Raw genomic sequence first — 121,896 nt, forward strand, 5'->3', positions numbered from 1 at the left:
GAATGGTTTTATGAAGACCTACAAGACCTTTTAGAACTAACACCCCAAAAGATGTCCTTTTCATTATAGGGGACTGGAATGCAAAAGTAGGAAGTCAAGAAACACCTGGAGTAACAGGCACATTTGGCCTTGGAATGCGGAATGAAGCAGGGCAAAGACTAAAAGAGTTTTGCCAAGAAAATACACTGGTCATAGCAAACACCCTCTTCCAACAAGACAAGAGAAGACTCTACACATGGACATCACCAGATGGTCAACATCGAAATCAGATTGATTATATTCTATGCAGCCAAAGATGGAAAAGCTCTATACAGTCAACAAAAACAAGACCAGGAGCTGACTGTGGCTCAGATCATGAACTGCTTATCACCAAATTCAGACTCAGATTGAAGAAAGTAGGGAAAACCGCTAGACCATTCAGGTATGACCTAAATTAAATCCCTTATGATTATACAGCGGAAGTGAGAAATAGATTTAAGGGCCTAGATCTGATAAATAGAGTGCCTGATGAACTACGGACTGACATTGTACAGGACACAGGGATCAAGACCATCCCCATGGAAAAGAAATGCAAAAAAGCAAAATGGCTGTCTGGGGTGGCCTTACAAATAGCTGTGAAAAGAAGAGAGGTGAAAAGCAAAGGAGAAAAGGAAAGATATAAGCATCTGGATGCAGAGTTCCAAAAATTAGCAAGAAGAGATAAGAAAGCCTTTGTCAGCGATCAATGCAAAGAAATAGAGGAAAATAACAGAATGGGAAAGATTAGAGATCTCTTTAAGAAAATTAGAGATACCAAGGGAATATTTCATGCAAGGATGGGCTCGATAAATGACAGAAAAGGTATCGACCTAACAGAAGCAGAAGATATTAAGAAGAGGTGGCAAGAATACACGGAAGAACTGTACAAAAAACATCTTCACGATCCAGATAATCACGATGGTGTGATCACTCACCTAGAGCCAGACATCTTGGAAAGTGAAGTCAAGTGGGCCTTAGAAAGCATCACTATGAACAAAGCTAGTGGAGGTGATGAAATTCCAGTGGAGCTATTTCAAATCCTGAAAGATGATGCTGTGAAAGTGCTGCACTAAATATGCCAACAAATTTGGAAAACTCAGCAGTGGCCATAGGACTGGAAAAGGTCAGTTTTCATTCCAATCCCAAAGAAAGGCAACGCCAAAGAATGCTCAAACTACTGCACAATTGCACTCATCTCACATGCTAGTAAAGTAATGCTCAAAATTCTCCAAGCCAGGCTTCAGCAATACATGAACCGTGAACTCCCTGATGTTGAAGCTGGTTTTACAAAAGGCAGAGGAACCAGAGAGCAAATTGCCAACATCTGCTGGATCATGGAAAAAGCAAGAGAGTTCCAGAAAAACATCTATTTCTGCTTTCTTGACTATGCCAAAGCCTTTGACTATGTGGATCACAATAAACTGTGGAAAATTCTGAAAGAGATGGGAATACCAGACCACCTGACCTGCCTCTTGAGAAACCTGTATGTAGGTCAGGAAGCAACAGATAGAACTGGACATGGAACAACAGACTGGTTCCAAATAGGAAAAGGAGTATGTCAAGGCTGTATATTGTCAGTCACCCTGCTTATTTAACTTCTATGCAGAGTACATCATGAGAAACGCTGGACTGGAAGAAGCACAAGCTGGAATCAAGATTGCCAGGAGAAATATCAGTAACCTCAGATATGCAGATGACACCACCCTATGGCAGAAAGTGAAGAGGAATTCAAAAGCCTCTTGATGAAAGTGAAAGAGGAGAGTGAAAAAGTTGGCTTAAAGCTCAACATTCAGAAAATGAAGATCATGGCATCTGGTCCCATCACTTCATGGCAAATAGATGGGGAAACAGTGGAAACAGTGTCAGACTTTATTTTGGGGGGGCTCCAGAATCACTGCAGATGGTGACTGCAGCCATGAAATTAAAAGAGGATTACTCCTTGGAAGAAAAGTTGTGACCAACCTAGATAGTATATTCAAAAGCAGAGACATTACTTTGCCGAATAAGGTCCATCTAGTCAAGGCTATGGTTTTTCCTATGGTCATGTATAGATGTAAGAGTTGGACTGTGAAGAAGGCTGAGCACCGAAGAATTGATGCTTTTGAAGTGTGGTGTTGGAGAAGACTCTTGAGAGTCCCTTGGACTGCAAGGAGATCCAACCAGTCCATTCTGAAGGAGATCAACCCTGGGATTTCTTTGGAAGGAATGATGCTAAAGCTGAAACTGCAGTACTTTGGCCACCTCATGCAAAGAGTTGACTCATTGGAAAAGACTCTGATGCTGGGAGGGATTGGGGGCAGGAGGAGAAGGGGACAACAGAGGATGAGATGGCTGGATGGCACCACGGACTCAATGGATGTAAGTCTGAGTGAACTCCGCGAGATGGTGATGAACAGGGAGGCCTGGCATGCTGCGATTCATGGGGTCGCAAAGAGTCAGACACGACTGAGCGACTGAACTGAACTGAACTGTCTCCTGAATCACCATGAGGTCACATAAGCCCAATGTTGCGTGTGTCAGAAGGCATCTTGGCAAACAGCTGAAAATGATTAAAAAAAAATTGAAATATCAATTCATCCCAAAGAAAATGTTACCAGATTATATAAAGAAACTGTGGAAGAAGGCGAGGGTGGGATGATTTGAGAGAATAGCATTGAAACATGCATATTACCATACGTGAAATAAATCGCCAGTCCAGGTCCGATGCATGATACAGAATGCTCGGTGACGGTGTATTGGGATGACCCAGAGGGCTGGGATGGGAAGGGAGGTGGGAGGGGGTTTCAGGATGGGGAACACATGTACACCCATGGCTGATTCATGTCAATGTATGGCAAAAACCACCACAATATTGTAAAGTAATTAGCCTCCAATTAAAATAAATAAATTATTTTTTTTTTAAAGAAACTTTAAATTGCTGAATTTGAATGAATTTACTGTAAGAGCTTCCCAGGTGGCACTAGTGGTAAAGAATCTGGCTGTCAATGCAGGAAAGGAAAGACATGTGGGCTCAATCCCTGGGTGGGGAAGATCCCCTGGAGGAGGAAACAACAGCTCACTCCAGTGTTCTTGCCTGAGAAATCCCATGGACAGAGAAGCCTGGTGAGCAGCCCATGGAGCCATAAGTGAAAGTGAAAATGTTAGTCACTCAGTCATATCCGACTCTGTGACCCCATAGACTGTAGCCCTCCAGGCTCCTCTGTCCATGGAATTCTCCAGACAAGAATGCTGGAGTGGGTTGTCATTTCCTCCTCCAGGGGATCTTCCTGGCCCAGGGCTTGAACCTAGGTCTCCCACATTACGGACAAGACTCTTTACCAGCCGAGCCACCAGGGAAGACCTATGGAGCCGTAACAGTCAGATACAACTGAGAGACAGCACACAGCACACACACACACTGTTATTGTAGACTAACACAGTAAGGGAGGAGAGGGCGGACCCGAGGCCTCTGTCCTACCCTACAGCCAAGGCAGTGCAAGGAAAGCCAGACAAATTATGGTAAGTAAAGAAACATTGCTAGTTGAGAAGATCAGTATCAAAAATATTCAACCCTATTACAGAATTTCACACGAGGTATTTCTTATTCCTTGAAAATTTATTTTGTGAAAAAAGGATTAGTTCAATGTGTATCCTCAAAATTCTGCATCCTTCCTCTGTGTGTGTGTGTGTGTGTGTGTGTGTGTGTGCTCAGTCATGTCCGACTCTTTGCAACCCCATGGATTATAGCCCACCAGGCTCATCTGTCCGTGGGATTTTCCAGGCAAGAATACTGGAGTAGGTTGCCATTTCCTTCTCCAGGGGGTCTTCCTGACCCAGGGATTGAACCTGTGTCTCTTGCGTCTCCTGCATTGGCAAGCGGACTGTTTACCACTGAGCCACTTGGGAAGCTCCCAAAATAGAAAAATAATCCCTATGTAACTTTTCATCCTTAGGTCAAAGACTGATCAAGGCTTAGACTCTGACAGGAGGAGAAAAATTGAACAAATAATGCGGTCCCAGAGAAAAAGAAAAAAAATATTCAAATAGCTTGATTTACTTTCAAACTTAGGGATCTGCTTTACTTTTAATACTAGCTTCTCTGTTCTAAATTTCCAGCGATAAAATGCAAATTCAGGAATACTGGGAAGGTCAAAAGGATTTTTTAAGCACATGATTCTAATCAAAGCTAGATGATACATTAAACTGAAAGGGAAAGTTTGATTTGACAAAGTAGCTTTTCCATTTGCAGGAGGCTGGTCCTTGCTTTTATGACACTAGTGGGCTTTCTGCTGCACTAAGAAGGCACTTGGTTTCCGCTTTAGATTAAGCAAGTCTGGTCCTTGTTCCTGACGGGTCTCCATGTCATTGTACCACAGTGATGTTATGGAAGAAAACACCAAGTCATATCATTCCAAAGGCAATTTTTCTTTAATTATCCATTGATGGGCCAGTTTCTAACATAGCATAACTGAAAATAGAAATCAAGATCCATTTTCCCGATGACTTGTAAAATGTCAATGATAGAGATAAGCAACAAGAAGTATGCCAATGCTTTACAGCTAGAATTTATTTATTTATTTATTTATTTTTCTTTATTTCTGAAGCTTCTCTATTAAGATGTTCCTTTAGGGCTGCGCTGGTGGCTCCGTGGTAAAGAATCCATCTGCCAACGCAGAAGAAACGGGTTTGATCCCTGGTCCGGGAAGATCCCACACAGATGGAGCGAGGAAGCCATAAGCCGCATCTACTGAGCCTGAGCTCTAGTGCCCGGGAGCCGCAACTGTTGAGCCCACCCGCCGCAGCTAGTGAAACTCAGGAGCCCTGGGGCGCGTGCTCGGCGACAAGAGGAGCCACGGACACCGGAAGTCTGCACATCGCGGCTACAGAGCAGCCCCTGCTCATCACAACTGGAGAAAACCTGCACAGCAACAAAGACCAGCACAGCCGAAAATAAGTGGATACAAGTTTGTCTGTTTTTTAAAAAGGCATTCCTTTAAAGGCTTAGTCAGTAATGTCGCAAACTTTCCAGAAACCCCATACTCTCTTTGCAAAGACTCCTGCTATTTATTTATTTGCTACATGAAGAGAAGGCCTATTCCTGAAAGCAGACATTCTGACTTGATTTTTCTAAGCCATCAGGATATTGTGAAAAATAAAAAGAATAGATCCCTGGATCCCTTAAGTGACGGGTAACTAATAGTATATGAAGGAAACAGGGCCAAATATTCAAAACAAAAGATCAATACCATATCATTATGGTAATTATTATCATAGACAAAAATTAATAGTGTATTGTTATGATAATACCATATTTAGTTACATAAATCCATATATTTTCTCATAATTTCACTCTAACTGAAGGGTGAATGGCATGCAAGCATCTAGGCTCTGATCTATGGCTACTCTTAATGAAGCCTTTTAAATCTCACCATTAAATAAAGAATAAAGAATGATTTAAGAATTCATTGTATTTAAGGGCATAGTTAATTAAAAATAAGAGTGCCCTTAATTGAGAACTCAATTTCCTAATATTTATTCCTCTTAACTACCTAATTCCACAGAAAATAATGTATCTCATCACAAGAAAAGAAAGATAAATCATCAGATCTTTCAAGCTTGGAATTTGAAATTTTCAATTAATTTTGTTTTCAGGCATAAGATAAGGAAAAACAGGTCCTTCTCCAGTTTCAAGTTTGCAGGATATTCTTCCTAAGAGATATTTGCAGGGTATGAAAACAGAATCTTGTTCAACTCAAGTCTTTCTTCTTTTCTTTGAAAAATGTCAGCCTATGAAGAGATTCCTAGCTCAGCTGGTAAAGAATCTGCCTGCAATGCAGGAGACCTAGGTTCGATTCCTGGGTCGGAAAGATCCCCTGAAGAAGGAAATGGCAATCCACTCCAGGATTATTGCCTGGAAAATACCACGGTCAGGGGAGCCTTGCAGGCCACAGTCCACGGGGTTGCAAGAGTCGGACACGACTTAGCAACTAAACCACCAAACCACATGAAGAGATAAACTTAAAGTGAGATGATTGAGGAAAGAGCCAAATCTCCCAGAGGATTACAACCCTCAGTATTGGAAAGTGGTATATTGAGAAGCAAACCTACGGGAAAAGAAGTCAAAATAGTGCCATTTTCTGCTCTGAGAAGACAATGTCCCACAGAGTGAAGGTGAAGGTGAAGTCGCTCAGTTGTGTCTGACTCTGCGACCCCGTGGACTGTAGCTCACCAGGCTCCTCAGTCCATGGAATTTTCCAGGCAAGAGTACTGGAGTGGGTTGCCAGTCCCAAGGAGTACCTCTAAGAATTTTCAGCATTTTCCAACTCTTCATATTTGTCATGTGAAGTGAGAATTCAAGAGAATGGATTGAGAGGGTGGGGAGTTCAACTGGAGATTGGGGGAAGATGAAAAGGTTTCTGGCATGGATGCTAGCATTCCTATTTCCATTCAAAGTCCCCTGACTGGGGCCATGCCAGGTTATTTATCTTCAATGACATACAACTTCATTATCGGTTAGTTCTATGAAGAGAACCGAAAGTTACGACAGGCAAATAGTGGTTATAACTGATGTACTTCATGTCGCTGTTTCTTTCAGGTTATCAAGGGTAGGGGGAAGCCAAATGTTGCAAAATAATCTAAATGATTTCCTATATTCTTCTGCTTACCCAGGGTTTCTGTTGGTATGCAGTAAATTTTATGATGTATACTATTATGTCTAAGTATTGAAACTTGTTTCCTGAAACATGCTTAGTTACAGAGCTGACCAGAACTATTATTTACTGGCTTTAAGGCTGCCCCATAAAAGATACCTTTTATGTGTGTTGTAGGCAAGAAAGAGACAGTGAGGTCTTCATGTTACTCTGCCAACATACCTCTAGAGTGTGTTCATTCATTTCTTTTATAGTGGTTAGTTTGAATAACAGTCATTTAATCTTCTCAAATCTCCATTTCTTCATTTATTAAACCCGTCCCGAAAGGTTGTCTGGACTAAAGAAGTTAATATACGGGAAGACACTTGGTTTCAGGAACATACGGGTTCTGAATTTTTCTAAACTTTACTGAATCATGAAGTAGCAGCTATGAGATAAGTGACTTGAATCAATGCAAAGATATACATGATGGATTCTCTACCCTACGTTTCTGAGGTACATTCATGACTAGGTCAGTGACAGAACTTAAAGCATGCGACCCCATGGACTGCAGCCCACCAGGCTCCTCCATCCATGGGATTTTCCAGGCAAGAGTACTGGAGTGGGGTGCCATCGCCTTCTCCGAATAAACTGAGCCCACAGTAGCGTTCTGTCCCTGACGATGATTTGTAAGGGGTCTCTTCTATACTTCCTGCCGGGGTTATGGGGATACTTTCTGCCAGGAGCTCAGGACTCTTTCAGCACTGACTGGCCAGCGATAACAGCACTCTCTCTGCACAGGACGACGCCAGATCCCCTGGGCGGAGAGTCTATGCAAGGCACCAGCACTGAGGTTCCCCACGCTTCCCTTCTCTCCACTCGTGGTACTCCTTCATCATTCTAGTCACCACCTGGCCTTCCTGCTTAGGAAAAGATTACTAACCAGCCATAGATAAGCTCTACAGAAAACAGCAAGCTCGTAATAAAGATGTCATGGAACAAAATGACCCGCAGACAACTCCCTGGTATGGGAAGCCGAAGGATAGGGGACCCACACACTGGATCTCTGTGACAAGAAGTGCAATTTTTATGACTGAAGGCAGAACTTTTCACATCTTCTTTAGCAACAATGGATCGTATGACCCAAGACATACATATGTTATGCTAGGACTATGAGGACACTTCCACATTTCATTTTCTGACAAATGTTTTGCAAATTTCTAATATTTCCATAAATTGCTGGCTGAGTATACAAAATTGTGATTATGTAGTCTCTGCAAAATCAAATGAAAGCTTCTTTAGGTGACTAACTTCAGAATTTTCAAAGTATGCATATTCCATACATTTTAGTTTCAATTATAAGCAATCAGTCCCTGGGTACTTCCAGCCTGCTCTATACCTGACTCAGACTTGCTCCATGACCAGCAAGGAAGACAATGGACGGTAGGTAAGCTCCTCCGGGGGTTGAAGGAAGGGGCTGGGTGCTGACTGTATCCTGGCACGGTAAGGTGGAGTCTGTGCCTTAAGATGATTTGAATTTGTGTGATCTGAAGCAAATGATGGAATAAGTATGGTCAGAAAGAAGAGTATGTGTGGACTCTTAACCCTGTTTTGATAGCACCGGGTATGTGATGCTAATGGAACATTTGAAAATGCGTGGATGGGACTTGAGAACTGATGTGGCTGAGTCTGATACAGCGTAAACCAGAAGATAGGCTGGGGGTAACTCCCTGGCAGTCCAGTGGCTACGACTCCATGCTCTCACTGCCAAGGGCTCACGTTCGATCCCTGGTTGAAGAACTAAATATGCCAAATGCCAGGTGGCATAGCCAAAAAAAACCAAATGTCTGGAACAAGAGAAAAGCTGGCATCCAGGAGGCAAGAAGGGCCACCTTCCCCCACCCCCAGGAAAAAGAGCAGGCTGAAAGGTTGAGGAGGAACCAGATATTAATGAATTGGCATTGAACTTGTAGTACTATGCCAGTTTTACAATTTTAGAATTTTTTATCCAAGATAATTTGCTTCTAACATTAATTTGGAGAAGTATTGAAAGTTTTGGTTCTACAATATTAAGTTTCATTCATCACTGATGCACAATTATCTATAAGAGGAAATGCGCAGACTAATTTTTACAAAAGTGGACATTGTTTCCTGAGACTTCAGTTTTCAAACACTGCTGAATAAATACTTTCTTCAACTTTCAGAAACCATACCCTCAGAAAAGCCTGAGAACAAATGTGAAAAACTCAAGTCAAAACTAGGTTTTATTTTAGTTCATCCCAAGTGATTGTAAATACGGTATTTTGTTGAAAGCTAGTTTGTAAACTTAGTTATTGTATTCATTATCATATACCCCATAATAACAGAGTCATTTCGTCCAAATGACTTTCCCTCTTTTTGGTTTAATAAAAATGCTGCTCCAGTTGTTCCTACTGCAAAACCAGCCTGTATAACATTGCCACGGCAAGGTCAGCCGCTGTTGGGATTGCAAAGTTTGCTCTCCTGGCCAGGATCAAACTTCAGGTCCAGATGTATCTCATTTCTGTGACAGGAAATAGATGACACCATCAAAGCATGTCAGAAATGTACCCGCAGAGGAAAGAGAAGCAAGACTAAGAGGCTCTTCCAGGGAGATTCTTTAGGCTTACTATCTCTCGTGATCGTGTCTTAACAGCATAATGAACTGTTTTCCTCGTATTAGTTTAATGATAAAACTTCTGATATCTAGATATTACATGAACTCAGTGATGATTTTACTAGACTCTAATTTTCTCAGTGTTATATAGCTTAAGGGTGCTTCTCAGTAACAAAGAAAAATGATTACTTTGATTTTCAGAGTATGTTAAAGTCATACTCATTTCTTTTATTAACAAAGCTGCGGGACACATAACTTTAAGGCACACAGTGGCTAAAATTTACCCCATGTGAGTGAATCACAAAGCTTGCCTTTCTCACCAACCTCTGATTATTTTCATGCCATAAGCTGCCAGTATTAGGTTTTCAATCAAATGAATTTAGAGTTGTGCCTGTAAGCATAAAAATGAAATATTGTATTTATGTGGGCTTATATTACCGTGGTCAAGAAGCATTTTTAAAACTCAGGATTTGACTATGAGAAAAAATGTGTGCGTGTGTGTGTGTGTATGTGCACACGCACACCCATGCATCTGTGTGTGCAGTGCAAAAAAAAAAAAAAAAGCTTGGAGGTCTATTTAACTATTCAATAGCAAATGTATTTAAAACACATTAGTAGAAATGCTGGAAAGCACTACATTGGTATCTATACAAGATGAAAAAAACTTGGCAATGAACCAAGACTTTTCACATCCCCTTGACTAAATTCTTCCCTTTTTAGCTGATTATTCTGGCATCCTGTGCAGACATAGTGTACCTATTACAAACTTTTAGATAAATAACAAATTTCAGAAAATCTTCACTCCGTGTGTTTTACTTTGAGATCCATCAGTCTCTGCATCTTTTTCATAAAAACATGGGTGAGTAGAATGAAGAAGGATTCACTGTGAAAGGGCTACCAAAGTTCAGGTGATTGTACTGAAGGAAAATGTTAGACCTTCCACTGAAAAACCCACAAAACTCTTTGTAAGTCCATGTTTTTGCAAAAATAATCCATTTTCCTGTTATGAATCAAAAGACTTTAAACTTTAATCTCTGTATAAATAATATACACAGAGAGTTTGAAATGTCAAATAGGGCTGCAAACTTAATAAAAGCAAGGTTTGTGAAATGTCAGACAAAGACAGAAAATGCATGATTTCAGTTCTATGAGGAAAATAAAAAACAAATGAACAGACATAACAAAATGGAGGCACAGATACAGAGAACAATCAGGAGTTTTGCCAGAGGGGAGGAAGCTGGGACGAGCAGGATTAACTGTAATCTTCCAGTTCCAGAATAAATGAATCATTGGCAGGGAAAAATGCACAGTTGGAGAAGACAGTCAGTAAGTATGTAATACCTTTGTGTGGTGACAGATGATAACTAGCCTTAACATGGTGATCATTTTAAAATATATAGAAATGTCAAATCACTGTATATAACAGGAATGAACACAGAGTTGTAGGTCAATTATACTTCAAAAACAAACAAGCAAACAAACTCTTAGACAAAGAGATCAGATTTGTGGTTACCAAAGGCTTGGCAGGGTGGCAGGGGGAACCAGAGAAAGGTTGTCAAAAGTACAAGTTGCAAGATGTATCCGTTATAATTGGAATAAATACTAGGGGTGTAATGTACAACAAGGTATATATAATCAGCATACAGATGCATGTTATATTTAAATATTAGGGAATTCTAAGTTCTTAACACAAAGAATTCTTTTCACATTTCTTTATTTCTGTTTCTGTACAAGATGATGCTTGTTTACTAAACAGTGTGATAATCATTTTATGATGTATGTAAGTCAAATCATTATGGAGTCTCATCTATGTAATGTTTTTTAAAATGCTCTGAATTTGGCAAACACCGTCCTGCAAGAGAGTATCTTTCATGCTTTTAAAAAATTAGCATGTTCTTCCATGATTACTGCTGGATGATTTTCAAAAGCTGCTACTTCATCTTTATTCCATCGTGATCTCTTCCCCTGAATGTTCTGCTTAAAATTTGTTATTCCTTAGAAATTTTTCTAAGATATTTATCTCAGGTCTATTAAGTTGGACGACATGGTTTCAAAACTATTAAAAATAAAACGTTTTCTCTTCTTTTGATTTCCTTCATTTTCATGTTCTGAAATCACTTTATGTTCTAAAGTATCACATCTACCAGTTTAGGCTGTATTGTATATCTTCAGGTACGATGGTTTATCTCATAATAACTGATAGACTCATAAAATTCATTTCTGACGTCTGATGCATCTTGTATTTCACTCAAACCCATTTAAATATATTGACCTGTCATATTATTTTTTATATTATGGAAAGAAAGAATAAATTAATCATGATAGTCACACACCAAAGTCAATGTCTCGCTAGATAGGTTAGATCTATCTAGCGAGACATTGACTTTGGCCATAATATAATTTAAAAAATGGGGGAAAGTAGTATAAGATTTGCTTTAGAGTTTTATAAAATAAAACAGACAAATGAATCAGTAAGAAAACTCTCTGCAAATGTGTGTGTGTGTGACTAGGAAAAAATTTGAAAACCTAATGCATTTTCACAGCAGTTAATTAAGCGAGTTGAATCAAGAGACGTGGGAAGGCTGAGCAAAGAATGGTGAAGGGATAAAAAAATTATTGGATTTGTGTCCATAGTCACATAAAAATGTTATAATTTAACCTAATACAGAAAATATAGTCTCCTGAAAAGAAAATTCCAGAAACTTTCTTGAACCTGGCATCACCTACTCAATGGACATGAGTTTGAGTAAGCTCTGGGAGTTGGTGATGGACAGGGAGGTCTAGTGTGCTGCAGTCCATGGGGTCACAAAGAGTAAGACACGACTGTATGACTGAACTGAACTGAGCTTGAACCTGAGTTCTGATGTCTTACATATTTTAACACACAGGAAGATTTTCTTGGTCATAATTTAACCATATATCTTCTTTGCTAGTCATTTAAAAAAAGAACATTCTTTCATGAAGCTGTGGAAAGTATAATGATATATTGAAATTTAGGTATTGAGTTGGACTGTTGGGCAAGCCACATACTCTGAGTTTGTTAAAACAATGTAATAATGTGAAACAATGGTTATCATACTCATCCTAGGTACAAACCTTGTACCTTTTCTGGCAACTAATGTCATCCTTGTTAGATTCCCCTTTGTGTCTAAAATGAATTTTTTTTTTTAAGTGTGATATCTCCCTTCTAACTGATAGAAGGTTGTGGTAATGTTATGGGATATGAATTATCTAACATATAAAAAAGTGAAAATGCCTGTAAGTATAAATCGATAATAATGACTTGTAATACTTGAATCAGGTCAACAACGGCAGATTACAAACTTTGCATCTAACTAAGCAAAGAGGAAAAATCTTAGGAAATACAATTAAAAGCAAAATATCCTCCATACAGGAGGAGACAGAAGGAAGTAACAAGTTCATTTTTCAAAGGCCCAGTGGGATACTTAAAGTTTAAAAGGAGTAAGTCAAGGCTGTATATTGTCACCCTGCTTATTTAACTTATATGCAGAGTACATCATGAGAAACGCTGGACTGGAAGAAGTACAAGCTGGAATCAAGATTGCCAGGAGAAATATCAATAACCTCAGATATGCAGATGACACCACCCTTATGGCAGAAAGTGAAGAGGAACTAAAAAGCCTCTTGATGAAAGTGAAAGAGGAGAGTGAAAAAGTTGGCTTAAAGCTCAACATTCAGAAAATGAAGATCATGGCATCCGGTCCCATCACTTCATGGGAAACAGATGGGGAAACAGTGGAAACAGTGTCAGACTTTATTCTTTTGGGCTCCAAAATCACTGCAGATGGTGATTGCACCCATGAAATTAAAAGACGCTTACTCCTTGGAAGAAAAGTTATGACCAACCTAGATAGTATATTCAAAAGCAGAGATATTACTTTTCCAACTAGGGTCTGTCTAGTCAAGGCTATGGTTTTTCCTGTGATCATGTATGGATATGAGAGTTGGACTGTGAAGAAGGCTGAGCAATGAAGAATTGATGTGTTTGAACTGTGGTGTTGGAGAAGACTCTTGAGAGTCCCTTGGACTGCAAGGAGATCCAACCAGTCCATTCTGAAGGAGATCAACCCTGGGATTTCTTTGGAAGGAATGATGCTAAAGTTGAAGCTCCAGTACTTTGGCCACCTCATGTGAAAAGTTGACTCATTGGAAAAGACTCTGATGCTGGGAGGGATTGGGTGCAGGAAAAGGGGACGACCGAGGATGAGATGGCTGGATGGCATCACAGACTCGATGGACGTGAGTCTGAGTGAACTCCGGGAGATGGTGATGGACAGGGAGGCCTGGTGTGCTGCGATTCACAGGGTGGCAAAGCGTCGGACATGACTGAGCGACTGAACTGAACTGAACTGAACTCAGTATCGGTTGTACTCTGTACAAACTGCTAGCGTGAGAAATTCAAAAAGTCTTAATATTTGATTGTACTATATTCCTTTACATGATGACATATCCTTGCAAAGCCGGGTTTTTAGCAGTCACTATTAAAGTGCAGAGACATCGCTTTGCCCACAAAGGTCTGTACAGTCAAAGCTATGGTTTTTCCAGTAGTATAGATGTGAGAGCTGGACCGTAAGGAAGGCTGAGCACCTAGGAATTGATGCTTTCAAACTGTGGTGCTGGAGAAAACTCCCGTGAGTCCTTTGGATAGCAAAGAGATCTAACCAGTCCATCCTAAAGGAAATCAACCATGAATATTCACTGGAAGGGCTGAAACTGAAGCTGAAGCTCCAATACTTTGGCCTCTTGACTCAAAGAGCCGACTCATCAGAAAAGACCCTGATGCTGGGAAAGACTGAGGGCAGGAGGAGAAGGGGATGACAGAGGATGAGATGGTTGGATGGCATCACCGACTCAATGGACGTGAGTTTGAGCAAGCTCCAGGAGATGTGAAAGACAGGAAAGCCTGGCGTGCTACAGTCCATGGGGTCCCAAAGAGTCTAAAATGACTGAGCAACCGAACAACAACAACAATGATAATAAAGCAAGTACCTGTGAAAAGCAAAGTAGGAAAGCAAACAAGGATTGCAGTGTCCAATCCAATGCTAAGCTTTAAGAAGATATGCCCAACAGGTGTATATACTAGTAATTCTGATTACTTTTGAAGAATGAAATAAAAATATAATTTTTCTTTCAATTTACGTATGCTTTTTTTCAAATAACTATTTTAAAATATCTATTTATTTGGCTGTGCCAGGTCTTAGTTGCAGCACATGGAATCTTTAATCTTCGCTGCAGCATGTGGGATCTTTGGTTGAAGCACATGAACTCTTGGTTGAAACACATGAACTCTTTATTGCAGCGGGTGGGATCTAGGTCCTTGATCGGGGACCAAACCCAGGCAACTTACATTTTGAGCATAGCGTCTTAGCTACCGGAACACCAAGGAAGTCCCCAAATAACTGTTAAATTTATAGGAAATAAATATTTATTAAATTTTGAATCTTTCTAGTTAATAAACATAACTGTTAGCTATTTCTCTGGATCTAGATGTGCCATGAAAAATTTACTGAGATACTAAGTTGCTTGTGAACCATGAAAGCTTGGGGCCTTCTGGATCAGCACCCAATCTCTGCAAAACTACTGTGCTATATATAGGAGTACAGTAAAGTCACCTCAGTCTGTGCCTCTTTTCCTGAGACTCAAGTGCATATTCATTAAAATGGGAATAATTCTAAGACTATCTTTTTGGGTTTTTTTTTTCCAGTATTTTTCCAGTAGTCATATATGGATGTGAAAGTTGAACTATAAAGAAAGCTGAGCACTGAAGAACTGTTGCTTTTGAACTGTGGTGTTGGAGAAGACTTCTGAGAGTCCCTTGGACTGCAAGGAGATCCAACCAGTCCATTCTTAAGGAGATTGGTCCATTCTGAAGGAGATAGTGAAGTGAAGAGTTGCCTCATTTGAAAAGGCCCTGATGTTGGGAAAGATTGGAGGCAGGAGGAGAAGGGGACAACAGAGGATGAGATGGCTGGATGGCATCACCGACTCAATGGACATGAGTTTGAGTAAACTCCAGGAGCTGGTGATGGACAGGGAGGCCTGGTGTGCTGCCGTCCATGGGGTCACAAAGAACCAGACATGACTGAGCAACTGAACTGAACTGAATTGATCTTTCTGTTTAGGTCAGGTAAGAAATGGCACCATATTTAAGTTTTGTTTCCCCTCCCTAATGACCAGGTCCACTGCCATCTTTTTATCTTTTTGTGCATGTGAATTTATATACATATATACATATATCTCCTCTTTTTTGGGGGGAGGGTGGACACTCTGCATCCGCAGCATACAGGATCTTAGTTCCCCAACCAGGGGTCAAACCCATGCTACATGCTGTGGAAGAGCAGAGTCCTAACCACCGAACCACCAGGGAAGTGTCACTGTATCTTTTCATAAGAATAATAAAGCATATTATTCACATTTATATGTGCATGAGAATGAATTAATTAAAAAAAATTATTTTCCACCAAAACTCAGACATCTACCCAACAGAGGGCCTGACTTCCTGGGCCTAACAATTCATTGAATATTGAGAAGACAACCCTGCTCTGACAACCCATCATTTCATTACTTCAGTTCAGTTCAGTCGCTCAATCATGTCCGACGCTTTGCAACCGCCAGCCCTCCCAGAGTTCACCCAAACCCATGTCCATCGAGTTGATGATGCCATCCAAACCATCTCATCCTCTGTCGTCCCCTTCTCCTCCTGCCTTCCATCTTTCCCAGCATCAGGGTCTTTCCCAATGAGTCAGCCCTTCGCATCAGGTGGCCAAAGTATTGGAGTTTCAGCTTCAGCGTCAGTCCTTCCAATGAACACCCAGGACTGATCTCCTTCCTTAAATATTGATGTCCACATCCAGCAGTGTTTTGTTTGGTAAAGAGGACATGACATTGGGCAAGTCGTGTCTTCAGCTCATAGCGTCTCTATTCTTTAAGGCTTCAGTGTACAGAATTGTGTATCTGCAGGTAATTAATTATCTTAAGCATTAAAGAAAACAGAAAAATCAAAGAAACAAAGGCAAAAAAAAAAAGCTCACCTGTATACCACCAATGTGTCTTGTGTTCTCTTATAAATACTGGATTCATGAACCATTGCCAAAGAAGGTCATTCATTTCAACTGGAATGAAGCACACTAGCAATGTAATTTTCTTAATCTCCTGAATGGCTTTCCTTCCACGCGTTGCATTTCCATCCCTCATTTCTTTTGTCTCATTTCATGTCTTCTATTATAGTGGCTTTAATATACTTACTCCCCAATCTCTTATTGGCCCACATTCAAACCATTTTCTGTAAGTAATTAGCTTTAGTGTGCCTGAGCCTGTGTTATCTCTGCCTGTTCACAGCAGTCTTTTATATGTAGTCTTCTCATATCAGAATTTTAAAGAGTCAGAGTAGGATCAATGTTTGCTGAGGACATTATACAGCTTCGAGGAACTAATTGCTCCACAGCTCTTTGAGTAAAAACACAAATCCATTGACAGATATATCATTTAATTAAAAAAAGAGGTTAAATTAGACTAGAGTTTATGAAAGGTTATTACTATATTTCAGAGTCCCTAAGTTCAAAATCAAATACCAAGTGTTGAATTTAAAAAAGAAAGTTACAATGTGAGAGCTGGGAGTAAAGTTTTATTTTGGGCAAAATGAAAAGACCCTGACACTGGGAAAGATTGAAGATGGGAGGAGAAGAAGACGACAGAGGATGAGATGGCTGGATGGCATCACCGACTCAATGGAGATGAGTTTGAGTGAACTCCGGGAGTTGGTGATGGACAGGGAGGCCTGGCGTGCTGCAGTCCATGGGGTCGTAAAGAGTCGGGCAGGACTGAGCGACTGAACTGCACTGAACTGACTGAAGACTACATACAGCCCAGAAGACAGCTCCTCAAACAACTCTGAGAAACTGCTCCAGAGGTGGCAGGGAAAGGTCAGTTCCTATGTGGCTTTGGTGAATGTGGGAGAACATGCCGTCAAGCCTGTTTATTTTTTAGAAGGTGTCTGCTGGTCTCGTGAGGCCTCTGCTAGTCATGAGAAACAGTTGTCGCCATGAAGGACTTTAGTGCTTTTCTAGACCTGAGGAGATTCAAGAATTGGGCTCATAAAATCAGCTCCCGAGAATACCTAACTACCTGAAGACCTGTCCTGCCGGCTTTCCCCCCAACCCTGAACAGGAGGCCGCATTTCTGCTCTCCACTCTGCGCTCCTTTCAGAGGGCGTTGGAGGTCACCAGCTGCAGGGCACATGACATAATCCTTGTAGAGGTAGACGGCAAGCGCCCAAGGATGGCAAGTACCACTATGTAGTTGGCGCAAGCAACCATAAAAACGCGCTGTATAAAATTGTGCTCAGACAGGGTTAAGGAAGATCGAAATAAAGTCAAGGAAAAAAAAAAAGAATTTGCCTCCTTTTGACAAGGACAGCCTCAACATATCCCTCAGCTTGACTGATCTTAAAAATTAAACTTCTTCCTAATTCTAGGCCCTACCTTAGAACATTTACTTTTAGAAAATCGGTCACTGTAAATTCTTTCTCTGCTCATTTGAGATGTAAACATTTTCTTTCTTTTTTTAGTTTTTTTGCCTATTTTACAACCTAGCATTGTCTTTCTCAACGACTTGAGAGATTTCCCCTTAAAATGCGTTATCAAGGAAGAGTCTATTCATAATGAGTTGAAGAGATGAGGTTGGTAGATAACTGTTAGACAGGATCTCTTTCCCACTGAAATGGAATGATAAAATATGGTATTATTCATCCCTCCTTCACCCATTTCTGTATAAGGATTGGAGCCTAACTTCAGTGGGTTCCTTGCTCTGAGTAGTAAAACTATCTCACTCACGAAAAGACTAGAAAGTTTATTCTTCCTTGGGTTAAAGCCAGTTGGCAAACACAGATGGCCTACAATCTTCCCCTCACCCCACCTCTTACAAGCCACCTTTTCTTTATGCAGAGCTGAGTTCATACTGAGTTTGGCATCTCTCCTCGCCAAAAGTTGACAGCAACCTTGGATAAAGTCTTCCTTCTGGTTTAACTTTACTAGAGCGATTTTTGCTTTGATACCCTAATACCACTCCTTGGTGACTCAGCTGGTAAAGAATCTGCCTGCAATGCGGGAGACCTGGCTTGATCCCAAGGTTGGGAAGATCCCCTGGAGGAGGACACAGCTACCCACTCTAGTATTCTGGCCTGGAGAATTCCACCTGTTAAAGTTATTTTAAAATATATTCAAAATTTTCGATTTTGTTTGATATTTTTTCCCTATCTCTAGCCAATCAGCCGGGTATTGTAGAGTTGGGAAAGAGAATTCAAGAGAATAACCATTTCCATTGATAATCTATATCAGCAAAGTAATTCATATTTCAGATTATGAAATTATCATATATTCATAAAAGAAATGTTTGAAAATAAAATTGGGGCTAAATTTAGTATTTTATCATTCTTGGTGGTTTAAAAGTCTATTGTCTCTTCACAATAACAAATATATATGAAGAAATAAAATTTACTCCAGATGTAGACATGGCATTTTGTTTATTCTGCTTTCACAGAGTACGATCCAACACATATTTATTGAAGAAATTTAAAACTGTTTCTAAGTTTATTATACATTTGTATGTTTCAGATCAGTTCAGCCACTCAGTCGTGTCTGACTCTTGGTGACCCCATGGACTGCAGCACACCAGGCCTCCCTGTCCATCACCAATGCCTGGACTTTACTCAAACCCCTGTCCATTGAGTCAGTGATGCCATCCAACCACCTCATCCTCTGTTGTTCTCTTCTCCTCCCGCCTTCAATCTTTCCCAGCATCAGGGTCTTTTCAACCAGTCCATCAGATGGCCAAGTATTGGAGTTTCAGCTTCAACATCAGTCCTTCCAATGAATATTCAGGACTGATTTCCTTTAGGATGGACTGGTTGGATCTCCTTGCAGTCCAAGGGACTCTGAAGAGTCTTCTCCAACAGCACAGTTCAAAATGATCAATTTTTTTGGTGCTTAGCTTTCTTTATGGTCCAACTCTCACATCCATACATGACCACTGGAAAAACTATAGCTTTGACTAGATGGACCTTTGTCAGCAATGTCTCTGCTTTTTAATATGCTGTCTACGTTGGTCATAGTTTTTCTTCCAAGGAGCAAGCGTCTTTTAATTTCATGGCTGCAATCACAATCTGCAGTGATTTTAGAGCCCAAAAATGTCTCTCACTGTTTCCATTGTTTCCCCATCTATTTGCCATGAAGTAATGGGACTAGATGCCATTTCTTAGTTTTCTGAATGTTGAGTTTTAAGGCAACTTTTTCACTTTCCTCTTTCATCAAGAGGCTCTTTAGTTCTTCCTCACTTTCTGCCTCACTCCTTCTTCCAAGGAGTAAGCGTCTTTTAATTTCATGGCTGTAATCACCATCTGCAGTAATTCTGGAGCCCCCAAAAATAAAGTCTGACACTGTTTCCACTGTTTCCCCATCTATTTCCCATGAAGTGATGGGACCAGATGCCATGATCTTCGTTTTCTGAATGTTACACTTGAAGCCAACTTTTTCACTCTCCACTTTCACTTTCATCAAGAGGCTTTTGAGTTCCTCTTCACTTTCTGCCATAAGGGTGGTGTCATCTGCATATCTGAGGTGATTGATATTTCTCCTGGCAATCTTGATTCCAGCTTGTGTTTCTACCAGTCCAGCGTTTCTCATGATGTACTCTGCATATAAGTTAAATAAGCAGGGTGACAATATACAGCCTTGATGTACTCCTTTTCCTATTTGGAACTAGTCTGTTGTTCCATGTCCAGTTCTAACTGTTGCTTCCTGACCTGCATATAGGTTTCTCAAGAGGCAGGTCAGTTGGTCTGGTATTCCCATCTCTTTCAGAACTTTCCACAGTTTATTGTGAGCCACACAGTCAAAGGCTTTGGCATAGTCAATAAAGCAGAAATAGATGTTTTTCTGGAACTCTCTTGCTTTTTTCATGATCCATTGGATATTGGCAATTTGATCTCTGGTTCCTCTGCCTTTTCTAAAACCAGCTTCAACATCAGGGAGTTCACGGTTCATGTATTGCTGAAGCCTGGCTTGGAGAATTTTGAGCATTACTTTACCAGCGTGTGAGATGAGTGCAATTGTGTGGTAATTTGAGCATTCTTTGGCATTGCTTTTCTTTGGGATTGGAATGAAAACTGACCTTTTCCAGTCCTGTGGCCACTGCTGAGTTTTCCAAATTTGCTGGCATATTGAGTGCAGCACTTTCACAGCATCATCTTCCAGGATTTGAAATAGCTCAACTGGAATGCCATCACCTCCACTCGCTTTGTTCGTAGTGATGCTTTCTAAGGCCCACTTGACTTCACATTCCAGGATATCTGGCTCTAGGTGAGTGATCACATCATCGTGATTATCTGGTCATGAAGATCTTTTTTGTTCAGTTCTTCCATGTATCCTTGCCACCTCTTCTTAATATTTTCTGCTTCTGTTAGGTCCAGACCATTTCTGTCCTTTATCGAGCCCATCTTTGCATGAAATGTTCCCTTGGGTATCTCTAATTTTCTTGAAGAGATCTCTAGTCTTTCCCATTCTGTTGTTTTCCTCTATTTCTTTGCATTGATGTCTGAGGAAGGCTTTCTTATCTCTCCTTGCTATTCTTTGGAACTCTGCATTCAGATGCATATATCTTTCCTTTTCTCCTTTGCTTTTCACTTCTCTTCTTTTCACAGCTATTTGAAAGGCCACCTCAGACAGCCATTTTGCTTTTTGTATTTCTTTTCCACGAGGATGGTCTTAATCCCTTTCTCCTGTACAATGTCATGAACCTCCGTCCATAGTTCATCAGGCACTCTATCAGATCTAGTCCCTTAAATCTATTTCTCACTTGCACTATATAATATTAAGGGATTTGATTTAGGTTTAATAGAAGTATAAAGTATGAGGTCATTTTATGTTCTCATATCAGATTTTCTCTTTTTCATTTAATTTTGAAGAGGTCTTATTAACACTGATTGGATGAAATGTCAGCAAAAAGTAAAAAAAAATGTTAATTTCAGTATGTACTGAATGCATGCTGACCAATGAAAAGACAACTTGAACAAAATTTTGAATTTTTTTTTTATTTTGGGGTGTTTTTTCTGTTTTTAAAGGATCAAATTTTTTTTATGAAAGATAATTCAGATAGCTAGTTGGCATTTTAAAATAAAATATAGAATAATATGAAAAATTCACTCTTGGTCAGTACTTGGATAGAAAACTTATGAAATTAGAAATATGTGACATCCTATTTCTAACCAAGTAAAATCAGCATAATGAAAACTGTTCTGTTGTACTCACCAAATAATTCTTGTTAGCTATTAAATAGTTTCTTTTCTAACTGGAAACCTTTCCAATGATATGCAATGAGAAAATAATTGTGTAAAAATTATTAAAAGATAGGAAATGAAAAACTGCAAATGTAATTTTTACCAAATAGCCAGAAATACTCCTCCATTAAGAAAAGATCCAAACTGTGGTGTTGGAAAAGACTATTGAGAGTCCCTTGGACTGCAAGGAGATCCAACTAGTCCATCCTAAAGGAAATCAGTCCTGAATATTCATTGGAAGGACTGACGCTGAAGCTGAAACTCCAATACTTTGGCCACCTGATGTGAAGAACTGACTCATTTGAAAAGACCTTAATGCTGGGAAAGATTGAAGGTGGGAGGAGAAGGGGACGACAGAGGATGAGATGGTTGGATGGCATCACCCATTCAATGGACATGTAGGAGCAAACTCTGGGAGATGGTGAAGGACAGGGAAGCCTGGCGTGCTGCAGTCCATAGGTTCATAGAGTTGAACAATACTAAGCGACTGAACAGAACTGAAGAAAAGGTTCAGGGACTTCCCTGCTGGGCCAGTAGTTAAGAATGTGCCTGCAAACGCAGGGGACACAGGTTCAGTCACTGGTCCAGGAAGATCCCACAGGCCGCAGAGCAACTAAGCAACTTTCCAGTTGCTCCTGCAGCCCCAGAACCCTAGAATCCATGCTCTGCAAGTAAAAAAAGTCCCCTGTGCAGCAAGGAAAACACCACAGTCAGAAACTTAAAAAAAAAATAAAATTCAAAAAGCAACGCACTTTTACTGCAGTAGCCAGGTCAATAGTACCACCTGCTGGTACAAACAGAAATTGCAAGCCTGGAAAGGATATGAAAGGGTTTAAACTAAACACTTTTTCTGGAAAGTGAAGCGAAAGCCACCCGATCCAGTCTGACTCTTCCCAACCCCATGGACTATACGGTCCATGGAATTTTCCAGGCCAGAATACTGGAGGTGGTAGCAGTTCCCTTCTCCAGGGGATCTTCCCAACACAGGGATCAAATCTGTCTCCCACATTCTTTACACGCTGAGCTACCAGTGAAGCGCAGTACTGGAGCGGGCAGTCTATCACTTCTCCAGGGGATCTTCCCAACCCAGGAATGCAACCGGGGTCTCCTGCATTGCAGGTGAATTCTTTACCGGCTGAGCCACCAGGGAGACCAAATTATTTTCATGTCTGTGTACCTGATACTTGCTTACCAACAGTAACTTCATAAAAATTTTGGAGCCAAAACTCAAGTTCTAGCTCTGACCACTTACTAGCTTTTCGGCCTTGAAAACTTAATTTCCCTGCATGTTAGTTGTCTCACATGTCAAACAGCAGAACTGTAGTGACTGTAAACCATATGTATGTCCAGCTCATACCCAGGAGATAATAGTAACTGATTTTTTTCAGGCAAGAGCAGCCTCATTTTCACTAGAATTATCTGATCTCTGCTATTTTTTTAAAAAAGTGTTTTTATGGGTGGTGTTATCCAACAGATTTTGCTGCTGCTAATTTCAGACCTTGAAATTCCTTGTCAAAGATCCATGATAATCATCATTATACCACTTATAGAAACAGAAAGCTAACAATAGACTGATTTAACTTAACCAAGGCAAAAGAGGGATATATATTAAACAAGGAAAAGAGAGAGGAGAAGGGGAAAACATTCAGACACGTTTGAATCAGCGATTCCATTTTTCCTTATCTTGGACAAGCTTCTGCTTATTTAACTTCTGTGCAGAGTACATCATGAGAAATGCTGGGCTGGAAGAAGCACAAGCTGAAATCAAGATTGCTGGGGAAAATGTCAATAACCTCAGATATGCAGATGACACTACCCTTATGGCAGAAAGTGAAGAGGAACTAAAAAGCATCTTGATGAAAGTGAAAGAGGAGGGTAAAAAAGCTGGCTTAAAGCTCAACATTCAGAAAACGAAGATCATGGCATCCAGTCCCATTACTTCATGGCAAATTGATGGGGAAACAGTGGCTGACTTTATTTTGGGGGCCTCCAAAATCACTGCAGATGGTGATTACAGCCATGAAATTAAAAGACTCTTACTCCTTGGAAGGAAAGTTAGGACTAACCTAGACAGCATATTAAAAAGCAGAGCTATTACTTTGCCAACAAATGTCCGTCTAGTCAAGGCTACGGTTTTTGCAATAGTCATGTATGGATGTGAGAGTTGGACTATAAAGAAAGCTGAGCACCGAAGAATTGATGCTTTTGAACTGTGGTGTTGGAGAAGACTCTTGAGGGTCCCTTGGAATGCAAGGAGATCCAACCAGTCCATCCTAAAGGCAATCAGTCCTGAATGTTCATTGGAAGGACTGATGCTGAAGCTGAAACTCCAATACTTTGGCCACCTGATGTGAAGAACTGACTCATTTGAAAAGACCTTAATGCTGGGAAAGATTGAAGGCAAGAGGAGAAGGGGATGACAGAGGATGAGATGGTTGGATGGCATCACCGACTCAATGGACATGGGTTTGGGTGGACTCTGGGAGTTGGTGACGGACGGGGAGGCCTGGTTTGTGGCAGTTCATGGGGTCACAAACAGTCGGACACGACTTAGCAACTGAACTGAACTGAACTGAAGCAGAGTAGGTTAAATTCCCTCACTACAGACAGTCTCAAACTTAGGATGGTTCAACATAGTTTTTTCGAACCTTCGGATGGTATAAAAGTGACACTCGGTGAAAACTGTACTGTGCATTTTGTCTTTGGATCTTTTCCTGGGTCAGTGATGTGGGGCAGACGTGCTCTTGCCACATGAACAGCAATGGCAACCGCTCCCAGTCAGTCACCTGGTCACAGAGGTAGACCACTGATACACTTATAATCATGCTAAAATGCTAAGATGTTTTGATCTGCTTCACCAGATCTGATTCTGATTGCTTAGCTATTTTAGATGACTTACATGAAGTCCCAGTACTTTGGCAACCTGATGCAAAGAGCTGCCTCATTCAAGCAAAAGACCCTGATGCTAGGAAAGATTGAACGCAGGAGGAGAAGGCGATGACAGAGGATGAGATAGTTGGATGGCATCACCGACTCAGTGGATATGGGTTTGGGTGGACTCCTGGAGATAGTGAAGGACAGGAAACCCTGGCATGTTGCAGTCATGACATGACTGAGTGACTGAAAAACAAGTTTAACATTCAGAAAACGAAGATCATGGCATCCGGTCCCAACACTTCATGGGAAATAGATGGGGAAACAGTTGAAACAGTGTCAGACTTTATTTTGGGGGGGCTCCAAAATCACTGCAGTGGTGACTGCAGCCATGAAATCAAAAGATGCTTACTCCTTGGAAGAAAAGTTATGAGCAACCTAGATAGCATATTCAAAATCAGAGACATTACTTTGCCGACTAAGGTCCATCTAGTCAAGGCTATGGTTTTTCCTGTGGTCATGTATGGATGTGAGAGCTGGACTGTGAAGAAGGCTGAGCACTGAAGAACTGATGCTTTTGAACTGTGGTGTTGGAGAAGACTCTTGAGAGTCCCTTGGACTGCAAGGAGATCCAACCAGTCCATTCTGAAGCAGATCAGCCCTGGGATTTCTTTGGAAGGAATGATGCTAAAGCTGAAACTCCAGTACTTTGGCCACCTTATGCGAAGAGTTGACTCATTGGAAAAGACTCTGATGCTGGGAGGGATTGGGGGCAGGAGGAGAAGGGGACGACAGAGGATGAGATGGCTGGATGGCATCACCTACTCGATGGACATGAATCTGAGTGAACTCCGGGAGTGGGTGATGGACAGGAAGGCCTGGCGCGCTGCGATTCATGGGGTTGGAAAGAGTCGGACACGACTGAGCGACTGAACTGAACTGAACTGAATGTTATTGTCTGAAGTACAAATAGGCTAAAGGAACCTGAATGTGTTAAAGTGAAGGGAAAATATCATTACATCTCAAGTTAATGACCAATGCTTTAAAGATATTATACTGAGTATTTTGATAATCCATGATGAATTAAATGTATAACCTTTTGAAGACACATTACTTTTGGTGTCAGATACTTCAAAACAAACCATCTGTAACACACACCCTTATTATATCAATCCTATATATTCATCTGCCTTACATGGAAACTGTTGTGTGAAAGAATCTTAGTATATATTTCACAATGAATGGCTTATACTGAATTAAATACATCCACTGAGACAGCAGAAATCATTGCATTAAATTACATTCGCAAGTTCAACAGGTCAGATTTTCCCTCTCCCAACCAACAAATGTGCGTGTATACATAAACAGAGATAAATCATATTTTAAAATCTGTGACTTTAATAAGATTAAACACTTAAACAAGTACAAACATATTGATATTTAAAAATATATAGATTTTACATATTTATAATAAAAATGGAAAAAATAGAGCTAAAATTTTATTTGCATTTTCCTCCAATTTACACAGCTAAACAATTGTACAGTTCTTTCCATATATAAAGGTTTTACATTTGTATTTTCTACAATTAAGAAAATTCAAATGTTAAATTTTAAGACATACCTTCAATTATGTATAAAAAATTACAAACTTAAAAATCATTATAAATTGTGAAAAATACATATTATAAAAAATTATGTTCTGAAAGTAGCATTACACCAATTCATATAATCTAGGTAACTCCAAAAGAATAAACAATGTTTAAAAATTATAGTAGTGTCTATATTGCCCTAGCATAAGAGGAGGTATTCTTGGTAAATATGTATGTTATAAATGAGTCTGACTTCTTTCAAGTGCCAAAATTATTTTCACTTTAATCATTTTCATTACAAATTTTGTAAGAATGTTTATCATCCCATAAAATTGAGTATGCTGAACACAGTGAAACCCTTGATAACTAAAAATCATTGTGAATGCCAATCATTTAGTGACTTATTCATTCAACTATTTCTATGAGTGGCGTGATTTTTTTCTTTTCTCTCAAGTGGCTTTAGACTAATACGTTTTATAGTTTTTGTTTCCACTCTATAAATGAGTTATTGAGGATTTGCTGTTATATTACGTCTAGAAAATGTTTCCACTCAACTCCTAGTTTCCACATATAGGATTGCTGCTGTTTAGCCGCTAAGTCGTGCCCGACTCTTTCGCAACACCCTGGAACTGTAGCCCTCCAGGCTCCTCTGTCCATGGGATTTTCCAGGCAAGCATATTGGAGTGGGCTGCCATTTCCTTCTCCAGGGAATCTGCTCAACCCAGGGATCAAACCCACGTCTCCTGCACTGGCAGGCAGATGCTTTACCACTCAGCCACTGTGGAAGCCCCACACACAGGATATAGAAAGCCTAAAATCTGCCTTTAGCCTTAGCTCTAAGAAACATTTAAAATATGTCTGAGTGGCACTTCCCTGGTGACTCATTATAAAGAATCTGCCTCCCAATGCAGGTGACGTGGGTTCAATCCCTGGTCCGGGAAGACCCTACGTGCCACGGAGCAACTAAGCCCGTCTACCACCACTGTTGAGCCTCTGCTCTAGAGCCCGGGTCTGCAGTATTTCAGTGCATCCAGGAGGCTATGCTCTGAGAGAAGCCACCCCAATGAGAAGCCTGAGTACTGCCACTGCAGAGCGGTCCCTGCCCCCAGCAACCAGGGAAACACCTGAGCAGCCACGGAGACCCACGCAGCCGAACTAAAAATAAACAGTAAGCTAAAATGCGTCTGGCTGGGTAGGAGGGAGGCTGCTTCTGAATTGGGAGTACCACGTGTTTGTACCCCTGTCTACCTTGCACTGTCTCTTTGGTTGTTACACATTTCCTGTTTCTCAAGCACCTGGGTTTTGGCCACCCACTCTGGCTTCAGCCTTTGGTGCTTACGTGTTCCTAGTTTAAGTAGATCTGTCTCTCTGATGAGTGACCCACTGCTCCTCCAATTCCCTAATATTCACGTGTGCTTGCTTGCCTCACTTCAAATTCATTCCTTCTTGCATCTCAATCTATAAATGCTACTCAATTCTTGAATCGCCTCTGGCCACCAATTACTACAAAATATAATTCTTCAAAACTCTGTGAATTACTAGTGCTTCTGATCCTGGTCTCCAATCAGGCCTTTACCCATTTCGTTACTCAATAACGCTGATTGTAAACAGCTACCTGTTTTCTTAATCAGTAAAGTTCTTGACCAGGTAGAAGTTACTTTTATTGATGTTTACCGATGTATTTCCTCCACAATTCTGAGTACACAAAGTTAGCTGAAGTCTGAGCTGAAAAAATGGAATTATAATGCTATATATGTGAAAGACTTAATCTTTAAATAAACAGATTAGTTAAAAGTAGAGTTTAATGTTTTAACCAAACAATAATACATGCCTACTATAAGCAAAGCACTGCTTATGTGCTATAAGTAATATATTAATTAGGTGATCTGTTTTTCAAACGAGAAAAGTTGAGCTACTGAGTATATAAACACTGATCATAAGTTCATGAAGAAAGCTTTTTAAAGAAAATCAATACAATGGACATAAGCCATTTTTTTAAAAGAAATATTTTCCTATCTAATTGGCACTTTACTGAAGCTGGCACCATCCTCTGGAAGACATGGAACTGAATAATACTATCACAGAATAATAAAAATGTTAAAAATCAGCAATATCAACAAATTACTTCCTGGAATTCTTGAGTTAAAGTTAAGTTATGTGTATAGAATGCCAATATTTCTGAATGCACTATGTACTGGGACACAAAAAAGATAATTAACCAACATTCTAACAGTTCACTAACTGTCTATAATAAATCAAGGACAGACTAGTACATATAAATTTAAAAACAAATAATATTATTTAGATGGTTTTAAATTCATGTTCTTCCAATAATAGTTCTTGAAACTTAGAACTTAGACTAGATATATTTAAATTTTTACACCATGAATTTTCTTAAAAAGGCCAAACTTTTGACAACGATAATTAAAATAAAATAAGTTGTAAGAGGGATAGAAACATCGCTTTGGTTTTAAAATATAAACTGTTAACTAAACATTGGCTTTTTCTTTCTAGTATTGTTTATTAGCTGAGGATTTCATCTATATGTGTGTGTGTGTGTGTGTGTGTGTGTTTTGAGGCTTTTGATGCGCTTTGAAGGCACAGGTCTGTTTCTTATATTAAAACAAAAACAAATTCAGAGTTCACACATACACAGGAAACACATTTAATTATAAAAAAACAATTTCTAAACTATGATTGTCCATATTGGATAGTTAATGCTGCAATAATAACATGCATTCTTACAAATGCAGGCCGATTTTCAATCTTCTCTTTTGCTGTCTCATCCGTCATTCCCTGCTTTGCTGAGATCACATTCTAATGAAACCGTAGTCAAAACTGAATTCTGAGTTTGAAATGCCACATCTTTGACTGATGGTGGCGGTTTATACAAAAAGACTGCAAGTCCATTGAAGAAAACAGTGATAACTTTACAAATAACACCTACATAGAAAAACAATAATTAATCATGGATTTTAGGCTTTAAATATTACAAAAATTGATCCTCATTGAAAATTCTTCATGAATAGAATCTCACTACATAAAGAAACTTTCACTTTCATGTAAAAAAAAGGAGTATACAGGCAATTAGTTTTATTTTTTTAACTTTTAAAACTTTAGTAAGAAAGGTGATAGTTTTCAATAGAACATTGTCTACAAATCAATGAATGAGTCTTATTTTTCTAAACAATGAAAATATATAATAACTATTCTATTTTTGGCTATGATTGTACATTCTTCTGGAGAAGGGCATGGCAACCCACTCCACTATTCTTGCCTGGAGAATCCCATGGACAGAGGAACCTGGTGGGCTACAGTTCATGGGGTTGCAGACAGTCGGACACGACTGAAGCCACTCAGCATAGCATAGCATACATAGCATGTGCATTCTTAACCAAGGAAAGATACTGATAGCTTACATCATCATTGCACCTGAATAAACAGTTGCAACATTTTTGTGTCCATGATGAAAAGTAATTCTAAAAATAAAAAAAGCTTCAGAGTTCTTAGGAGAAAGTGTCTTTGGGAATATATAATATTCAATACTTAATATTTACCTTTAAGCATCAACTTAAAATATTAAACATTTAGATTCACATCACAGGCTTCAATTTATTTTCAAAGAACTCTGAGGGTTCTTTGAAAGAATATCACCTTTCTTACCAAAGTTTTAAAAATTTTAAAAGAGGCTCTTTCTCTTTAAAGAAACTAGTTCTGGTCATAGTACAAGCATCTAAGTGCTAACTAAATATATTAAATGACCTCACATTGTAGTTTTTGCAGTAGCTAATTTGTATTAATCATTAATATTTTACTCAAACTGGGTATTTGAGAAACAGAAATACTCTTTGAGCTAAGCATTTCTATATTTAGACTAATTATAGGTACTATTATTGTAATATTTTTGGAATATTTAAAGGTACATATGTTTCTGGTGGAGGAATTCTCATATTTATCACTGAGTAGGTAAAAGAAAAATTAATTATTTACATTTTTGGTCAAAAAGTATAAACATAACCACTTAAATAATTTTTTAACATAAAAATACACTGAATAAAAAATGTTTCTTAACAGGTAAAAGTGATGGGAAGATTAATTTTGCCCATTTTAGTCAATATTTATCATCTCATTGTTTTCCTAGATTTATGTATTTATTTCTTCAGTGGATACTTTATTATTCTGTCATTATAAATTCAGAGAGTATACTCTGAATTTAAACACATGTAGGAGAAATAAGGGGCTTCCCTGGTAGCTTAGTTGGTAAAGAATGCACCTGCAATGCAGGAGACCCCGGTTTAATTCCTGGGCCAGGAAGCTCCCCTGGAGAATGGACAGGCTACCCATTCCAGTATTCATGGGCTTCCCTGGTGGCTCAGACAGTAAATAATCTGCAGTGCAGGAGACCTGGGTTCAATCCCCGGGTTGGGAAATCCCCTTGAGGAGGGCATGGCAACCCCCTCCAGTATTCTTGCCCTGAGAATCCCCATGGACAGAAGAGCCTGGTGGGCTACAGTCCACGGGGTCGCAAGGAGTCGGACATGACCGAGCAACTAAGCACAACTTCTTAGGTTGTTTTTCAAATTTTCTAATTTTATCTACTGAAGGCAAAACGGGTTAAACATCATGGCCAAACTGTTATATCATAAAAAGGTCTCTTAGGAAGTACCTTAGAGCCAAGAATACATCCTGACCTAGGCCCTATGTGCTCTCCAAAGCCCAGCTGCTTAATGACAGTCATTCCACTTTCTCAGAATTCTCTTTTAGCTTTTTGTTATACGTTCCAAAAAAATTGAGAAAAATTGTTAAAAGAAAATTATATAATATGTGATGCAAGGACAGCTAAAATGTTACTCCCTCCTATCTTGGGCTGTGCCTCACAGACTCTAGGCATGGCCTTTTAAAACATGCTTTGATAACTAATCTTTGCTTTAGGACTAAAGCACAGTCCAACTGCCTGGTCCAAAACATGTCAAAACCTAAGTAAGTAACAATAAGATATCTTTCTCTTGTCATACTCCATTTACTGTAAAGTTATCAAGAAGTCACCACTTACTTATGGCCACTAGCATATAGGCCATCCTGACGTTATTATAAATCCAGCAAGCTCCTTTACTTCCACATTCGTTAATATCCCAGAGAATACATGTGCTGTCTATTGTGCTGCCAAATATAATAGGTCCAGGTATGGTGCCTAAAAGAAATCACATGTAAAATACATAAGTGAAAATTATAGTTTACAGTAACAGGGTTTTCTACATATATTTTCTACATAAGTGGGAAACAGGTATTAATCTGTCTATCCTACAAATCAATCAGTTCATGTGCAAGTGATAGGAATATAAAGAAACACAGATAAAACATTCTAAAATAATTAAATATAATTATTAAATATTTCCATTAAAATTTTTATTTTAATAAACATCTTATTAATCTATATTAATACATCAATAAATATTAATGTATTGGATTAATATTTAGTTAAGGAAATATTTTTGTTCACTGCTTTTCTAATAAAGGTCTTTGAAATTAACTATTATATTTTTAAAAAATCAAAATAAATATCTGATGCATGGAATAAGTCTCCTAAACTTCAGCATATGTATTATGTGTACATAAATTGCCAACATCCGCTGGATCATGGGAAAAGCATGAGAGTTCCAGAAAAACATCTATTTCTGCTTTATTGACTATGCCAAAGCCTTTGACTGTGTGGATCACAAGAAACTGTGGAAAATTCTGAGAGAGATGGGAATACCAAACCACCTGACCTGCCTCTTGAGAAATCTGTATGCAGGTCAGGAAGCAACAGTTAGAACTGGACATGGAACAACAGACTGGTTCCAAATAGGAAAAGGAGTACGTCAAGGCTGTATATTGTCACCCTGCTTATTTAACTTCTATGCAGAGTACATCATGAGAAAGACTGGGTGGAAGAAGCACAAGCTGGAATCAAGATTGCCGGGAGACATATCGATAACCTCAGATATGCAGATGACACCACCCTTATGGCAGAAAGTGAAGAGGAACTCAAAAGCCTCTTGATGAAAGTGAAAGTGGAGAGTGAAAAAGTTGGCTTAAAGCTCAACATTCAGAAAACGAAGATCATGGCATCTGGTCCCATTACTTCATGGGAAATAGATGGGGAAACAGTGGAAACAGTGTCAGACTTGATTTTTTTGGGCTCCAAAATCACGGCAGATGATGACTGCAGCCATGAAATTAAAAGACACTTACTCCTTGGAAGAAAAGTTATGACCGACCTAGATAGCATATTCAAAAGCAGAGACATTACTTTGCCGACTAAGGTCCGTCTAGTCAAGGCTATGGTTTTTCCTGTGGTCATGTATGGATGTGAGAGCTGGACTGTGAAGAAGGCTGAGCACTGAAGAATTGATGCTTTTGAAGTGTGGTGTTGGAGAAGACTCTTGAGAGTCCCTTGGACTGCAAGGAGATCCAACCAGTCCATTCTGAAGGAGATCAGCCCTGGGATTTCTTTGGAAGGAATGATGCTAAAGCTGAAACTCCAGTCCTTTGGCCACCTTATGCGAAGAGTTGACTCATTGGAAAAGACTCTGATGCTGGGAGGGATTGGGGGCAGGAGGAGAAGGGGACAACAGAGGATGAGATGGCTGGATGGCATCACGGACTCAATGGACGTGAGTCTGAGTGAACTCCGGGAGTTGGTGATGGACAGGGAGGCCTGGTGTGCTGTGATTCATGGGGTCACAAAGAGTTGGACACGACTGAGCGACAGAACTGATATGTATGCGTGTGCATGTAAACTAATATGGGTGTGTGAGTATACGTATATATATATATATATATATATATATACTGTATATACATACATACACTGACATGTATGTGCATGGGAGTGTACATGCACAAACACATTCACACTAACATGTTGAGTTCACCATTAATTGTGCAACTATAGGCAAATCCCTGAATCTCTCAGGTCCTTAATTTATTCATCTAAAAAAGGGGAAAATCAGTCTAGGGGATCTCTAATGTTCCCTGCTTTTGGTTTTCATTTTTATAAACAATTGTAATATTATGTGTATAATATTATATGTAAAATTATACACACAAATAATTATGTGTAAGACATGTTTCTGTCTTATTATTCTTCCTATATCTGGAATCTTAAATTTTGGGGAGCTTAAGTTATTTCTTTCATCAATTTTTAACTAGACACAATATTTACAGTGCAGTTTTTATTGAAACATACAAACTCATTATTTTTCACTGCTAATGCAAGATTATGTCCCAAATGAAGTTAAATACAGGGAGAAAAAGGAATTACAATGGCTATAAATAATATTTTATCATAATTTATGTTGGTAGTAGGTTTTATGTCAATAAACAAAAAGTTTGTCTTTTACTGTGCTCTATTAGAAATGTGCTGGTGATCATATGTTATATTTTAAATAAAGATAATATACCCTTTAGGGTTATATTTGCAACAGAGTTGGAAACAATAGGGAATCAATCAGGTAAAAAGTAAAGTCTATATCTTTTTATGTGATATATAAATAATACATCTTAAATAGTGGAAGATAGTTTTCTTCAAAGACAATCATGTAGTTGTCCATTGCAAATAAACTAATTGTTTTATTGGCACATATTATAAGTAAATAAATCAATAACAGTAAGGAATAAAAATAGCCCGCAGTTACCAATGCTCTTAGAAAAATGACATACCTAATAATCGAAGCAAGGTACACTGTATTCCCAATGCTAGAGATCGCTGCCTTTGATTAACACACCTGGAGATATTTAATGCATAGGAAACAAAAAATAGTTGTATAGTATATTTACTCTTTGAGAAAATTCATTTTTATATGAGCTTAGCATTTCCAGATTAAAGTAAACATTATACACAAGAAGTAAACAATTATTTATAACAGCTTATATACAGGTCAACCTTTCTGGAACTGTAAGAGCAGAAAAATTTTATCTAAACTAAAATAGTGCAAATAATACCAAAAAGAGTCAAATGAGTTTTAACAAATATACAGAATATGTAGGAATAACACCAAACATAAAGGAGAAAGGACATTCATTAACCAGACTATTTCTTCTTGACTATTTGATTATTCTGTATGTTACAAGTCACATGACTTAAGTTGCAAGCAAATAATTCTTACTCTCTTACTAACACTGAGACAGAAATTACACCTGTGAGTTACAGTTACAAATTAGAGTCAGTGTAAAACAGTTTTTGATACTCGATTTGATTCCACAATAAGTCTTTTCAGTAATAACTCTCAAAGATGGACGAGACGTGATGTTAGCACACAAGAGAGTTAGACAGGATATAAAGGAGATCAAGCAGTCTTTAAAAAACAAATATGTAGGTAAATGGTGATGTAGATAAAATAGGTGTAATATTAACAGACAACTTAATGTTTTTAGACAAAATCTCTGAAGTTTCCATTTGTCAAAAAGTATGTGGAAAGGTAGTGACTGAGTATCAAGAAGCAAAGACTGAAGAGGGAAAAAAACTAGTTTGTTAGGAAATATAAAAGAAAGGCTGACGAGCTTATAAAAGGGCAAACAGGAACTATTTTATAGCTCAGATGATAAAGAATCCACATCCCAATGCAGGAGATTTGGGTTTAATCCCTGGGTTGGGAAGATCCCCTGGAGAAGGGAAAGGCAACACACTCCAGTACTCTTGCCTGGAAAATCCCATGAACAGAGGAGCCTGGGGGGCTACAGTCCATGGGGTCACCAAGAGGAGGTTCAAGACGGAGGGGATATATGTACACCTATGGCTGATTCGTGTTGATGTTCAACAGAAAACAACACAATTCTGTAAAGCAATAATCCTTCAATTAAAAAAGTAAACTAAGTAAAATAAAAGAGTCAGACACAACTGAATGACTAACTAACACGCACACAAAAAGAAGGAAGAGGCAACGAAACTGTGAAACACTGTGAAGAGCTCAGTGACAGGCAGCGTTTTTACTGTTTATGGGAAGGTTTACTATAACAGCACCTACTGTATAAGGCAGAATGCCCGTCATTCTGATTCTGACATGTGGAACGCACTGCCATTTCCATCATACTCAAATACAATTGATCATAACCCCAGCTTACAACTGAAGCCTCATTACAGGAGCAGAGAAAACAGCATTGAACAGATGTCAAGTAGGTAACGTTAAGACACTTTCACAACCATGATCTCATTAAAGCCTCAAACATCTCGGGTTCAATGAGGTAGCTCTTCCAATGCCATAGAACTAATGATCTAGTGAGGGCTGAATTAGTACTGGAACCAAAAGTTAATATAAACCCCAAATGCATCCCTGAGCCCATTTTTTTTTCATTCAACATGTTGCCTTAGGGATAGCAAATTTCACAATGTAACACATACCTTAGGATGGACACAGTTATAGGAGTACCAGCCATGAAGGTAAAAACTATTGCAGCAAAGAAAATGCCAAGGAATGGGGGCAAGTTTTTACACTGACTTGAACACTTTCCAGCTTGAGCTTCAAGACTAACACTTGATGGAGTAGGTGTTATGTCAATTTCCCCTTCAATACATGAACAGTTATAATATACCTAGAAATATGAGACATAAACATATGGAAAGTGCTTATCTTGAAAACATATTTTATCATTGCAAATTAAGTGATTTCTAGATATGGCAAACACTCATACAATCTTAATTCAAAAACAAACAGTGATGAGAAATAGTAATCGCCCTTAAGAAATTAAGCAAGTGAAAACAAGGGACCATATTTACAAAGTAGAATACTCTGTATTTGACTTATGTGTCTATGATTTTAATTTGTAATCTGGTATTGATTCATGTCTTATAAGACAAATTGACAAGAATATAACTATTAGATGATCTAGGGGGCTTCCCTGGTGGCTCAGATGCTAAAGAATCTGCCTGCAATGCTGGAAACCCAGATTCAATCCCTGGGTCGGGAAGATCCTCTGGAGAGGGAATGGCAACCCACCCCAGTATCCTTCCCTGGAGAATCCCATGGACAGAGAAGCCTGGGGGGCTACAGGATGGGGTCACACAGAGTCAGACACAGTGGGGTGCTCACACACACACACGTTCTAGACTGCTTTCAACAGAACGATTCAATTGCTCCAACAGTTTTCCTGCTAATTTTCTTCTTTTCCGTTACTATGACACAAAGAAAAGCATGCATTGTGACAATCTCACTATCTATGCTAGCTTGAAAGAATGAACACAATATAATTTTAACCATTGCCACAGTAAAATTAAATAATACATTACAAGAGTTTGGGAAAAAAAATACTGCTTTCAACTGAACTTTTTACTATAATTTTCTGAAAAAAAAAAAACAAATTGCATCCCTCTTAAGGTGACATATTTACCATAAACAAAAAACAGAAGTTATTATATTATCCTAAAGGCTATTTTACATATAAAAAATTAACTATTTAATATATGTATACACATATACACATGTATATACATGTATACTATAATAGCATGATATGTTGGAAAGTAAAATGTTTTAAAAATCACAAGTATTGCTTTTGTAGGAAAATAATTCAGGTGTATGAAAAGTGAGGCATAATCATTTTGCAAAGGCTTTTTACATCTCAACTTTATCCTCACTATAAATCTTTTTCTATGTTTAAGGCCACAGTAAAGTCAGAGCAGAGCTAGAGAAGTCAAGGCGAATCAGCGCTTCTATTGCCCCGAAGGCCAGAAACCCCTGGGACTGATTCAGGAAACCCAGATGTGGAGGTGGCATTCCTAAAATGACTGTTATGGACTCAGCAACCAGATATACCAAATAATGAAATAATGGAGCCTTTAGAAATATTAAGAAGAAAAACTGAAAACAGTATTTTCTATCCTAATGAAATTTTACAACTCCCTTATATAAAAAAATATACAGTTGCCTATAACATAGCTAGCTGTTAGTTAACATCTGTTTCTGTCATTTAGACCACTGGTACGAAATATATTCTATTTCTGTGAACAAACGTGTACAGTTCTTTATTACATTATCAATGCATTTTTGCCTGTCTAAAATATTTCATTTAAAAAATCCAGTCAAAAAAATGAGTTGTTACATGGATTATCTGGGCGTAAAAAAAAATCAGGATGAACTGGTGTTTTGGGAAAATAGAAAATTTGGAAGTCAAACTAACTTGCTTTTCTAAAACAATCCCTAGAAGACAATTTACTGTTTAAAATGGTAATGATAATATTTGGTGACAAATACAAATATTGAATTAACCATGTCAAAATGACCAATACCATTTCAGGTGTGCTCAGGGTATTAGAATTTTTTATTTATTTACTTATTTATTTATTCATTTATTTTGGTTTCCTTGTGCAGGATGTTATTGTGTCTATACATTTTGATATGTGGATAAAACCCTTCCAACAATTTAATTCTTTGTCATAATCTTCTAATTGAAGTTAATCAGTAGCACTTATGGAAATTTTTTGATTATTTTAATATACAGGAAAAAGCTACCTACTTATCTGCTTCTCAAAGGAACATTACCTTCTAGATAGTTCTGAATCTATGATATGTACCATGCTCACTTGCGGAATTTGATTCCTTATAACTGACACAAATACCTAATTTTTTCAACCTGTTTTGAAACTAAAGCCTCCCCAGATGTCCACAGATTTGAAGGTATGATAACCCTCAGTTCTGGGACTTTAAAAATCTTCCTGATGCCTTTCCTAAGTTTTTATAGGAACTTTATTGTAGTGATCTAATTAATTAGTTTTATTCCAAGGATTAAAACTGCACATGTCAATGAAGTCTATTAAATCTGCTATGATTTATCACATTTTTCTGCCACATTTTCAATATTCTTAGACAACTATTTTTAAACCTAGCAAGCAAAATTTAAAATAAAATCTAGTAAGCTCCAGGAGTTGGTGATGGACAGGGAAGCCTGGCGTGCTGCAGTTCATGGGATTGCAAAGTCGGACACGACTGAGCGACTGAACCGAACTGAAGCTAGATAATATGAAAAAAAATGTATATTCTCTCCCACATTCTAGTTTACTCCCAGCAGAAAAATGAAATCCTACATCTCTGCTGAGATAAATGTTCAATGTATTTATCACACACAAAATCATTAGATATGTACACATATGCACAGACATATTTATGTGTGTGTATATATGAACATATAAATACGTATAATCACACACACAGATATCCATGTTAGTTCTAAAAGAAATATGAATCATTGTTTTGGGGTGAAATGTCCTATAGATATCAATTAGGTCTAACTGGTCTATTGTATCGTAACCTCCAATTAAAATAAATAAATTTATATTTAAAAGAAATATGAAGTAATTTTGTGATCTTAAACTTATCTTCATATAGAAAAAAAAGAATGTCATATCACTAATCCATATTTCAAATAACCAAGATTGTGCTGTTTTGTCATATAATTCTTACGTATCTTATTCATTATAGTCTTTTGTATCATATATTTCCCTCAGATCTCTTCAAAGTTATCACATTATCTGTTAATATATAACATAACCTATTATGTAATACTAGTAATGTGAATATTATTTTTCCCAAGGCTTTTAAATTTAATGAAGATAAAATTTTTAGATTGTAGATGTAGAACAACAAACTTCTATGGAATTTTTTTAAACTATTTAATTGAATTTAAAATAAATCATATTCAGGTAAGTTAATACACATTCTAATCCACTACTAAAAGTAACTTTGCACTTGAGAATGGGTTAGTGATTTGTATATTTTTTAATGTGTCCATCATTTATCAATTAAAAACAACAAATATTTATTCAGTTTTTATCATATACAATGTACTTAGTAAGAATAAGAGAGGTTTCCTGACTTCAAGAGACATATAGTATAGTTGAAAAAAATAAAACAATGTAAAAAGGTAAATAATATTTCGGAAGTGATATTTAAAGATATATGTGAGGAACTGCCATGATGGTAATTGAATCTGAGGCATAAAACGTGGGGGTGGTTGGGGCCTTTTTTAAAAATTAAGGCAAGAACAGCAATGAATTCTAAGTGCATAATGCATTATTGTTGACTGTAGGTACAATGCTGTACAGCAGAGCTCTAGAGCTGACTCATTTCACTCGACTGAAACTTTATGCCTGGCTTCTGAATGGAGGAGGTAGGCCAGGGAGAAGGGACTGGTCGTAGCATAGCTCCACTAGAGGAAGACAGGAGGGCATCCAGAAATACATAAACATACTGCCGCACACGGGAGTAAAGGAGCAAACACAAGTTACCTTCGGCTGTCTTTTGGAAACAGACTGTGTACAACCTGCATAGCAGGGAGAAAAATACTGGACTCCATTTCCTCCACAGACGGGATAATAATACGATCGCAGGCAGTTACAGTCAGCATTACAAGGAGCGGTCAAGTTCCCCAGTTCTCCTGTCCTGTCAGCGTGAAATAAAAGATGGATAAATTATCTACGTTATAACTTTTAATGAACAGATCAGAAGCAAGCATTGCTGTATCCTGCCATTCAGTCATTTATTCATTCACTTAATGCTTATTTAATTAGCGAACAAATAAACAAAATGTCTGCCTTTTCACATAGAGCTTAACTTCTTGTGGAAGAGATGGGAAGTAGAAACAACAGCTATATAATAGAATGTCTGTCAATGTTTTAAAAAACATAGGCAGAGTAAACAAAGCGGCTTCTCATTTGGTACCAGATAATTTTTTTTTTTTTTGGTGGGGACTGGGGAGGGCTGGTTCTGGGGATTTTAAGACGTTCAGCAGCATCCCTGACCTCTACCCAGTGGATGTCAGTAGCATCCCCGTAGCTATGACAACCAAAATGGCTCCAGACACTACCGTATTTCCCTAACATGAAAGACAATGAAGTTGCTCAGTTGTGTCTGGCTCTGCGTGACCCCATCAACTGTAGCCTGTCACACTCCTCTGTCCACGGGATTTTCCAGGCAAGAATACTGGAGTGGGTTGCCATTTCCTTCTCCAAGGTATTTCTCTAGGGAACGGGTAAAATGTTAAACCTGGAAGGATGAATACAGTTATAATGTTGGGCATACTCACTTTATCAATGGGAAAACTGAGGCCTAGAGAAATTAATTGACTTAACTTTCTCTGCCATCTAATATTCCTGGTTCCCAGGTTCACTGTTATTCCATCCTGCCTCTTAATAGGAGGCAGCCTCTTTTAAGATATAAAGGGTTACCCTCGGCAAAGCTGGGCTTCCCATGCGGGGCAGTGGCAAAGAATCCATCTGCAGTGCAGGAGACACAAGAAACCGCAGGTTTGATCCCTGGGTTGGGAAGATACCCTGGAGAAGGAAATGGCAACCCAATCCGGTATTTTTGCCTGGAAAATTCCATGGACAGAGGAGCCTGGTGGGCTACAATCTGCACGGTTGCTAAGAGCTGGACATGACTGAGCACACATGCAGAGACAAAGGTCTTTCTCCAATCCCTTATCTATTTATTCATTAAACGAACATATACTGAGCAAGTGCAAGCCGCTATCCTAGGAACTGGGACTATGGAGCTGATAAGGTGGTTGTCATCCTCAAAGATTTCACAGTTCAGGAGAAGAGATGGACCAAATGTATACAATAAGATGGTTATAGACTGTGGTTATAGATGTCAACAACATGCATTTTAGATACCTGCGCTGAGGAATGATGCTTAAAACAAGCCACAGTTTAGGTAAGAGGGCTGAAGGGCTGCTACTCGAGTCTTAAACAATGAGTCAGTTAGCTGGGTAAATGGGAAAGGCGAAAGGTACTTCAGAGAAGCTGATAAAAGGCATAAGGATGGGAAACAGCATTCTACATTCTATATGGAGAAATATGAATGACGTCTAAGGCAGAGAGTAACAGGAAATCCAGTCGGAATATAGTCATGGGTCAGATTATTGAGTGCCTCATGAGCCTTGTTGAAAACAAAGGGCTTTAACTTATTTTGAAAAGGTAATCAAGTATTTTAGACTGAAAAATGACACTGTTAAAAGTACATTTTAAAGAAATAACCCTAGGAGTTATACAAAGTTTGCAATTACAATACCCCAGGCAATAAGTTATGACAATGTGTAGTAGAACTGAAACAGAATACTGAGGAAAGAAAACAGATTTGAGAAATATTTTGGATGTAGAATCAGTAATATTCGGTGTTTGGCTGACTGGAGATAGGAACCGAATGGAAGAGTTAAGAATGACTCCTAGTGTCTAACCTGGCATTTTGGCAGAAAAGAACTAGTTTTGGGGAAGAGACGATGGGTGTGGTTTTATAAACGCATATTGAGATTAAGAGTCCCAAATTCGGTGAAGAAATCTGGTCTGGAGCCAGGTATCTTAATATCCATTTGCATATGGATGAAACTACGAGAATGATAAGATCAACCATGTAAAGAGTGGGAAGAGTACAGAGAGGTCCTGGGGGTTCATGTATTTCATGAATACATAACGAGCTCCAATTATGTGCTAGACTTAAGTAGTAGACATAGATCCAAAATAAATAAAGAGACAGAAATAAAGATAGAGAAAGAGAGAAAGGAAGGAAGGAAATGAATGGAAGTCAGGGGGGAATAAAGTTTCCTGCCACCATGAAGCAAAGTTTTTTGCACTGGGTTGAAAGCTTATGAGTGATTTATCTAACTATTAGCAGAGAGTAACTGCTATACTGCAAAACGGTGACACTTAAAGAGTAGGTGGAAAACACGAAGTTCATACAGGAAATAGATTAAAGAGAAGGACATGAACAGGAAGATCACCAGTGGGGAATCTGAAGGAAAGGGTGATCAAAGAGTCAATTTTAGGGTCTCCTGCTTGGAGCCTCTCCTTCAAATCTATTCTACCAGCTGCTGCTAGATTTCTTTATCAAGCATGATTCCATTCATGAAATCAAGCATTACAATCTCTGCTCTCATCTAGTTCATAATATATATGTAGAAATAAGGTGACAGAAAAACTATCCCTGCAACTCTAGAAATAGTCTCTACACAGTAACTTTTAAATTAAAATATTCTTATAATTCCCACATTATTGATAAATGATTACTAAGAACATCAAAGTTTAAGACAGTCATGTAAACTACCATAGAAACAAAGAAATATAGAATATATTCCTTATTATCAAGGATTAGTCACTGTAGCCTATATATTTGTAAACATTTATTTCATGAAGTGAAGGGGGGACTATTATCAGGAAAAAAGCCAATGTTTGTTAAGTTTATGGATTTTTTTAAATTTTTAAAATATGTAAAATATTTTATTTTAAAAAATTGAATATTTAAAAATTTTTAATACTAAATATACACAAAATATATTTTAAGTATTTTAAAAATGCATGTAACTGTGTGTTTATACATATACATATGTAGATATAAGAAACATGTTTAATCCAAATAGCTGAATTTAATCATTAATGTTTTATTTGAATCCAAACTATTATTCTATAAATATGCTTCTACAAAAAGCAAAGATTTCCCTAAATCTATTGCAACTCCTTGATGGATATGCCACTTTAAGGTGCTGTTTCAGATGAGCAATGAAATTACAGCTTTAGGGGAAAAAATATTGTGCGTACTTACTAAGTATAAAGTAGAATGCAAATCACCATAACCAATACTGATTACCAAAACAGACCCAAAGATCTTACAGATAGATTACCAAGGTGATACAGGACAATGGCAAATTTTAATAACTACCAGAGTTCTGGAAATACTCTTTGACAATCTCCTTTCAACTGAATTTAGTGTTGTACTCGTGTGTGAGTACTCAGGCGTGTCTGACTCTTTGAGATCCCAAGAACTGCAGCCCACCAGACTCCTCTGTCCATGGAATTTTCCAAGCAAGAAAACTACAGTGGGTTTCCCTTTCCTCCTCCAGGGGATCTTCCTGACCCAGGGATCAAACCTGCATCTCCTGTGTCTCCTGAATTGGCAGGCAGATTCTTTATCACTGCCTCACCTGGGAAGCCCAGTGTTCTGCTCATATCAAACATTTAATAACACATTTATTTGAAATATTATGAATATTACAAATATCCCCTGAAATGATCAGTATTACTGATCTTAAACTTTGGATATACTGTTATATAGGACTTTGAATGAACCTTACAATAAGCCTAATTCATTAATTCAGAGTTATAAAAGCTTTTTAATCGTCTATGGTTACAGAGCAAAGGGTGGAGATTCTTGGCATCACTCTACTAGAAATCCTGCATCTTGACTACCTCTCTTTCTCTCACTCACTAAGGAGGTATTTCTTGAGCTTCCAAGTCTGTTTTATCCACATACTTTTTCTTATGAGTGAGTTTCTTGCGTAAGGTTATTATGACTAAGCTGTCTACGATATGGACACTTTAATGTGCAGGGTACAGAGGTAAACTAAGAATGTAGGACCACAGAGAAAAATGATCTGACGCTGTCACACCTCTGTTGTGGCTTGGCTTTATCTCTATATTAGTACAATCTACACACACAACACACATCCCATGCGTATGAATGTATGTGTGCATGTACGTATGGGTTTTCCCAGATGGCTCAGTGGTAAAGAACCCACCTGCCAATGCAGGAGATGCAAGGGAAATGGGTTCAATCCCTGGGTTGGGAAGATCTCCTGGAGTAGGAAATGACAACCCACTTCAGTACTCTTGCCTGGAAAATTCCATGGACAGAGGAGCCTGGTGGGCTACTATCCCTGGGATCACAAAGAGTCAGACATGACTGAGCACACATACACACCTGTGTGTGTGTGTGTGCTCACTTTTAGTCTTTTCATCACTAAGAATGTGTATGTAATTAAGCACAATCTCTACGTCCCAGATCTTGATATCTCTCCATGACCAGTCCCCACAGACACCTCAAACTGATACCACCTCACTTGCCCTCCCTTCAGAGTAAGCTAAGGATAAGTCATTGGGTAGTGACTCTTGTTTAGGTAGAAAACACCAGATGGACTCACATCCACATCATTTGTTTGCCAAGGTGATAGAGTAGTAAGTTTCTGTACTTCTAAAAGGAACATACAAAAAACTGTGGTTTCTTGGAGCACATCTGGGTGAAGTTTATCTACCTTTCAACCTTTCCAGGTATTTCCCTCTTATGTCCAGACACATGACCTAAGTCCCATTCAAACCGGTGCCTGAACCTAGCCTTCACTTTCTAGCATTTATGCTTTGGCTTAACATATTCCTCTGCATTCCCTCTCTCCAAATCTTTCTCTCTCAAACTTTTTGTATACTTAAGAGGATATATTAGCCCTATTTCTCTATTGTGCCATGAAGCCTTACCTAAATCTAAATTAAAGAAATTGAAAAGCTCTCTTTTGAATTCCATAGCCCTTTATATCTCTCAACACCTAACACACTTTTCATTCACTGTTCTGTCTCCCAATCTATGCAGCTACCCAGGAAAATCCTTTAGAGTAGGAATTTTGCTGTAAAAGTCTACCAGAGGAAGCAGTCAGTAAATGCTGAATAATGGTAATAAAGCTGAACCAAACACTGCTTTAGAAGATTTGCCATTTTTCATTAATAGAATGACAGACATAAACAGTAGCTACAAATCATGATAAATGTTATTGACAAACTTTTCTCTATATTTATGTTATCTGAATCCATATTAATACAGAATTATAGAGTCCCTGACCTGGTGCACCATCCCCTTCAACAGTCTCAAATACATATATTCAAACAATTAAAGCAGTACTGTTGGCTATAAAACACTCTGCTGAACAATGTCCAGATCCTCTACTTATGGCTTAGGATTTTAAAGCAGAATAAACCAGGCAAAGAAAGATAAAATAGTCAAACCAGTTAAAGGCAGAAACATGTTTATAGGTCAGAAAAACAAGAACTTATGTCTTTAAAACAAACAAACTTCTATAGTAAATACAATGATTACCATCACCTACTTCTAGCTTCATTTTAATTTCTCTCCTGCTCTATGTTCAATCTACCTAATGAAAGAATTTCATTGTAAGGAGTTTCAAAATTTAAATCAACAGGAACATATAACATGAAATTCTCCCTAGGATGTTGAATCCATTATGGACAAAGATTCTGTAATATTGATCTTTGTATCCTTGAGCATAGTACTCAGTACAGAACAGTTGTTCCTTAAATTTTTCCTGAAAATATCCAACTTTTAATATGATATCAATTACTGAAACTAAATAGAAAAACTACATATTCTTACATAGGAAAAGCAGTCTTCCAATTTTTTTAAAGCCAATTATTCATCATTTTCTTTAAGAAAGCATACACTTAGAAATACACACATGGTTTATTACTCTGATATTAACATCAAAAAGCAACGAAATATATTTACCCATTATATGATTCAGACACACCCGCAAATGGCTCATTTTCACAGTTGGCATAAGCAAACACAAAAGTCAGTACAAGTGAAATTATAGATGTGAGCAAAGCAAACTTCATTATGTTTTTACACGTCATTTTGAATTTCGAAACAAGAATACCACCTAAAATCTGACCAAGAGCAGCTCCAGGAATTAAAACAGTCCCTAATGAGAAAAAAGATACAGACAGTGAGAAAACATACAAGTATACTCAATAATTTATACCAATAATTATACCATTTTAAAACTATAATTTTTATATGTGTGTGTGTTAGTCACTCAGTTGATTTTTATATAATTTTTAATAAAATTTATACCATTTTAACTTAATAGAAAATGGCACCTTCTACTTCCCTCATACCAAAAATTAGAAAACATCAAAAACAAGTACTACTCTGGTTCTAACATATGAAACATTCATGTGATTTAGAAATAACATGCATAAATGAGTTAATAGTCATATTAAAATGAGAAGTTAATAAAATTAATGTTTTGAATATTAAGATCAATATGTATATAGCCTTTGTAGCTCTCAAATTCATACAACAAATTGTCTCATATCAGAAAATCGGAAACATATCAAAATCAGTATAAACTTCAACAAGTGGCTATCCAAAATTTTGCACTTCCCCCCCAAAAAAAATAATAAAAAAAATTAAAAAACAAAATTTTGCACTTCCCTGGTGGCTCAGTGGTAAAGAATCTGCCTGCAGTGCAGGAGACCAGGGTTCAATCCCTGTGCTGGGAAGATCCTCTGGAGAAGACATGGCAACCCACCCTGGTCTTCCTGCCTGGAGAAGTCCATGGACAGAGGAGTCTGGAGGCCTATAGCCCATAGGGTCGCACAGAGTCAGACACGACTGAAGAAACTAAGCCGCAGCAGCACCCAAAATTTTACACACATAAAATTCAATAAACATCTAATGTGGTAAAATAAAATTATTAGATAGAGCTACAACAAAAGAAAATGTTTTACCTGCAAGAGTAGCTGCTGAGCTAGAAGACATTCCAAACTGATTTTCTATAAATTTAGGTAAAAAGGTAGCAAATCCAGTAGTAATTAAGGCTTCTGAACAAGTTGATAGAACTAAACACATAAAGACAGTATTCCTCATCAAATTCTAAAGAAAAAATACAGTTCACCAAATGAATAACTATGATTATACTGCAAAACGTAGCACTAGAATGGTAAGTTCCCTGATGAAATAGCACATTTTAAATAAATACAACATAATTATTTCTAAAATTTCAGCATTTCCATTAGCACAAAAATATATATTGATTATTGATAGCCTTCTACATAAAATGTTGATAAAAAATTATACATAGAGCACCTAGGAAATGGACAGATAATTAATCAGTAGGGTGAACGTGCCCTGATCACAAGCAAGGGACTAGGGAAAGGAGGTGAAAGCTGGTTTGGAAAGCTCCCTTCCCCAGTCTTACTATAAATCTCCATATAATAAATCTACCTCTTACTCAATTTTTTATTGTGCTCTAAATTCCTATATTTAATAAATGAAGAATTGACTGTAAGCAGAGATGAGAATGGTTCCTAAGTACCATACTTGTAGTTTCACTCCACAAGTGAAGCAATCAGTAGTTAAGAACCTTAGCTGGGTATAGAGTTAAGCAATTTTAAACAAAGGTCTATATTGCTGGTGTTCTCAGAATCTATTAATCTACCGGAGGAGAGCAGAGAGATTCACTTATGTCACCATATGTAACCATAAAGTGAAAAACTACAAAGTATAGTTCTGGAATATTCAATGCAAAAAAAAAAAAATCCATAACTAAACAACACACACACACAGAGGAGGCACAAAAAGGCAACATAAAAGGTTCAGAAGTCAGAGCCAGATGATGCAACATAAAAATAACAATAATGACAAAAGGAAAAAAGCACCTGAATGAAGAAATGAAATAGTTATTTAGAATAATGACTAGAAAATATTTAAGCTTTCAGATTGAAAAAGATAATGGACTCCTAGTAGGCACTAATGAAAAATGATAGACTCGTAGGACCTAGTAAAGTTCCTGAAATCAAAGAGAAATTCAAAAATTGGCAGATGGAAAGGATAACTAAGAATCACATTAACTTGAAACTTCTCAACTTCAACATATTTAACTCGAAAGGAGCCAAACACTATCTACAGACAATGAAAATTAAAGAAGTATGATCTGAAAGTATTCATCCAGTTAGAAATATCATTCTGACATTCAAGGATACTTAAATGGCATCCTATCTGAGAAGACAGTTATAAAATGCTGTATCTATAGAGATTTGAATCAGAATTGAGATATTCAAGCAAGAGAACATAAGGATTAAAAAAAGCATTGGTGAGTAATGAGTCTTGATGGTAATACATGTGAGAATTTATAAAAATAAATTTAAACAGAAACATATGAAATAAAGCAAAACTACTATAAAAAGTTGGAATTTAAAATTATAAACAACCACAGCAAAACACAAGAATGTGCCTATATGGGAGAGGAGGAAGGAGAGTTAAAAGGTAGGATGGATGATGTAAAAATATTTTAAGGCTTTCATTTGAGGAGGAAAATAAATAATGAAAAGTAAATAAGTTCATCCCAGGGACGGGGGAGCCTGGTGAGCTGCCATCTATGGGGTCACAGAGAGTCGGACACAACTCTAGCGACTTAGCAGCAGCAAATAAGTTCAAATTTTGAAAAGGTAAAATTATAAACTCCCTTATGTACAAAACTTTTATGATGCTAAACAGAATACTCTGCCAAGTTTAATAAAATAGACCATAACACTATTGTTTCTTTAACCTCAAATTCAAAAGAAGTAACCTCTAACTGCCACTTTTTCCACAAAGGAAAAATACTGGCTTGGCATTCTCAAAAACATAGTTACAATTCATTGGTAATTGATCCACCCATCACATAAGAGAAATGGCATGGGATAACTACTGAATATTGATATTGCCAATAAGATAACTCACGTTCTTCTAACCATTCTACTGAGGAATACTTTTCATTTACTCAAAGCACAATACAATTAAATCTGGAGAAGTCTGTATAAGAGCTAGAACTACAGTAAATAAGCAAGCAAGAATGCTTTGTGATAATACTTCTGTGTATGGGTATACTGTTTATTAACATTATTTGTTTTACATTTTTATCAATAACCTCAGATACGCAGATGACACCACCCTTACGGCAGAAAGTGAAGAAAAACTAAAAAGCCTCTTGATGAAAGTGAAAGAGGAGAGTGAAAAAGTTGGCTTAAAGCTCAACATTCAGAAAATGAAGATCATGGCATCTGGTCCCATCACTTCATGGCAAATAGATGGGGAAACAGTGGAAACAGTGGCTGATTTTATTTGTCTGGGCTCCAAAATCACTGCAGGTGGTGACTGCAGCCATGAAATTAAAAGACGCTTACTCCTTGGAAGGAAAGTTATGACCAACCTAGGCAGTGTATTAAAAAGCAGAGACATTACTTTGTCAACAAAGGTCTGTATAGTCAAGGCTATGGTTATTCCAGTAGTCATATATGGATGTGAGACTTGGACTATGACGAAAGCTGAGCACCGTAGAATTGATGCTTTTGAACTGTGGTGATGGAGAAGACTCTTGAGAGTTCCTTGGACTGCAAGAAGATCCAACCAGTCCATCCTAAAGGAGATCAGCCCTGGGTGTTCATTGGAAGGACTGATGTTAAAGCTGAAACTCCAATACTTTGGCCACCAGATGTGAAGAGCTGACTCATTTGAAAAGACCCTGACGCTGGGAAAGATTGAAGGCAGGAAGAGAAGGGGATAACAGAGGATGAGATGGTTGGATGGCATCACCAACTCAATGGACGTGGGTTTGGGTAAACTCCAGGAGTTGGTGATGGACAGGGAGGCCTGGAATGCTGCAGTTCATGGGGCTGCAGAGAGTAGGACATGACTAAGTGACTGAACTGACACTGATATTGATATATATATACACATATGTAACTGTGTGTGGAGTACGTGTGTTTGTATGAGTGTGTGTGTGTACACACTGTACCTTTAGAGCAGCTGGAAAATCTTTAAAACTTCGTCCAAAATTACCATCTGTAGCTTGTAAGGAATCACTCTGATGAGTTTGGGAAACTTTTCCTTCTTGAATTTTTGCTGTACCTAAAAAAGTAGTAAATATACTCACTCTGTCTTCTTGCTTTCAAATGATTCTGACTCATCATTTACACATTAAACAAAATGAGTTAGAAGCTTTTTTCTTTTACTCTAATTCTAACATACTTTCTAGATGAAATAATATTTAGTAACTATTATCATGTCCTTTAATTTTTAATAACAGTACTGTGAATAAAGTTGAGAAAAGTCACTATGTGGAATCAGAAGCTGAATGGCCCAGGGTAGAAAAAAAATCAATGAGTCCATCTACTGCTACACTTCCTACTTTTCTTTTGCCTGTTTCCAAAAGTTAATCATCTATTCTTGCACATATAACAATAGAAACAACGAAATGTCTTCAGCCTAGAGAAAAATACTTCTATAGATACGTGTATGAACCACACAATTATAAAGAAGCAAAATCTCACAGAGAAAGAAATGTATATTTTTTCCATTAATCTTTTATTTTTGTACAAATTTTTAGTATTGAAATTTGGTGGAAAATAAGTATACTATAGCATGACTTTGGTGTCAACTGAAAAAAAAAAGTACTTGCATTATCATTAACCAATAACTAACATCAATAATTTAATGTAGATTGGGTCCTGAAGTTACCAATTAAATACAAACTAATAGTTTAAAAGATATTATATCTTGAATAAACATAAAACAAGATTCTGATCTTGTTACAAATTTAGCAAGTATTTAATAAAAAGGTGAATATGTACAGTTTTATTAGGTATTAATGAAAAACCAACAAAAGCCATGAATATTAAGAGTGTTACCCAATATCTCCTAAAATAGAGGCATATTCAAAAGTTTGCATAAGCAGACAACTGAGATTCTATGTAAAAAAGAAAAACATTGAATTTTCCAGAGTTCTTACTAATTTCCAGGGTTCTTATTAATCATTTAGGAAGCACCACTTGGCCTAGAATTGGAATAAAACTCTGGTTTTAAAGAAGACATTTTTACCTGGTAAATGTTTTGGAAAGCAGGAAAAAGGTATTATCAAAGACCAAGCAAGCAGCCAAGATATAAGAAATCCAATCCACCATGCCCCCAGCCATCGAGGGTCATCCTCAGTGATATCAATGCTGTGTGACAGAAAAACAAGAGGCAGGCGTCAGCTCTCTCTTGTTAGTTAGAACTCAGCCCTGATAACTACATAATTTATAATTCAAATGCATATACAGATAAACTATATTATTCAAAATTTTAAGTGGAGCCATTTTGAAGAATCCCAATGGATAGCAGGCATAAATGGTCTCAGAATAATGGCCTACAAGTATTTCACATGACAAATACAGGATAAAAGTTTTAGCTATTTAATAATAAATGTAAGTATGTTAACTATTTGAAGGCATACACAGAATTTCTGAACATTCTTCAATCTTGGCTAACTTTTACTTCTTTACATATTATAATATGTAACATATATATAGAATAATAAATACATCTCACAGCAAATCACCAATTTTTGTTAAAAGCCAATACACTGTGCTTCAATTGTGGCATTCATTTGAATGTGAAAACTCTGCTTAAAGTGATATATATTAAGTTAAGTCACTTGCTCAGTCGTGTCTGACTCTTTGCAACCCCATGGACTGTAGCCCACCAGGCTCCCCACCAGGCTCCTCCGTCCATGGGATTTTCCAGGCAAGAATACTGGAGTGGGTTGCCATAACAGTTTCTTAAAATGGTTGTCACGTTTTTATATCAACAAGCTTTCCCTTAAAATACACTATTCCGATAACTCATTTCACCCCACCAAAATGAAAACCCAGCTCTCTACTGCAGGACTTCCTCTCCAGACCTTTTAGACAGTCTCTAAAAGATTAACCTAGGACTGCATCCAACAGTATCGTTGCATAGTACAACCTCTGAATGCTTTTATTAACCTACAGTCTCTAAAAGATTAACCTTGTCTCTAAAAAGATTAACCTAGGACTCATAGCTAAAGAACAGATCATACGCTGTGACTATGTTTTCTTATTCATTGTTCACAGTAATGCAAAGGACTGTGTAGTTACAGTAAAATGAGAAAACATGCTCTCATCAAAGGTTACTAACTTCTCTTTTCAAGAAAAGGAGAAGGTAACTCAGTGGGTAAGAAGGGGGTTTCAGAGTCAAAAAGACCTACTTCATTTCATGCCTTGGCCACTTACCAGTTCTGTATATCAACTACCTTATAAGATAAGTGAGAGGATTAAATAAAATGGCATGTAAAATAAAGTTTGAGATATACACAAAACCTATATTACACATCTTATACACACAAAAATACCTATATTGTCTGAAACATAGTATGAGATAAATAAACATTATCTGTTATTATCCTCCAGTGTCACAATTGTTAAAGCTGAACAACTGTTATCTCTATGGTATTAGAGCTACTACAGCACTTTGTCTGAGAACCATAAACTATTAAGACTCTTTCAGGCTATCCACCCACAGCAACATCTACTGAAAGCACAACTAATTTTAATTAAATTATTATTTTTGAACAATGCATAGCATCTTGGTTGTATATTTTGAAAAATAAGACCAGCTATCAGTCATCCTTATTTATGAATAAATACACTATACCAAGCGATGATGTGGCATTAATTCATGAAGCAATGCAGCCAAAATACTACATAAAAATTGTGTGTATTCAGTTTTTTTTCCAGAAAAATCCCTCATGTTATTCTGAAGAAATACTATAAAAATGCTCTGCCTGTGGTACTAACATGATTAAAATAATATAAATCTAAATAAAAGAAAAATAGATATCGCCTTGCCTGTGTTTCAAATCAACATCAATGTATAGGGTTAGCAATTGTCCTCCCAGCACATAGCCAACAGCAGGGCCTAAAATTGACATGGCATAGCCAATTCCTAGAAAAAAGCAAAGACACTGAACATGATCATCTGTGCAATTTTGCTTTGAATGTCTGACAAGTCAAGAAAGACAAATATTTTACTACAGAAAAACAAAATGATTCAAATTACATCACAATTACACATTTTTAACTAAAAAATGCCATTTGAGTGGTACCACTGTCAAGGAGCTTCAAATAGATGAATCTATATAGAATTTTTTAGACTACAATAACGACTGCAACAAATCCAATAATTATAAATATGTGGAAAGCTATGTCCTGTGAACTCACAGCAGGGGTAGTCTTCATCCACCATTACCCTCTGTGAACAGTGATGGCAATTTCTGTCTGCAAGGCTCATGGAAGAAAGCAAGGTGAAATGAGAAGCCTTTTATCTTCTGTGCATACACGCATGCTAAGTTGCTTCAGTCCTGTCTGACTCTTTGCGGCCCTATGGACTGTAGCCTGCTGTACACATTCCAAATGCATTCTTTATTTTGGACTACGGCAGCTGATTTAAAACCTGGATCTGGTCATTAGTCTGCTTCTTAAAAGTAAACCAGTAAACTCTTGCTCTTAGTGAATCTCCCATTTTAACTGGCAGCAGAATTAAACAGACCTTGTTTTTCTGATATTTAAAATTTTGCCATACACAACTTTTTACTTTTTATTAAAAAATTATTCATACAAAAAATTATATCTTCTTATGGCACCACCTTCTGAAATGATTATTAACTACTGAAATTCTCGTTCCCATACATGGAAGGAAAGGAATATACCAAACACAAAGTGAAGCATACATCAGTGGCAAAAATGATTTATGTACTAGATTAAGGCTCCAAAGTAGAGGTCATGCAAGATGATCTGAAAACATGTAAGACTTTTATTTATCTGTCCTACCCTAATTTATGGGCTTCCCTGGTGGCTCAGCGGTAAAGAATCCGCATGCCAACGCAGGAGATGTGGGTTCAGTCCCTGTGTAGGAAAGATCCCCTGGAGAAGGAAATAGCAACCCACTCCAGGATTCTCAGCCAGGAAGTCCCATGGATAGAGGAGCCTGGCAGGCTACAGTCCATTGGGTCACCAAAAGAGTTCGGCAGGACTTAGTGACTGATATATATTTTTAAATGTAAAAAATGTGTTAGTAGAAAATTTTAAGTATATCTAAGATTCATGCTCACAAAACCTTTATGGATAGAAATACATGATTTAAAACGTTGGAAATCGATGATTCCCAAATTATCTTTAGTGACAGACCTTTTTTATAAATTATATCCAATTGGGTTTATATTGATACATTTATGAGAATGGTAGATGAACTAGGTAGACTGGTGTTTCCAACCAAATTGCCCACTAAGAAAAACTTCTAAAAATTGTAACAATCATTTTTCAATATACACTTGAAGGCAAAGAGATAAAAATAGTGAAGGATCACTGTGTTAAGATTCTGAAGAAGAGAGATGTTTAACAAAAATCGAGACTGATTTTTTTTCCCCCCTGAGTACACTGGCTGATTCTACAAGAGGCACTGGAAGGGAAACTGTCCCTTGCTAGGCTTTAGGAAGGAGGGATACAAACGATGAGGCTCAAAGTATATCTTGTAAACTTTCCCTGCCTTACATTTTAAGTTGGCCCCGAGGAGGTTATACTCTAAAAGCAAGGATGAGTTAGAGGTAGACTGGTTCACAGCACAAGTGCAGCTTAGCTTCAAATAAACTCAATCCCTGAAATTAGATAAAGGGCATCCCATTGCAGTGTTCCTGCATATGAGAGAGACTAGCAAGTTATTAAAAGACACGTGGAGTGATTCTCAAAAAAATTCTAGAACTATAGATCTGTCAAAACGAACATGAAACAGATCCACAGTAGATTACTTAGAGCTAAACTGGGTATTATGAAACTGGAAAATATATTATTAAATCAGTAAATATTTATCAGGAAGCAAGAAAAAAATAAAGATAGAAAGTATAGAAAGGACATTAAAGGACAAAGAATACATTAAAAAAAAAAAAAAAGGCCTAGCATATATGTAACTGGAATAGGAGAGGAGATAATAAAGCCGAAGTTAATATATTGGAACAGTCTGCTTGTGCTGAATTCTCTTATTTTTCCATCTAAAAATGATTTTTTTTTTACTCTTTTCCCTAATGAGTATTTTCACTGGAAACAGAAGACTAGCTGTCCATTAATGTTCTCTCAGTACTTTAAAAGCACTATTCTACTGTGTTCACTCCTCCTTTCCTATGATTATTAGTATAATTTCAACTTATTGACTTAAGATTGTTCTTCAAGTTAAAGGAAAATGATTTTTTAATAAAGCACTGCTGATGCTGCTGTTGCTAAATCGCTTCAGTTCGTGTCTGAATCTTCACGACCCTATGGGCCATGACCCGCCAGGCTCCTCTGTCCATGGGATGCTCCCAGCAAGAATACTGGAGTAGGGTGCCAGGCCCTCCTCAAGCGGGTCTCCCCAACGCAGGGATCGAACCCCCATCTCTTACGTCTCCTGCACTGGCAGGGTGCCACCTAGGAATCCCAAATAAATCATTAATAATACTTATTTCAGGAGCTTAAATATAGAAGGGATCACAGGACACAGAAATAACTAAATGTTGGGACAAGAGTAAAGTTCAAAGGTTTTAAGATTATGTGATGATCAGGAATGTGATAAAAGTGTCAATTAACATTAGAATTTCATAAAATCAAGTTTGCATATAAGGTAATTAGTAGATGAACAGTAGAAGAGCATATACCTAGGAAGTTAATAGAGGGGAGAAATAAAATAATAAATATTAAACTATCAAAAAGAAAGGGCACTAAATAAGAATGTAGAGCAAACAAGAAGTACAGATTAAGGTGAAAGATTTTAACACAAAATAAGATTAAATGAACTTAAAAGTTTAATTAAAGAACAAAAATTGTAAACCCCAAAAAGCATTTAAAGACAAAGACAAAACGAGTGAATGGCATGGAGATGGCTGTGAGGTTAGACATGCTGTGTGACTACAATTTTCCCATCATTCTAATAGGTACCAAATTTTGACTGTTTTCATTTTGCCCATTTTTGCCTTGCTGCCTAAAACTGCTTCACATAGAGGGAGGCATCCTATCAGTAACAGATACTATTGTAAAACAAAGATAGAATAGGGGAAGATTTTGGAAATGAGGAACACAAAAAGCTTAAGAAAGGATTTCACTCACAGAACTAGAACAAATAATTTCAAGATTTGTATGGAAATACAAAAAACCTCGAATAGCCAAAGCAATCTTGAGAAAGAAGAATGGAACTGGAGGAATCAACTTGCCTGACTTCAGGCTCTACTACAAAGCCACAGTCATCAAGACAGTATGGTACTGGCACAAAGACAGACATATAGATCAATGGAACAAAATAGAAAGCCCAGAGATAAATCCACACACATATGGACACCTTATCTTTGACAAAGGAGGCAAGAATATACAATGGAGTAAAGACAATCTCTTTAACAAGTGGTGCTGGGAAAACTGATCAACCACTTGTAAAAGAATGAAACTAGATCACTTTCTAACACCGCACACAAAAATAAACTCAAAATGGATTAAAGATCTAAATGTAAGATCAGAAACTATAAAACTCCTAGAGGAGAACATAGGCAAAACACTCTCAGACATAAATCACAGCAGGATCCTCTATGATCCACCTCCCAGAATTCTGGAAATAAAAGCAAAAATAAACAAATGGGATCTAATTAAAATTAAAAGCTTCTGCACAACAAAGGAAAATACAAGCAAGGTGAAAAGACAGCCTTCTGAATGGGAGAAAATAATAGCAAATGAAGCAACTGACAAACAACTAATCTCAAAAATATACAAGCAACTTATGCAGCTCAACTCCAGAAAAATAAACGACCCAATCAAAAAATGGGCCAAAGAACTAAATAGACATTTCTCCAAAGAAGACATACGGATGGCTAACAAACACATGAAAAGATGCTCAACATCACTCATTATTAGAGAAATGCAAATCAAAACCACAATGAGGTACCACTTCACACCAGTCAGAATGGCTGCGATCCAAAAATCTGCAAGCAATAAATGCTGGAGAGGGTGTGGAGAAAAGGGAACCCTCCCACACTGTTGGTGGGAATGCAAACTAGTACAGCCACTATGGAGAACAGTGTGGAGATTCCTTAAAAAATTGCAAATAGAACTACCTTATGACCCAGCAATCCCACTTCTGGGCATACACACCGAGGAAACCAGAATTGAAAGAGACACATGTACCCCAATGTTCATCGCAGCACTGTTTATAATAGCCAGGACATGGAAACAACGTAGATGTCCATCAGCAGATGAATGGATAAGAAAGCTGTGGTACATATACACAATGGAGTATTACTCAGCCGTTAAAAAGAATTCATTTGAATCAGTTCAGTTGAGATGGATGAAACTGGAGCCGATTATACAGAGTGAAGTAAGCCAGAAAGAAAAACACCAATACAGTATACTAACACATATATATGGAATTTAGGAAGATGGCAATGACGACCCTGTATGCAAGACAGGGAAAGAGACACAGATGTGTATAACGGACTTTTGGACTCAGAGGGAGAGGGAGAGGGTGGGATGATTTGGGAGAATGCCATTCTAACATGTATACTATCATGTGAATTGAATCGCCAGTCTATGTCTGACACAGGATGCAGCATGCTTGGGGCTGGTGCATGGGGATAACCTAGAAAGATGTTATGGGGAGGGAGGTGGGAGGGGGGTTCATGTTTGGGAATGCATGTAAGAATTAAAGATTTTAAAATTTAAAAAAAAAAAAAGGAAAACCTAATGAATGGAAAAAAATATAAAAAAATAAAAAAAATTAAAAAAAAAAGAAAGGATTTCACTCAACAAAACCTAATTATCCAATGAAAAGAATCAGTTACCTGACGTTGAAAACAATTAAAATGAGTTTCCAAGTTTTATCACTTTTGGGTTTTTTTTTTTCCCCTTTACTCTCAAAAATTACCATTCAGTGAATTCCTACAGTACTGAGAAGAGTTACAGTAGCAGGCTTTGTGGCTGTAATCTTTAGAAAGACCATGCTTGTGAGGCTGACCCTTGGTTTGCATCCGGGATCTTAAATGTCCAGAGGGATGCCACTATTCCCATATAAAGGTGGATCATTGTGCTGAAACTGCTTGTACAAACAATGCGGTTTTTCCCAACACTTGTATTCCTTCTGAGAGTCTAGAACTTTCCTATGTGCAAGGTAGGGGGTTCCTATACGGTCGATTCCCAGTAAAATCCTTGAGCATTGAATCTCTAATGAACTTAGCTGGCAGAAAACATTTCACACATGCTCTTACAACTCCTGGCTGGAGGAATTAATTTTGGCCTCTGTGCCTCCACTAGGAGCAAGTGGGTGCTTGAAGCTTGTGCGTGGCTGTGTATGTACTTTGCCTCAGGCACCTTTTCCCTTTGCTGATTCCCCTTTGTATCCTTCTGCTGTAATAAATTGTAGCCCTGAAAACTGTCAGTCCCGGGGAATATAAAATCTGAGATGGTCTCTTGGGCCTTCACCCCACCCTTCCATTCTTAAACAGTCTTTGAAAAACTCTGTATTCTGTGTGTTACTAAAATATAAAGATTGAAGTTGTTTTATGAGAAGCACTGATTAGAGGAGGACCTCAGAGAGGAAATTTGTGAACTGGAAGACTGAAAAGCAGCACTGGTAGCTAGCTGAAATAAAAGCACAGTTAAATTAGTTACATGGGGTTGTACAGATCAGCCAGAATGTGAGCGAGAGCATCAGATCTTGTGCAAAGACCAAAGCAAAGCAAGCGAACAGGTAGGAGTGTAGTGGTTTCTATATCAGAGATTCAGGGCTACACTGAACACGTGACTTCCAGCGACTATGGCAACAGGTCTCTTTATACACTGAAAGTTGATGTCGCCCCAAAATTCATATGTTGAAACCCAATTCCCAGTGCAGTTGCATTTGGAGGTGGGGCCTCTGGGAAGGGATTAGGTCATAAGAGTGAAGCCCTCAGAACAGGATTAGTGCCCTTAAAAGAAGGCCCGAGCGCTCACTTGTCCCCTCTGCCACAGCTAAAAGGCAGCTGCCCACGAATCAAGAAATGGACCTTCACCAGATACTAAATCTCTGGGCACCATGATCTTGTACTTGCCAACCTCCAGGACTGTGAGAAATAAATTTCTCTTGTTTGTAAGCCAACTAGTCTATAGTATTCTCTTTGAGCAGTCCAAGTGGACAAAATCCCCTACATTTGAGTATACTAGTAAAGTGAAAGTGAAAAGTGAAAGTGTCAGTCACTCAGTTGTGTCTGACTCTTTGAGACCCCATGGACTGTAGCCCACCAGGCTCCTCTGTCCCTGGAATTCTCCAGGCAAGAATATTGGAGTCATTCCAGTAAGAGAATAAGGAGTCATTCCCTTCTCCAGGGGCTCTTCCTGACCAGGAATTGAATCCAGGTCTCCTGCACTGCAGGCAGATTCTTTACCATCTGAGCCACTAGGGAAGCCTCAATAAAGTGAAAACTCACATGCAAATTTATTACACATTAACTTGGATGTAGGCCATCCATGATTTAGTCAGCTCTACCTTCCAGGAACTCCAGGGATGGAATTTAAGAGAAATTTGTGCTGTCAAGAATTAGATCACAAAGGGAAAATATTGAGTCATATGTAAAAAGCATTAATCTGAAACGGACAATTCCACAGAAGTTTCTGAGTACCACTGTGTGGTTTCTTTTGTTGACTTTAGTCAGTTCCATGTAGGATGAAGTAAGTCACACAGAACAGCAAAACTCTACCCCCACATCTGCGTAAATTAGCCTGGGAAACATTCCAGCAATCAAGATGACCTACTTCTTGGATGGCACTTCAAGAAAGGCTTGAAATGCCCAGCACAGGAGAGAAAGGAGGATGTCAATAAAAATCAACCACATTCAACTGGTACTTCAGCAAACAGTTAAACAAAAAAAAAAAGTAATATTGCATTTACCTAGTGTAAATACTTATGAAATCACAACTAACTTCTTAAAAATGTATGTTGTACATTACTTATAAATTCAATAAGCAATAACATGAAATGGCACTGAGACATTTGTATTAGCAGCAAACTTACCTATATAGAGAGAAGATTTGTGGATGGGCACAGAGTCATCAATAAAGGCTGTTCCCAAGGTATACAGAGGAGTTCCCCCTGTTCCCAGCAACAGTTGTCCCAAAATAAAGACATACAAGTAGTAGAAAAGTGGAGAACTTGAAGTGCTACAGCTGTGTTTATTCTTTGCTGTTGAGCAAGTATCTTTAGGGAAAAAAAATAAAATAAGATTGTGAACTTATCAAAATGTTACCTAATACTCTAAATTTCAGAAATTATACTTGCCTAACATAACCTTCCTTCTTCACTTTATTATACTTAAAAAATACTTAGAATATAATTAAGATATTTAAAAGACATATTATTAAAGAAAATACATGAACCATTGGATGCATGCTCAATTGCTCAGGTGTGTCTGACTCCTTTGCAATCCCATGGACTGGCCTGCCAGGCTCCTCTGTCTGTGGGAGTTTTCAGGCAACAATACTAGAGTGGGTTGCCATTGCTTCCTCCAGGGGATCTTCCCAACCCAGGGATAGATCTTGGGTCTTCTGCATCTCCTGCACTGGCAGTGGATCCTTCACCACTGAGCCACCCAGGATGCCCAGATGAAACACTGCAGCTTCAAAACATGACAGCATCAAAGTACGTGGTGCATATATGCAATGACATAGTGCTCAGGCACTGAAAAGAAGGACGTGATGTCACTTGCAGAAACATGGATGGGCCTAGAGACCGTGGTACTGAGTGATGTCAGACAGAGAAGTATCCTATGACATCCCACACATGTGGGACCTAAAAAGAGACAATACCAGTGAACTTACTTACGAAACAGAAAGACACTCACAGACTTAGAAAATGAATTATGGGTTGCCGGAGGGAAGGATTGAGTGAAGGTATAGTTAGGGCATTTGCGATGGACATGTACAACATTACTACATTTAAAACGGATAACCAAAAAGGGCCTACTATATAGCACAGGGAACTCTGCTCAGTGTTACATGGCAGCCTGGATGGGACAGGAGTTTGGAGGAGAATGGTTACACGTGTATACACGGCTGAATCCCTTTTCTGTTCAACTGAAACTTACCACAGCATTGTTAATCGGCTATACTCCAACACAAAATAAAGTTTAAATATATATATATATACTTTTTTTTTTACCACGATATTGATTTTACCAATGAACATATGTCATATGGCATTTGGCTTCCCTGGTGGCTCAGAGGTTAAAGCGTCTGCCTGGAATGCGGGAGACCTGGGTTCGACCCCTGGGTCGGGAAGATCCCCTGGAGAAGGAAATGGCAACCCACTCCAGTACTCTTGCCTGGAGAATCCCATGGAGGGAGGAGCCTGGTAAGCTACAGTCCATGGGGTCGCACAGAGTCGGACACGACTGAGCAACTTCACTTTCACTTTCACTTTTCTGAGTTACTCCACTTAGTGTGATAATCTCTAGGTTCATCCATGTTACTACGACAGATAACCATTATTTCTTTCTTTTAATAGTTGAATATTATTCCATTGTATGTATGTGTGTATATATCTATTCATACACACACACCCTGCATCCTCTTTATCTTATTCACCTATTGACAGACATTTAAGTTGCTTCCCTGTCTTGGCTATTACAAATAATGTAGATATCAACATTGGGGAGCAAGTATCTTTTCAAGTTAGTGTCTTCTAGGAATAAATGCCCAGGAGCAGACTCTGGATCATTTTAGTTTTTTAAAGAACCTCCAAACTGTCTCCACCAATTTACACTGGCTGCATCAATTTACATTCCTTCCAGCAGTGTAGGAGGGTTTCCCCCACACTCTCTCCAGCATTTGATACTTGTGGTTTGTTTTTGTTTTTTTTTAATGATGGCCATTTTGACCAGTATGAGGGGATACTTCATTTTAGTTTTGACTTGTATTTCTCTGGTAATCAGTGATGTTGAGCATATTTCATGTGCCTATTGAACATTTGTATGTTTTCTTCGGAGAAATTTAGGTCTTCTGCCCATTTTTTGATTGGGTTGTTTTTTGTTATTGAGTTGTATGAGCTATTGGTGTATTTTGGAAATTAAGCCTTTGTTGTTCACATCATTTGCAACTATTTTCTCTCAGTCTGTAGGTTGTCTTTCTGTTTTCTTTACGGTTTTCTTTGCTAGGTAAAATTTTATATGCTTGATTAGGCACCATTTGTTTTTTTTCACCTTTATTTCAATTGACTTGGAGACTGCCCTAAGAAAACATTGCTGCTGCTGCTGCTGCTGCTGCTGCTGCTGCGTCACTTCAGTCGTGTCTGACTCGGCGCAGCCTCATAGACGGCAGCCCACCAGGCTCCCCCATCCCTGGGATTCTCCAGGCAAGAACACTGGAGTGGGTTGCCATTTCCTTCTCCAATGCATGAAAGTGAAAAGTGAAAGTGAAGCCACTCAGTCGTGTCCAACTCTTCACAACCCCATGGACTGAGGCCCACCAGGCTCCTTCGTCCATTGCCACACCTTATGTTAAAGAATGTCTTATCTATGTTGTCTTCTAGAAGTTTTATAGTGTCATGTCTTATATTTAACTCCTTAAGCCATTCAGTTTATTTTTGTGTCAGGTGTGAGGGACTGTTCTAATTTCATCGATTTACATGTAACTGTTCAGCTTTCCCAATATCCCCTACTGGAAAGATTGTCTTTTTTCCATTATATACCCTTGTCTCCTTTTTAACTGACCCTATATGTGTATGTTTTTTTCTGAGCTCTCTATTCTGTTCCATTAATCCACATCTGCTTTTCTGCCAGTACCACACTGTATTGACCACTGTAGCTTTGCAATATTGTCTGAAATCTGAGAGGGTTATACTTCCAGCTTTGTTCTTTTTCATCAGGATTGCTTTGGAAACTCTGGATCTTTCATGGCTCCATATAAATTTTAGAATTATTTGTTCTAGTTCTGTGAAAAATGTAATAAGGAATTTGATAGGTATCTGCATTAAATCTATAGATTGCTTTGGGTAGTGTGGCCATTTTAACAACATTAATTCTTCCAAACCAAGCCCATAGGATACCTTCCCATTTCTTTAAATTATCTTCTGTTTTCTTTATCGATGTTCATAGTTCTCAAAATACAAGTCTTTTACCTCCTTTGTCAGGTTTATTTTACTTTCGTAATGAAATTTTAAAAGGGATTGTCTTTTTACTTTTCCTTTCTGATACTTCATTGCTAGTGCAAAGAAATACAACAGATTTCTGTGTGTTAAACTGGTATCCTGCTACCTTGCTGAATTCATTTATCAATTTTAGAAGTTTTTGTGTGGACTCTTTTAAGGTTTCCTACACATCATATCATATCATCTGCATAAAATGATAATTTTATCTCTTTCTTTCCAATTTAGATACCTGAAAATGGTTACCTTTAAGTTTGATTAAATAAAACCTTTTATAAAAAATATCATATTTAAAGGCTAGACATAATAAATCCATATTTTCTAACTTCATCATGGGCTTCCCTAGTGGCTCAAAAGTAAAGAACCCACTTACAATGCAGGAGACCTGCGTTCAGTTCCTGAGTCAGAAAGATCCCCTGGAGGAGAGGGAATGGCTACCCACTCCAGTATTTTTGCCTGGGAAGTCCCATGGACAGAGGAGCCTGACAAGCTATGGTGCACAGGGCCACCAAGAGTCAAACATGACTGAGTGACTAACATACACACACAAACTCATCATATTATATTAATGAACTAAGAGACTTGTTAAAAATATATTCCCAACCCTCTCACTTTAAATCCAGTGTAGCATCCAGGAATTTGTATTTTAACAATGACTTCAACTAATTCTATTTTCATTTTCTTTTTTTTTCTTTTTTTTTTTTTCGTTTTTTAGTTTTTTAGTAATTTTAAATATCAGATCAAGATTTACTATTTCCAAATTGATGAGACGTAGGGCCCCTAAAGCACCAATTCTGAATATTCTTTAACTGGTTGATAGTCATCAAATTTTCAGATGCAAATTCAATGCATAAAAATAAGTCTTAAAATTTTGTATTTAAAATATTCTCTATAATAATATTGTATATATTCATGCTATAAGAGGTTTGTGGATATTTTGGCAGGTAATCTGTATTTATAACGGGACTAAGTCTGCATTATTTGTGATATTTCCCTGGCCATGTCAAACCTTTGAATTATTTTTCCTGATTTCAGTATTCATTTTCCTGGAGGTAGTAGGTTAGACTATCAATCTCTTATTACTTGATACACTGCAAAACTGAACTTATGTATATGCATTATTGCTTTACTGTTTTCTCCTACTTCCTTTTTTATAATAGGTAAATTGCCTTTAGGAAAATATTTTGTTGTAATAATCAGGTTAGACATTTTGATTATATGAGTATTCTATGGGGTTTGGTGTTTTATTGTTTTTCCCAGAGGAAGTAATCAATGAGCTTCAACTTGCTTGTTTAAATAAATTTTCAACATGCTTGAAGAACATCAAGAAAAGTATCCAGGGTTAGGAGAGAAGATGGCTGAGGAATAAAAAGGCGAGATCACCTTCCTCCCCACAAATACATCAAAAATTCATCAGGATATGGACCAACACCTACGGAACGAGTTCTAAATGCTGGCAGAACCACCCAAGCTTTCAAAAAAGCAAGCCAATCTCCTTAGAACAAGGCAAGGCAAAAGATAAAAATAATAAAAGAGACAAAGGATTTCAGGACAGGGACCTGAAGGAAGAAAAGTTTCCGCACAGTAGGAAACTCTCTCACGGCTGGGGTCAGGGGAAGCTTCAGAACCACAGAGGGGAGCACAATGGCGGGCGCTCAGAAGGCACAATGGAGGGAATCCACCACAGAGATCATGGCCAATGGCACGCCATGGCCAAGAAGCAGCTTGGATGCCTCCGCCTGCAGCAGAGGTTAGAGCAGGGTGTTGGCTCAGGTGCAGGTGTTGGACCTCAGGGAGAGGACCTGGGCTGGTTTCCATTCTCTAAGGGAGCTGGGATGACACAGTGCAGGGAGTCAGGGGAAAGACTGGGCATCCCAGGGGGGCAAGAGGTCCTTGTTACTGGGACACGCTAACTCTTCACTCACAGACAGCAGCTGAGTGAGCGCTTGCCAACCAAACCAGTCAGGGCCCCAGGCAGAATTACACTTGACTGCAATTTACACTTCCACAGCACAAAATGCAAACTACCAGACTATGGCATCTGGTGTCATCACTTCACTTCAAGGCAAATAGTTGGGGAAAAAATGAAAACATTCACAAACTTTATTTTCTTGGGCTCCAAAATTACTGTGGATGGTGAATGCAGACATGAAATTAAACGACGCTTGCTCCTTGGGAAAAAAAAGTAATAATAAACCTAGACAGTCTATTAAAAAGCAGAGACATCACTTTTCTGACAAAGGTCCTTATAGTCAAAGCTATGGTTTTTCCAGTAGTTATGTACAGATTTGAGAGTTGGATCATAAAGAAGGCTGAGCACTGAAGAACTGATGCTTTTAAATTGTGGTGCTGAAGAAGAATCTTGAGAGTCCCTTGGACTGCAAGGAGATCAAACCAGTTCATCCTAAAGGAAATCAACCCTGAATATTCACAGAAAGGATGGATGCTGACGCCGAAGCCCCAATACTTTAGCCACCTGATATGAAGAGTCAACTCATCGGAATAGACCCTGATGTTGAGAAAGACTGAAGGTAAGAGGACAAGGGGACAACAGAGGATGAAATGGTTGGATGGCATCACCGACTCGATGGACATGAGTTTGAGCAAACTCTGGGAGATGGTGAAGGACAGGGAAGCCTGGCGTGCTGCAGTACATGGGTCTCAAAGAGTCAGACATGACTGAGTGACTGAACAACAAGCCACTACCAAACCCAGGGAAAGTGCCTGAAGCAGCAGACAAACTGCCACTGATGTGGCCCAGACCCCAGAGGTGGCAATCACCACCAGGTTGTGAGTGGACACACGTTGCTGCCTGCACCCTGCTGAGAGGCTAAGCAGCTTGGTTCTTTCCAGGGACCCACGGTCTGGGGCCAAGCCAACTGCTCTGAGTGCACATGACCCATATCAGGCTGTGAGAACATCCAGCAGGTCTCTATTACCACAGGTAGCCCCTAGAACTTCCCTGATAGCTCAGACGGTATCTTCTGCCTGCAAGGCGGAAGACCTGGGTTCAATCCCTGGGTCAGGAAGATCCCGTGGAGAAGGAAATGGCAACCCACTCCAGTACTCTTGCTTGGAAAATCCCATGGGCAGAGGAGCCTGGTAGGCTACAGTCCATGGGGTCACAAAAAGTCGGACACAACTAAGCGACCTCACTTTCACTTTCATATCCCAATTGTGGCTGCCATACACCCTCCCTCTCCCCAGACAGAGTGAGCAAGTGAGTCCTAAAAAGTCTCAGCCTTTGCCTCCTCGTGTCTAGGAGGGAAGTCATGAGAGGGCAACCTACAAGCAGCACATGCGTGCGTCCTCAGTCACTTCAGTCGTGGCTGACTCTGCAACCCGGTGATCTGCCGTCCACCAGGTTCCTCTGTTTATGAGATTTTCCAGACAAGAATACTGGAGTGAGCTGCCATGCCTTCCTCCAGGGGATCTTCCCGACCCAGGGATCAAACCAGTGTCTCCTGCATTGCAGGATTCTTACCCACTGAGCCACCTGGGAAGCCCACCTCCAAGCAGAGCCAGACCCAAAACCAAAGCAGAACACCAGGAGCTGTGTGACCAAAGAAGAAAAACAGAATTAGCAGCCACAGGTGCAGCAGATCAAATACCCACAATTAGCCTGAGACTGGACTCTAGCGGAGAAGGCGATGTCACCCCACTCCAGTACTCTTGCCTGGGAAATCCCATGGATGGAGGAGCCTGGTGGGCTGCAGTCCATGGGGTCACAAAGAGTCAGACACGACTGAGCGACTTCCCTTTCACTTTTCACTCTCATGCATTGGAGAAGGAAATGGCAACCCATTCCAGTGTTCTTCCCTAGAGGATCCCAAGGATGGGGGAGCCTGGTGGGCTGCCGTCTATGGGGTCACACAGAGTCGGACACAACTGAAGTGACTTAGCAGCAGCAGCAGTGTACTCTAGAGACTCTGGACTTTGGGACAAAGTACAAGCTGGAATAAGGCCAGATCTGAGACTGGGTGGACCCCACAGAGCCCACAACAGGTCTAGAGAACTTCCTGGAAATACTGGAGGACTTTGGTGTGTGCTCCTCTGAGTGCTCTGGGCTGTTGAGTGTTACTTTTATCAACAGTCTTGGGGTTGTTGTCTTCTATGCTGTGTGGCTTATTAGGTTTTAGTGCCACAGTAAAGGGCTGGACTTGAACCCCTAAGGTGGAAGAGCTGAGTCCAGGACTTTGAACGACCAGAGAACTCCCAACCCCATGCAGAGCTCTCCCAAAGGTCTCCATCTCAACACTAAGATCAAACCCTACCCTAAGGTCAGCAAGCTCCAGGGACAGATGCTCCATGGCAATCCTCCAGCAAGACAGGAGTACAGCCCTGCACATTAGCAGAGAGGCCGCTCAAAGCATACCAAACCCATAGACACATCAAAAAGCACCGCTGGACATGGCCCTGCCCTTCAGAGAGACAAGACCAACTCCATCCACCAACCAGAAAATCTTCACAAGGCACTTGTCCAACCCTACCCACGGGGGTCAGACTCCACAATAAGAGGAACTATGACCTTCCAGCCTGCAGAAAGGAGACCCTAAACATAGCAAATTAAATGAAATAAAAAGCCAGAGAAACATGCAGCAGATAAAGGAGCATGGTAAAAACCACAAAGACAAAACAAATGAAGAGGAAATGGGCAGTCTACCTGGGAAAAAATTCTGAGTAATAATACTAAAGATTATCCAAAATCTTGAAAATAAAATGGAGGCATGGATAAATAGACTGGAGGCACAGATAGAGAAGATGAAAGAAATGATCAATAAGGACCCTGAAGAATTAAAGAATGGACAGTTTGTAATGAGCAACACTATAACTGAGATGAAAAATACACTGGAGTGAACCAATAGCAGAGTAACTGAGGCAGAGGAATGGATAAATGAGCTGGAAGATATAATGGTGGAAGTGGCTGAGGCGGAGCAGACTAAAGAATAAAGACTAAAAACAAATGAGGACAGTCTCAGAGACCTCTGGGGGCAATATTAATCATAAAAACATTTGAATCATAGGGGTCCCAGAAGACAACAAGAAAGGGCATGAGAAAATATGTGAGGAGATTATAGCCAAAAACTTCCCTAAAATGGGAAAGGAAATAGCCACCCAGGTCCAGAAAGCTCAGAGATTTTCATACAGGATAAATCCAAGGAGAAACATGCCAAGGCACATATTAATCAATCTAACAAAAATTAAACACAAAAAACAAATATTAAAAGCAGCAAGGCAAAAGCAACAAGTGACATAAAAGGGGATCCCCATAAACCTAACAGCTGATCTTTCAACAGAAACTCTGCAGATCAGAAGGGAATGGCAGGATATACTTAAAAGTGATGAAAAGAAAAAACCTACAACCAAGATCACTCTATCCAGCAAGGATCTCATTCACATTCAAAGGCACGATGAAAAGCTTTACAGACAAGCAAAAGTTAAGAGAAATCAGTACCACCAAACCAGCTTAACAACAAATGTTACAGGGACTTCTCTAGACAGAAAACACAAGAGAAGGAAAAGGTCTACAAAAACAAACCAAAAACAATAAATGATAATAGTATCATACATATCAATAATTACCTTAAATGTAAATGGATGAAACGCTCTAACCAAAACACACAGATTGGCTGAATACATACAAAAACAAGACTGCTATATATGCTGCCTACAAGAGATATGCCTGAGACCTAGGGACACATACAGCTGAAAGTGAGGGAACTAGGAAAAGATATCCCATGCAAACAGAAATCAAAGAAAGCAGGAGTAGCAATACTCATATCAGATAAAATAGACTTTTAAAAAAAGACCGTGACAAGAGACAAAGAAGGACACTGCATAATAATCAAGGGATCAATCCAAAAAGAAGATATAATGATTATAAATGCACCCAATATAGGAGCACCTCAATACACAAGGCAAATGCTAACAACTATTCAAGGGGAGATCAACAGTAACAATAATTGTGGGATATTTTAATACCCTATTCACACCAGTAGACAGGTCATCCAGACAGAAAATTAATAATGAAACACAAGCTTTAAAAGATACATTGGACCAGCTGGACCTAATTCATATCTACAGGGCAATTCATTCCAAAACAGCAGATTTCACTTTTTTTCTCAAGTGCACATGGAACATTATCCAGGATAGATCACATCTTGGGTCACAAATCAAGGCTTGGCAAATTGTAGAAGACTGAAATCATTCCAAGTATCTTTTCTGACCACAACATTTTCAGATTAGATATCAACTACAGGGGGAAAAAAAAAACTGTAAAATAACACAAACACATGGAGGCTAAACAATATGCTTCTGAATAGCCAAGAGATCACTGAAGAAATAAAAAAAGAATTAAAAATATACCTAGAAACAAATTACAATAAAAACACAACAATTCAAGGCCTATGGGATGTGCTAAAAGCAATGCTAAGAGGGAAGTTTACAGTAATACAAATCTACCTCAAAAAGCAAGAAAAACATTGACTAAACAACCTAACCTCACACTTAAAGCAACTAGAAAAAGAAGAAGAACAACAACAACAACAAAAACACCAAAGTTAGCAGAATAAAAGAAATCATAAAGATCAAAGAAAAAATTAATTAAAAGGAAACAAAAGGGACTACAGCAAAGATCAATAAAACCAAAATCTGGTTCTTTGAGAAGATAAACAAAGTTGACAAACCATTGGCCAGATTCATCAAGAAGAAAAGGGAGAAGACTCAAATCAATAAAATGAGAAGTGAAAAAGAAGTTACAACAGACAACACAAAAATACAAAGGATCATAAGAGATTACTATGAGCAACTACATTATATGCCAATAAAATGGACAATCTCGAAGAAATGGACAAATTCTTAGAAAAGTATAACCTTCTAAAACTGAACCAGGAAGAAACAGAAAATATGAACAGACCAATCACAAGCACAGAAATTGAAACTGTAATAAAAAACTAATACAGCCACTATGGAGAACAGTCTGGAGATTCCTTAAAAAACTGGAATTAGAACTGTCCTATGACCCAGCAAATCCCACTGCTGGGCATACACACCGAGGAAATCAGAATTGAAAGAGACACGTGTACCCCAATGTTCATCGCAGCACTGTTTGTAATAGCCAGTTCATGGAAGCAACCTAGATGTCCATCAGCAGACGAATGGATAAGAAAGCTGTGGTGGTGCATATACACAATGGAGTATTACTCAGCCATTAAGAAGAATACATTTGAATCAGTTCTAATGAGGTGGATGAAACTGGAGCCTATTATACAGAGTGAAGTAAGCCAGAAAGAAAAACACCAATAGAGTATACTAATGCATATATATGCGTTAGAATTTAGAAAGATGGTAACGATAACCCTGTATGCGAGCAAGCAAAAGAAACACAGATGTATAGAACAGTCTTTGGGACTCTGTGGGAGAGGGAGAGGGTGGGATGATTTGGGAGAATGGCATTGAAACATGTATAATATCATATAAGAAACAAATTGCCAATCCAGGTTTGATGCAGGATACAGGATGCTTGGGGCTTGTGCACTGGGATGACCCAGAGGGATGGTACGGGGAGAGAGGAGGGAGTGGGGGTCAGGATGGGGAACACATGTACACCCGTGGCAGATTCATGTTGATGCACGGCAAAACCAATACAATATTTAAAGTAAAATAATAATAATAAACAAATGATAAATGGTTTAAAAATAAATTATATATGCAATTTAAAGAATTAAAACTTTAAATTAAAAAAAAAATTCTTCCAACAAACAAAAGCCCAGGACCAGATGGCTTCACAGGTGAATTCTACCAAAAGTTTAGAGGAGAGCTAACACCTATATCACTCAAACTCTTCCATAAAATTGCAGAGGAAGGACAACTCCCAAACTCAATTTACAAGGCCACCATCACCCTGATACCAAAACCAAACAAAGATGCCACAAAAAGAAAATTACAGCCCAATAACACTGATGAACATAGATACAAAAATCCTCAACAAAATTCTAGCAAACAGAACCCAATAACACATTAAAAGGACAACACATCATGATCAAGTGGGCTTCTTTCCAGAGATGCAAGGATTCTTCAGTCTATGCAAAATAATCAATGTAACACACCATATTAACAAATCAAAAGACAAAAGCCATAGATCATCTAAATAGATTCAGAGAAAGATTTTGACAAAATTCAACATTCATTTATAACAAAAACTCTCCAAAGATTAGACACAGAAGGATCATGTGTGCATGTGTATTTAGTTGCTCAGCTGTGTCTGACTTTTTTCCACCCCATGAACTATAGCCTGCCAGGCTCCTCTGTCCATGGAATTCATCAGGCAAGAATACTGGAGTGGATATCCATTACCTTCTCCAAGGGATCTTTCAGATCCAGGGATCAAACCTGGGTCTCCTGCACTGCAGGCAGATAGATTCTTTACAGACTGAGCCACCAGGGAAGCTTCTCACAGGGACCACACCTCAACATTACAAAAGCCATACCAGGGAAGCTTCTCACAGGGATCACACCTCAACGGTACAAAAGCCATACCAGGGAAGCTTCTCATAGGAATCACACCTCAACATTATAAAAGCCATAGACAACAAACTCACAGCAAGCATTACTCTCAGTGCAGAAAAACTGAAAGCGTTTCCTCTAAGATCAAGGAAACACAAGGAATAACACAAGGGTGCCCACTCTCACCACTAACATTAAACATAGTTTTGGAAGTCCTAGCCACTGCAATCAGAGAAGAAAAAGAAATAAAAGGAATCCAGATTGGAAAAGAAGTAAAACTCTCACTGTTTGCAGATGACATGATACTATATAGAAAACCCTAAAGATGCCACCAGAAAATTACTAGATCTGCCCAATGAATATAGTAAAGTTGCAGGTATAAAATTAATACACAGAAATCCCTTGCATTCCTACACAGTAACAATGAAAAATCAAAGCACGATTAAGGAAACAGTCCCATTAAATACCTAGGAATAAACCTACCTAAAGAGACAAAAGATTTGTATGCAGCAAAGTACAAGACACTGATGAAATAAATCAAAGATATACAAACAGATGGACACGTATACCGTGTTCCTGGATTGGAAGAATCATTTTTGTGAAACTCACTATACCACCCAAAGCAACTGACTGATTCAATGCAATTCCTATCAAACTACCAATAGTATTTTTCACAGAACTACAGCAAAAAATTTCACAATTTTCATGGAAACACAAAGTCATCAAATAGCCAAAGTAATCTTGACAAAGAAAAATGGAACTGGAAGAATCAACATTCTTGACTTCAGACTAAACTACAAAACTATAGTCATCAAGACACTATGGTACTGGCACAAAAACAGAAATGCAGACCAATGGAACAAGATAGAAAGCTCAGAAGTAAACCTGCAGACCTATGTGCACCTTATTTGACAAATGGAGAAAAGACAGCCTCTTCAATAAGTGGTGCTGGGAAAACTGGACAGCTATATGTAAAAGGATGAAGCTAGAATACCTCCTAATATCATGCACAAAAATAAACCAAAGTGGATTAAAGACTTAAATGTAAAGCCAGAAACTATAAAGCTCCTATAGGATAACATAGGCAGCATACTCTTTGACATAAATCACAGCAAGATCCTCCATAACCCACCTCCTAGAATAATGAAAATAAAAACAAAAATAAACAAGTGGGACCTAACTAAACTTAAAAGCTTTTGCATAGCATAGAAAACTATAAACTAGGTAAAAAGACAACATTCAGAATGGGAGAAAATAACAGCAAAGGAAACAACTGACAAAACATTAATCTCCAAAACATACAAGCAGCTCATACAGCTCAATACTGTATGAAAACAAACAATCCAATAAAAAAAACTGGCAGAAGATCTAAACAGACATTTCTCCAAAGAAGACATACAGACAGTTGATAAACATGAAAAGATGCTCAACATCTCTCATTATTAGGGAAATGCAAATTAAAACTACAGTGAGGTATCTCCTCCTAGGGTCAGAATGGCCATCATCAAAAAAATAGACAAACAAATGCTGGAGAGGGTATGGAGAAGAGAACCCTCTTGCATTGTTGGTAGGAATGTAAACTGATATAGCCTTTATGGAGCATAGTATGGAGATTCCTTAAAAATCCAGGAACAGAACGACCATACGACCCAACAGTCCCACTACTGGGCATACACTCTGAGAAAACCATAACTGAAAGAGATGCATGTATCCCAATGATAGTTGTCGCACTATTTACAATAGCTAGGACATGGAAGCAGGTTATGTGGTCTGGTATTCCCATCTCTTTCAGAATTTTCCACAGTTTACTGTGATGCACACAGTCAAAGGCTTTGGCATAGTCAATAAAGTAGAAATAGATGTTTTTCTGAAACTCTCTTGCTTTTTCGATGATCCAGTGAACAAAGCTAGTGGAGGTGATGGAATTCCAGATGAGCAGTTTCAAATCCTGAAAGATGATGCTGTGAAAGTGCTGCACTCAATATGCCAGCAAATTTGGAAAACTCAGCAGTGGCCACAGGACTGGAAAAGGTCAGTTTTCATTCCAATTCCAAAGAAAGGCAATGTCAAAGAATGCTCAAACTACCGCACAATTGCACTCATCTCACATGCTAGTAAAGTAATGTTCAAAATTCTCCAAGCCAGGCTTCAGCAATACATGAACTGTGAACTCCCTGATGTTCAAGCTGGTTTTAGAAAAGGCAGAGGAACAAGAGATCAAATCGCCAATATCCCTGTATGCAGGTCAGGAAGCAACAGTTAGAACTGGACATGGAACAACAGACTGGTTCCAAATAGGAAAAGGAGTACATCAAGGCTGTATATTGTCACCCTGCTTATTTAACTTCTATGCAGAGTACATCATGAGAAACGCTGGACTAGAGGAAACACAAGCTGGAATCAAGATTGCCAGGAGAAATATCAATAACCTCAGATATGCAGATGACACCACCCTTACGGCAGAAAGTGAAGAGGAGCTAAAAAGCCTCTATATGAAAGTGAAAGAGGAGAGTGAAAAAGTTGGCTTAAAGCTCAACATTCAGAAAACGAAGATCATGGCATCCGGTCCCATCATTTCATGGGAAATAGATGGGGAAACAGTGGAAACAGAGTCAGACTTTATTTTTTCAGGCTCCAAAATCACTGCAGATGGTGACTGCAGCCATGAAATTAAAAGACGCTTATTCCTTGGAAGAAAAAAATATGACCAACCTAGATAGTATATTCAAAAGCAGAGACATTACTTTGCCGACTAAGGTCCGTCTAGTCAAGGCTATGGGTTTTCCTGTGGTCATGTATGGATGTGAGAGTTGAACTGTGAAGAAGGCTGAGTGACGAAGAATTGATGCTTCTGAACTGTGGTGTTGGAGAAGATTCTTGAGAGTGCCTTCGACTGCAAGGAGATCCAACCAGTCCATTCTGAAGGAGATCAACCCTGGGATTTCTTTGGAAGGAGTGATGCCAAAGCTGAAACTGCAGTACTTTGGCCACCTCATGCAAAGAGTTGACTCATTGGAAAAGACTCTAATGCTGGGAGGGATTGAGGGCAGGAGGAGAAGGGGATGACTGAGGATGAGATGGCTGGATGGCATCACAGACTCGATGGACATGAGTCTGAGTGTACTGGGGGAGATGGTGATGAACAGGGATGCCTGGCGTGCTGTGATTCATGGGGTCGCAAAGAGTCGGACACGACTGAGCGACTGAACTGAACTGAGCTGAAGACATGGAAGCAACCCAGATTCCATCTACAGATGAATGGATAAAGAAGCTGTGGTACAAGCATACAATGGAATATTACTCAGCCATAAAAAAGAACCCATTTGATTCAGTCCCAATGAGGTGCCTGAAACTAGAGCCTATTATACAGAGTGAAATAAGTCAGAGAGAGAAAACAAATATCATATATCAGTGCATATATATGGGATCTAAAAGATAGTACTGATGGGTCTATTTGCAGGGCAGCAATGGAGACATAGACATAGAGAACAGACTTCTGGACACAATGGGGGAAGGAGAGGGAGGGATGAATTGAGAGTGACACTGAAACATATACATCACCATGCATAAGACAGATGACCAGTGGGAATTTGCTGTATGATGCAGGGAGCTAAAACCTGATGATCTGTGACAACCTAGAGGGTTGGGATGGGTAGGAGGTTCAAAAGGCGGGGACATATGTATACCCATGGCTGATGTTGCTGTAAGGCAGATACTAACACAATCAGTTCAGTTCAGTTCAGTCACTCAGTCGTGTCCGACTCTCTGCGACCCCAAGAATCGCAGCACGCCAGGCCTCCCTGTCCATCACCAACTCCCGAAGTTCACTCAGACTCACATCCATCGAGTTCATGATGCCATCCAGCCATCTCATCCTTGGTCGTCCCCTTCTTCTCCTGCCCCCAATCCCTCCCAGCATCAGAGTCTTTTCCAATGAGTCAACTCTTTGCATGAGGTGGCCAAAGTACTGCAGTTTCAGCTTTGGCATCACTCCTTCCAAAGAAATCCCAGGGTTAATCTCCTTCAGAATGGACTGGTTGGATCTCCTTGCAGTCCAAGGGACTCTCAAGAGTCTTCTCCAACACCACAGTTTAGAAGCATCAATTCTTCAGTGCTCAGCCTTCTTCACAGTCCAACTCTCACATCCATACATGACCACAGGAAAAACCATAGCCTTGACTAGATGGATCTTAGTTGACAAAGTAATGTCTCTGCTTTTGAATATGCTATCTAGGTTGGTTAGAACTTTTCTTCGAAGGAGTAAGCGTCTTTTAATTTCATGGCTGCAGTCACCATCTGCCGTGATTTTGGAGCCCAAAAAAATCAAGTCTGACACTGTTTCCACTGTTTCCCCATCTACTTCCCATGGAGTGATGGGACTGGATGCCATGATCTTTGTTTTCTGAATGTTGAGCTTTAAGCCAACTTTCTCACTCTCCTCTTTCACTTTCATCAAGAGGCTTTTTAGTTCCTCTTCACTTTTTGCCATAAGGGTGGTGTCATCTGCATATCTGAGGTTATTGATATTTCTCCCGGCAATCTTGATTCCAGCTTGTGCTACTTCCAGTCCATCGTTTCTCATGATGTACTCTGCATAGAAGTTAAACAAGCAGGGTGACAATATACAGCCTTGACGTACTCCTTTTCCTATTTGGAACCAGTCTGTTGTTCCATATCCAGTTCTAACTGTTGCTTTCTGGCCTGCATACAGATTTTTCAAGAGGCACAATAGTGTAAAGCAATTATCCTGCAATCAAATTTTTTTTTAAAAAAGGCAATGGAGAAAATGTTAACAATGCAAAAAATAAAAAGATAATAAACTCTCCCGTACCTCTACTTTCCTCCACCTTATGCTCTCCCATGTCACTTAGATGGAGGCAATAACCCCTGTCAACAATTTCTTTGGTCGGTTTTCAGACATTTTCTCAGACATTCACATTGCCTTATCCATTTATTGTTTTAATATAAATTTATTTATTTTAATTGGAGGCTAATTACAATATCGTATTGGTTTTGCCATACACCAACATGAATCTGCCACAGGTGTACACATGTATTTTTATACATGATCATATTAAACATACTATTCTTATATTCAACAACTTCCAGTTTCCACTTCTTATGTTCTAGACATCCTTGATATTGATATTAAAACCTAAAGCTATAGTTAAATTTCTTTGTTGGCAGTGTTATAATATTCCACAGAATAAATGTCTTGTGACTTATTTACCAAGTCCACAACTACCATTTAATAACTAATACTATAACATATACGGCTTCACATGTTGTTCAGTGGTAAAGAATTCACCACGTGCAAAGCAGGAGACACGGGTTCGATCCCTGTGTTGAGAAGATCCCCTGGAAAAGGAAACAGCAACACATTCCAGTATTCTTGCCTGGGAAATCCCATGGACAATGTAGTCTGGCAAGCTAGTCCATAGGGGTGCAAAAGAGTTGGACACGATTTAGTGACTAGACAACAACAATATAACATAAATTATTAATGTTATCCTATTATGCATACATTTAGGTCAAAATAATGCCATGATGAATATTTTTAAAATTTATTTTGGCATATCTGTGCAAGCCTATCTATAGGACAAGTTACAGAAGTGGAATTTCTAGGTCAGCATGTGTAAATCTTTATATTTGATTTGCCAAACTGCCTTATCAAAAAGTTATAAAAATATTCAATCCCATTAGCAATGATGGAACACTTTACATAAAAAAAAAACTTGAATCACTCCCAACTTCACTGGTTAAATAAATAAAATATATATGGACACACACAATTTTTAAATTTCATTTGAAAAAATCAGCAAAGAAAGTAAGCATTTTTCCATATGTCTATTGTCCTCCTGCATGTTTTTCGGTGAACTAACTTTTCAAATTCACTTCAGAGCTTCTAATTTTGATATGTAATTTATAAAAGTCTTCCTTTCTCCATGATTACATATAAATTCATTTATGCTACGTTTTATCCTATCATTTTTACTACTTTAACTTTTAATTCACACATGTAATATATTTTAGTGGGAAAATACCAGGGTACAGCATTCTGTTAATTAATCAAAGAGTAGATCTCATTAAATTTCTTATGCATGGGTTTATTTCTTGACAATCAGTTTTGTCACTGATCTTTGCAGCCCCTCTCCCCAGATCTCTTGTAAGTACTTCATCTGTCCAACGTCTGTGGGTATTAGAAGCTCAGCCCAGCTACAACCCATTTTACATTACTACATTTAAGGCTCTGTAACAGATATTATTTTATCATTTTTCCCAAATAAACAAGGCCTAAGAGTTATTTATAAAACTACTGTATCCAATATACTGGATTGCTTTCCACATTCCTTTTGAATATTTCCTTCTACTACTTTTCCTAAAATTGATAAAAATTGATAGTGACATGTCAAGCCACAGAAAGACAAAGAATCTTAAACGCATATTTCTAAGTGCAAGAATCCAGTCCACAAAGGATACACACGTTATAATTTTAAATATATGACAATCTGGAAAAGCAAAAGCATGACAATAGTTGCCAAGGGAAGAGGGCAGGGAGGGTTGAATACATGAAGCACCACAGGATTTTTTTAGGGTAGTGAAACTATTGTATATGATGGCTTGATTGCAGATACATGGCACTGTGCATTTGAACATCATAGTACAAAGAGTAAACTTTAAATATACAAATTTTAAAAAATCATTTAAAAGGCCAAAAGGGTTTCAGGAGGAAATACAGAATGTGACAACAGGATTTAACTAATACAAATGCATGAAACACCCTCACTAAAGAGGATGGGTCCTGAATAACTCTGGAAATGAGTGGAGTCTTCAAGACTAAAGGCAAAAGGATCTATATATAATCTCTATACTCTCAATGATAAAGTTATTTCCCATCCTGTAATAAAGAAACCAGGGCCCATGAGAGAAACACTTGATCCTAGAACTGGAGCAGGAAATATACAGGATGAGCCTGAAGCATCTCAGAGTGCCAGGACATAAGGAAGTTCTCAAAATTAACAAAAACATCTACAATAATGGAGGTAAGTCAAAGGTACACAGAAGCCAAATGGAAAAACTCCAGGTAGACAAAGCTAGAATAATTTGAACAACAAAATAAAGTCGCATTGGATTATAACCAAAAGTATAAGATATATATCCATGTATCCACACTGAAAAGAAGTAGATTTTTTAATTTTTATTTTACTTAAATAAATAAATAAATAAAAGTGGGAGGAGAGACAAATCCTAATCCAGAATAATTCCAAGTAATTTATGCCGTTACTCCATCCTCAAAGAGATGGCACAGAACACTCCATTTCTGAAGTGTGGGGTACATTTAGTGACTTTCTTCTGAACTGAATACTAGAGAAAGTAGGAAAAGAGCAACTTCATAGCAAATTAACCTGAAAAATACTACCTGAGTCAAGTAATCAAGGTTATCATCAAGAGTGATAAGTGATGCTTAAATCATATCTTTGATATGATGTGATGAAAATGGCATTTTGCTGCGTGGTCCTCCCCCTGAAAATCCCATAAGCCTAGTCTAATCACGGGAAAAACATCAGACAAATCCTAGTTGAGGGACAGTTTACAAAATATCTGCCTCAAAACTGCTAAGGTTATCAAAAGAAAAGAAAGAAAAAGAAAAATCTGGGAAATTATCAAAGCCAAGAGGAGCCAGAGGGATAATGACAACTAAATGTAATAAGGCATACTGGATGAGATCATAGAATAGAAAAAGCTAGGTAGAACTAAGTTCAGTTCAGTTCAATTCAGTCACTCAGTTGTATCCTACTCTTTGCAACCCCATGAACCGCAGCACACCAGGCCTCCCTGTCCATCACCAACTCCCAGAGTCCACCCAAACCCATATCCATTGAGTCGGTGATGCCATCCAACCATCTCATCCTCTGTCGTCCCCTTCTCCTCCCACGTTCAATCTTTCCCAGCATCAGGGTCTTTTCAAATGAGTCAGCTCCTCATATCAGGTGGCCAAAGTATTAGAGTTTCAACATCAGTCCTACCAATGAACACCCAGGACCGATCTCCTTTAGGATGGACTGGTTGGATCTCCTTGCAGTCCAAGGGACTAAATCTACATAAAGTTTGTACTTCATTTAACAAGTAGAAATGTTAATAAATGATGTATCAATATTAGTTCATTAATCATAAGAAATGTAGCATACAAAAAAGATTTTAACAACAGGAAAAAATGGTTGTGGTATAAATGCAAACTATACTACCTTCACAATATTTCTGTAAATCTACATCCACATCCAAATTTATATGCTATAACTAAAGTAGTACCATAACAAAAGCATCTCATTCAAACAAAAAAGACACACCCCAAAGAAAGAAGTCAAAATAAGAAACATGTTAAAATAAATCACATATTAATATCCATGAATTGCCCCTAGCACTAACACTACTGGCACTAGATGAGTTTATTGTGGAATATCAATGTAGAAAATAATACACAAAAGACTATCCAGGAAAAAGAAATACTGGAAAAAAGCAAGCAATTAAGAAGCATCTCTAATAAAAAGCAATAAAGAATTAACAAATGAATAGACATCTGATTAAAAAAATATAAAATAAGAAAAGTCACACAAAAAAATCATCTGAAATAACCAGCAAAATATATTTACTAACATAATGAAAAAGGAGAAATAACATATATACAAATAATACATGAAAAGAAGGAAATAAACTATAAACAGAAGAAATCTTTTAAAATTCATAAGAGACTACTTAGATAAAAATTCTAGCAAATTAATTTGACCACCTAAAATGGCTAATTCCCAACCCGGTTAGTTTCAGAGATGAACTTTATCAGAACTTTATATATTAATAATAAGTCCAATGCTACTTAAACTACTCCAATACATAAAAACAGGATTAAAAATTACCAAAATATTTTTTACTACAAACTGATAATGTGAAAAAGATTAACAATACCAAAGAAAACCACACACCAATCTTATATGTGAATATCAATACAAAAAAGTCATGAAACAAATATTAGCAACAAAATCCAATAACATGTATAAAAAATACAGCATGACTCTATAAAGAAGCACATTCAGTTCAGTTCAGTTCAGTTGCTCAGTCGTGTGGACTCTTTGGGACCCCATGAATCGCAGCACGCCAGGCCTCCCTGTCCATTACCAACTCCCAGAGTTCACCCAAACTCACGTCCATCAAATCGATGATGCTATCCAGCCATCTCATCCTGGGTCGTCCCCTTCTCCTCCTGCCCCCAATCCCTCCCAGCATCAGAGTCTTTTCCAATGAGTCAACTCTTCACATGAGGTGGCAAAAGTATCAGAGTTTCAGCTTTAGCATCAGTCCTTCCAAAGAACATCCAGGACTGATCTCCTTTAGAATGGACTGGTTGAATCTCCTTGCAGTCCAAGGGACTCTCAAGAGTCTTCTCCAACACCACAGTTCAAAAGCATCAATTCTTCGGTGCTCAGCTTTCTTCACAGTCCAACTCTCACATCGATACATGACTACTGGAAAAACCATAGCCTTGACTAGACGGACCTTTGTTGGCAAAGTAAAGTCTCTGCTTTTGAATATGCTATCTAGGTTGTCATAACTTTCCTTCCAAGGAGTAAGCGTCTTTTAATTTCATGGCTGAAATCACCATCTGCAGTGATTTTGGAGCCCAAAAAAATAAAGTCTGACACTGTTTCCACTGTTTCCCCATCTATTTTCTATGAAGTGATGGGACCAGGTGCCATGATCTTAGTTTTAGAAGTCTACTAAAATTGAACATATTACACCTAATTAGAAAAATCAAGTGACCAGTTTTAATAGACAATTGACAAATGTCAACTAAATCATATTATTCAACATAAAACATGATTAGGTATTTAACATAATTAAATATATAAGTGTGTATACACACACATACAGACTGCTAAAATCAGGAGCTAAGACAAGGATACACACTAACTGCAATTTTTCATATTGTACTAGAGGGAAAGAGAAAAGAACTAGAAGCATATGAATGGGAAATCAAGAGGTAAAGCCACTCATATTTGCAGAAATTATAACTTCTTTTTGAGACACTGAATTCATTCTGGAACCAATGGAAAAACTACTAAAAACAGTAAGGGAATTTAGTAAAGTAGTAAGATACAAAATTAATTTTAAAAAAAAGAATATACAAAACAAAGCAAGCTTCACATGCGTAAGTTAGATGACAAGAGAAAAAATATACCCATAGAAAGAAAAACACTAAGTATACTTAAAAATAAATGTCAACATCTTATAGGAAGAATACTTGTCTGCCTGGCATCACTGAGAAGTCAGAAAGGTGGAACAAAACAAGAAGAATGTGTTATAAAGGTGAGGAGCCAGACAAAAATTCTAAATCTAAACAGCAATCTTTCCGTGTGGGGAAGAAAGAAACATTCCATGACTCACTCAGGGGGAACATCCATCTCAGCCAGAAAACAACTCCCGTTTGTCCAGAACAGAGATGCAGGCCATCTAACGAGTGCATGTGAAGTGAGGCAGGGTCCTAAAACGATGCCCGGGGCTCCCAATCCTAATTCCCGGGCCTAACTATGACCTGCCTCTTGAGAAACCTATATGCAGGTCAGGAAGCAACAGTTAGAACTGGACATGGAACAACAGACTGGTTCCAAATAGGAAAAGGAGTACGTCAAGGCTGTATATTGTCACCCTGCTTATTTAACTTATATGCAGAGTACATCATGAGAAAAACTGGGCTGGAAGAAGCACTAGCTGGAATCAAGATTGCCGGGAGAAATATCAATAACCTCAGATATGCAGATGACACCACCCTTTTGGCAGAAAGTGAAGAGGAACTAAAAAGCCTCTTGGTGAAAGTGAAAGAAGAGAGTGAGAAAGTTGGCTTAAAGCTCAATATTCAGAAAACAAAGATCATGGCATCTGGTCCCATCACTTCGTGGCAAATAGATGGGGAAACAGTGGAAACAGTGTCAGACTTTATTTTTTGGGGCTCCAAAATCACTGCAGATAGTGACTGCAGCCATGAAATTAAAAGATGCTCACTCCTTGGAAGAAAAGTTATGACCAACCTCGATAGCATATTGAAGAGCAGAGACATTATTTGCCAACAAAGGTCCGTCTAGTCAAGGCTATGGTTTTTCCAGTGGTCATGTATCGATGTGAGAGTTGGACTGTGAAGAAGGCTGAGCGCCAAAGAATTGATGCTTTTGAACTGTGGTGCTGGAGAAGACTCTTGAGAGTCCCCTGGATGGAAGGAGATCCAACTAGTCCTTTCTGAAGGAGATTAGCCCTGGGATTTCTTTGGAGGCAATAAAGCTGAAGCTGAAACTGCAGTACTCTGGCCACCTCATGTGAAGAATTGACTCATTGGAAAAGACCCTGATGCTGGGAGGGATTGAGGGCAGGAGGAGAAGGGGACGACAGAGAATGAGATGGCTGGATGGCATCACGGACTCGATGCACATGCGTCTGGGTGGGCTCCAGGAGTTGGTGATGGACAGGGAGGCCTAGCATGCTGCGATTCATGGGTCACAAAGAGTCGGACACGACTGAGTGGCTGAACTGAACTGAACTGAACTGACTATGACAACATCACACCTCTGATTATGTAACAGTGGCAAAGGGAACTCTCAGAGTAAATCCATCTTACTAATTAACTAACTTAAGTTACTAACTTAACTTGATTTTGAATTAGTCTCAGAAGATTAACTGACTGTGTTCAACAATCTAATCGTAAAAGCAGAAGCTTTCTCTGGCGGGAAGAAGCAGTGACAGAGATTTAAATTAGCAAAAAGATTCTGTGAAGTTTCGCTGGTTTTGAAGATGGAGAGGACCATGTGCCAAGAAAGGTGAGGAGCTTCTAGAAGCTGAGACAAACCCCCATTGACAATCATCAAGGAAATGCAAGATCCTAGTTCAACAATTCTGAGAAATGGATACTTCACGAAAGTTTAATAGGTCTGCAAAAGAATTCTTGTTTAGAGCCTCAAATGAGAATGCAGCCAGCTGACACCCTGAGATGGAGACTTTGGGCAGAGAATTCAGAGATGTGCCAGACTCTTGAACCATGGAGATGGTTTCAGTTTTAGTTCAGTTTAGTCGCTCAGTCGTGTCCGACTCTTTGCGACCCCATAAATTGCAGCACGCCAGGGCTCCCTGTCCATCACCATCACCCAGAGTTCACTCAGACTCAAGTCCATCGAGTCAGTGATGCCATCCAGCCATCTCATCCTCGGTCGTCCCCTTCTCCTCCTGCCCACAATCCCTCCCAGCATTAGAGTCTTTTCCAATGAGTCAATTCTTCACATGAGGTGGCAAAAGTACTGGAGTTTCAGCTTTAGCATCAGTCCTTCCAAAGAAATCCCAGGGTTGATCTCCTTCAGAATGGACTGGTTGGATCTCCTTGCAGTCCAAGGGACTCTCAAGAGTCTTCTCCAACACCACACTTCAAAAGCATCAACTGTTCATCACTCAGCTTTCTTCACAGTCCAACTCTCACATCGATACATGACCACTGGAAAAACCATAGCCTTGACTAGATGGACCTTAGTTGGCAAAGTAATGTCTCTGCTTTTGAATATGCTATCTAGGTTGGTCAAAACTTTTCTTCCAAGGAGTAAGCACCTTTTAATTTCATGGCTGCAGTCACCATCTGCAGTGATTTTGGAGCCAGAAAAAATAAAGTCTGACACTATTTCCACTGTTTCCACATCTATTTCCCATGAAGTGATGGGACCAGATGCCATGATCTTCGTTTTCTGAATATTGAGCTTTAAGCCAACTTTTTCACTCTCCTCTTTCACTTTCATCAACAGGCTCTTTAGCTCCTCTTCACTTTCTGCCATAAGGGTGGTGTCATCTGCATATCTGAGGTTATTGATATTTCTCCCGGCAATCTTGATTCCAGCTTGTGTTTCTTCCAGTCCAGCATTTCTCATGATGTACTCTGCATATAAGTTAAATAAGCAGGGTGACAATATACAGCCTTGACGTACTCCTTTTCCTATTTGGAACCAGTCTGTTGTTCCATGTCCAGTTCTAACTGTTGCTTCCTGACCTGCATATAGGTTTCTCAACAGGCAGGTTAGGTGATCTGGTATTCCCATCTCTTTCAGAACTTTCCACAGTTTATTGTGATCCACACAGTCAAAGGCTTTGGCATAGTCAATAAAGCGGAAATGGATGTTTTTCTGGAACTCTCTTGCTTTTTCCATGATCCGGCGGATGTTGGCAATTTGATCTCTGGTTCCTCTGCCTTTTCTAAAACCAGCTTGAACATCAGGGAGTTCACGGTGCACATATTGCTAAAGCCTGGCTTGGAGAATTTTGAGCATTACTTTACTAGCATGTGAGATGAGTGCAATTGTGCGGTAGTTTGAGCATTCTTTTGCATTGCCTTTCTTTGGGATTGAAATGAAAACTGACCTTTTCCAGTCCTGTGGCCACTGCTGAGTTTTCCAAATTTGCTGGCATACTGAGTGCAGCACTTTCACAGCAGCATCTTTCAGGATTTGAAACAGCTCAACTGGAATTCCATCACCTCCACTAGCTTTGTTCGTAGTGATGCTTTCTAAGGCCCACTTGACTTCACTTTCCAAGATGTCTGGCTCTAGATTAGTGATCACATCATCATGACTGTCTGGGTCATGAGGATCTCTTTTGTACAGTTCTTCCGTGTATTCTTGCCACCTCTTCTTAATATCTTCTGCTTCTGTTAGGTCCATACCATTTCTGTCATTTATCGAGCCCATCCTTGCATGCAATGTTCCCTTGGTATCTCTAATTTTCTTAAAGAGATCTCTAGTCTTTCCCATTCTGTTGTTTCCCTCTATTTCTTTGCATTGATCGCTGACAAAGGCTTTCTTATCTCTTCTTGCTAATCTTTGGAACTCTGCATCCAGATGCTTAATCTTTCCTTTTCTCCTTTGCTTTTCACCTCTCTTCTTTTCACAGCTATTTGTAAGGCCTCCTCAGACAGCCATTTTGCTTTTTTGCATTTCTTTTCCATGGGGATGGTCTTGATCCCTGTCTCCTGTACAATGTCACGAACCTCATTCCATAGTTCATCAGGCACTCTATCTATCAGATCTAGGCCCTTAAATCTATTTCTCACTTCCACTGTATAATCATAAGAGATTTGATATAGGTCATACCTGAATGGTCTAGCGGTTTTCCCTACTTTCTTCAATCTGAGTCTGAATTTGGTGATAAGGGGTTCATGATCTGAGCCACAGTCAGCTCCTGGCCTTGTTTTTGTTGACTGCATAGAGCTTCTCCATCTTTGGCTGCATAGAATATAATCAATCTGATTTCGGTGTTGACCATCTGGTGATGTCCATGTGTAGAGTCTTCTCTTGTCTTGTTGGAAGAGGGTGTTTGCTATAACCAGTGCATTTTCTTGGCAAAACTCTATTCGTCTTTGCCCTGCTTCATTCCACATTCCAAGGCCAAATTTGCCTGTTACTCCAGGTGTTTTTTGACTTCCTACTTTTGCATTCCAGTCCCCTATAATGAAAAGGATATCTTTTTTGGGTGTTAGTTCTAAAAGGTCTTGTAGGTCTTCATAAAACTGTTCAACTTCAGCTTCTTCAGCATTACTGGTTGAGGCATAGACTTGTATAACTGTGATATTGCATGGTTTGCCTTGGAGACGAACAGAGATCATTCTGTCGTTTTTGAGATTGCATCCAAGTACTGCATTTCGGACTCTTTTGTTGACCATGATGGCTACTCCATTTCTTCTGAGGGATTCCTGCCTGCAGTAGTAGATATAATGGTCATCTGAGTTAAATTCAGCCATTCCAGTCCATTTTAGTTCGCTGATTCCTAGAATGTTGACGTTCACCCTTGCCATCTCTTGTTTGACCACTTGCAATCTGCCTTGATTCATGGACCTGACATTCCAGGTTCCTATGCAATATTGCTCTTTACAGCATCGGATCTTGCTTCTATCACCAGTCACATCCACAACTGGGTATTGTTTTTGCTTTGGCTCCATCCCTTCATTTTTTCTGGAGTTATTTCTCCACTGATCTCCAGTAGCATATTGGGCACCTAATGACCTGCGGAGTTCCTCTTTTGGTATCCTATCATTTTGCCTTTTCATACTGTTCATGGGGTTCTCAAGGCAAGAGGATAATATATTTGTGCTTTATCAAGCTGGTAAATTCGCATAATATGCTATACAACAAAAGAAAGTTAATACAAACTTCATACAAAAAGCTCTCCAACGTAATAATTCACCTCATTCAAAATAATTTCCTCATAACCCAAAAGGAAAAGCAAATACATAATAGAACAATTACCATATTGCTAGCCTTCAAAGTGATGAAAATAATTGGTTCTTAAAATCAAAAGCTGAAAACAGGGATTTAATAAGCTCATCAATGTGGTGAGATATGGGATTTTAAAAAGAGAAAAAGTAGGCTGAAAGCTCTGGAAACACATGAGATACAACTGAAATACACATGAAAACTACCACAGAAATAGAAGTTTCTGCAGTGGGCAAGCGAGAGAGCAGAGACTGTGAGAATTGCAAGGACAGACAGAAAACACTTGAGAAATGCAATAATAATAATAATAATAATATTAAATTAAATGAACAAAAACCAAGACTTAAAAGACTAGAGAGAAAATTATAGAAATGATATCCAGACAAAGAAAATCAAACATATGCAGAATCCATAAGAATAGAAAAAAATACATATACTCAAGTAGGAAGCTGTCCTGTAATAATTAAAGAGTAATCTATAATTTTAAAAGGCGTTGAACAGCCCTGGTGATTTTGGTGTAGAACTTTCAACAAGACATTCCCTTGTAAAGCTACTAGATTTTAATGATGAAGAAAGACTTCTTTGAACAGTCAGGAAAAAAGACAGTCACTTAGGCAGAGGGAAATTTGAAAAAAAATAAAGCACTTAGCTAGACTCAGACTACTTTAAACAAAAATTAATCTCATAAAGGCAGTAAAGGAATGACATAGAAAATTAGTGAAAGATAATGTGACTCAGAAATCTTACGCTCAAACTGTTGTCCAAACATACATAAAATACAAATATTTAACATATTTAAAATCTCATGGAATTAACCTTTCCTTAAAACAAACAAACAAAACCTACTAGAGGATACATTTCAGCCTACCGTGAAACATCAGTATTTCATTCAGAGATGTACTATAGGTCCCTAAAGACCATTCATGTTAAGTAATATCAATTTATAAAATTGCATCTGTTACAACACAGCTTTACAAGATAGCTAGATTTACCTATTACATGACTTCTGTGGTATTAATAATTGAGGGAACTATCTGAACCTTGAATTTCAGCTTCTGATGTGAAATCAAAAAGTTTCTGACAAAATATTTTCCAACGCTAAATTAAAGGTATGTGATTTGACAAGACACCACAAGAGGGAGCTTCTATGTCGTTTAAGAACATAAGAGGCAGAGGCATGTTGCCAAAAAAATTAAGACTCAAATTTTCTTTAATGAACAAACTGGTACCAAGCTCTGCCCAGCCACACGTGCAGGAACTAAAGGCTAAAGGGCAAAAGGAAATCCATAATCCAGAATATACAGAACTTAAATATGAAGCTCAAAGCATCCCTCAGCCTCGCCCAGAGGCCCCCAGCCTGCTCCACCCCACCACCCCAACTCCACCCTGGCGGGCACTCACCTTCAACACCTGTTAAATGTAAAGAGACCACCTTTTCCTCTGGCCCATCCTGCTGTCGAGCATTGGGAAGGAGTGCAATCCACTCCCCCAACCACACTTTCCTGACAGTATTTCCAGGAAGTGCCTGAACCTCCTGAGAAGGAGTTTTATGGGGAACCCTGTCTGCTTCAATTACCTGTACTTTGAGGTGGCTGACTTGGATGAAAAGCAACCTCTCTTTCTCCCCAGGGAGTGACTTTAATTTTTTTCCCAAGGCTCCACATCCCATCACCTTAACCCCTGCCCTGAAAAAGGAGAACGAGCTGCTGCTTTTGTTTGAACTTGACCATCCCCAAGTCAAATTCCCAGCATTCAGTGGATCACAGAGAAAGCAAGAAAATTAATATATATATACTTCTGCTTCATTGACTATGCTAAAGCCTTTTACTGTGTAGATCACAAGAAACTGGAAAATTCTTAAAGAGATGAGAATACCAGACCATCTTATCTGTCTCCTGACAAACCTGTATGCAGGTCAAGAAGCAACAGTTAGAACCAGACATGAAACAAGTGACTGGTTCCAAACTGGGAAAGGAGTACGACAAAGCCATATACCATATAGCCTATTTAACTTACATGCAGAGTATATCCTGAGAAATGCCGGGCTGGATGAATCACAAGCTGAAATCAAGACTGCCTGGAGAAACATCAACCACCTCAGATATGCAGATGACACCACCCTTATGGCAGAAATTGAAGAGGAACCAAAGAGCCTCCTGATGAGGGTCAAAGAGGAGAGTGAAATGCCGGCTTGAAACTCAACATTTCAAAAACTTAAGATCATGGCATTTGGTCCCATTATTTCATGGCAAATAGAAAGTGAAAAGGTGGACGCAGTGACAGATTTTATTTTCTTGGGCTCCAAAATCACTGCAGACGGTGACTAAAGCCACAAAATTAAAAGATGTATGCACACTGAAAGGAAAGCTATGACCAACCTAAGACAGTGTATTAAACAGCAGAGACATCACTTTGCTGACAAAGGTCTGTATAAGTCTAAGCTATAGTTTTTCCAGTAGCCATGTACAGATGTGAGAGTTGGACCATAAAGAAGGTTGAGCACTGGAGAACTGATGCTTTGGAATTGTGGTGCAGAAGACTTCAGAGTGCCCCCTAAAGGAGATCAACCCTGAATGTTCATTGGAAGGACTGATGCTAAAGCAGAAGCTCCAATACTTTGGCCACCTGATGTGAAGAAGTGACTCCTTGAAGAAGACCCTGATGCTGGGAAAGATTGAGGGCAGGAGGAGAAGGGGATGACAGAAGATGAGATGGTTGGATGGCATCACTGACTCAATGGACATGAGTCTGAGAAAACTCCTGGAAATAGTGAAGGATAGGGCAGCCTGGTGTGCTGCAGTTCATGGGGTCGCAAAGAGTCAGACATGACTTAGCAAATGAACAAGTCCACACAGCAACTTCTGACCTGGAGATGGTAGCTCATCCCTAGCTCCCTCTCCTATAACCTCTGTTCACTTATCTTATTATCACTCTCTCAAAAATCTTTCTTACAAAACTTTAAAGGGAAGGAAAAATTATCTCTGAGTTTCAGTGTCTGTAATATGCATCCCTGTAAGCACAGGGATCAGGGAAGGACCCTTCTTATCCAGGCCCAATGGCAGGCAGCTGGTGGCAGATTTATGTAAGAGGAGGGGGGAAAAACTACTCTTTCTGAAGGTGGGCAGCAACACTCTGAAGCCCAGGCTTCCCGAGAATTCCTGAAACAACTGATAGAGAAACACATGATAAGTCAGGTTGCAGCAGGGTATTCTTGGGCTGCTTTGGTTCATAAAGATAGAGCGAGTGGGTGGGGGGAGACATCACAGGGAATCTCACAGATGGTTTAGGGCTCTGCATTTGTGGGAGCTGAAGACCTGGAGAGCCTCTACCTGTTTTTCAACTAACCCACCTGGGATGCTAAGCTGATCACTCATCTCCCATGAGAACCTACCTCAACCAATAAAATGGTTAAAAAATAAAAAAACTATCACAGCATCCATACAAAAATGCTGTTAAGAAAAAAGAGCAACATACTTTCATTCAAATTAAGATTTGGACATTGACTAAAAAATATATTTTCATGGAGCAGATGAAAAATGTGAGCACATCATAATGGCAAAGCAGAATTGAAATAACTTAGAAAAGAAGTAGTGAGAGAAAGAGGAGATGAAGTTTGCACTGCAAAACTCCATGAAAAAAGTAAAAGGGAATAACCAAAACTGCGTGGAAAGGAAGGTAAAACCATAAGGATGAACAGGTTGAGAAAACACAGCCATGGGCACATAATACAGAAATTAGAAAAGGGAGTAAAATGAAAGATTAAGAAAAAGGCAGAGAAAATGCGAAGGATATAAGGTGGCCAAAGAAGATTATATACACACATAATTGAAGTATCTGGGGCAGGAGGTGGAGAACCAACTAACATCAAGGAACAAAATACTCAGATATGTAGTTTAAGAAAATGTCCCTAAAATGTGAAAATATGCATGTAAACCTATATGCTTCAATCTGCATAAATGGGTGCCAGGGAACTGTGAAATCAATAGTCATCCTAAGACACAGCTTTAACTGGACTTTGAAGAGACTCCAAAGTGCACAGACCATATGGACTCTTGAGAATATTCTTGGTAGAAAATATGAGCATTTATATTGTATATCTGGGGCTTCCTTGGTGACTCAGCTGGTAAAGAATCCGCCTGCAATGAGGGAGACCTGGGTTCGATCCCTCGATTGGGAAGCTCCCCTGGAGAAGGGAATGGCAACCCACTCCAATATTCTTGCCTGGAGAATTCCATAGACAGAGGAGCCTGGAGGGCAACACACCAAGGGATTGCAGGGTTGGACATGACTGAGTGACTAACACTACACTGGACATCCAGTGTCACAGGCAGTTCTAAATGATTTCAGAATACACAGGTGGAAAAGGGCCATTAAGAACTTAAATATATGGATGAGTAAGAAAGTCCCAAAAAGGCAAAGATCAAATTATGAACATTTTTTAATAAAGAGAAACACTGAAATTACAAATCTGAATTACACCTTGTGCCAAATAACACTCACCTTTAACTACAATGAAATCTATCCTATTTTACCCACAATGTAGTATTCCAAAGGAAAAAACTATAAGCTTTCACATATATTTCTAGCCTAATCTTTACAGCATTCTGCAATCATTCTACAAATGAAGAAATTGAAGACCAAAGTCACATGCTATGCAAAGTCAGATTTTGCAACATGGCCTAAAAATTAGATTTCTAGTCTTCTGATCCTCCAATATATTCTCTGTAATCTTTGGGAGCTATAATTAAATGAGCTGAACCATTATCTAAAGAGATACTAAGCAAGATTTCCTCAAGTATAATTTATGGAATCCTAGGCTTCTGAGAATTTCCATGAATGGAAGGGTGCTATGGTCAAATCAGTGTGGGAAATACTGTATTATAGTGCCTCTCCTCTTAGATTAATAAGCATGCATTTATAAGTAATATGATAAAGTTTTATACATTATCTGTCATACATTCAAGTGTCTCTTTTCTCCATTAATGTCTAACATCTCACAGAACTAGTGTTCCATAAAACACACTTTGGTTTGAAATATAACAAAGGTGTCAGGTAAAACAAAACAACCCTAGGTAATTAAAAGTTTTAAATTAACTCTTGTATTGACAGATATAATTTTGAAAGGATTAGTGATTACATAATAATCACTTAGTGATTCCTAGTGCCAAGACTCTATTATTTTGGGGGGCTCCAAAATCACTGCAGATGGTGACTGCAGCCACGAAATTAAAAGACACTTGCTCCTTGGAGAAAAGTTATGACCAACCTAGACAGCTTATTGAAAAGCAGAGACATTACTTTGCCAACAAAGATCCGTCTAGTAACAGCTATGGTTTTTCCAGTGGTCATGTATGGATGTGAGAGTTGGACTATAAAGAAAGCTGAGCACCAAAGAATTGATGCTTTTGAACTATGGTGTTGGAAAAGACTCTTGACTCTTGGAGTCTTGGAGTCCATAGAGTTGCAAAGAGTCGGACACAACTGAGAGACTGAACTGAGTGCCAAGGCTCAGGATTTTGCTTCTCATATTTTGTCTTATAACCCATCTCCTTTGAAATGAACATACAGATGTAGAAACTGTGAGGATGACTCCAAATCTCAATTTGAACTTCCAGTGTTTTATGCTCTAGAATTACACTTTTCTAAAAAGAAGAAATCTATATTTTATTTATTTAGAGAAATCTATATTTTGTTTATTTAGAGTTATACTTCTAATGCCAAGCTTGTACCTCTAAATCTAAAACAAAATTCTTTACCACAAACCAGACTTCTCCACCTGATATTCCAATATCTGTTCATAACATCCATTTTCTAGTCATCAAGTCTGAAACATGAAAAGCATTCATAATATAGTCCCTGGCTATAATGACCATGTCAAGTGCTTTTTCTCCTGATACCACGCCCATTGTTCAAGTCTAGTCACCTGAGTTGCCCTAAGGAGATTTTCATTTACTAGTATTTTTCTTTATTCAGTGACTAGGCCTGTATGACTCACTGGGCTCTTAATTACCATACATTACTTTTATCTTATCATTTATGTTAACAGCAATAAAAATAATACACACTGGGTGCTTATCTTAAGCAAGGTCCTTCAATGGCAAACATTTTCTTATCTAATCCCCAGAAAAATCCTATGAAAGTGATACTATTGCTTTCCTCTTTTACAGATAAGTAAAGTCTGGATTAGATTAACTTCAAAATTTCTTAAGATTTAAGAGCCTATCCTATGTATTTAAGAGATTCATCTCATGCTTAATGGTGACATAAAGTAAAATTAATCAGTTTCTTGAACAGTTTGGGATGTGAATTTAAAACATTTCTATAAGAGCTCCTGACTTTAAGATAAAGAGACAAAAACTTTTTAATAATAAGATTTAAAAGTTGATCTCCTTATCATCTCTAAAGTACAATAGAAACTCTGGACCTAACAGGCCATTAACCCATTAAAAGACAGGAAAATTGGAATTGCATATCATGAATATAACAGGAATGACTATAAATGCATAAAAGATTTTTTTAAACGTTAGAAAATTATATGTATAAGCATATACCAATAAATTTAAAATCTCTTAAAATAAAAATATTGACTACAAATGATATAAAATTTGAATGAATCTATTGTGGCTCAGCTGATAAAGAATCTGCCTGCAATGCAGGAGACCTGGGTTTGATCCCTGGGTTGGGAACTCACTCCAGTATTCTGGCCTAGAGAATTCCATGGACTGTATAGTCCATGGGGTCACAAAGAGTTGGACACAACTGAGTGACTTTCACTTTCACAGGATTCAGGAATAAGTTGAAATAGGAATCAAAAGTGTACTTCTAAAATCAACGTATCCAAAACAGTTTCTCTAGAGAATGTATATCAAAGCTCCATCAAGAACAATCAATCCATGTATGCTATTTAAACTGTTCCAATATAGGGAAGAAAATAAAAAGTTTCTCACTTTGTATGAAGTATTAGCACAATTGGGCTTCCAAAGTGGCTCAGCAGTAAAGAATCCACCTGTCAGTGCAGGAGACCTGGGTTCAGTCCCTGGGCAGGGAAGATACTCTGGAGAAGGAAATGGCAACCCACTCCAGTATGCTTGCCTGGGAAATCCCATGGACAGAGAAGTTTGGCAGGCTACAGTCCATGGGGTTGCAAAAGATTCCAGTGTGACTTAGTGACTAAATGGCAACATTAGCACAATTTCACTTCAAAACAACAGCCATTTGCAAGGAAGAGCTTAAATCAAAATATTTGTTAAGAGTCAAATTAGAATATGTATATATTTTTATATATGATTTAAGGTTGCAGTAGGGCACAGATAAAAGAGATAACAAGCAAATTTAAGATTTTTGTATGGATGCTTTATGAGTGTTTTTTTTTTTTTTTTTTACAAAGGCAGTTAAAGGAAGAAACACTGGGTGTGACTGGGCAGTTACTGAAATTGCAGCAATGTGGCCTTAGGCAGAGACACATAGCAACTTTCACACCAGGAGAATAAGCAGGAGAATCCCTCCTTTCCCACATGCAAACTCCCACTGGCTGAATCCAACTAGAAGCCACATGGCAATATCGTCCATGTGGCTTATTCTAATAAATCAGACAGCTGACAAGCTTGGTAATTCTCCTTTCTGTAATCACGTCTTCTATCATCCAGGCTGTTTCCTTACCACCTGCCTGTCTCTCAGTTGATGAGGGATTTTACAGTATTTATAAGTCTTCAGCTGTTCTGTCTCCATTAGGTTGCCACAGGGCTCCTTTTTTTTTAATGGAAAGTATCAGTATCTTTTTATTTATTTTATTATAATTAATGTACGCATCTGATGCCAAAGAAGTGAAGGTGATTTTACAAACTCGAAATATTGGCACATCCATGAAATTTCCATTTTATTTATAGCTTTAAATGACATGAGTTCAAATGCATTTCTCTACAACTATTCCAACATAGCTTCTTCAGAACTATTTCAGTCATCCTTATCATATGACTTTACCAAAGACTTTGAATCTAAAATAAACATAAAATTTTCAATCAGTAACATTTCATTACGAATGGAATAAGTCACAAGTTGATGGCTGGGGCTGTTAATTTCCAACAAGACATTCTTTTGACATGTTTCTTCTGATACCCCTAGTATATAAATGAGAACCTTCAGAAAACCACAGGGCAGAACCAAGGTATGTTAAAGAAGCCTCTGCAGCTTAAGCTTCCCATAGTCCTAGACCTCTGAGAGACACTAGGTAAAGCATCTTTCCAGCACAGTAAATGGGTTTCCAATATTTCCATGTGATCAGGCTTTCAGAGACAGACACTTAAGCATATCATGAGGATATACCATCTTGGCTCTGGTTCCCTTATTTATGCCAGAAGAGGTTAATACCCGTCCAAGTCCAAAGGTGGAAGAACACATAAACAGATATGGTAATCAGCAACAGCTGACGGTAAAAGCACAGGCTGGTGGTGCCAGTGCAGCCCTGGGGGAAGTATTGCTCCACACAGTCCGTAAAACCCCTGCTGAAGATACCAACAGAACAAGGACAGTCAGTGCACGGACAGACAGAAACCTTCTTCCCTGCCACTCTGACCTTTTAAAAGGTAGATGGTACTTAGCATATTGACTTGTGTGTGCTGCTTTTAAATATAATCTAATGCTGCTCCACTTCTTCCTGCTTCTATTCTGATGTGTCATCCTAGCTGCCTGTGGTATCATATTAGGAACCCCATCAGTAATTGCATAGGCTATTCCTAATTCTTCATTCATCAATTCATTAATGCTTCATTGAGCAGCTTATTGGAGAGAGGACACAACAGGAACTGCAGCAACGCCTGGTCCAAGACTCAGGGCTGTTTCTCCATCCTTTCGCCCCTGTCTGTGGAGGGCCCGACCCCTAAGCGAGCAGACACCTCGGGGAGACCACCGCGGACAGCAGCACGTGTCCCTCAGCAGGGCTGCAGAGGCCAGCCAGCCGCACATTCTGCTCAGCAAGGTCTGGCAGCCCGCGAGTGGGCTCTGTGCACAGTCGGCCACACTCCACAGGTTTCCTTTTAACAAGTACTACTGGATATGTGAAAGTTGCACTATAAAGAAAGCTGAGCACCGAAGAATTGATGCTTTTGAACTGTGGTGTTGGAGAAGACTCTTGAGAGTCCCTTGGACTGCAAGGAGATCCAACCAGTCCACCCTAAAGGAGAGCAGTCCTGGGTGTTCATTGGAAGGACTAATGCTGAGGCTGAAACTCCAATACTTTTGCTACCTGATGCGAAGAGCTGACTCTTTTGAAAATACCCTGATGCTGGGAAAGATTGAATGTGGGAGAAGGGGACAACAGAGGATGAGATGGTTGGATGGCATTATCAACTCGATGGACATGAGTTTGAGTAAGCTCCAGGAGTTGGTGATGGGCAGGGAGGGCTGGCATGCTGCACTCCATGAGGTCGCAAAGAGTCGGACACAACTGAGTGACTGAACTGACTGGGTACGGGGATATTAACAGGAACCCTCGGTCCAAAATACACTCTGCCTTGCCAGTGATTAAAAACAACCCAATTTCCCCTTCTTAACAAGGATCCATCACTTCTGCAAATTCAGTGGTCATCTTCTCTACCTGTTGATTATTTAGTATGAAGACTAAGGCTGGAAACAAATTCTGTAAGTAGATTTTTAGGTACAGTACTAAAAGGCTCCAACCCACTGCCACTCCCTGGTTCAGAACCCTATGTATGCTGGCTGTGGAGGTCCCAGCAACACAGAATGCATTCTGCCCCACTTAATAAATATACCATGAGAAGGTATATAGAAGTAGGTATAGAGAAGGAAATCTTATTCTGCAAGTTATAAAAAAACTGACACTATTCTACCAAGTCAGAGACTTCTGGGTGCTGGGGTACATAGTAAGACACACAAGTGAATTTCATGAGCAGAAATCTGTTACCATAATTCTGCTGCAAATGAATTTCTTCATCAGAAATGATGCAACTTCAGAAGTTAGCTATAATAATGAATTGAGTAAGTCAAACAACATTGAGTGTTGCTAGAAGCATCACAGGTGGTAAAAATAAATTCATGTCTAGAATATATATTTGTCTTAAGAAGACAAACTGCAACCAGGATAGATATATTCTGGCTGTCCTGGGGTGTATCGGTTGCCCTAGGGAATGTTACCAAATCATTGCTCTCAGGACTGGACCCTGAAGTTGGTAAATTGGGTAATGCATCTGCAATACAGGAGTTAGACCAGTCTATGAGGAGGGAAATATCATTTTGAACCCATGTTTAGCTTCCTTCTCTACTACGTGGTCATTTTTAAAATGGGTCAATTCCACAAAAAGTACAGTGGCTGGGGAAAAACACTGATTGACACTCACTGGACAGACCATATTTTCCTCCTGATTGAGAGAGTCTTCTACAAAGGATGCCCTCAAGTTAACAAGTGGCAAAAACACCTTTACATGCTAGGCTTCAGATTCAGCATCAGTCCTTCCAATGAATATTCAGGATTGACTTCCTTTAGGACTGACTGGTTTGAACTCCCTGCAGTCCAAGGGACTCTCAAGAGTCTCCTCCAACCCCACAGTTACAAAGCATCAATTCTTGGGCACTCAGCCTTCTATTTGATCCAACTCTCACATCTGTACATGACTACTGGAGAAACAATAGCTTTGACAAAAGATACCTTTGCCATCAAAGTAATGTCTCTGGTCTTTATTAATAATATGCTGTCTAGGTTTGTCATAGCTTTCCTTCCAAGGAGCAAGCATCTTTTAACTTCATGGCTACAGTCTACTATACGTATGTATTATCTCATAGCATACTATTAAAATTACCTTGTTAACAACTTTCATTTTTGTTTTGTTTTGTTTTCAAGCTTCTGACTGGCCAGCTTATCTATTAGAGTGTTGTGCATGGAAGAGTTAGTCGCTCAGTCGTGTCCAACTCTTTTGTGACCCCATGTACTATAGCCCACCAGACTCCTCTGTCCATGGGATTTTCCAGGCAAGAATACTGGAGTGGGTTGCCATTTCCTTCTCCAAGGGATCCTCCTGACCCAGGAATTAAACCTTGGTCTCCCACACTGCAGGAAGATTCTTTACTGTCTGAGCCACGAGAGAAGCCCAGATTATTGAGTGTGAATCAATGAAAATCTGTACCTCAGGCCTTCTCTTCTATCAAAACAGAATTTCCATAGTCGATTGGCTTTTAGGGACATGCCTGAGTGGGGTTTCTCTACAAAATCTTCACTTTTGGTAGGTGCCAGCAAAAACCCTCTGTAAACCAGGCTACACCTTTTCCTGCTCTGTTAGCCAGTCACAAGGAACTCTGTGAGATCCTTGTAATGAGGACATCTAGGGTTTTGTAGTAAAATCATGCTTACTCCTGCCTATAGCAACCTTTCTCCATTGGAAAAAAGGGAAGTGCAAGTCAATAAAAAACAAGTAGGCTAGTAGTATGAGATATATGCCTATAGTTACTTGCACTTTTCAAATTTATTTTCATCTGCCATTTCATTTAACAACAAAATGTCCAACTTTCACATGTCTAATTTCATGATTTGTTCCCTTGTAGCTCAGCTAGTAAAGAATCTGCCTGCAGTGTTGGAGACTCAAGTTCAATCCTGGGTCTGGGAGATCCCCTGGAGAAGGAAATGGCAACCCACTCCAGTATTCTTGCCTGGAGAATCCCATGGACAGAGGGGCCTGGCAGGCTACAGTCCACAGGGTCAGAGTCAGACACGTCTGAGCAACTCAACCACCACCACCACAGTAGTAACATACTTCATGATGAGGAGTTCAGGTTGCACAGTGATCGTTATCCTGTTTATGTCTAACACACCAGCACTGAGGAGCAAACCAATGGTTGCTTTTCAAAAGAATAACGTAGGCAGAAGAGCTCAGCCTTACTAAAAACCCAGGGGTCCTCCCTGTGAAGACTTGCCAGAGGCTTCCTCCATGTTCCCAGTCTGCCATCAGTCCAGTTCAGTTCAGTCGCTCTGTCGTGTCCGACTCTTTGCAACCTCATGGAATGCAACACACCAGGCCTCCCTGTCCATCACCAACTGCCTAAGCTTACTCAAACTCATACCCATTGCATCAGTGATGCCATCCAACCATCTCATCCTCTGTTGTCCCTTCTCCTCCTGCCTTCAATCTTTCCCAGCACCAAGGTCTTTTCTAAGGAATCAGTTCTTCCCATCAGGTGGCCAAAGTATTTGGAGCTTCAGCTTCAGGTATGGCCAATGGGTATGGACAATATTTATGACTGTGTTCTTTGGACAGTCTGCCATAAACAGTCATAAACATTGTCCACACCTGCTTCAAGAACTTTATCATGTTTCAGAACTCAGAAGGCCTTTGAGCAATACAGGTCAATTAAAATGACTATGGAGTAGATAAAACCAAAGCTATGGCCCCACTCGCTGTTAATGGCACTGAGTGGATTAAGGTGACCCCAAGCAAAATACATCCCATGCCACTAACAGGGAGTGGGGCCATAGCCTTGGTGTTATCTACTCCACAGTCTATTTTAATTGACCTGTGTTGCTCAGAAGCCTTCTGAGTTCTGAGTTCTAGAACATGATAAAGTTCTTACAGCAGGTTTGGGCAGTGTTTATGGCAGACTGGGAAGATGTAGGAAGCCTCTGGCTGGTCTCCAAAGGGAAGACCCCTGGGTTTTTGCAGTTAAGACTAAGCTTTTTGGCATACATTATTGTTTTGAAAAGCAACTGTTGGTTTGCTCTTAGATGCTGGTATGTTAGACATAAACAGGATTATAGACACTGCAACCTGAACTCTCCATCATGAAGTATGTGTTACCTACTGTACATGGATGGAAATAGATTTGGAAGGCACAAGTAACCATAGGCATATCTCTCATACTACTAACCTACTTGTTTTTATTGACCAGCACTTCAAGCAAATACTTTTAATTGGAAAATAAGGCTCAGGGAAAAGTGCCAAAGGGTTTGACTCTTCCTTACTCTGAAAAGCTTAACTAAGTCCAAAGAGACAAGACACAGTGCAAAACTTAGAGTGTAATTATTGGCACATAAACCTGAATCATGTGAAATGATTTTCTTGGGATCCAAAATCACTGCAGATGGTGACTGTAGCCATGAAATGAAAAGACACTTGCTCCTTGGAAGAAAAGCCATGACAAAACTAGAAACCATATTAAAAAGCAGAGACATTATTTTGCTGACAAAATAATGTATAGTCAAAAGCTATGGTTTTTCCGGTAGTCGTGTACAGATGTGAGTTGGACCATAAAGAAGGCTGAGTGCCGAAGAACTGATGCTTTTGAACTTTGGTGCTGGAGAAGATTTTTGAGAGTCACCTGGACTGCAAGGAGATCAAACCAGTCAATCCTAAAGGAAATCAATCCTGAATAATCATTGAAGGGCCTGATGCTGAAGCTGAAGCTCCAATACTTTGGCCACCTGATCCAAGAGCTGACTCACTGGAAAAGACCCTGATGCTGGGAAAGATTGAAGGCAGGAGGAGAAGGGGACGACAGAGGATGAGATGGTTGGATGGCATCACTGACTCAATGGACATGAGTTTGAGCAAGCTCTGGGAGATGGTGAAGGACAGGAAAGCCTGACGTGCTGCAGTCTATGGGGTCACAAAGAGTTGGACACGACTGAGGGACTAAACAACAACAATACCTGAATCAATTAGTTTCTGAAACATCTACACTATTAAATGAACCATTAGCCTCTTCTAGGAGAAATTATGACTGAATAAGCATTAAAATGACCCTCAGTTCCCTAATCTTTATAGGCAAGAAACAAGCTAATACAACATTTAAGCATCCAAATATAGCCAGGGATAATTATAAAACAGGACCAACAGAGAAAAATGAATTGTGAAGCCCCTCCCAAGAAGTTGGAAGAGAGTTTACTCAAGGAACAAGCATGACAGCTTCCCAGTGGGATTTCAGGATTTCTCTGAACCAGTGACTCCTGGCGTGCAGTCAACATTGCAGTCTATGGGGTTGCAAAGAATCAGACAGGTCTGAACAACTAAACAATGAACAAAAAGCTGGTAATGATTATTGTGGCAAGTACATTAGTTACACATTTCTCTTTTTAAAATATAAACAGAATGTTAATTGGAAATATAAAGATGAGTCAAAAAAACAAATAATACAAATATAAAGAGTCATATCAACTCAAGATGTATCAGATTTAAATGGAAAATGGAGAACTATAAACAGACTGGTTCCAAATTGGGAAAGGAGTACATCAAGGCTGCATATTGCCACCCTGTTTATTTAACTTATACGCAGAGTACATCATGTGAAATGCCAGGCTGGATGAAGCTCAAGCTGGAATCAAGACTGCCAGGAGAAGTATCAATAACCTCAGATATGCAGATGACACCACCCTTATCGCAGAAAGCGAAGAGGAACTAAAGAGTCTTTTGATGAAAGTGAAAGAGGAGAGTGAAAAAGCTGGAATAAAGCTCAACATTCAAAAAAATAAGATCATGACATCCAGTCCCATTACTTCATGGCAAATAGAAGGGGAAACAATGGAAACAGAAACCGACTATTTTCTTGGGCTCCAAAATCACTGCAGATGGTGACTGCAGCCATGAAATTAGAAGACACTTGCTCCTTAGAAAAAAAATTATGACCAACCTAGACAGCATATTAAAAACCACAGACATTACTTTGCTGACTAAGGTCCCTCTAGTCAAAGCTATGGTTTTTCCAGTAGTCACGGATGGATGTGAGAGTTGGACTATAAAGAAAGCTGAACACAGAAGAATTGATGCTTCTGAACTGTGGTGTTGGAGAAGACTCCTGAGAGTCCCTTATACTGCAAGGAGATCCAACCAGTCCATCCTAAAAGAAATCACCCCTGAATATTCATTGGAAGGACTTATGAAGCTTCAGTACTTTGGCCACCTGAAGCGAAGAACTGACTCCTTAGAAAAGACCCTGATGCTGGGAAAGATTGAAGGCAGGAGGAGGAGAAGGGGACAGAGGATGAGATGGCTGGATGGCATCACCGATGCAATGGACATGAGTTTGAGTAAACTCCAGGAGTTGGCAATGGACAGGGAGGCCTGGCATGCTGCAGTCCACGGGGTCGCAGAGTCGGACACAACTGAGCAACTGAACTGAATTGAACTGATAAACTTTCTGAAGAAAATAAATAAAAAACCTTTGAGATCAAGGACTAGGAAATGAGTTCTTAGGCTTGACAACAAAAGGAAAAAGAGAGAAACTGAATTTCACTCAAATTAAAATTTTTTTGCTCTGTGAAAATCTCTGTTAATGATATTGAAAAGGATAAGCTGCAGACAAGATGAGAATATTTGCAAACTACCTATGTGACAAAGATCTAGTACTCGGAATACATAAGTAACTTTCAAAACTCTACAGTAAAAAATAAACAATCTAGTTAGAACATGGACAAAAAATTTTTTAAAAGATATTACATGAAGGACAAACAGATGGCAAAAGAGCACAAGCAAAGATGCTCAACATCATTAGCCATTAGGGAAATGCAGATTACAAGCATAACAAGATTTCACTACAACCTATCAAAATGGGTAAAGTAAAAAATACTGAGGGGGAATTCCCTAGTGGTCCGGTGGCTAGGACTTCATGTTCCCAATTCAGGGGGCCTGGTTTCCATCTTTTTTTCATGAACTAGATCCCACATGGCCCAATTAAAGAGATCACATGCTGCAACTAAAAATTACCGCATGTCACAACAAAGATCGAATATCTCGTGTGGAGCAACTAAGATCCAGCACAGACAAATAAATAAAAATAAATACTAGAAAAAAAACTTTTAAAGTAATGACAGCAAGAAATGTTGGCAAGGACGTAGATAAACTGGATCATTCATACCTTGCTAATGGTACTGTCACTCTGGGAAACAGTAATAAACGAAGCAGAGAACTATCTTACGACCCATCAGATTTACTCTGAGGCGTCCATCCCAGAGAACTGAAAAGTATGTTCACACAAAAATCCGTATACAAATGCTTATAATTTAACTTGGGATAGCCAAAAAACTAAGGTCAACTCAAATGCCCTTTAGCAGATGAATGGTTGAACAAAACATGGTAAATCGATACCATGAAAAACTTACTAATTAGCAATAAAAAGGAAAGAGTAATTAATAAACTCAACTCTGATGAGTCTTTACAGAATTATTCTGAATGAAAAAAGTCAATTTCAAAATGTTAAGAACTGTATAACTACCAAAGTATAGTACAATTTTTAAACATAAAAATGTTATGAGATGATTTATTATTCAAAAGAAATTTATGATTTCTTTTCAAAAGAAAACTTTTAAAATGTAATTATTTAGCTCTGTGAGAATGGTTAATATATATAATTGAATATGGTACAAGAACAAGAATGCTCATATGTTGTAAACTATGAAAAATATTATACTAACTCTATAAGAGACATACACAATAAAAATATTAAGACAATCCCAAAGTTGCTCTCTTGAGGAAAGAATAATAATGAACTTTTCCCCCCTCTTTCTACTATTTAGTATTACTCCAATTGTCTGCCATGGCCAACAGAACTTTTCTAACCAGAAAAATAAAATGCATTAATAAAAATCACAACAAAGAAGGGTCGGTTAAATAGATTATCTATAAAATGAAACAATATAAAAGCATAAATATTCTTCAGTTTTGTCTTTTTTAATATTTACAATATCCCACATATATTCTAAGTTAAAAAATAGATACTCATAAGTTTAAAATATTGTTTCCCTTAAAATGTGCATTGGTATATATATATGAAAATGTGATATAAAGATATATGAATATGTATACAGGTTAGTAAGAAGGCATGAGAATGTACTAATGACTCAGTTCAGCTCAGTCATCAGTTGTGTCTGACTCTTTGCCACACCATGGACTGCAGCACACCAGGCTTCCCTGTCCATCACCAACTCCTGGAGCTTGCTCAAATTCATGTCCATCGAGTCAGTGATGGCATCCAGCCATCCAATGACTATGGATGGATCCAAGGACTATGATATTAATGACTATGTAATGTAAAAGTGCAATCATGCATAACTACTTGTGAATACACATTTGACTATGTATATACATTAAAAGGCTGAACTACTGGTAGTGTGCTATCTAGGATGTGTTATCATGCAGACTTACTTCCTTTTATTCCATATATTCTAGTTTTTCTCCTTTTATATCATTTTTTTAAATTTTTCTATCTTCTGATTGGCTGCCAAAGGGACATATCATATTCAAAATAAAGAAAAAATTAAAACTATTTAGAAAGAGGCACCTTGGCTATTTAAAAGGTAATATTTCAGTATGTTATATTGAGTAGCCCCAATTAATTTAGCTACAGCAAATCAAGTTTAGCCAGATTTTGGGATATGCTGATATCAAATGGCACTTACAAAAACATATGTATTAGACTGAAAGATTTTTAGTTGTCCATATTGTTACTACCATTGATAATAACTAAAACAAACCAAGAAAGGCAATTTTTTACATTAAAATAGCTGTTAATTATCATGAACATAATTTTTATTCGTTACTATTATTTGATGCGAACTTATACCCATACCAGGCACTGCCTTAGCACTGTGTGTAATTTCCTATGAAGTAGCAGTTACTACTACCATCATGATTTATAGTTGGAAAAAACCTGTGCAGGATCACATAGCTCTATCATCCAGTGCTCAAGCAAAAATTTGAACTATTTTGTCTGACCTTAACATCCCTGTTATACTACTGAAACTTTCATTCAATGTAATGTGCTAATACCACTAAAATAAAAGAAAAAATACAGTAAAACACACTGGCTGATTTGTGCATTTTTAAGAACTAGTGACCAATAAAATTGAATTTCCTCATTTTTTTCTTACCACAATTTTTACCAACCATTCTGAGGAAGCTACAAAAAGCATTGCTTAATCATTACCTCCCATATATTACATCTGGTTAGACACAACTATGCCTATGGTCCGCTTGAATGCCCTATCAGAACATTTCCTTTTATTTCACACACGAAGATAAATACGGATAATCACTACTAAAGTCTATCCAAAAACACTGGACATTTTAGTATCACTTTAGAAGTACAGTAGATAGTGAAATCAATATTTTAGCAAGCAATTAAGATGAAAGCCAAAAATAGAATATCAATGCATTTTGCTTCTATTTCTGAATATGCTTCTCATTTTAGCTTCCTTTTTCATGTTGCAAATTTTTCAGATCCCAAATCTTATCCATAAAGGTCATTTATGGCAAATAATCTTTGACTCTGATAACTTACAATTCTTTCCAAGTCAGTGGCCAAAGAAAGGAAAAGTATTCTTTATGGAGTAATTTTGGGTTCCATAAGGCCAAGCTAATAGAAAATGTGGACAGAGAATCCCAGACTGCCTTTATCTGCCATTACCTACCCTTACTGCCTTCTGTGAAAGAACAAGTCATCATACTCCTAACATGCCTCTTCTGAAGGGGTCCAGTCATTCATTTACATGTCTGATAACTCAACAAGCATTTCTAAGGTACCTACTATCCATCATATGTTGTTATAGGTGCTGGCCATAATGAAGTTTCTAAATTCAATAATCTGGAGGAGAAAATGTAAAGTGAATAGTGGAAGCAGGGTAAAAGGGACAAGCATATCTATGGAGTTCTTTGGTCAATAAGTTCAAAACTGTACATTTCATATCCCCTAACTCATCTTTTCCCAAACTCACTGAACTAGGGGAATCCATTCTTAACATATCCCTGATACCGTCAGAAACTCGGCTTGGCAGATCATATTTTGGTAAATGTAGCAACATTACTTTCTCTTGTTCAAGACCATGAACTTTAAAATGTGTATCTGTCTGCAAATTATAACTGTGGGCAGAACTGAGTTTGTGCTAACATCTCATTGACACATGCCTCCCTCCTTGTTTTTCTCTGTGAGTTTCCTCTATTTCAGAAGTTAGATCATGTGAATTTCAACAAAACTGGCTACAGTAAAGTAGGTAGTATTTCCTGATGTTTGTGAAACTCCTGTTTTAAAGGAAAATATAAAGTAATAATCCTGAAATGAAAAAAAAACATTTATTTACATGTCCACAGTTGACGCTACAAAATAAGGAAATTCTAAACTGGACACGCATTTCCCAAAATGGACTTCTAAAATAACCTGGGTGATTTTTAAAAACATAAATTCCTGAGTCTCACTTCTTGAATTAGAATTAGGATCCCCACAGGGCATTAAATAAGGGTACCAACCATCTAGGATAATTCATACTATCAAGACCATGAACTTTAAAATGTGTATCTGTCTGCAAACTATAACTGTGGGCAGAACTGACTTTGTGTTAACATCTCATTGAAACATGCCTCCCTACTTATTTTTCTCTGTGAGTTTCCTCTATTTCAGAAGTTAGGTCATGTGAATTTCAACAAAGCTGGCTACATTAAGGTAGGTAGTCTGGGAAACAGTAAAAACAGTGATATTAAAAACAGTAGTAGTTTCTTCTAAGGCACTGAATATCCCTAACAGTTAGCTCTAGCTCTTTCACTATTGTATATTAAATTTAAAGATCATTTTAAATAATTCACTTTATTACACTACTATATATTTTAACCTAAGAAACCACCTCCCCTCTTTATTTCATTATAGTAAAATTTAAATCTAAGAAAAATAAAAGTGATTTTCATAAGAAAGAAGCAATATGAAGAAGGAGGAACATTCAGAGGCCAAGCAAAATTAAAGCATCCTGTATTCCACAGGCAAGCATTCCATATTCAAAAAAAAAAAAAGCTTTAAGAACACAAGATAAAGACAAAACAGTAATTAAAAATTAAGTGCAATTTTGACTCCTGCTCTAATCCATTTTCCTAATTCAACATTTTTAGTCAGCCTGCTCAACTAAAGTCCTTTGATGCAAAATGCTCCCTGAAATACCATTTCTAAACATTAGAAATTTAGTGATTAAGCAAATGGGAAGTGTTGAGAGCTATATATATTTTTTTTTCTTTTTTGAGAGAGAGAAAAGGATATGAAAGAGAAACAATAAATAATACAACTTAAGAAAATGTATCCAACTAACTGATCAATACAGAAAAACTGCTCTACTGGATTTAGTAATTAGTTCTCTATAATTCTTAAGTGTTTACTAACGACTCCTGTCACAAAGTCTCAAAGAGAAGAAAAGATAATTTTATTTACCAACATTAAATTAACACTCATCCAAAGGAAATTAAAAAGTGCTTGGGTGAAAACAAAATGTTATGTGGCAAAGTTTTGATTATTTATTTCAATTTAACAATATTTAAAAGCTATATTAAAATATGTTATGTTCTGTTATTGGTCTGACCCGGGTCTCGCGCGTTGCAGGCAGACTCTTTACCGTCTGAGCCACCAGGGAAGCCCAAAATACAGCAAAAATGAGTGGCAAGTATGATCTGCTTGGAAACGGTTTATGACATTATTCTATTCTCAGGTTAACATATAAGGAAATTAGCCCCTAGAAGCATTTGTTTCCCTGAAATTAATTCTTCCTTTCTTGTGTTTGTCCTTCCTTTTTTGAAAGTAATTCTTCCTTTTTTCTTGTGTTTGTCCAATAACAACAAGCAAAACTTCTCTTTGATAAATGTTATTTTCTCCATTCAAAGTTAGATAATTGCCTCTAAGGCTTATGTCTCCACTAAAATTTTCTTTAAGAAAATAATTCCCAAACCTACTTAAATTTATTTTTTATAGAACAGAAAATTCAAGCTGTTCCCAAACACTTTTCTTCCTTTTTGCTAATTCTTAACCTCCTTTTGTGTTATTCTCACACCTGTGGAAATTATACATGCTTATCATATTTCATATTTTGTTTTCTTCTGCTTACCAATTATATTACATTACTTTAATTTCCTCTTACAGAGAGTATTTCATCCCAACTGATGTTTGGTTTCCCTCAAGTTCAAAACAACAGCAACTAAAAAAGCATACAAAGGAATATATTAATTTTCTCAGTGTCGGTTTCAAGTTAACTTAAAATGACATGTATGATTCAAATAACATGATTTCTTAATGTTATGCTCTTTAGGTTATTTACATAAAATTACCTAAGAAGATTACACATTTCCTTCTAATTTATTTCCAAAAGCTTTCAAATTCATTTGTTTTCCTTTTCTCACTTAAATCTCCAGTTTTTTTCAACATTCTCCTTAGAGTTGGATAAATAACTCAGATTTGTGGTTACACGATCCTGTATTTACAAAAGTGGATTAATTCAGTTGAGCAGACAAGTTAGTACAGACCATTAAAACTGGCTGTCTATTACAGATGGCCCAAAAGCACACAAAAGGATGGTCAACATCACTAATCAGTATACAGATGCAAATTAAATCTACAATGAGGTATTATCACACGCAGTTCAGAATAGTCATCATCAACAAATTTACACACAATAAATACTGGAGAGGGTGTGGAGAAAAGAGAACCCTCCTCCATTGTTCATGGCAATGTAAACTGGTAAAGCCACTACGGAGAACACGGAGGTTCCTTAAGAAACTAACAGAACTACCATATACAGCAATCCTACTCCTGGACATATGTATGGAGAAAACTATAACTCAAAAATAGACATATGCTGCAGTGTTCACAGCAACACTGTTTACAGGAGCGAGGACATGGAAGCAACCTAAATGTCCACTGACAGAGGAACGGGTAAAGAAGGTGCGGTACCTGCGCACAGCGGAATGCCACAAAAAAGAACAAAACACCACCCTCTGCAGCAACATGGACGGACCTAGACATTGCCACACTGAGTGAAGTAAGCCAGAGAAAGAAATTTCATTTGATATTACTTACTTGTGGAATCTAAAACAATGGTACAGATGAGCTTATTTACAAAACAGAAATAGTCACAGGTGTAGAAAACAAACTTATGGTAACCAAGGGGCTTCTCTGACAAATTAGTTGGTAAAGAATCCACCTGCAATGAGGGAGACCTGGGTTAGATCCCTGGGTTGGGAAGTTCCCCTGAAGATGGGAAAGGCCACCCACTCCAGTATTCTGGCCCAGAGAATTCCATGGACTGTATAGTTCATGGGGTTGCAAAAAAGTCAGACACAACTGAGCAACTTTCACAAGGGAGAAGGGGGAAGGGATAAGCTTGGAGATTGGAACTGACATATACACACTATATATACAAAATAGGTAACGAATAAGGACCTACTGTATAGCACAGGAAACTCTACTCAATATTCTGTAATGACCTATGTGTATGTGGGAAAAAAATCTAAAATTAAAGAGTGGATAGATGTAAATGTGGGATTCCCTGGTGGCTCAGACGGTGAAGAATCTGCTGGCAACACAGGAAACCTGGGTTCAATCCCTGGGTCGGAAAGACCCCCAGAGAAAGGAATGGCAACCCACTCCGGTATTCTTGCTTGGAGAATTCCATGGGTAGAGGAGCCTGGCGGGCTATAGTCCATGGGGTCGCAAAGAGTCAGACACACTGAAAACTCACACACACATACATGATCCACTTTGCTATACAGCAGAAACTAACAACATTGGAAATCAACTACACTACAATAAAAATTAAAATTAAACTGGCTATATTAACTTAGGGAAGAAATGGTTTAATTTCGTAAAAATGTTGAAATTATTTGATACACTTAATTAACCACCAGTAATAAATAAAAAATTTTAAAAACCTAAACAAAGCATCAGTCAGTCAGTCAGTTCAGTCACTCGGTCATGTCTGACTCTTTGCGACCCCATGAATCGCAGCACGCCAGGCATCCCTGTCCATCACCAACTCCCAGAGTTCACTCAAACTCACATCCATCGAGTCGGTGATGCCATCCAGCCATCTCATCTTCTGTCGTCCCCTTCTCCTCCTGCCCCCAATCTCTCCCAGCATTAGAGTCTTTTCCAATGAGTTAACTCTTCACATGAGGTGGCAAAAGTATTGGAGTTTCAGCTTTAGCATCAGTCCTTCCAAAGAACATCCAGGACTGATCTCCTTTAGAATGGACTGGCTGGATCTCCCTGCAATCCAAGGGACTCTCAAGAGTCTTTTCCAACACCACAGTTCAAAAGCATCAATTCTTCAGCGCTCAGCTTTCTTCACAGCCCGTAAAAACTAGTATTAATCTTAGCTGTTATTGACCACCTATGAAATCACTATAAAGTCACTTCACCTCTTTTCCTAGGGGGTGTGTGCATATGTGTGTGTGTGTGTGTGTGTGCGTTAGTCACTCAGTCGTATCTGACTTTCTGCGACCCCATGGATTGTAGCCCTCCAGGCTCCTCTGTCCATGGAATTCTTCAGGCAAGAATACTGGAGTGGGTTGCCATTTCCTTCTCAACCCAGGGGACTGAGATCTTCAATCCAGGGGATCTTCTCAACCCAGGGATAGAATCCAGGTCTTCTGAATTGCAGGTGGATTCTTTACCATCTGAGACACAAGGGAAGCCCTGTCCTAAGCTTCTTCATGGTAAAAGAAGGGATTCACAACTTCTAACATTCCTTCTATTTGTAAGTGTCCAGTTTCCTTTACATATTTAACGTAATTTCAACCCTGAGTTTTGTATCTGTTACATTGTAAACACCTCCACTTACACACAAACACACCCCAGTGACATTTCTATTAAGGAAAATTTTCAGGAAAAAAGAATGTAAAAATTTCAAAATAGCAACCAGGCATTTTTCATATATTGACTGTGGAAGAGTAACTTGTATATTCTTTCCTAAAAGTCAGTGTGACATTACCTATCAATAATTAGAATAAGGAAGCCCTTCTAACCAGTGTTTTCATTTCTAGGAATGAAGACTAAAGAATGACTTGAACATTTACATAAACATTCATGTCTAGAGATATACATTGCAGCACTGGATATACAGCATGCAGTTCATACTTAGGTCCAAACCTGAATTCTTGATTTGCACTCCCAATTCTGTTCTACCCAGTCTTCCACACGAGAGTAAATGGCCCCAGTTGACCAAACCAAATACGAAGGACTCATTATCCATTCTTTCTTCACAATCAACCCACTATAAAGACCCATCTCTTTCTCCTCTAAAACAGATTGAAAATCAGTCACTCCTCTCAATTTCTGCTGTTACCAACCCCACCCCAACCACCTTTATTGCTCACCTGAACTATAGTGAAAATCTCCTGGATGATTGCCTCACAAATACTCTTGTCCCTCAGAACAACAGACGCCAAATGATCATTTAAAAACATAAATAAGATCATGTACTCCCCTGTGTAAAACTCTCTCATGAATTCCCATTGCATTTAAAGACAAATCCAAATGACTCACGCTGTGGTCTGCCTGCCTCTCAAGTTCATCTCAGCTACTTTTTCCCTAGCTTTGAGAATGCTGGCCAAAACTGACACTTCCTAAAATCTACCAAGCTGTTTCCTACTCCAAAGCCGGCGATCATTTTCTCTCCTGCCTGGAAATCATCTTTCACGACTGGCTCCTCATTATCCAGTTTTTATCACAATAGCCTTTCCTTGCCCATGTATGTTTCCTGTGTGCACTATCACTTCATACTATTTCTCCCCTTACACACTCCCCTCAATCTTTAGTTATCATGTTTGTTGCTTTATTTTGTATTTCCTCCCACTAGTATATACAATCCAGAGGGCATAAAACTGTTTCATTGCTATTATTTCGGCATCAGGTAGAGTCCATATCAATAAATATTCATCATACCAATGGCAGAATAAGGGCAAACTGAATTTTTATTTTTATTTTCCATAGAGAAATTATTATTTAAATTATGAGTCACTTTAGAGTAAAAATTTTACAGCTCATCCAATTCCTCTACCTAATCTACTTCAACTAAAATCATGAAAAACATCAACATGAATGTGGTGAAAACCTGCATGATATACAATAATATACTAAAAGTTTATAATCTGGTTTCAAGAACCTTCTTGGCTTCATCTCTGGCCACACACTCCTTAATCTGCGGCAATTTCCCTTTGGGAAATAGAAATTATTCAAACTGGCTGCAATACAACCGGTGTATGGAAGAGAGGAAGATAAGAAGAAAGCTGAGGACAGATCAGGCTTTTGCACTTGCAGCAGGTGTTTATGTTTTAGTTCAAAGAGTTAAAGTGTTTTTTTTTTTTTAAACAAAGTCTGTATACTTTAATAACAGTAGGGTATCTGATCAACTGGAAAAATGAGGGATTAAAATCAGGACAAAGAGCACCACCTAAAGGCTATCGATACAATACTGTTTTTGCTATCTCAGAATCAGTTTTGTATTTCTTGTGACAGACAAAAATTCAGCTTTTCCCTTACCATTAAGATATCAAAGATACTACACTAAATCATGCATGTCTTCTTTCTAAAACTACTCCCAGAGAAAGTATGTGCACTTGACCTAATAAAATTTTATGGAATCTTAGATAATATAGTAGAACCCAGTAACTGTTCTTTCTATAGATAACACATTCACCTTATCTCATTCATTTCAAGCTGTAGCACCTTTTTAAAACATCTTCTCTTGATCCATATACTTGCACATTCTATTTTTATTTCTAAAATGGAGTCTGCTTACTTAGTATGTGCACCCCTAAAACCATGCTGCATGATAATATACACTTTGTTATTGAAAATACTGTCCTATTTGTTGTCAGTCTACAACTTGGAAATAGATCTTGGGAAATGTTAACACGTTAATATGAATCTTCAGTACTAATACAAATATAAAATCTTAACTTTTTAAAAATAATGACTATCATGCAGCAGGCCCCAGTTCCCCTTTCTTCTTACTATAAGCATTTTTTTCATTTACCTAACCTCTGAAAGCTTCTGATTTTGTAGCTCTCTGATTTTTTTTCAATATATGCTATTAAAAGTCTCAGGAAGGACAAAAGTGTTTAAAAAGTCTACTTTCATTTGCACATTTCTCGGGCTCCACCATAATCGGTTTTCCATTAAAAAAAGATACTTTGGAGGAAAAAAAGAAGGAATATAAAAATCAAACTTCCTTTCTGAGCCTTTAAATAATGTACTGAGCAGAGCAACATTTTAGGTAACTCATGAAGTTCTGTGTCTCTAAATCAGAGTCAAAAGTGAAGCTAGTTTCAGTACTCAGGAAAAGCCCTACTCCTGTAAGTTTCACCTCTCATTCTCAAATAAGGAGTCAACAGGTCCAGGGTGAAAAGCTGTAAGCACAGCAAACAGAACTAAGAGGAAAAACTAGATCTTAAAGCCCCAGCGAAGCCACACCACCAGCAAAGCAAAACAGGTCATGTCTTTTTTTAAGGAAGACTGTGTATAATATGGGGAATGAGTATTAGAAGATTAAAACCTTGGAGATCCACTGAAGCAATGAACAATGCCCAATCTGTCTCTATAATCTCCTGCTCCACACAAATCACATCATAACACAGCAGTGAACACTGGAAGACAGCTAAGCCCTTACCCTACGTACCCATACAAGTGAGGTGCAATACAGAGCCAATACAAGCAAGAAGGGAAGAGAAACTTACCTTCAAAAAGGGACCCAAACTGGTATTTTCCACTAAAAAATTTGGGCAGTGAAAACACAAGCGCTCCCAGCCCTATCATAAAGGATGCAAACGCAAGCCATCTTGGTTTGTGTCCTCTTTCACCAATGAATGATACAAATAAAGACAGCAAACAGAAGGCAATGTCATAACTTGATGATATCAAGCCGGTGAGGGAACTCTGCAATTCATAGCGCTTCTCGATAGTGGAAATGCTAATATTTACTAGGCCATTCACCACAATACCTAAAAGAGAAAAGAGGAAATTTATGTTTACAACTTTACCATATAGAGCATGATCATTAACATGACATTACTAAAGTTTGTTCATTTCTTTTGATATTTTTAAATGTCCAATTTAAAAAATCTCAACGTTTCAAAACTAAGCAAGCCAAACATATTTCCTTTACAGATCAGTTTGCTTTTAAATTATACATTTGTGAATTTTCAGTTGTTACATAAAGTTGATGTTTATCACATACTGAATTACAGTTAACCATGTTTCTTTAAATTACAAAAGAGACTGGTAAAGTCTCATGAAGCTGATTCATTAGAGAGTTTCCAGGTATAGTATATTCCCATGGGCCTCACTTGGAAGACTACAAAACATATAGGTGATTGAGAGGTCAAACGCTAAAACTGTTCAAATCACCGAATCCTTGACTTAGTCTTATGAAAGGTGCAATTGAGTTCTTAAACCTCTATCTTCTTCTAGCACTCTTAGAGTCATTAAAGTCATCATTTAAAAGTTCCTGGGGCAAAAACAAACAAAAAGTCTATTTCAATTACTAGCATTCTAAATCATAGGCAACGTGACAGAAAATAAAAAATAAACAACTTACACTTCATCTGCTCATTATAACTGTGATGAAATAATATAAGATAAACCAGAAAAAGCTGAAAATTCAAATCTGACTAACAACAAAAATGTCCAATTAGGATACTGATTATACAAAAGTTAACATATTACTATGCTGCTGCTGCTGCTGCTAAGTCACTTCAGTCGTATCTGACTCTGTGTGACCCCAGAGACAGCAGCCCACCAGGCTCCCCCATCCCTGGGATTCTGCAGGCAAGAACACTGGAGTGGGTTGCCATTTCCTTCTCCAATGCATGAAAGTAAAAAGTGAAAGTGAAGTTGCTCAGTCATGTCCGACTCTTAGCGACCCCATGGACTGCAGCCCACCAGGCTCCTCCTTCCATGCGATTTTCCAGGCAAGAGTACTAGAGTGGGGTGCCATTGCCTTCTCTGAGATATTACTGTAAAGTGAAAATAAAAACCATCTAATCAAATTACAAAGTTTCAAACTGATTATTCTTTTTACTTAAGAGGCTACCATGAATTGTTTTCAATCATTAATGAATAGAAAGAGTATATCCAAGACATTATCTCTGTAATCTCTTCAAATTTTGCTTTATCAAGACTGTAACTGGGAATATATTGCAAGAAACTTTTTACAAATTTTAAAAGTCCTAACATGATTTTTACTTTCATATCAGTTTAATAAATCTATATGCCAATTTATAGCTCTTGATGTTTTAAGATAAAATTTCTAAATAGCTAGGAATGACAGATTTATAAGGAGGTATAGCTTAGTCAGTAAAGAATCTGCCTGCATGGCTGGAGACCTGGGTTCGATTCCTGGGTCAGAAAGATCCCCTGGAGAAGGAAATGGCAATCCACTCCAGTATTCTTGCCTGGAAAATCCCATGGATAGAGGAGCCTGGCAGGCTATAGTCCATGAGGTCGCAAGAGTCAACACAACTTGGTGACTAAACCACCACCACCAAGTTTGTATGAGAATCTGAAAAGTTCCCATCTAAAATCAACTTCCCAACATGTGCTATACTGATTAAAAATCAGTCATTAGAATTCATTGTTTTTACAGTAAAAAAAAATTCTGAGAAAGTAAATTTGTAGACCCTTACGGAAAGATAGCATTTTAAGCCTAGGATCCCAAAGTAAATTCTACACTACATAAACTGCAAGAACTTTGCTTATTTCAAAAAAGAAATTTCATGAAAGACTGCATACTATGTCCACTGTAAATGCAAGAAGCTAGGAGGTACATTAGGAAATTAAGTGCTAAGAGTGAGTGAGTGAATGAAGTCACTCAGTCATCTCCAACTCTTTTCGACCCCATGGACTGTAGCCTACAAGGCTCCTCTGTCCATGGAATTTTCCAGGCAAGAGTACTGGAGTGGGTTGCCATTTCCTTCTCCAGGGGATCTTCCCAGACCAAGGATTGAACCTGGGTCTCCCACATTGCAGGAAGACGCTTTACTGTCTGAGCCACCAGGAAAGCCAGTGCTAAGAGAAATACTGTTTATTTTTGATGAGTGGCTGGGTTGAGTAAACTCATTTGACAAGTTTTGGGTCTTTTTTCACCAATTAATCACCTATTACAATACAATATCTTGGAAACAGTCTTCCTAAGAATCAAGATTGAGAAACATGATAATGTTTTCAGTCATTCAAACTTAAGCTGAAATAAGAATTTATGGAATCATTTTCATCTCAGATTACGCTTCTGAAGTTGGAGATTTCTAGATAGGGTAACTCCAGGTTAAACTTGACACATTTCTCTAAGAATTTCAATTACATTTGATAATAATTTTTAACAATATTTTATATTAAACATAAAATATATATTCTGGAATAATATTGCAGTTTCAGAATATGTCTTAAAACATAAGATAAATTTTTTACTTGTGAAAGAGTCGGACACGGCTGAGAAACTGAACTGAATTTCTTTGAACTTTACTTTTGACCTTAAGATGCTTGGTAATCACTGATTTTGGACAACTAAGGTTAAGATGCTGAGAGAGGGCCAACTTTGGTTGGGACAAGAAAGGTGGAAAAGGAAGTAACTGGAGCACAAAACTGTCACTAGGAGAAGAGCTGCAGCTGCTTTGCAATCAACAAATATTTACTCAGCACCTAACCTGTGCAAGCGACACTGAGTTGCTTTAAGACAGTGGGGCAGGAATAGAACAGGTAGAATATATTTTGATTCAGTCTTCTGTTAATCTTAAAAAAGAGCTATTTCAAACCCAATTTTTTTTTCCAATTACATTTCTTTCCATCAGTACTTAATTGCCTCTTTACAAAAGTTTTAAACTGTGACCCCCTCCCCCAAAAAATCTACATACTATCAAATTGCAGCTAACTTATAGCATGTCCTTGAAGATGTTCCATCTCAATGCTCCCTGTCCTTAATTTGTCACCCTAGCATAAGTTCCATTTCTTTCATTCTCTGCATGCTTTCCTTCATGAGAATCACTGTCCCTCTGCCTATCTACCCCTCCAATCGAGACTTAGATTGCAACTTCCTGAGGGTATAAACCTGGGCTTTTATCAGTAACTCCTGCTGCTGCTGCTGCTGCTGCTGCTAAGTCACTTCAGTCCTGTTCGGCTCTGTGCGAACCCACAGACGGCAGCCCACCACGCTCCACCGTCCCTGGGATTCTCCAGGCAAGAGTACTGGAGTGCGTTGCCATTTCCTTCTCCAATGCATGAAAGTGAAAAGTGAAAGTGAAGTTGCTCAGTCATGTCTGACTCTTAGCGACCCCATGGACTGCAGCCCACCAGGCTCCTCCAGCCATGGGATTCTCCAGGCAAGAGTACTGGAGTGGGTTGCCAGCGCCTTCTCCATCAGTAACTCCTAAGAGAATCCGTGAACAGATACAGGGTTTGAAGTGCCTTAACAGTTCCCTTGTGGCTCAGCTGGTAAAGAATCTGCCAGCAATGCAGGAGACCTGGGTTCAATTCCTGGGTTGGGAAGATCCCCTGGAGAGGGGAAAGGCTACCCACTTCAGTATTCTGACATGGAGAATTCCACGGACTTCGACTTCTCAGTCCATGGGGGTCGCAAAGACCGAGTGACTTTCACTTCACTTACAGGACTTCCCTGGTGGCTCTGACGGTAAAGCGTCTCTCTACAATGCGGGAGACCAGGGTTCGATCCCTGGGTCGGGAACATCTGCTGAAGAAGGAAATGGCAATCCACTCCAGTACTATTGCCTGGGAAAATCACATGGACAGAGAGAGGAGCCTGGTAGGCTACAGTCCATGGGGTCGCAAAGAGTTGGACACAACTGAGCGACTTCACTTACACTTACCAGTTAATAACGCCTGAAGCCTCTGCAGATTTATATTCCCTGGACTCACGAGAACATCCAATGCTCTCCAATTACACTCACAAAAACTTTAATGTGTAGATCTGACCAATCGTATGTATATCCAAAAAGTTTCTCCTTAGCGAATCGTCCTACGTTCAGCTGCACATTTATCCACTCTCTTCCAGAAGCGATGTAAAGACAAATCCCTTTAATACTTCTCTCTTTTTTTTTTTTAGCAAAATGCATGCTTTTGTAAAGCAGAGGCGCTCCCCCACCCCACCCCACCTCGAGCACCCAGTTCCCCAAGGAGGGCTCGCCTCATTTCCACCTTCTCTCCAGGAAACTGCTAGGCTGGAGATAGAACACTTAGAAGAGAAAGAGCTTGCCTGGCAAGTTTTCAATGTTTCGCTATAAGAAAAGCTAAAAATGCAGAAGCGTGAACCTGGTTGGGTGGCGTCTGTGCGAGCGCTAGCGAGTCCCGAGCCCGGGACCACCCGTCTCCGGCGCGCAGACCCCCTCACCCCCGGGGCTGGCGGCGCACGTGCCGCCCCCACTCTCCTCCCCAGCGCCCCTCGACGCCCCTCGACGCCCCCCCCGCTCGCCCACCGCCCGCCGGAGCCGGCGCCCGTCCTCACCTTGCGTGAGGGCCAGGAGGCAGTAGTGAAACAGAAAGCCCCGGGGCGTGTTGCAGCGCTGGAGAGCCCGGGGTTGGAAGCTGCCCCAGCCGCAGGGCCCCTCCTCATACTCGGACGGCGAGCCGGGCCCAGAGGCGCCGGGAACCCCCGAGGGCTGAGGCGGCTCGGGGCGCTCCGGGGGCTCCTGAGGCGCGGGCGGCGGCGGCGAGCCCGCGGCCGGGGTGGGCAGGACGGAGATCTCGATGGAAGGCGACGACGCACAGACGCGGCGCGGGGTGTCTGGGCTGGAGGCGACGAAAGCCGGGTTCTCGATGCCTTTGAGGCTCTTCATGATCCGGGCGCGTCCTCCCGACTCCCCGGGACTGCCGGAGCCGCAAAATAATAATAATAATCAAAATAAATAAAACATACGCCCAGGTTCCGCTGGGGCTCCTCCTCCGGGCAGGTGGCAGCGCCCCCGCGCGGGGCGAGTCCCCGCCTCGCCGGCGTCCCTCTCAGGGGGTCTGTCTCCGCGGCCGCCGCCGCCGCCGCCGCCGCCGTCGCCGGGAGCCTCCTCAGCGAGCTGCCGGCCGTCGGCCTCGCCCACCTGTGGCCGCCCGCGCGGAGGGAGTCCCCGCCTCCCGGGCGTCCCCTCAGGGGCTCCCCGGCGTCGTCACCCGGAGCGGCGGTGCGGTCGGGCCTCGGCCTCGCCCGCCTGTGGCCGCCCGCGCGGGGCGAGTCCCCGCCTCCCCGGCGTCCCCCTCAGGGCCTCTCTCGTCGCGCGGCCCGTCAGCCTCCCAGGAGCCTGAGAGGGGGCCCCCGGGTCCCCCCGCGCCCCTTCCCGGGGCCTGGGAACCAACAGGACGTTGTGGGAGTCGTCTGGCCGCTGACGGGAAGGCTGTGAACACACCTGCTTCAGGAGATAATTCCAGAAACTCTCCAGCGGCCTTCTTCCCTTGAACCAGTCGCTCAGTCGTGTCCCCTTCTTTGCGACCCCATAGACTGTATGGCCCACCAGGTTCCTCCGTCCATGGAATTTTCCAGGCAAGACTACGGGAGTGAGTCGCCATTCTCCAGGGGATCTTCCCGACCCAGGGATCGAACCCGGGTCTTCCAGCTTGCGGGCAGACGCTTTACCGGCTGAGCCACCCGGGAAATCTTCCCTTGCCGCTTAGCGAATCAGGCTTCGGTCTGGACTCCCAAGGATCTGAGCCGCCACAGGCACAGTATTTTGGATTCCGTGAGCATCGTGCTAAAAGACTTTGTACCTGTCAGCCTCCCTAGAAACGGAAATACCTACCAGCCCTCACCACTACAGCCATTGGCATGATAACCACCTTTTTTGTAGTTTTCACTTCCCCCAAAGTGAAGGAATACAAATTAGAAAACTTTAAAGCCATGTATCTATATAACATTCTTTCTGCTGTACATTGCATACCTTCAGATGAACAATGCTGATAGCAGTGTAAATAATTTCTACCTGTGGAATAAATAAGAATAACACCTTACAATTCATTCAATTGTCCTTTCATTCATTTAACAAAACACATTTCTTTTCCAGACTGCAAACACTGTTTTAAGCCCCAGGGGTGAAAAAGTGCACAAAAACGGACAAACACCCCTAGGCCTACTGTGCTTACATTCTGATGGAAGACAGACAATAAGTAATAAATATGCAGTGCGTGTGTTCTCAGACACGTGTGACTGTGACCCTGTAGACTGTGGGATGATTTTCCTCGACAAGAATATTGGAGTGGGTTGCCATTTCCTGGGCCAGGGAATCTTCCTGGCTCAAGGATGGAACCTGCAGTCCCTGTCTCCTGCACAGCAAGTGGGTTCTTTACTACTGAGCCCACCTGGGAAACCCCTGCATGTGTAGTGCCTGCAGGCGGGCTCTGAGATCCTCTGGACTTTAGCCTACCAGTCTCTGTCCATGGACTTTTCCAGACAAGAATAATGGAGTACCTCTACAAATGCTGTGGAGAAAAGTAGAGCAAGGACAGGCTGGGAAGGGTGTTTTCGGGGAAGGGGGAGAATTTGATGCAATTTTTAATAGGGTGGACAGGAAAGGCCTCAGGTTTTTAAGCAAAAACCTGAAGAAAGTAAAGGAGGGAGTCTGGTATGATGGGGAAGTAGAGTGGGCTCAAATGAGATGATTGGAGAGCACTGGAAGTTCACGGCAGGGGTGTAAAGAGGGCACAGGCAGGGTGGGAGAGAAGTGGCAGGGGCCAGACCCTGTAGGCCATTATAAGGACTTTGGCTTTATTGTGATTAAACAGGAAGGTTTGGAGCTGAGGCGTGACACAATCATGGTATGATTAGGTTTTCAAAGAACCCATTCTCCCCTTCTGAAGGTAAACTAATGCATCTGAAAGTAATGTATTTTAAACAAAGACATTATGATCTTGGAATGTTTATCTTTCCTAAATGAAATGTTTATTCCAAAAAGGAACATAATAAAACCCACAAATGCTATTTGCTGCATAATCAGGGCTACATACACAAAGCTGTTAGGCTTCATAAGACTGCAGACCGTTAAGGAACCAACTTCTTCAGATCTGACCATTGGTTATGCTGTGCTGTGCTGTGCTTAATCATTCAGTAGTGTCCGACTCTTCGAGACCCCATGGACTGCAGCCCACCAGGCTTCTCTGTCCATGGCGATTCTCCAGGCAAGAATACTGGAGTGGGTAGCCTATTCCTTCTCCAGGGGATCTTCCCGACCCAGGAATCAAATTGGGGTCTCCTGAGTGGCAGGTGGATTCTTTACCATTTGAGTACCAGGGAAGCCCCAATTATTGGTTATAAAAATTGTCAAACAATATGTCTGAACTACATTTAGCAAAGTTAATAGAGGTCTCAGATATTACTGGATACTGTATTGCTGTCATTGTTGTTCGGTCTCTCAATCATGTCAGACTCTCTGTGACCCCATGGACTGCAGCACGCCAGGCTCCCCTGTCCTTCACTATCTCCCTGAGTTGGCTCAGATTCACGTCAGTTGAGTCGGTGATGCTGTCTAACCATCTTATTCTCTACCATCTGCTTCTCCTTTCTCTGCCACCACCCCCTGTTCAATCTTTCCCAGCATCAGGGTCTTTTCCAATGAGTCTTTTCCTCTACACTGCTATATGATATCATTTTTAGTGCATTAGTACTATTATTCATTTGTAAGGGCCCTTTTATCGAAAGTTGAATTGGAGTACTTCACTACATATTAATTAATCATGCTATCAAGTTCTGGGCTTCCCCTGTGGCTCAGCTGGTAAAGAATCTGCCCGTAATGTGGGAGATCTGGGTTCGATCCCTGGGTTGGTAAGTTCAGTTCAGTTCAGTTCAGTCGCTCAGTCGTGTCCGACTCTGCGACCCCATGAATCGCAGCACGCCAGGCCTCCCTGTCCATCACCAACTCCCGGAGTTCACTCAGACTCATGTCCATCGAGTCAGTGATGCCATCCAGCCATCTCATCCTCTGTTGTCCCCTTCTCCTCCTGCCCCCAACCCCTCCCAGCATCAGAGTCTTCTCCAATGAGTCAACTCTTCGCATGAGGTGGCCAAAGGACTGGAGTTTCAGCTTTAGCATCATTCCTTCCAAAGAAATTCCAGGGTTGATCTCCTTCAGAATGGACTGGTTGGATCTCCTTGCAGTCCAAGGGACTCTCAAGAGCCTTCTCCAACACCACAGTTCAAAAGCATCAATTCTTCGGCGCACAGCCTTCTTCACAGTCCAACTCTCACATCCATACATGACCACTGGAAAAACCATAGCCTTGACTAGACGGACCTTAGTCGGCAAAGTAATGTCTCTGCTTTTGAATATACAAAAAAGATCCCCTGAAAAGGGGAAAGGCTACCCATTCCAGTATTCTGACCTGGAAAATTCCACGGACTGTATAGTCCATGGGGTTGCAAAGAGTCGGGCATGATTGAGAGACTGAACAACAGCAATACCAGCAGTACAGTATCCAGTAATATCTGAGACCTCTACTAACTTTGCTAAATGTAGTTCAGACATATTGTTTGAGAATTTTTATAACCAATTCTAGAGACAGTTTTCAAGTCTTCCTATCCTCATTTAGGCTAATTGCCTGCCCAAGAAGCTACTTCTAGATTCAGTACTAATGCCGCTCAAACAGCAATAATTCAGTAGTGCATACTGCCGAATTGGTTATAAAAAGGTTAGTGCATGCTAACCATAAAAAGCACATGCTTTTTATAACCAATTCTAGAG

The 121,896-nt window shown here is 39.0% G+C and overlaps 1 protein-coding gene across 1 annotated transcript; it reads right to left on the bottom strand.

Annotated features, from left to right (window-relative positions):
• Positions 1 to 28,717: 28,717 nt before the first annotated feature.
• Positions 28,718 to 118,884, bottom strand: SLCO4C1 (solute carrier organic anion transporter family member 4C1). Its single transcript, XM_069590187.1, has 13 exons — positions 117,687 to 118,884; positions 112,912 to 113,175; positions 59,532 to 59,714; positions 52,331 to 52,427; positions 50,523 to 50,644; positions 49,441 to 49,553; positions 46,394 to 46,538; positions 45,387 to 45,582; positions 39,338 to 39,491; positions 35,459 to 35,649; positions 33,781 to 33,845; positions 31,130 to 31,267; positions 28,718 to 29,019 (listed from the first exon to the last, which is right to left on the bottom strand). Exons 1-13 carry the CDS (start codon positions 118,015 to 118,017, stop codon positions 28,859 to 28,861), a joined length of 2,160 nt encoding a protein of 719 aa, XP_069446288.1. The 5' UTR covers positions 118,018 to 118,884; the 3' UTR covers positions 28,718 to 28,858.
• Positions 118,885 to 121,896: the final 3,012 nt, after the last annotated feature.

The sequence above is a fragment of the Ovis canadensis genome, chromosome 5, assembly GCF_042477335.2.
Source record: "Ovis canadensis isolate MfBH-ARS-UI-01 breed Bighorn chromosome 5, ARS-UI_OviCan_v2, whole genome shotgun sequence".
Classification (NCBI taxonomy): domain Eukaryota; kingdom Metazoa; phylum Chordata; class Mammalia; order Artiodactyla; family Bovidae; genus Ovis; species Ovis canadensis.

Coding starts and splice junctions, on each gene's coding strand:
- SLCO4C1 (XM_069590187.1), bottom strand. CDS start 118,017: ATGAAGAGCCTCAAAGGCATCGAGAACCCGGCTTTCGTCGCCTCCAGC. Junction 39,492..45,386: donor GTGTCTGAATCATATAATGG/GTAAATATATTT, acceptor TCACGCTGACAG/GACAGGAGAACTGGGGAACT. Junction 29,020..31,129: donor CTATATGCTAGTGGCCATAA/GTAAGTGGTGAC, acceptor TTTTCTATGTAG/GTGTTATTTGTAAAGTTATC.